Source organism: Leuciscus leuciscus, assembly GCF_965113295.1.
Source record: "Leuciscus leuciscus genome assembly, chromosome: 3".
Lineage (NCBI taxonomy): Eukaryota > Metazoa > Chordata > Actinopteri > Cypriniformes > Leuciscidae > Leuciscus > Leuciscus leuciscus.
This window is the reverse complement of record NC_138727.1, coordinates 22,780,687-22,924,865: the sequence shown is the minus strand read 5'-3', so window position 1 is coordinate 22,924,865 and position 144,179 is coordinate 22,780,687. Positions and strand designations below refer to the sequence as shown.

The following is a 144,179-nucleotide window of genomic DNA, read 5'->3' as shown; positions in this document are numbered from 1 at the left end:
TCTCTTTTTTCTACCACGACATTTTCGAATCATCGATCGAATTACAATTATTCACTGACGCTGCCCCTTCTATTGGGTTCGGGGGCTTCTTCCAAGGGGAATGGTTTGCTGAAAAATGGCCAAACGATTTTCCTAAAACTTTATCTGGTTCAGTTTCATCCGCGCTCTACGAGATCTACCCCATAGAAGTCGCTAGCATGATCTGGGGACACACATGGTCTCGTAAACGTATCATGATGTTCTGTGACAACGAAGCCACAGTTGCCATCATTAACAAAGGCAGATCATCATGCCTTACAATCATGCCTTTCGTGAGACGGTTAATCTGGCAATCCGTTGTTTCTAATTTTATCATTAAAGCTGAACATATCCCTGGCCACTGCAATGTTATTGCTGACGCACTCTCTCGATTTCGATTTCAGACTTTCAGACGGCTCTGCCCGTTAGCCAACCAGGACCCAGCACCCTGTCCTCCCCTAGAAGCAATAATATTAAACTAAACGATCTGCTTACATCGGCTAGAAATTATATTTCTAAAGGTGTCGCTCCCTCAACTTTCAAAGCTTACACGTCCGCATGGTCAGCTTTTTCTATGTTCTGCTTTGCCTTCCAAATTCCAGTATTTCCCATTTTGATTTCGGCCGTTTGTTCCTTTCTCGTCTTTAATTTCGAAAATAGAAACCAAAAAATCTCTTCCATCCGTCGACTCCTCGTGGCATTCAATTCTATGCAAAAATCTATAATCCTAATTTTCCAAGTCTTTTCTCCGAAACTTCCATTCGTTTACTTCTTAAAGGTTTAGCTAAATCCTCTAGTAAACAAATCGATAAACGTCTGCCCATTACTCTGCCGTTGTTGCATAAATTCATCAGTTCCGTCCGCAACGGTCTCTTTGCCTTTTATATCAATATTCTGTTAGAAGCAATGTTTCTAGCTGCTTTTTACGGTTTCATGCGTCCAGGCGAATTCTCTTCAGATACTAATAAATTCGATCCTACCCGCGGTATTTCCTTTTCTGATATTTGTTTCTCATCTAATAGCTTCACTCTAATTCTTAAAGGACAAGTTCGGTATTTTACACTTAAAGCCCTGTTTACAGATCGTATCTGATGAAATAGAACGGTTAAGATTAAAATTTGGACACATGCTGCTGTCCCGAGAATTTTAGGTTTATTTCGCTTCCCCCCCCCCCCCCCCCACCCCCACAATGGTTGTCTATATGCACTGGAAGATTCCGTCCTAAAAACACATTAAACTTTCGTTTACAAAGACGTGAAACTCACCGAGTGGTCAGGGGTGTTCACTGATATGTTCCCTCAAAAATCGCTGAAAAAGATGCATTCCAACAGGTTTTATCGTAGTTTTTTTCCAACTCCATTGACTTAATAGGACGTGCTGTGAGACCGCAGCACCTTTACGGTATTACTCCGCCGCTTCTTCTTCTGCTTCTTCTGTGTATTCAATGAAATGCCCGTGGTTTGCTTGCAATTGGCAAAGGTGCATTATCGCCACCAACTGGGCTGGAGTGTCTATTATTCAAGCTCTCAACGGAAGAATCACGGGTGTGACGCGTTTGGCAAAATAGGTCCACAAAAGCGAAATAAACCTAAAATTCTCGGGACAGGAGCATGTGTCCAAATTTTTATCTTAACCGTTCTATTTCATCAGATACGATCTGTAAACAGGGCTTTAAGTGTAAAATACAGAACTTGTCCTTTAAACATTCAAAAAATTACGCTCAAGACTCCGGCGTCACCTTATCTTTCCCCAAAATCAACAACAATTTTTGTCCATTCACATCTATGGTTAAATTTCTTAAAATCCGCCCTAAAACTTCTAATTATGCCCCTCTATTTATCTTACCTAACGGTGCACCTCTTTCAAAAGGCTGGTTCCGAACCAAGTTAAACTCTGTCATCAAAAGCTGCAGTCTATCCCCCTCTCTCTATACCGGCCACTCATTCAGAATTGGGGCAGCTACTACAGCAGCTGATCGAGGAATCTCCACATCGGCTATCAAGATCTTGGGCAGATGGTCTTCCTCGGCCTTCGAATCATACATAAGACCAGATTCTAAAACCATTCTTCAAGCTCAACAAGCTCTACAATAACCATAAGGTAAATAACTATGCAACTACTGGTGGTGGTGTCATAATCTTATTTCCTTCATCCCGTTATTATTCTAGCCAGCACTCCTCAATGACTACCTAGTCATCTATTATGTGTGGCCTAGCGGCTCTGTTCAATGTGGCCTCGTCTCTATGTGGCTGTAGCAGCCGTTGTGCCTTTGTTACATGTTCGTCATTTAAAAAATAAAAAAAACAAAAAAAAACATTTCAAGCTATTTCATGCCATATTCATGTTCTACGTGGTCTACTGTGACCGTGTAGCCTAATGTGGCTGTCCCGTGGTCTTGTGGCCATTATGTATGGCAGGTTCAGTGTGGCCTAGTGGCTCTGTCTCGTTGGCCTCGTTCAGTGTGGCTTAGCAGCCTTGTGGCCCGGCGGGCCTTGTCTCTGTGTCGGTCTCATGGCTTCGTGGTACCATGTTGCCTTGTCCTATGTTCGGCCTTCAAGGCTGTGGCCCTTATGGCCTTGTTCTGCGTGGCTTAGTGGCCGTTGTCTGTACGTCTCGTCTAAGTGTGGGATTATGGTTTAGGAACACTTTATGTTCTGTGTGGTCTACTGTGACCGTGTAGCCTAATGTGGCCTTGTCTCGTGGTCTTGTGGCCTTCATGGCATGGTTAAATGTGGCCTAGTGGCCTTGTACTCAAGTATGTCTGTCTATGTGTGGCATTAGTGGCCTTGTGGCCACGTGGGCCTTGTGTACATGTGGGGCTTGGCGCCTTGTGGCATATGTTTGCCTTGTCCTTTTAAAGATGCCTGATCGGCCAGTGGCCCCTTTGGGGCATAGGTTCAATGTGGCTTAGATGCCGTAGTCTTGTGTGGTTTGTCTTCGTGTGGCTCTAGTGGCTTGGTCTTGTCCTTAAAGATGCAATGGTGGCCAGTCGCCCCCCGGGGCATAGGTTTGTGTGGTCTTTAAGGCCCGTTGCATCTTGTCATTTCAAAAATAAAAAAAGTTTGTGTTGTCCAGTCTTACCTCGTCTCTTTGTGGCATTAGCGGCCGTCGTGGCTCATAGAGGCCTTGTCTCTGTGGTATATCTTGGCCGTGTGGCTCATTAAGGCCTTGTCTCTGTGGTCTATAAAGGCCGTGTGGTCCAATGAGGCCAGAGTCTGTGTTGTTTATGCTCGGCCCTAGGCGGCCTGCTATATGTGGCCAATGCGGCCGTTCTATTAGCCCAATGTGGCTCTGTCTGTGTGGTCTAATGTGGCCTGTTTTATTATTTTTGCCAAGGCGGCTGTCTGTGTGGTCCAATGTGGCCTTGTCTATGCAGGCCAAAAGCGGCATTGCTGGTCCATGAGGCCTTGTTTCTGTGTTTTCCTAGGAGTGAACTGGAAATAAAAAAAAATTATAAAAAAAAAAAAAAAAAAAAAAAAAATTATAATAAATAAATAAAACCAACGTTATACTAGAATTTAATTCCTATTAAGCTATAGGCACGCCGTATTTTTCACATCTAATCTATCATTTGTATCTTCCTTCTCTATTTTTCAGGAACCCCAGGAATCTAGACCGGTGGGTAAACTCGTTACCATCTTTTGGGGATTGGCGGGCCCCGTCCCGGTGTTTCATACTCCACTTTCTTGGGGGTCGGCTGCGCCCCTGCCTTCATCTTTAGGCAGGAATTGCAGATCCGATACCCTCGGATTATGCACTACGGACGGGGCCTACGCCAAATGACTTTGTAGATTATCAGCTTGTTGAGTTTTCAATAAATGTACGATTTGTTGAAATAATTCTCCCGAGTCTTTCTGGTAGAACAATAATTCCCTTTTGAGAAATCCACTGTCTCCAACTCTTTATTATTAACATTACCCATTTTTGCACTAATTACCTTTTTCAGATAACTTTCTGAAAATCCCTGTGCGGTCACCGCACCCTATATTCACTGTATCAATTCTTTCCCCAGCGTGGCCACTACGCACCTGCCTATATTCGTCAATATAGGACTTTCAAAATGCCTGCATCCGTCGATGTAGGTCTTTCCCAAACAAGTGCCTCTGTAATGTTTGAAAATTAGCCTACTACCAGGCTTATTTCAAACAAGCACCCTGTCTGGTGTTTGAGAAATTACTATCAGGCTTATTCTCAAACTCTGGCCCTTTTGGGATATATTTTATTAGTGCAAAAATGTTTCTCACCGTGCTTTTGCAGCTTGGTTTCTTTTACTCAGGATCGCGTCCACCTAGGCCTGCCGTGGTGTCCACAATTCTCACGTCCCTTGCATTTTTAGCGTTGGGGTATCGGAGCCAGAGACTTCTTGTCTTTGGGATGATTAGTCAATTGCTTCGTCCACGAAGGTCATCAGCTTTGCGATCCCATCCTCGTCGCCATTTGTCGTGGAAATTCTTTCTAGACTTTAAACAATAATTGGAAGACAGCTGGAAATTTCAAAAGTTAAAAGATCTTTATTTCTTGCAAGAAAGGCCGTTCACACATCAGTCAGAGTCTGATATGAGAAGCGCGCTGACTTCTCCTTTTTGCCCAGCTTATATACAGAAAACCTATCACACTTATTCTAACACCCCTTTATGCGCACACACTTACACACATATGTCATTAAAAACAATTGAGTATATATTTTCCAATGCAACACCTTTGCTCTTAGTGCAAGCGAGCTTATCTGTATTTAGAAAGAACAAACTGTCCTTTCTGCAAATGTAATTTTGACCTCGTTCTTCAGCAGTAAGGAAGAAGATGATATGCAACTTGCAGTTTCTTTAACACCATGTATGGTTTTAAGCTGGCTAGAGTAAATATTTCCACACCATGTATGGTATTATGCTGGCTGGAATAAAAATTTCTATTACATGTCACATGGACTACTTTGATGATGTCGTTATTACCTTTCTGGACATGGACAGTATACCGTACATACATTTTCAATGGAGGGACAGAAAGCTCTCGGACTAAATCTAAAATATCTTAAACTGTGTTCCAAAGATGAACAGAGGTCTTACGGGCTTGGAACGACATGAGGGTGAGTCATTAATGACATAATTTTCATTTTTGGGTGAACTAACCCTTTGGGTGCCTTCCCAGATGGAAGGCACTCTCACATGGTGAGTGAGCAGATGAGGAGCGCGAGCTGTAAATATGGCATATACAGCCGATTTAATATCTTAGTTGGTCTTAAGCTTGTTTTAATTCTATTCAGCAACCCAGTTGTTAGTATTTTGCAACTGCAATGAGTGCGTGGGATCGACAACGCTGAAAATAGATTAGCACTGCACTGTGGATATCAGTTACGTGAATCTTTGCTTACACTTACTACAAACATTCAGCGAGCTATCCGGCCCAACTTTTTAAAGCGTTATAGTATGTTGCGTTGCAGACTGCAGTATGTACCGGCAGTTTTTTTAAGTAAACTACCACATCACCATTTGAACTTTACTTCTGATGAAGGGAGCAGTAGAGTAGCAAGTTAATGACATAATTTTCATTTTTGGGTGAACTAACCCTTTAAAGGAGCAGTACCTATTCAACTTAAAAAAATATATATATATATATATTTATTTTTTTTATCACAAAAAGGGTTTGTAAAAATTTGAAAATGATACATGTAAATATATGACCATATTATAAGAAAGAAGCTGACCTTAAAGAAAGCAAGTTGGTCATTGGATGTTATGCGTATGCCATAGTAGACATGGTTATGAAGGGTATATATATAGGGCTTATATGGGTATTTATATATATATGAGGAGCTCTTTTCCAAAACGGGATAAATCCATTTCAGTAGTTCTCAGGAAAATTACATTTTTTACCTAGACCCACACATTTTGTGAATATTCAATTTATCCTGTTAAAATGTTTATTTTTGGCTCAGTCTGAACATGTTGAACAATGATTATTAAATCAAACAACAATATTGTTGATGATAATTTTTTTTTTTGTCAAAACGCTATAAATCCATCAATGTTTGGAAAAAAATTATGGTTTGTCTTTTAAAAAAACAAACAACTAGAGAACATGCAACAACATATAATCAGGTACTCATAGTATAAATGAATATAAATTAAATAAGTGCAAATGCATGAAATAAATAAAAGCCAAATAAAATAAATAGTAAAATAAACTCCCTCCCCCTTTCAGTATTCTCCTTAGCAGGGGTTAGGAACTGCTTTTGCTTAACATATCACCTTTCACACACACATCTCTCTCTCTCTCTCTAAATTCAATATGCTTTATTGGCATAAAAAAATAAAATAAAATAAAAACATTTTGTATTGCCAAAGCATCAAAACCTCATAGAAAATGTGTGTGTGAGCCCTGCTCTATAGCAATGTCATACCATGTAACAACAACATAATGTCCAATCATATGTAACAACAATCACATCTTTGCACATATCCCTGCACTGTTTACTGGCCGCATTTTGTACTTTTGCACTATCATCACTACACACAATCTACCATAGCACCTTATCATGGTCAGTGTATCAAAGGTCAGTCTATCTATCAGTAGGCTAGTAGAACTATTCAGTACTTTTAATGTCACGTTAGCAGGCTTCTTTACAGGAAAATATCTTTATCGCGAGGGGGAAACCTTTCTGAAACGAACGTTGTACTCACAAAACACTTTTATGAAGGTCGCCTTGCAAACGGGCACTTTCTCCAGATGTCTGTTGCACAAAAGACTGTACTTAAAGACCCACTCCGATGAAAATCATGTTCCCTTTCAAGGGAACTCGCGTTGCGTCGAAATTGACGCTATGGGGAACGCTTTGCGTGATGACGTCTTGAAGCACATGTAAAATCAGTCCAATGGTGTGGCGGAACGTCAGAGGCGGGTGACGTCACGTACCAGGAAGCTATAAAAGCCAGCCCGAAACAGAAAACGAAAGCTTTCTGAGTCTTCAGTTGCGCTCTGTGTGAAATCTGTCCCTGTTATTTGGTGTTGTCTGTCTATATTATATTATTATATTTATATATTCAGTATGGCGAGTAAGCAGCAGCAGTTTAGAGTGTGTGTTCAACCCTGCCCGCGTTATTTAACGAGTGGGGACACTCACACTCTTTGTGTTGTCTGTTTGGGTGAAGAGCATGCCCAGTCAGCACTCGAGGGTGCTGGCTGTGAGCATTGCGATGCGCTTCCTATGCGTACGCTCAGATCCCGCCTGGCTTTATTTAAACAGGATCGCGTTCCCCAGGGCTCTGGTCCCGCCGCTGCCGAGGCACGGCGTCGATCACAGACCTAGGGTTCGCAAATGGATCTATCAGTGGATGTTGAGACGGATATATAGAGTGTATACTGCACAAACATCACACTATTCTTCCATTCACAATTATAAAGAGCATGGTTATGGGGATATGCCGAAGGTGGAAGAGATGCTCGCGAGCTATCTCTCTCCAGCAACAGCATCTTCTCTGAAGGCTCCTGCACTACCATCCAAGCCAGTAAAATTCACATCTTCCCTGGTTCATAAGGCTTATGCCGCCGCCGGCCAAGCTGCAGCGTGTTTACACACAATGTCACTAATGCAAGCGTACCAGGCTGAATTATTGGGTGATTCTGAAGAGGGCGGGGGTATTTGTTCCGAAACTGTGTCTGAATTTACGTAGAGCCACAGATTTGTCTCTCAGGGCCACCAAGGAGACGGCTAAATCCATCGGCCGTTCTATGGCAGCCCTGGTGGCCACTGAGAGGCATCTGTGGCTCAATTTAAGTGATATAAAGGACAAAGAGAAACATGTTCTTTTAGATGCAACGGTTTCCACTGAAGGTTTATTTGGAGATGCAGTTAATAGTGCTGTAGCTAAATCTCAAGAAGCTTCAAAACAGGCAGCTGCACTTCAGAAACTTCTCCCCCGCTGTTCTTTCATTGAGGCTGCTGAGCGGGAGCAGCCTCACTCATCTAAAAAGAGCGCTGAGCACCGTGCCACTCAGAAACAGAGCGTTTCCTCCCGTGCTCCCCCACAAAAATCTCGGGGACACGGAGGGCGCTCTCAAACCCAGCAGTCTTCGAGGGGTAAAACGGATCTGCGGACCGTTATTACCGCCAAGAAGGCTGCTGGGAAAAAGTCCTGATGTCTGAGGGCTCAGGACAAATGAGGGTAGTCCCCCCCGAAGTAGAGCGGCCTCTTTTTACGGTGCCCGTCTCTCTTCGGTGCCCTCAGGGGACCGGTCTGCCAACCCTGCCGCCTCCGGTGTTTCAGGGCGCAGCGGTCTCCGGCGAGCACATATCTCAAGGACCACCCGGAAACGTAGTGGCCTCGGGATGCCCGCCCCCTCTGAGGAGGGTGTTAGAGCAGTCTGTTCAGTCGTTCCCTGCCGGTGCGCCGTTACAGGGCGACGAACCGACTACTCAACAGCAGGAGAAAAATACGGTGCCCGTCTCTCTTCGGTGCCCTCAGGGGACCGGTCTGCCAACCCTGCCGCCTCCGGTGTTTCAGGGCGCAGCGGTCTCCGGCGAGCACATATCTCAAGGACCACCCGGAAACGTAGTGGCCTCGGGATGCCCGCCCCCTCTGAGGAGGGTGTTAGAGCAGTCTGTTCAGTCGTTCCCTGCCGGTGCGCCGTTACAGGGCGACGAACCGACTACTCAACAGCAACACAATCCAGAAACCAGTCTCGAGAGGCTGGTACCTCTAGTAGAATCTTTGACAGCGTGGAAGCTACTGTCAAATGTTTCTCGTTGGGTCCTGCAGACCGTGGAAAAAGGGTATCAGATACAATTCTAGAAACGCCCACCTCGGTTTATGGGGGTCCTGCCCACAGTGGTGGGCCCCGAGCAGGTTCTGGTTATGGAACAGGAAGTAAACACTCTGTTAGAGAAAGGGGCCATAGAATATGTACCTCCCTCCAACAGGGAAACCGGGTTTTACAGCCGGTACTTCTTAGTTCCAAAGAAGGACGGGGGATTGCGTCCCATTTTAGATCTTCGAGTTCTGAATGAGTCAGTCATGCAGCTCAAGTTCAAAATGTTAACATTGAGACAATCGTGCCACAGATCAGGTCCGAGGACTGGTTTGTCACGATAGACCTCAAGGACGCATATTTCTATCCGTCCGCCTGTCACCGCCACGCATAGATTCCATCCTGGCAGCTGTGAAAAGTGTAAAGCTAGGCCAGCTACTCACTGTCAAACAGTTCCAGAGACTGTTGGGTCTCATGGCAGCAGCTTCCAACGTGATACCTTTTGGACTGCTGCACATGAGGCCCCTGCAGTGGTGGCTCAGGACCAGGGGGTTTCCCCGAGGGGCAACCCATTTCGCACAATCAAGGTCACGCGGCGATGCCTACGTGCCTTGGTTATGTGGAAGAAACCTTGGTTCCTGTCCCAGGGCCCAGTGCTGGGAGCTCCTTGTCGTCGCAAACTGCTAACGACGGATGCTTCCCTCACGGGTTGGGGAGCTATCCTGAGGGTCACTCATCTCAAGGTCTGTGGGAAGACCATCATCGTTCCTGGCATATCTATCGCCTAGAGATGTTAGCTGTCTTCCGGGCTCTGAGGAGCTTTATCACAGGTCTCAGGGGACACCATGTGTTAGTGCATACGGACAACACGTCGGTAGTCGCCTATATCAACCACCAAGGGGGTTTGCGCTCGCGCCCATTATCCAATCTGGCACGCCATATCCTCTTGTGGTCCCAGGGGAAGTTGCTGTCACTCAGGGCAGCCTACATCCCCGGGGTCCAGAATATAGGAGCAGACACTCTGTCGAGACAGGGGCCGAGGCCCGGGGAATGGAGGCTCCACCCCCGAGGTGGTGGAGCTGATATGGAGGGAGTTTGGCCAAGCATAAGTGGATCTGTTTGCGTCTCGAGAGACGTCTCACTGTCCACTTTGGTTCTCCCTCACGCATCCAGCTCTTCTGGGACTGGATGCTATGGTACAGACGTGGCCGAGGCTTCTGTCCCAAGCAGGGGGCTCGATTTTTCACCCCCGACCGGAACTGTGGAACCTGTGGGCTTGGCTTCTGAGGGGGCCCAGCTCATAGAGTCAGGTCTCTCAACTGAGGTTGTTGAGACCATTCTACAGTCCAGAGCTCCCTCCACGAGGAAACTTTATGCCCTGAACTGGAGAGTATTCACTTCTTTTTGTAGTGACCGTCGGTTGGATCCAGTCAACTGCCCAATTGGTACAGTTCTGGAGTTCCTGTAGGACCGGTTCACTGCAGGTCTGACCCCGTCCACTTTAAAGGTTTATGTGGCGGCCATAGGTGCTTACCACATTCCTTTGGGTGGAATGTCTGTGGGGAAAGACCCTTTGGTATCTCGTTTCCCTCGTGGCACTTGGAGGCCTTCTGTCCTCCCCCCTTTCGAAAAGCGGACCAGGAGGCGAATAATTTGCTTTGCCCTGTTCGGGCGTTAGACGCGTATGTCCACAGAGCTGCCCTGTGGCGTAAAAGTGATCAATTGTTTGTATGCTTTGGGTCCCCTAACAAGGGAGGTCCAGTGTCTAAGCAAAGGATGAGCAACTGGGTGGTTGAGGCTATCTCACTTGCTTATGAGGCGGCTGGGCAGCCTTCTCCTTGGGCTGTCCGGTCGCAGTCTACTAGGAGTATGGCGGCCTCTAAGGCCCTTATATCAGGAGTGTCTTTGCAGGACGTTTGTGATGCGGCAGGCTGGTCCTCACCGCACACCTTCGTCAGGTGCTATTCTTTAGACCTAGACTCTACTCCAGGGTCTCAGGTTTTGTCTTCCTAGTGCTGCTCACTTGATTTCACACAGGACAGACATTTGTAGCTATGGTGGCGTTGGTATAGACGTTTCGACGCAACGCGAGTTCCCTTGAAAGGGGATTCAAATGGCTGTGAATCAGTAGCAGACGCTAAAATGCCGGCTAAAATAGACTGGAGTTGTGACGTAGTAACTCCACTGGGCGGGGCCACAAGCTCATACTCCCCTCCGCCCCGCACGCTCAGGTTCTGAGGAGTAGAGAAGACGATGGCGGATCAATACCTATGTGCGGTAGCGGGTTGCAATGCTAAGAGGAGAGATATTGGTATTAGCTTTCATGCTTTACCAAAACATGTTGCTGTGAGAGATGAATGGATTACGTTCCAGGGTTCCAGACTGCGACCATTTTTTGAGAATGTGCGAGTTAAAATTTTATGTGGTCGCATTTGTGCGAGTGCATGGTCATGTACTACTCAGTTAAATTCCCGCATGAATTTTCCTGCATTGAACTTGTTTTAGCGCCCGCCAAAGTGAATTTTTGTCCCGCCAAAGTCTTATTTGATCGGTGAGTAATGTAGATGAACTGCTGCGCTTGTTTAAATGAAAGAACGAGCAGAGAGAGAGACCCGGACGCGTGCGCGCGCACTCTCTGTCTTCGGAGCCAGGCGAAAATGTAAACAAGACCTCACCGTCTCCAAACTAAGCGCTGTCTTGCTCTCTCTCCCTCGCACATATTAATCAAAATAAATCGACACGGTTACTTACACACAATTATTATAGGCCTACATTTTATCTATGTATTCATTAGTTTGAATATAGTCAACATTGGAACAGCTAACATCTTAGTTGATGACTTTATTTTTGACAAAAATAGATATAGAAATTGCTAAACAAAAGCTTATTTGACGTGGCAGTTTATTCTACAGTAAAAACTGTACCCAAATCTAGTCAACAAGATGTTGTCTTTCATATTTCGCCTGACTGTAACGTTGTTTTCATGAAATATTAGGGCATATTGTTAATTTGCAGTTTAATACGTTGCTTATACAAATAGCCTACATTTTATTTCAACATATTTCAGTCGAATTTTCCTTTCCTCAGTATAGCAATACAGTTTGCTAAAACATCATCATTCATTCACACACGCAATTTAAATTTAACTTCTGGCAAAGATGAAGTTGACGATAGGCTATTGACTCGCGATCTTCGCAGTAGGCTAGTGAACGCACCGGAGAAATGCACATTTATTAGGCTACATAGTTTTTTGTTTTGGATGGTTTTGTTTAGAACCAGCTTTCTGTAAATATATTTCACATTTTTTAGACATGTGAGGCGAGTAGGCTACGGTCTGGTTAATGATGATCTCCAGTTCAAGCACCTTATGTTGTGATTGCTAGCCTATATTTACTTTAAATCCAGGAAATTTGTTAATGAAAAAATTATTAAAATTAAGATACAATTGATACAAAACGAAATTCGTTTTAAAGAAAGGATTTGTAGTTTCTGTTTTGAGGTCTCTGTGAAAGTTTGAAAGTCTTTTAGTGGCTTTCAGAGCGCTCGCATCCATAATGGAGAACTGTCACGTAATATTGTTTTTTCCTCATAAATGTGAACACGAAAAATAAAAGACAAAAGACTTTTAAGTAAAACTTACTCCGAAATTGTGTCCTCGGCGGAATTCGCTCTTCAAAATGCTGCCGTTCGTAGTCTGAGTTACAATCTTCCTCTGAGGAAACAACTTCCTCGCTGTCCAGAATCATCTGAAGGGCGTCTTTCACTGCATGAAAAGTGGGATTTTCGACAGTTACCGGCGCTGTAGATTGTCGTGGAAGTTCAGGTTTACGACTGCAAACGGCAATTTACAGGCAACACTGCAAACTGTCGGAAATTGTCGGAAATTGACGTGGGACTTGCTTGCCCCGTGACCCCCCTCCCTCTAATGCTTTAACATGTAAATGAGACTGCTGTGAGCTTTACAAATGCAAATGAGGGTAGCAGGGGGAGTTTTATCCCAGGTGACTAAAAGGTATTAACTTAATTCTAAAAAAAATACAATACAATACAATATTTATTTATAACGCACAATTAAAAACAGCCAAGGCTGACCAAAGTGCTGTACAGGGCAATAGATAAAATGCAGGGCAGAAACAGGACAAAAAAATAAAATAAAAAAATACTAAAATAAAAAAAAGGCAATAGTTGTATCATAGTCAAGGGGTATTAAAAGCAAGAGAAAATAAATAAGTTTTCAAGGATGTTTTGAAGATGGAAATTGAGGGAGCTAGTCTGATATAGAGGGGTAGACTGTTCCAAAGTTTTGGGCCTGCAGTCGCAAAAGTGCAGTCGCCTCGTTTTTTAAGTCTGGATCTGGGCACGATAAGAAGACAGTGATCACTGGATCTCAAAGTACGAGATGGAGTGTACGGGCAGAGGAGATTGGTCAGATTTTGGGGGGCCGGTTTGTTAAGAGCTTTATACACAAATAGTAACATTTTAAAATCAATCCTGAATGTGACAGGTAGCCAGTGGAGTTTGAATAGCGCTACCACTTTTGGAGCAATGCACAACATGTTGCAGAAATTTTTACTGCCCTTTTTGTGATAGCAGTATTATTAAACAGACAAAATGGGACAAATTGAATAACCACATTAAAATCCACTTTAAAAGGCTGTTGTTCATAAAGGAACATCTGGACTTACAGTGTACAGTGGCAATATATATATTATTTTACATTTATCCATTTGTCAGACGCTTTTATCCAAAGATAGATGGTTTTCTGCATGATTTAGACAAAATATTAAATTATCTTCATTAATGTCTAAAGGTTACACAAACAATCCACACTGAAACTTAAGCTAACAAAACACAAACAATTATATATTCCTGTATTCTCACAGTAAACTGCCATGCAGGCTAGAATTGAGAAACATTATTGGATAAATCTTATAATTTACATTTCTCTGGGCCAATCGGAATCTTAGCACTTTTTCTCTTGGCCAATCAGAATCTTAGCACTTGCGTCATAATCTTGAAGCACACACAGCGTCAACAACAGCTGAGCTCGCCATTTGCCTGGCTACCGTGCGAGTCTAATGGAAACTCACGCATGAATTTTTCTGCATTGAACTTGTTTTAGCGCCTGCCAAAGTGAATTTTTGTCCCGCCAAAGTCTTATTTGATCGGTGAGTAATGTAGATGAACGGCTGCGTTTGTGACGGGGCGCATGTTTTAACTAAAAGAACGACCAGAGAGAGAGAGAGAGCCGGTCGCGCGCGCGCACTCTCTGTGTAAACAACTTCTCGTTAGCTTTTGGCGCTTTTTTTTTTTTTTTTTTAAAGTTAGCTTGCTGCTCATGGTTCATGTTCAGTGTCCATGTTATTTTAGCTGTACACGAGAGATTATGTCAATTTGGGATACTAAACTGCACGTAAACCATTAGCAGCATGGCATAGAGTTCTGAGTCTGACTGGCTAACTTAGCTCTTTGCTAACTAAGTTAGCTTGTCCATATAGCAGCTTGCTACGGGGTTCACAGATGATGCAAGGTGGGTTTAAAGGTGAATTGTCTAATTTATAAATGTGCGTCGTGAATGTGACACCTAACGTAACAACGTTACCAGGCAGAGGAGAAGGACGATGAGGTGATTAGATGAAATATAAAATCGGTTGATACAAATTGGGCCTGAAATTTTATACAAACATTTTGCAGTATTATTGGATTCGGATGAGAATATCAGGGGTAATCGTTTTCTCTTCATTTATAATTGCAGTTTAAAAATTAAATTCTTTAACTTTATATATTTTATTTTACATTACCTCTGTATAAGCGTCAAGATATAACGTTACCCCCTTCAATAATGTACGAAGGAAGCTGCAGCCCATTGAGGACACCAGCATGTTGCACAAAACTGGTGAGTACTGATGACAACTTAAACATAATATTGTGTTGTGTACAACATAAGTCACAGGCTTATTCATGTGTTTTATCTAATAAAGATTGTGCCATGTCTAGCCAAGTGGAGCGTCCTGGCAGTGAAATGTCCACTCCTGGTAAGTACTTTTCCCCCTGCACAAAACATTGCTCTGCACAAAGTCACACTCCATTCAAGACAAGTAGTTTTTTACTGCTTGTGAATAATCTATTTTAAATATATACAGTGCTGGTCAGAGTTATTTAAGCCGCTTAATTAAGAGTGAGAACCTACTCATCTTGAATGGACAAAAAAAACTAATGTTTTTGTCTCATCTTTCCATAGAACATTTGAAAAGTAACTGACACTCCTGGAACTTCAAACGGGCAGCGTTCTATGGTCAGAGTCTGGTCGTCCCTCTGCCCGTCTGAAGTTCCAGTAGTTTCAGTTACTTTTCAAATGTTCTATGGAAAGATGAGACAAAAACATTAGTTTTTTTGGTCCATTCAAGATGAGTAGGTTCTTCTCACTCTTAATTAAGCGTAGTAATGACTCCAGTATTTCATTATTAATTTAGTATAGGCAACATGACCGTACTTACTGGCTGACTCATGTGTTTCAGACTCAAACTTTGAATGTCTTGTGGAAGCCTTCTCTGACCCGGAGAAATGTTCAGCCAGATTTCAGCGCAAGGAAATTTCCAGTGAGTATTCACTTTATCTGTTGCCCCAACCTTTATTTCTTTTTTCAGTGGAAAATAAATTTAGTTGAGGAATAACATTTCAGTATTTTTCTACAGAGATTGGACTTTAATGGCAACCAACAATCCCAATGTTCAAAGAAGGTTCAAATGTCTGTAATGCCAGCAGACTAGCACAAGACAAACAATTGTTTAAAAAATACATAAATGTGTATATATAATTTTAGAAAATGACAGATGGTTTTACTAGATAAGAACCTGATTTCTCGACTGGGATTGTGTAGAGACTCTAAAGCTGCATTGAGACGGACATTTGAACCGTCTTGGAACATTGAGATCTTTGGTTGCCATTAAAGTATATGCCATTAAAAATATGGAAATGTTTTCCTTAAACTTAATTTCTTTTCCACTGAGGAAAGACAGACATGGATATCTTGTCACTCAGTGTGAGTAAATTATCAGGAAATGTTCATTTTGAGGTGAACTAATCCTTTAAGGCTGATTTATACTTTTGCGTCAGACCGAAGCCCGAGCCTCTACGCTATAGGCTACACTGTTTCATTTATACTTCTGCATTGTTGTCCCTGTTGACGCACAATTACACATGCAGAAAGAAGCCTGTGAAACCCGAGGGAGGCGTTCTAGACCAATCACAGCGCTTCTGTCCACGTAAAATTGACGCATTGTTACATTTTGGGAGAGGTGCACGTCAGGGTGTGCTAAAGGGTACGCTATGTACACAGCCTACTCTGTAGCTACAGCGGGAGGTCGACGCATAACTATAAATTGGTCTTTACTTACTGCTTGAGAATCAAGTTTGGTAACAGTTTATTTTATTGGCTTAATGACATGTTTCAGACAGTCTTGCTTAGAAGAGCAGAGTGTGGCAATTCTTACCTTTTTGTTTGATTTCAATAATTGTAAATTTTTTAATATTCTTTGTTTTTTTCGCCCTTAAGATGCTAGCGCACCTCTGAGCAAAGACCTGTTGACACCCAGTAAGTATTCATCTCATCGGTCACTTTTGTATTTTGTCAGGCCTTGTGAAATGTAAGAATATTCAGTTTTTCATGATTTCATCATAAAGCAAGAGGTCATGGGAGTGATGGCTATTATTTGTTTAATAATTGTAAATAATCATGTAATTTACAGGAAGCAGTATGCCATCTTAACTCTGAGACAAATTGTGGGCGCTACGAACTGGAGCAAGGTAAAAAAAATTAAAGTATCTTACATTCTTTTATTTTTTTACTTACATAAAAACTTACAAACATTTTAAAGGTAAGATTCAAAGAATATGCTTTCATTCTCTTGTATAAGAAAATAGATCCGTTATAGTTTACGATCTTAATCATACATTTTGTTTCCATAGAGTAACCTCGCCTCATAACGAGGGCGTAACCTCACATTTACTCAGAGCTATGTCTGCAAGTCCAGATTTTCATGACGCTGATCATGACGACATTATAAGTAACTTTGACTATTTTCTCCTTGTTTCATTTTACTGTGACTTGCGTTGTTTTTATTCATATCACTCTCATTTAATTGTTTTCCAGCTGCCTGTAAGACGTACTACGAGACAGTACGCAGGAGCTTCAGGTACAAACAACCAGATCTGGCATTGCAGGCCGAAGCTGTGAAGAGTTCAGCTCGGAGTCGAGCGAGAAGAAAGAGGGTAAGACTATTTTTCAAGTGCATTAATAGATGTTTTGTGTCCATACACAGTGCATCACAGTACTGATTGTCTGTATTGGTTGTTTTTACAGCTGCTAGAAGCGAGACGGTGTGCTAGGTGAGGATGACGTGGGCATTTGGAAGTGCGCCACCATAGATCTGATGTCCGATGAAGTTCAACCTCCAGCCAGGAGCTCACAGAGCTCTGTGCTACGCTGCAGTCGAGATTAGAGGCGACTCCTAAATACAGGACAACGCACCACAGACGTTTTCAAAGTGGATCGAATTCAGAGAGAACGCCGCTAGTCACCTACAGCTCCGAAGATGAAAACAGACACTGAGCTTCAAATTTGTTGTGTGTGCAGATGATCTATGCTTTGTACATAGGTGTATATTGTTTTGTGTTTGTGCTAATAAAGCTCTTTCTTTGAATAAACAGCATGTCCCTGGCAAATTTTCCTTTCCTTTATAAATTCATGTCCTTGATGGTAATAATAGTGTAGTCCATAGGTTAACAATGACATGAATATACCACAGAATAGCATATTATGAATATAAAAAAATAATTTATGTATCATCATTTATATTATAATATTATAATTTTTTGAATTTATAATGAGCGAGGGTGACCAATAGTAACAGATCTGCCAACCAATCACGAGTGATTTTTCTTGTTTAAACCACGTGGGTTAAACCAATAGTGAGTGAGGAAATTCAAGCCTTTCTCTGGCGGGAGCTGCTATTCATATGGTAATTAGAGCCATTCACACCTCCGGCGCGAGCGCTCTGCTTACGTCATGGTTCGTTTCCGACAATATTCGGCACAGACGAACGCGACGTTCACAGGCTGTAAATTGTCGTTAACTGCCGAAAATTAGGGAGATTTACGGCCGTTTACGGGGTCGGAAATCCCAATTTTCATGCAGTGTTTACTGGAGAAGCGTGCCATACTCAAAACGCGATGAACTATCAGTAAGTCTGATGAAGAAACTGTGTTTTTATGGCATTGATCGGGGGGCGTATGCGATGCATACTAGATCACCTAAACTATTTACCATTTGAATAGCGCCGGGGGCGGGGCGGCCTCAACTCATTATAGAGATAATGAGGCAGAAGGAAAAACGGTACCTCTCCTTGCTTTCAAACGGATTACATGAGTTGAAAACATTTGTTTTTTATATAAATTACTTCATTTAAAAGAAGAGATTTCAAGCTTCATAAAGACATATCTCACGTGTCTGTGTGAGAAGTATTCGGTGAGTTATTGTTCATTTTCGGACGCGTTTCAGAATGGACTACACTGACAGAGAGAAGGCAGAACTCGCTTCGTGTTTATTTTTCTTTATTTGGCGAAAAGCTCAACACTTTGTTTTTATAATGAGTATACACAAAAATAATACACATTTAACAGAATCGATTGATGTACGAAACTCCTATGAAAAATCAAAGTCAACAGAGTATTTATGAGTTTATTTTACACTGATAAAAAAAAAGCGAGCTGGTATCGCCGGCGATACCGTAGACCTCAGGGGGTTAAGAGACCAAACAACAGGCCTGAAAAGCAGTGAGACTCAGGGCCGTTGCCCTTCAAATTATTAGATAAGAACATGAGATTGTGGCTTTAAGTAATATTTTTGTTTCAGAGGCTGAGAAAGATGTCTGAAGGGAATTTGGCTGAAGGACGGCATTTGGGTTAGTGTTGCAAACTGTGTTTACCCAAACACCATTATGTTAAATTGATGCACGAGTTGGATCATGCATAAAAAGGGAGATGGTATCAATTGCCATACCAAGGGGTTCACATTTGCTGAAAGCCATCGCACAGGTGGGACAATAAATGTTGGGAGGACACTGGGTTTAATTGGGTAAAAGCCCTGCAAGAAGCTATTCTTCTCCCTTACAAAGTTGCTGTCTGTAACTGCGCTAATAACAAGGACAGGTTTCAACAGGAAACGCCAGGGCAGATTCGGCAGCACAGCAGACAAAAGAAACTACGTGTACTTTACTATCTGACAATAACCTCGACATTTGTTTTTCTTTACAGAGGATGCAGAATTTTTTGATATAGGGCAGACTGTGCCCAGTAAAATAATGGCTATGGATGAATTTGGCAAACTATCCTGGCCTGGGTTATTATTGTGACAAAACTGAAAGGTGCCACACCTGTGCAGCGCATAACTTAAAATTTTCCTTTTGCAGAAAGTCAGGATGGATTGCATCAAACAGAACTGATTCTGTTCCAAATGTATAAATATTGTTTTGTTAACATGAGCAAAGTGGGTTGAGTGTTTTTCAGGGGAAAAAAGTGAGCAAGAAATTATCTGGTGATAATATGTTTCAGGTTGTTGATTCCACAGGTCAGACCAAAAGGGACGGCCGGCTAGACAAGCGGTCACTAACTAATATATATATATATATATATATATACTTAGGGGTCTCCATTCACAGGTGACAGCAGGCAGGAAATGGTTTATTCCAGTGGGGTTGCACTTGTGATCTGAAGGGAAAATCTTGTAATTATCAGAAAATGGTTGGAGAGTGTGACACCTGGGTCCAAGCCTCTCACCTAAGACTACACCGACAAGCCTGAACCATCCCATAGAGCAAGTCAAGTCAAGTCAAGTTTATTTGTATAGCGCTTTTCACAATACAGATTGTATCAAAGCAGCTTCACAGTATTAAATTAAAATAATACAACAAAGTTTGTTTCAAGAGGAATTTATTGATTGATAAAATTAGATTAATATCCCCAAAATATCCCCAACTGAGCAAGCCAAAGGCAACAGTGGCAAGGAACCGAAAAACTCCATCAAGTGACCTAATGGTGATCAAGGGCTCGTGCTAGTAACGGCCTCCCTTGCCAACGAGGGAAAGACCATTGCAACGACTCGCAAAGAGTCACCCTGGTGAAGACGGAATGTCCATGGGGCGAACGAGATGATCAACACACCTGGAGGAAGATGTGGACCAACTAATGGTTTAAGTTTAGCAGAAGAATCTGTTAATATGACTATTTTGATTATTTTATTTTATTAAATCAAACTAGGGCTTAGTATTGATATAGATCTAATGATTTGATTGGTGCAAATGTTTTCAGGAAAAGTAGAAAATCTATTCAATGATGTGAAGTATGGTTATAAGCAAAAAGACGGTCGGTCTGTAATGGAAAAGTCAGTTAATTTTTAACAACCACATTGGATAGAATGGATAAAATCATAAACTCTTCTGGTTAGATTTAATTAAATAGGGTATTAAATAGAGCTTACTAAGTAAAACCATTGCCCTATTGAATTAAACGTTAACAAAATATGGTTAGGAAAATGGTTAGGAAATATGTAGATGGGCGTGGATTAATGGAAAAGGCTGAATGTATAGGAGTTATGATTGTATTTGTTATTCTGATCATTTTGTTATTCATGGGTGAATACGAGAAAACTGGAATGTCTGTTCAATTGGCGAAAATGACAGTCTATCTGAATGATGATAATGATGAACACAAATATGCAGATGATGGAAGTTGCGGAGGCTACAGTGAAATGTGGTAGATTGAGGTATGTTTTTCTTTTCTTTTTCTTTTTCTTTCTGAGGACGATGATATGTAAAGAGGGTTGCAAGCAGCAGTCATCCGTGTACGACATGGCGTACAAGGACAGGGTTTGAAATGAGGGATTTTTATTTTACTTTTTATTCTTTGTATTTGTATAGCTTGCTGAATCGACGAGGTGTTGAATTGATATGTTTTTCCTACTGTGATCTGTACTATTTCTTGTTTATACTGAGGTGACTGAGGGTCTGACCTAGTGTCAGGAGTGCAATAACAGTGTTTATTCATTCAGCCCGGCTTCAGATAAAGCTTTACTTGCTTGCTAAATAATTAAGGGCCTATCCTTACAAAAACAGCCTAAGCTTTTTCCTTTTAAATTCTTTTTCGACAAGTTTAAGAAGAGTGATCAGAGATGAAGAGATGTAAGGACTTAAATTTGTTGCAGTATTAGTATTATTGTTTTGTTTATCAGTGATAAACATGAATGTGCTACTACATTTCTCTCCGAAATGGTAGGAAATTAAATTAGATTTAATAGAGGATTTTAACTGTGACAAGATGATTGACAGGGCAGTTTACATGACAGGATGCACGCGACAGATCTGTCCGATAAAGATGACGAAGTAGTATGTCCCAAAGCTTACCTACTTTTTTGCTACACATTCAAAAGTAAATACTGTCGTGCCGTTGATATGTATTAATGCACATGGAAACGCGGGTGGAATGAGCCACGACAAGGAGAGTCTTTTCACAAGTTTTACTGAAGTTCTTCGGACACAGATGCAAGTTACAGTTCACAGCACACTCACCAACAGTGTTACGTTCATGAACACAGACTTATAATCAGGTTGCTGCAGCTGATAAGCGCTCTTGCTCCGGCACTGGACGGCAGTTTTTCCGACGTGCGATGAGCATGCGAGCGAGAACAACAACTAACGTTACCAACGTAACTTCATGCTCTATACTTAGGAGTGCGTATCTGAACATCCAATGAGCTACAAGAACACAGTAGGCAGTTAAGGGACTTAAAGGGCCAGGTTACAACAATACCTTTTCTTCACAAAAAGAGTATACTTTTATGGCGTAGTGTAACTTAGGCGAATTGGGACGCAGCATATGGCTTTACACGATGACGATCGCTCTGATTGGTTTTAGGTCTATCCAATTGCGCCCAGAGGCATTTGAGCAACGTCTGTTGGTGACGCCCCTTTGGAAATGAGTTATTAATTAAGCTTTGCCAGACCATAACTCAGTTACTACTGAGAATGGTCTGGTTTTAACCAGGCTACTACCCAGCAAACACAGAACGTTGGCGCAACGTACCCAACCTTCTAACAACGTTTTAACAACATGGCCAAAAGGTTGCTATAACTACGTTGTGTGGTGAAGGTTGTTACAGCGTTGTCACAATGTTGACATTGAACCACCGTTCAGGGCCATTGCTTAAGGTTGTGCCTTGACAACCACTGGACTACATAATGTACTCGTCACTGCCCTGAAGCGGGAAAATCAGCATTTTAAATTCCAACCACCTGTTGGGCTCATTGTGTTGTCTCGTTCTTCATCGAGCAAGGAAACGTGAGTGTTGCGTTTAATTTAGCCTACCTCAGCTATCAAACACAACCTACAACTTTAATTTCTAATGTGATTAATGTAGCCTCGCTTGCACTGTTTAGTTTTTCATTCGATTTTTCCGCTATTTAGTCTCATTTGTTTCTTTGCTCCTCTTGTCCGGCTTTCGGCTACTGTCTGCCATACAGACCCGGTTTTGTTCATTAAATGTTCTGATCTGCCTTTGCTTTTTATGTTTTATTTATTATACTTAAAATAAATTTGTATATTCGTTTATTTTTTTTTATTTTTTTTTCACAAATGTATTACTTTTGGAAGTGCAATTTGATTACCATATGCAGTTTTAATAAAGTTGAATTAACGAAACCTTCTGTCATTTTTACTCTTCAAAGTGTACACTTGCAGATGTTGATAGCCCCATTAAATAATAATATAGATAAGCAATAAACGATAAAAAGTATATAATTATCTAACAAAATATTGCCAGAACGTCGTCTCTCAGTTGCTGAATGTTGCGCAACAACGTTGCTACAGCCAGTGCCGCTGCTACCCATTTTGGTGCCCTAAGCATAATTACTTTATGATGCCCCCCACATCATATTAATTAGAGAAAGTAAAATCTTCACAGCTTTGCTGACTTTGTAAACATATGTAGAATAGCCAACACACACTACACATTTGAAAGTGCAAACTTTTCTTCAGTAAACAGAATAGCAAAATAAAAAAATTATCAAAATAATCCAGACATGTTTTTCCCAAATTCAATGTCACTTTGAATAAATTACATTTATTAGACAAAATATTCAAACAAAGAATCTCATACCGGAAAAAATTATAAACATTTAAAACTGAAAGCATGGCAGCCAAGGAGTTCTCCCCCTTTATTATAATAATAATAATAATAATAATTCATTACATTTATATAGCGCTTTTCTCAGCACTCAAAGCGCTTTACATAGAAGGGGGGAATCTCCTCAACCACCACCAATGTGCAGCATCCACTTGGATGATGCGACGGCAGGCATATTGCGCCAGAACGCCCACCACACACCAGCTTACTGGTGGAGAGGAGACAGTGATGAAGCCAATCAGTGTATGGGGATGATTAGGAGGCCATGATGGACAGAGGCCACTGGGCAAATTTGGCCAGGATGCCGGGGTTACACCCCTACTCTTTCGAAAGACATCCTGGGATTTTTAATGACCACAGAGAGTCAGGGCCTCGGTTTAACGTCTCATCCGAAGGACGGGTGATCAGTCCCCGTGATACTGTTATTATTTATTTATTAACTATTTGATAAATATAATATAATATAATATAATATAATATAATATAATATAATATAAAAGCATAATAGAATGAGGTGCAATAATGCACACAATTAAACAGTATTGTTTGCTTTATACCATTCATAATGACATTTTATATTTTTTATATATTTAACAGGAATTGTTAGCCTACCATGTGCACTGCACTGACTGCTAATGTTAACTGTTACTGAGAAAGTATTAACCACCGTCACGTCAAAATAAACCATAAACTACTGCTCAATATCTAAAGAAAGATAGTAAAGAAAGTAACAGCTAGCTGGCGTCAGTTATTTGTAAAATAGGTCATGTTTAACAGTAAAATCTCAATTTAGCTTGCAACGAAGTTATAAGTTAAAATAACATCGTTTGCTAACATTACACGGTATTTTCTAAAATAGAGCAATTCAATTATCTTGTCCCCCCTTTTTTGTTACATATACATTGCTAAAATGTGCCTAATAATATTTCTATAGGCTAATGAAATAATATCGGCATTATAATTTTTTTTCATTAGGCTATTTTTGGTGCCCCCTCAGCACTTGGTGCCCTACGCACAGCGCGTGATGCGCGTGGTGGGAGCGGCGGCGCTGGCTACAGCCCTGTCGCGTCTTACAATTCTACGTTGTTACAATGTTGCGAGCACGTAGACAGCGACGTTGCCATAGAAGAAATGCAACTTGCCACAACGTAAATGTGTTTTCTGGGTAGAGGTCTCTTCCCCATACTGTCATCATTCACTCTGGAACTGCATTTCCCATAATCCTTTGTCTGTTCTCATCACTCGTGATTGCACCCAGCTGTTCCCTATCACATTGTTAGTTTCTGTGTATATATACCCTGTCTGGTTAGTGTTTGTCACGTTTTGTTGTTTGACGTCACTTACACTTCTGAAGTTTGTTTCTCGCCTGTTCTTGTCTTGTTTCTTTGTTTATTGGACTGTTAATATGGATTTTGAACCCTGCATGGATGACTACGAATTGGATTGCCCTAACAATAAATATACTGCTTTTGGATCTACCTGTTTTCCCGTGTGTTCCCGTGACAATGATAAAAAGGGGGAATTGTAATGGAAAAATTTGATTTCCATTGATCTTCAACATATATTGCAAAGTAATGTGTCACCTGTCTATATTGTAAATGTGTGAAACAAGATATATGTAGGCTACGTACGTGCCTGGGGAGGGGCTTGGTGTGACGCTTCAGGAACATATGGGACAGGATATTTGACCCTAGTATCTTACAGTTTGTGTCTTTAGGTATAGAAACTTGAACAGCAATGGGTCCCTTATCTATATGGTTCAAATAAACAGCCGCTGTGAAGGGACCTTGAAACAGGGTATAAAGGCTGCCCATCTCTTCCTGTCTGTGTCTCACTTGCTCCACAGCGTAACCATGTGTCACTTCTGTGTGGGCAACTGGGCCTATTCTTGCAAGAATAAATAATTTTTAATTATCATCTGATTCAGAGTGTCTCTTACGCAGTGGTGATTGTTTAATGAGAAATTTTGCCACAACACTCACATCCAACCAAAACAATAAAATGTGGCTGTGGTGGTATATTAAAATTGGTAGAAAGCATTCAACTGGGCACTATAGGCTATTGTATGACACAAACACACCCATATGAATGTGCATGTACAGACATGTACACACAAACACACACGTGTGCATGCACAAACACACACATTATGCACATACACTCCCTATATTCACAAATATGTTATTGTTGCTGCCATTCATTTAAAATAAACCTGTTGTTGTGGCATATCACTTGGAGTACCCTTAGTTTTTGTGCTTGGTTTCTGAATCTCAGGTGTTTGATTTTGGAGATGAGGTCATGACTGCAGCTGCTGATGAGGCCGAAACCAGCACATTCTAGACATTCCAGTAGACTTTGACTAGTTAATTTTAATTAACATTATTTTATATATCCTCTATATTGACAAGGCCTTTTTGAAGGATGTTGGTTTACTCATAGCCTTTTTGTGCACTTGAGCTTAACTGAGAGTTTGTAGACGTTTAAGGCTGTTGTGTCGACCTTGATTTATTGCAATATTGAGGTGTTCAGCTTTATTTTGATTTTAGAAAATAAACATGATTTCTCATCTTACAAATCAATTGTTTCTTTCACCTGCATGCCTTAAGTCACCTGCATGTCTATCAGCTGTCGAGGATGACGTGTATCTTTTTTAGCCACATTCAGTACGAGTAAAATACTTAAATACTGTTGAAATCAGAAACTCTAAGACTTTTACTCAAGTTGTATTGGAAATGGTGACTTGTAATTTCTAATGGATTCTTTTTTACTGTAAGGTATCTGTATTTTTACTTAAGTATGGTTTTCAGGTAACGTTACTCTTTACACCTCTGCTTAGGCCTATATAATGATGATTCAAATAATCATAATCTTTCATTATATTGATGGAGACAGTGGACTTACCTGGAAAGCTTAACTAGGAAGAAGAGAAATAAGGGCTTTGACTATTGCCAGGTGTTATCATAAAGTGCAAGCAAGCTGACCTCAAACGGTCAATGACGCATCAGAGTAAACTCACATTGAACATTAATGTGTGTGTGTGTGTGTGTGTGTGTGTGTGTGTGTGTGTGTGTGTGTGTGTGTGTGTGTGTGTGTGTGTGTGTTTTGGAAATCAAATCGTATAGTTTAGTAAAGTAATAACATAGTATAATGTATATTAATATTACAATAATATTAATATAACATCTTACACTATACAATTACAATATGACATCTTACATTAAAACATTATAGGCCTGACAAAAGAAGTGGCTAAAATCGACATTAAAATATAGCCTACTTTTGGATTGTAATCGTTTGAGTAGCCTGTTCTTAGTAATTTTAGTTAGTTTAGTTTATTTTGAACATGTTTAATATATATATATATATTGCAGTTTGAAAAGCAGCCACACAGGGAAAAGATCAACTTTGTTAGATAGAATGGAATCTGTTTTGGGTGTTTAACCAAAGGAGGACATCTGAGTAAAGACTGCACACAGCATATTTACTGCTCCATATGCAACAAACAGCATCCAAGTGTGTTACAGGGACTCGTGTCGCGTGTGGAGCTGATAGCTGTCTCTTAGGAATCCCGAACTGCTTCATATCACAGTCATGATAAAAGCATCGATGTATTCAGTCATCCATAAACATTATTAGATCGGTCGGCTTGACGTTGACGACAAGATCCATAATTCTTAGCAAATGTTGCGTCATCAAACTACGCCTTTGTTATTGTAAAGAGGTTAGCGACCCCTAGCGGCGAAAAATTCCATACTGTACGTTTAACATTATGTTGTGAAAACAATGTATTTGTATTTTGTACAACAAAAGTGGCGGCATCAAGGGGGTGGGGGATGGGCATTGCTGCGTGAGAAGTTGAAGGCACAATTAAAGTGTTGGGCATCACGTGTGGTGAATGGGGGATGGACATTTCAGTGTGAGATCCCTCAAAAGTGTTGCAATATCTTTCAATAGTTTTTTGTTGTTTGGTTGGTGGTTTAATTATTATTATTTTTTTATTTTTTTTGTGAAATGTCCATAGAAAATTGGGTCCAATTGCATGAGTGTTTGCATTTTTAGATTTTGATTCATTTGAAGTCCAATTGTCAAAACAACAATAACAACAACAAAAAATATTTTAAAGGTGCATATTTGTGCACTATATGTAATCATATGGGATTGATTGTGTTTGCACTTGTCTATTTGGTAAAACAAAATGAGTCCCTTATGTAGCCCATTTTGAACACATGCACACATTTCCCATTAGTGACACAACTAGGTACAACCCCTGTACCACATGGGGAGCCCAGTTGGGTCACCCAAGTGGGCCCCAGATAAGATGCCTATTTTGAGCTCATGCCCAGTCTGTACCCCTGTAGCCCATGTGTAACCCATTTGGGCCCCACATAAACGCGTTGGCTGGGTACTCACCGTTCGTCTCCCGACTCTTTTTCCCGCTGCAGACCTCGCTGAACCACGTCCCCCTCGTCACAATCAGTAAGGGAAGTTGAAACATTACCAGTAAATTACCGTTATGATGCTGTGTGTGAACGCAGAACGAAGATTACCGGTATGAGCATGTACAAAGTCAGAACGCACTAATGTAAGAAGTCTCCTTTGGGCCAATCATAAAATTTAAATACAATCAAATAATTTATTACAAAAAAAAAAAAAGACAAAAAAAAAAGACATATACTTGACAGCCTTTGCCATGACACTCAAAATTGAGCTCAGGTGCATCCTGTTTCCACTGATCATCCTTGAGATGTTTCTACAACTTGATTGGAATCCACCTGTGGTAAATTCAGTTCCCTATCAATCGGTCACTCTCAACGTACATCGTGACCGACGAATAGGAATCTCGCTAGAGAGGCCAATCTACTTTGAGTGAAACTAAATGAGCCAATGCACTTTGGCGTGCAATCATTTGCATCAGTTGTTTAGTCACGTGGCGCGGGTATATAATGAGCAGCAGGTTGGATTGCACTTCAGTTTTTTGCTTCGGAGCCGAGCACTTCGATGCTGGGTTTTCTACAACAAGAGTGTTACGACGAGCGAACTCTCAACGGGACCTCTCCAGTCTGGTGCGGGCGACACGACGCGGCAGCGTGGTCAGATTCTCTCTCTCTCTCTCTCTCTCTCTCTCTCTCTGCGTGCTTCAGCACCAAGGAAAGCAGTCCCTAAAAGAGCTTACACGGGTAGAGCACATCTTTTTAAAGATGTCACTCTACCTGTGTGTTTCTGGATGCAGTCATTACCTGGGATCACGGGATGGTCACGAGTGCTGTATCGTGTCTGGGCATTGAACACGCTGAGGCAGCGTTCGTGGATGAGTCATGTACCAATTGTGAGAAGATGACCAGCTCGGGGCTACGGTCGAGACTCTCGTTCCTGCAAAGGGGCGGAGTCCCTGCGCCTCCGGCTCGATCTAACCCTCCTCCGAGGGTTACTTCAGGCGGTAGTGCAGGTGACCTGAGGATCACGGTGAGCGCGCTTCCTTCGAGGAGCCAACCCCCTAGGAACCCTAGTCCCTCCCATGCTCCGCAGACAGTAGAGCCGCCAACGGAACATGCTGGACCATCCACGAGGTGTGTACCAGTCGTTTCCTTCAGTGCTCCCCATGATGAACAGATGTCAATCGCTGCATCGGAGGGAGGGTGGCGATTTGACGATTCCTGCCCGAGGCGGACCCAGAGATGATGGTCATGCTTTCCCGGGCCGCCAACAGGATCGGGCTCGTGTGGAACCTTCCGCCGTGTCCCAAGCCCTCGAGGCCAAGGCACTGAAGGACCTGCACGAGGGTGGTCATGATCCTCAAGTTCTCCAAGAACTTTGTGCCGCGACGGACCTCGCGCTTCGTGCGGTCGTGCAATGTCCACTATGGTGGTCCAGGAACGCCATCTCTGGCTGTGTCTGGCTGACATGAGGGAGACCGACAAAGTCAGGCTCCTTAACTCCCCCGTGTCCCAGACTGGTCTCTTCAGAAAACTCTAATGAAACGTAATGAAACCATCTCATTCACTTTTTCAACTTTATCCAGGAATAACACAAAAGCACCATTCATATTAGACATGGAATGAATACTACTGTGGCCGAACACCTCTCCTACCGCTAAAGGGGGACACTATGCACATTTCATTCCATTGACTTCCATTCATATGCATGCTTACCAGTAGAAGATTAATACGTCACGGCGTGACCTCTTGGCTGAGTTAAAAGAAACACATATGTTTGCAGTAAAGTCGAGTAGATTGTTTATTTTTACATTTGAATGTATTACTATTTGTTATATCTTGAATTGATGTTTATAAAAAAACACATAGCAGTGTGTGACGTCATATCCCGACTGATACAGTGTCCAAAATTTGGTGTGCCCAAAATGTAGTGTGACCGTGGCTTAACACACATTCTTCAACTGCGCACTCAACTCTGACCGCCACTTTTATTCCATGCCGCGGGGTGAGTTGCTCATAACTTGCCTTCTCCGCATTCGCCATGACAGCCAATAATAAAAAAAAAGGTCAACTCAGTCCACTCTCCTCCAGATGTTCATCCAGCTCAGGAAACATCTCCACATTACCTTGTTCAACTCGCTCAGCCCATCTTTCCAGCTTTTTCACAAATGCATACATTTTCTCATTCATTGTCAGGATGTTTGTGTTTGGACCTTGTAATGAAAGATTAAGCATGTTAAGCCTTTCGAATATACAGGCCAAATAAGCAAGTTTTGACAACCAATCTGGATCTACCAGGTGGCGCGCAAATTCAGATTTAGATTCTTTCAACAACGAGTGCACTTCCTCACGCACTTCGTAAAGCCGGCTGAGTGCCTTCCCGCGAGATAACCACCGGACTTTGGTATGAAACAGCAGCGCTTCATGCTGCGAGCCCATCTCATTGCAAAGGGTGGCTAGCAGTCTACTGTTTACTGGATGTGATTTTATGTGATTTTTGATTGCACCTTTGAGAACACTGTTAAGCTCACTGTCAAGTGCTCTGCTAGCAAGAGACTCGCGGTGAATGATGCAGTGCGTAAACTTAACATGAGGAGCCACTTCTAAAACCTTTGCCTTGAGTCCCTTGTTTTTACCTACCATTGCACCTGCACCATCAGTACATACACCAACACAGTTATCCCATGAAAGTCTAATCTCTTTTAGTCTGGTGTCCAGCTTGTTGAAAATGTCACTGCCGGTACAAGTGCCCTCCAGCACTGAGCAGAAGAGCATTTCCTCATGCAATTTTCCATCAAATGTGTATCTGATGAATGCCAGCAACTGAGAAGAATTAGAAACATCAGTAGATTTGTCGACCTGTAACGCATATTTCTTTCTATTTAACCTATCAATCAATTGACTCTTAATGTCTTTTGAAATATCATGAATACGGTGAGCTATCGTGTCATTCAACAATGGGACAGTCATAAGCTCACTTGCAATTTTCTCGCCATGCATGGCCTGACACATAGCCATTTTTTAAATTGTGGTAAAAAAAAAAAAAAAAAAAAAAAAAATATATATATATATATATATATAATTTTTTTTTTTTTTAGAAAATGACCGATCGTTTCGCTAGATAAGACCCTTAATTCTCGACTGGGATCGTGTAGATACTTTGAAGCTGTATTGAGATGGACATTTGAACCTTCTTTGAACATTGGTATAGTTGGGTGCCATTGAAGTCCATTCTGTGTAGAAAAATCCTGGAATGTTTTCCTCAAAAACCTTAATTTCTTTTCGACTGAAGAAAGAAAGACATGGATATCTTGGATGACATAGGGGTGAGTAAATTATCAGCATTTTTTTTTTTTTTTTTTGAAAGTGAACTAATCCTTTAACCCCCTGAGGTCTACGGTATCGCCGGCGATACCAGCTCGCTTTTTTTTTTTATCAATGTAAAAGAAACTCATAAATACTCTGTTGACTTTGATTTTCCATAGGAGTTTCATACATCAATCGATTCTGTTAAATGTGTATTATTTTTGTGTATACTCACAATAAAAACAAAGTGTTGTGCTTTTTGCCAAATAAAGAAAAATAAACACGAAGCGAGTTCTGCCTTCTCTCTGCCAGTGAAGTCCATTCTGAAACGTGTCCGAAAACGAACAATAACTCACCGAATACTCAGTCAAACAGGCATACAGACACACAGGCATGAAGCTTGAATTCTCTTCTTTTAAATGAAGTAATTTATATAAAAAACAAATATTCTCATCTTGTGAAATCTGTATTAAAAGAGAGCGATTCCAGTCGAGCTCATCTCATTACGTTTTAATCGGCCCCGCCCACGGAGAGCGCGCGCTATTCAAACGCAAATGACTGAGACGATCCCATACAAACTGTGAACGCCCACATATCAGCTCGAGAAAACACATCAAGTTTATTCAGATAAGTGTACTTGTCTACACTGTCTCGCAGCGCTGTGAGGAATAATAATAATGGAAAACTTACCTCAGAAGTACTGGTATTTCGAGGAGCAACGGATGGAATAATGTAGTAAGTTTTTTTTTTCATTCTCAAGTAAATCGCGTTTCTGTGTGAATGAATGAACGGCAGAGATGCGCTGTTTACCACAACTCGCAAAAAGACGGTTTAAATTTGAATTGCGTTTCTGTGTGTGAATGAATGATCTGCTTTTAGCAAACTATTTTACTATACTGAGTAAAATCGATTAAAATATGTTGAAATAAAATGTATTTGTATAAGCAATGTATTAAACTGCAAATTAACATTTATATTCCTTATAATAAAAACGAAAGACCTATTTTACAGACAAATGAAAGACAACATTTTGTTGATTAGTTTTGGATAGATTACACATTTTTACTGTAAAATATCTGCCACCTCAAATAAGCTTTTGTTTGCCAATTTTTGCTAATATGTTAAATATAGTATGTTTTGTCAATGTAGGCTATATTCGAAGTAATGAATCCTTAACTTTGAAATATGTATGATAAAATGTATACTTTAGTTTTTACAAAGAAAGATTACACTTCAATTGTTGTTGTAATTGTAACCTTTTTAATAAAAAAATATATATTTACAAGGTAGATGTAAACAAATTTTAAAAGGTAAATATAAGCATTTTCTTTAAATTATTTTTATTGTGTTTTATTATTGACAAATTTGGGGAGAGGATACATATTCCAAAACTGAAAATACAGTATGAGAATTAACTGCACAATTAATAGACATGTTTTCCTTGGATATTATACAATTTGCAAGCAAAATTTGTGAAAAAAATAAAATAATAATTGACATGCTTCCAACTGTGAACCAATTTGGTAGAATATATATATATATATATATATATATATATATATACTGTATATATATTGCTCTTGCATTCTTTCTTGTGGCTATAGGTGACACACCTGAATGAATGGCTCATTAAGTATGCGGGCCCCATTGTCTCCTCAGGTGTGAATCACTAAATATGCATGATGCTGTTGAATGGTTGACGCCCCTTGCGCATATTGCCTTTACAAACAAAAAGTGTTTTACAAGATTTAAATCAATGTATTGTGTTATGTGAATGATAAGGGCAGGATGATTTTCACATCATTTTGAAGAAAAAACTCTAGGCAAAGACATCAATTAGTCAAAAGTCTTATTGACACGTATTTAGTATGTGTTTTGTGGCCTTATTTCAGAAACTTTAGTTTTTAGTTTTTTCAATAACCATGCATAAACATTATTCTCTCAAAAATACAAACATGTACATGCATGTTGCTCACATATTATGGTAGCCCTGTTTGTGCTAAATAGAGTCTAATTATACCTTTGCCATTAATATGTTTATAAGCAACTGAAAAAAGCACAAATGTCAGGGCATGTCAGAACATCTCAAGGACCCCAAAAACCCCTCAGACCTCAGAGGGTTAAGCAAATCAGACCTTAGGAATTCACACTCCACTCACTCAGTAAACATCCAAGCATGGAGAGAGAGAGAGAGAGAGAGAGAAAGAGAGAGAGAGAGAGAGAGAGAGAGAGAGAGAGAGAGAGAGAGAGAGAGAGAGAGAGAGAGAGAGAGAGAGAGAGAGAGAGAGAGAGAGAGAGAGAGAGAGAGAGAGAGCGCTAAGTGCAATGAGACCTTATGATTGAGTCTCATATTCCCCACTGATGTTCTGAAAGCTGAGCACTGATCTCTATTTACATCCCTTATGTAAGTAAGAGGGCGCTAATGACTCTACTTTTCAAGCTCTCTGTGTGTGTCCGCTGTATATGTGTGTGTTGTATAATAAGTGTGTGTCTCTGGTAGCAGGGGATTTGGAGTGGGTGTTCACTCACATTCAACAGTCACTCCACATGGCCTGCTGCCTCTTTTGTCTTTTTATAGCCTCCTTCTGGGAGACACTGTACTCCCCCAGAATGCAACACAAGCCAAACACCTCTCAGTTCCTCCGCCAGAGCCAGCCCTTAGGGGTTACTGTGATTCTTCCCCTCTTTTTCAGCACACCTTCTCTGATCCCTCTCCTCTCTGTGGTAACTGGCAGCACTCATGGTTTTGAACATATGTGGAAACATGGGAGATATTATAGCATTTTTTTTGTAAGAAGTGAAGGAATACACTTGTGACAGAGTGCCTTATTTACTTCTCTGTGGATATGTACTTACACATCTCTAATTGTGGAATACTTAGACATGCTTAATTCCGAATATTCTTTGCTTTTTTTTTTTTTTTCAAGACATTGTACTACAACTTTGGTTTTATGTGTATGCATATATTTAATTGCTACATCTTAACCAGGGCAAGTGCTTGTGAAAACAAATATTTTCTTTGAACTGACCTGACCTGACCTGACCTGAGAAGCTAACAAATAGCTTTAAAAGTCATTTTAATCTTTTTCTTACTCATCTTTAGGTTCTGCATTTCCTTGAGCATTATATTGTTGTGATATAATTACCACACTCCCATTCTACCATGACTACCATACTAATATTAATCTGTTAATCTGACAATGACCAATTACTGCTTGATTTGCCCAATGCTGCCTGAAAATTTGACAATGCTCAGCATTGGATCAGAGTGCCCAGCTAGCAGGGAACGTTCTCAGAACTTTCGCTAACATTCCCTACAAGTTTGGTTAATGTTCTAAAGAAAACATTTGAATGTAATGTTTACCGAACATTTTAAGGATGTTTTCTCATTTAAAAAAATGTTCCTATAACGTTATATGAAAACTAAGATATAACATTTTAACTGCAACATTCAAAAGATGTTTTGGGAATGTTTCTGAAATAACAAGTTGTACTATGATCTCAAAATATCATTGTCCCTATGTTTCATTATAACGAAAGAAGAACGTTCTCTCTGTCACGTTAGGAAAACGTTTTGAGGATATCATTGAGAGATGAGATGTTGAATGTTCTTTATAAAACGTTATTTTAATGTGACGAGTTAACAAAATTATAACATTTTATTTGCAACATTTTGAGCATATTTTGGGAATGTTGTTAAAGTTAAAGTTTGTACAATGATCTCAAAATAACATTGTCCCAATGTTTCATAAAAACAAAAGAGGAACATTCTCTCTGTCACATTAGGAAAATGTTTTGAGGATATCATTGAGAGATGAGATGTTGAATGTTCTTTATAAAACGTTCTTCTAATGTGACGAGTTAACACAATTAGAACATTTTACTTGCAACATTTTGAGCATATTTTGGGAATGTTGTTAAAGTTAAAGTTTGTACAATGATCTCAAAATAACGTTGTCTTAATGTTTTGTCATAACAAAAGAAGAACGTTCTCTCTGTCACGTTAGGAAAATGTTTTGAGGATATCATTGAGAGATGAGATGTTGAATGTTCTTTATAAAACGTTCTTCTAATGTGACGAGTTAACACAATTAGAACATTTTACTTGCAACATTTTGAGCATATTTTGGGAATGTTGTTAAAGTTAAAGTTTGTACAATGATCTCAAAATAACGTTGTCTTAATGTTTTGTCATAACAAAAGAAGAACGTTCTCTCTGTCACGTTAGGAAAATGTTTTGAGGATATCATTGAGAGATGAGATGTTGAATGTTCTTCATAAAACGTTCTTCTAATGTGACGAGTTAACACAATTAGAACATTTTACTTGCAACATTTTGAGCATATTTTGGGAATGTTGTTAAAGTTAAAGTTTGTACAATGATCTCAATATAACATTGTCCCAATGTTTCATGATAACAAAAGAATAACATTCTACTTGCAACATTTTGAGCATATTTTGGGAATGTTGTTAAAGTTAAAGTTTGTACAATGATCTCAAAATAACATTGTCCCAATGTTTCATAAAAACAAAAGAGGAACATTCTCTCTGTCACATTAGGAAAATGTTTTGAGGATATCATTGAGAGATGAGAGGTTGAATGTTCTTTATAAAACGTTATTTTAATGTGACGAGTTAACACTATTAGAACATTTTACTTGCAACATTTTGAGCATATTTTGGGAATGTTGTTAATGTTAAAGTTTGTACAATGATCTCAAAATAACGTTGTCTTAATGTTTTGTCATAACAAAAGAAGAACGTTCTCTCTGTCACGTTAGGAAAATGTTTTGAGGATATCATTGAGAGATGAGATGTTGAATGTTCTTCATAAAACGTTATTTTAATGTGACGAGTTAACACAATTAGAACATTTTACTTGCAACATTTTGAGCATATTTTGGGAATGTTGTTAAAGTTAAAGTTTGGACAATGATCTTAAAATAACATTGTCCCAATGTTTCATGATAACAAAAGAAGAGCATTCTGCTTGCAACATTTTGAGCATATTTTGGGAATGTTATTAAAGTTAAAGTTTGTACAATGATCTCAATATAACATTGTCCCAATGTTTCATAAAACCAAAAGAAGAACAATTCTCTCTGTCACGTTAGGAAAATGTTTTGAGGATATCATTGAGAGATGAGATGTTTATTGTTCTTTATAAAACGTTCTTTTAATGTGACGAGTTAACACAATTAGAACATTTTATTTGCAACATTTTGAGCATATTTTGGGAATGTTGTTTAAGTTAAAGTTTGTACAATGATCTCAAAATAACGTTGTCTTAATGTTTCATGATAACAAAAGAAGAACGTTCTCTCTGTCACATTTGTAGAATGTTTTGAGGATATCATTGAGAGATGAGTCGTTTATTGTTCTTTATAAAATGTTCTTCTAATGTGACGAGTTAACACAATTAGAACATTTTACTTGCAACATTTTGAGCATATTTTGGGAATGTTGCTAAAGTTAAAGTTTGTACAATGATCTCAATATAACATTGTCCCAATGTTTCATGATAACAAAAGAAGAACATTCTACTAGCAACATTTTGAGGATATTTTGGGAATGTTGTTAAAGTTAAAGTTTGTACAATGATCTCAATATAACATTGTCCCAATGTTTTGTCATAACAAAAGAAGAACATTCTCTCTGTCACATTAGGAAAATGTTTTGAGGATATCATTGAGAGATGAGATGTTGAATGTTCTTTATAAAACGTTCTTGTAATGTTATGTGTTAACACAATTAGAACATTTTAATTGCAACATTTTAAGGATATTTTGAGGATGTTGTTGAGATAACAGATTATATAATGTTCTCAGTAAAACATTGGCACAATGTTCCATAATAACAGAGGAGGAACATTATCAAATCAACGTTCGTAAAATGTTTTGAGTATATCACTGAGACCTGAGATGATGAGTGTTTTTAAAAAAAATTCTTGTAATGTGACGTGTTAACAAAACTAGAACATTTTAAATGTAACATTTAGCAATCAAACTACACAATTATTGTTAAATTGAGCTTGCTGGTCAGACAGCAGACCAACAGGGTTCACGATGGAACATATGGTGCATTTAAGTCCTCCTGGGAAGTTTGTATTCATGAGGTTTTACAATTTTGTTTAATGTTTTAAATTAATGAAGCCACTGTAAACTTTATCATCACATATTATACTGTTACATATTAATGCTATCATATTTTGTGCAGGCATTAGCTTACTTCATTGTCACTGCTAAATACCTAAGTATAGTGGTATCCCACAATGTTTCCCACTGACACACCCCTAACTCTTCAAGATCAGGGTTAAAGAAAATCCTGAGCTTCCTACTCATATTCTCATCATTGTGGTGGCGTTCAACTTGTAAATACGATCTTTATGACATGGCTTGAATGCACCAATAGCTCTAGTAAGTTGCTTTCAGGTAAAACAGCTCAAACGTGCATTTTAGTCTGGGACTACAGGCTTAAACCTTGCCTGTGAAACCCGGGGTATATGTTGCAACTTGTATAGAATTATGCCAATGTTACCAAAGTGTTGTGTTGGACAGAGGATTTACCCTAAACCAACAGGTTGTGTAACTGTGCCACACAGGGTGAAAAGCAAGTTGACATTATTAGGCATAAGAGTGTTTCTAAAGGAAAGGTCAATATTTTGTTAAAGTGCAAAAGGATCATTATGGGTCACATGAATGTAACTCTAATGTTACCATGATACCAATCCATTAGTTTTTCATGTAGGTAGGTATACAGAATTGTATATGAATAGCCTACATATGCAATGTTTGCTCTGTTTAATATAATATGTTTGCTCTTTTAAACTGCTGTTTGGCAGAGCAGTGGTAAATATATGTTGTTATACATGGTATATATTATTTGTGTAATTTATTATTATTATTTATATGTTATTGTAAGTTTTTTTTTTTTTTATCATGCACTGCAATGAAGACACCATTTAACCAATTGATTAAATATAACAGCCAGCTTACAAATACAACTAAATAAATAGCCGTGCACATTTTTTTCATATTCTTTCTTTTAAAACATGTAATCTTTTCCTGTAATTGCAATGTTACCACATTATTGGCTGTCTCTTCGAGTTGTTTTGAGCATGATTGGCTATTCAGACTGTCATCCAGGAATCTGGCCAATGGCAGCTATGCGCGCCTTTTACTGGTCAAGTTTGAAGTTTGAATATTCGTCTGTTAGAGTGAGAGTGTGTGTGTGTGTGCGCTGCTGCTGCTCGGGAGGATCTTCAGTACTAGCCTCCTTCGGTTCTGTGGCTTTTACATTGTTTAAAACATGGATTATTTTGCATCGTACTGTTACATTTTTATTTTGAGCGAGTTGCGGGATGTAAATGGACAACGAATTTTAACAACGTAGCCTACGTGTAACGGACATATTGCAATCTGCGGAAGGTAAATAACTTTATTTTATATAAAAATACATTCTGCTACATCAAAATATAGTGTGTTAAATTGAGAAGCTAATTTTAAATGCGACTAGAGCAATATCGATATTATGTCAATGTTTCAGGCTGCATGTGTAACGTTAGGCTAAATATTGTCAGCTAAGTTAGTTTTTGATAAAAATAAATAAAAATAAACCTCAGCATAGTCTGAGCTTTACAATGAGTGAACTGAGAACATTGTGTCTTTATACAGAGAGGAACTCGAACCACACTATGAAAACTAGGCTTTTGAATGATCGCGGGATATCGGCCTAACGTTACCGTCAAAATGATGAGTCATCATCATAATATGTTTTTGAGCTGGTGAGTAAAAATTTGCAAGCTTTTTATGTCTCTTTTAGTAAGTAAATACAAATAGCTAATAATATTGCTGTATGTGTGTGTTTCCCATTATCCAGGAATTTTGGGAATAAATTATCCAGCCACATGATCTTCAGTTGCGGTGAGTATTGTCATAGTAAAATACACGTGAAATAGAGGCAGAACATGTAAACTCTGCTCAAAGGCACACTGGTCCAAACCCTCCAGTCAAAATTGTACCTGTCTTCTTGATATGAGTTTTTATGGGCCTAGCTGACCCAAACATAAATGTCCTTTCAAAATGAAATTATTTTCAAACCTGTATGACTTCTGTGAAACACAAGAATGTTGGGAATAAAACAACATTGGAACCCATTTTATGGAAACAAATGTTCCCAATGTTTCATGATAACAAAAGAACATTCTACTTGCAACATTTTGAGCATATTTTGGGAATGTTGCTAAAGTTAAAGTTGTACAATGATCTCAATATAACATTGTCCCAATGTTTCATGATAACAAAAGAAGAACATTCTCTCTGTCACGTTAGGGAAATGTTTTGAGGATATCATTGAGAGATAAGATGTTGAATGTTCTTCATAAAACGTTCTTCTAATGTGACAAGTTAACACAATTAGAACATTTTACTTGCAACATTTTGAAAAAATAAAATAAAATAAACCTCAGCATAGGAGCTTTACAATGAGTGAACTGAGAACATTGTGTCTTTATACATAACATAAATGTCCTTTCAAAATGAAATTATTTTCAAACCTGTATGACTTACTTCTCTGAAACACAAGAATGTTGGGAATTAAACAACATTGGAACCCATTTTATGAAAAAAAAACAAAAAAAAAACAGTGAAGTCATTTCTCAAGATATCTTAATTAAGGTTATACAAAATAAATTCATACAGTTTTGGAACAACATGGAGTACCGGTAAATAACGATAGAGAGTCTATTTTTTGGATGAGCTGTTCTTTTTAGGACATGTTCCCAGGGTCCTTTGCTAAATTAACCATGGTTTTTATTATAGTAAAGTGTAGAAACAATATTTTTATGGTGGATTGATTACAATAATTTATTACCATTTAGTTAGTGTTGCAAAACCATGGTTAATGTTAGTAAGGGTTCTCCAGATTTACTGTATATAGCCTAACACTTAAGGAAAACATAAAAAATGGTCCTATGTCACCCAGATCAATAGTCTGTTAACACACATTAACACACTTTTTACATTTTCTTAAGATCAAGCATTGGACCAATGTTTACGGAGCAGAACAGGCACCAACAGAGAAACAAGTCCATCACTAGTAAGTATCCACTGCATTTTATAAAACCGTAGTCAATTTTAAACGCACAATGCACTCCAAAATAAAAATGATCTATTTTTTTCTCCCTCGTGCCAGATTTATATCTGTCCCAGATTTATATCTGACTTTCTTTCCACAGAGATTTTTAGAAAAATTATCATTAAAGAGAATCATATAAAGAGAAATGTGGGAGGAGCTTGAATTTATTGCCTAGCCCTGTTTGTTTGAACCGCGAGAGCCGTCAAAGCTTATGCTACTCCTATGTCATGCACCGACAAGAGCCTTTTATAGTCAACACGTCGGACGCAAGCAACTTGCAGTTTTGCCCCCACCAACAACGCATAGTATTGCATACAACGGTGCGTCGCGTATCAAAAACTGGGACGACACATTTTTCTACTCATAGACGCATATGGCGGCCGAAGTGTAGTGATGCGTAGCCTTGCAGGCGCATATGCGTATCGATGCGTTGACTAACTCTTTGGGCGTAATTTGACTTGCATATGGCTGTCTGCTGGAAGCTAGTTATTTAAGTCGATAAAATTATAAATATGGTAGGGCTGGGGGAATTAACACGTTAATCTTCGCGATTAATTTGAGATGCTTAACGAGTTTATAAAAAAATGCAATTAACGCAGCACTTTTTTTGCCTCATTTTAATGACTTCCTGTTGCGGAAAAGGCTGCAAAATATGCCGTCCCGCCCCTCCGTGTTTGGCGATCAGGTTTTATTCTCGCGCAGCTTTCATGAGCGGGTCTTTTTCGCGCCGCGCTCTCCATTCCGTGTGTGTGTGTCGGCGCATTGACACACACACACAACACTGAGCAAACATTGAGCTCTTTGCTCAATGTTCTGCTCCGTGTTTGCGCTGCGCGTTCTGCTCTGTCGTTAACGGCCCAAACGCTCCAATCATGTACCGATTATGCACTGGAAAAGCAAAGTCAAATAACGTGAATTTTCTCAGTAGTAGACTTCTGTGAAATAGCCCTACTGAGCTGGTATAGTCATGCTGACAACAATGGTAAAATTACCTGCTCTGATCACATGCTCTTGTAATAATAGCTTTGTAGGACTATGTTTTATTTTGATAATTAGAAAAAAAAAATTATAATAATAAATTGTTACATTTATTATGTTGATTGATTATTGAAAATAATAATATATTGATATATTGATGTTTAATATTATTTTAATACAGGGCTATTTTCTGTTCCTTTTTTTCCTTTTTGTTGTTTAATTAGGTTATTCTAAGTTTAAATATTGATGATTACAAGCTTGGGGGAAATGCAATTAATTGCATTTAATTACAGCAAATTGTGTAAATAATCAGTTACTTTTTTTAATCGATTCCCAGCCCTAAAATATAAAATATGGATATGTTTCTTACACAAACGCATCACTTCGCGTCACCTTTCGCCTTTATCAACCTGCCAGAGCCGTGTGGAGTACTTTTATCATGGATGGATGCATTTTTATGGACTTGTCAAAAAAATCCCACAGGGAGCTACAGAATAAGAAATCTTTGAAGTCCACTTTTTTACTGTCTGTTTCCATCAGTAAAATTACAGTTGTTTTTTTTCTCTCAGAATTGTGAGGCAAGAACACACAATTGCAAGAAAATATCAGAATTGTGAGCTGTCTTTTTTACTCCCCTCAGAATTCACCCTTCGAGGGAGTTTGATTGACAGGTATTTTTTACATTTTTATTTTACCAAAAATATTTTTTTCTAAAAAAATTACACAAATTAAACGTTGAGACTTTGTTTCAACTTTCATATCAAAAGTAACCTGCTCTGTCTTGTCTCTGCGTTTAAACGTTTCAGCGTTTTTTCTGTGATCCGCAATGTATTTTTCATTGCGTGACAACATGATGTGTGGCGTGAGAGCGCCATGGCTTGTTGGACATAGCAACAGTAACTAAAGGGGGCGGGTCTTTGCAAATTGCATTAACCATGGCTGCCTGTTAATTATCACTGGACTACTTCGCTCTCGCATCTCCCAAAAGTAATTTTTTTTTGTTTTCTTGATTCCATTTGAATGGTTTAATTAAATTGCTATAACCAATTATTTAAAATGTAATGATTTAAGCAAAACGTTCTTCAAAGGTTAAACCAAACTTTTATTTGACGGATTGCCGTGTAGACCTTTGAGTTTCTCTGTGTTTTATGATATGATGATAGTTTTTCTCAAATGAAGCTAAAATGCTGCTGAAGTGACTCTCAGAGCAGCTGTATTGATGAAGTGCATTAATGTTCTCATATAGAAACGACAGCAAAAAAAAAGAAGCCAGAATTGCTTTTTTTTCTCAGGTTTTACAAATTTATCCTGTGATTCTGACTTTCAAACGGCCAATTGCGAGTTTATATCTCGCACTTCTGAGAAAAAAAAGTTTGAATTGTGATTCGCAATTACCTTTTTTAAAAATTGTATTCCATGGCGGAAACAAGCTTTCATATGCACAGACAGTAGCTCACATTTAACATGCAGATTGTGCGCACACAGAAACCTACTGGAGCACAAAAAGTTAGTGTCAACACTGTCCTGTGATTTCTCAATAAGAAACAGAAGTTATAGCATATTTTTCTTTCTGCTTTTGAAGTAACTAAAACTTACAGCTTAGCTAATAGCAAAGAGACGATTCACAGGTATGATTAAATCACACTAGAAATTGTTCTATCTCAAATGCAGTACTACTTTATCTGTATCTGATTTAAAACAAGCAGAAATCTGTAAGAAATGTAACAATCCATAGACAATATAACTGATGAAAATGAGCTGTTACATCAGAGCAAAAGCATCGTGGGCAGTGCTGTGACATGCTGCAGCTGTGCTCAAGGCTACCTGAGTTCGAGGTTCACACTTCTCAAGCCAAGTTTGTAGTTTGTTAAAATAATTTAGCCTCTAGTTGTGTTATTAAAGGGATACTCCACTTTTTTTGGAAATAGGCTCATTTTATAACTCCCCCAGAGTTAAACAGTTGAGTTTTACCGTTTTCGAATCCATTCAGCCGAGTTTCTGATATTTGGAAGAATATCAGTAACCAGACAGTTTCTGGTCTCATTGACTTCCATAGTAGGAAAAAATATATACTATGGAAGTCAATGAGACCAGAAACTGTCTGGTTACTGACATTCTTCTAAATATCAGAAACTCGGCTGAATGGATTCGAAAACGGTAAAACTCAACTGTTTAACTCTGGGGGAGTTATAAAATGAGCCTATTTCCAAAAAAAGTGGAGTATCCCTTTAACATGTATAATGGATTAAGTATATGTTTTAAATTACAGAAACAAAATAGATACTCATAAGGTATCATATTTATACTTTTAAATAAACTAATCTAATTAATTTCTGATTAATAATTAGGCTGGCTAATTTTGAAAGTTTTCAAAGTCAATATTGCTTGTGATCTTAATATGTAATATGTATTTGTATTATTTTTGTTTACACTGTTGCATGATCTTCTTTTATAGGCTATGAGGAAAAACTCTACCATGCACACAGAGAATGGAGCTCAATTCTGCTAACTGGGATAGCAGCTGAAAAAGAAGAAGAGAAGAACAGTAGAACACCTATTAATGCAGATGACTTTATTCTTTTTCTGCAAGAACAAAGACAACCAAATACTGATGATGAGCGCTCTGAGCAAACAGCAGTCAAGACGTGTGATTGCACATTGGACTTTACTGAGTTCTTCATTTAATGTTGGGCATCTACTGTACGCAGAACTTCTAATAATTTATGTGAATGCCATTCATAAACCTGTTCGATTTTTGTTTTATTTTAGAGATTAATAAAATTGTATGTTTTAACAATGTTATAGCTAAGCATTTTTTATGTTTAAGAGAACATTTTGGGAACAAAAATAAAACTTCCCACTAAAAAATTTATAAGAATGTTAAGTAGTATTTTTAAGAGTATTTTTAGAGAATGTTATCCTAACTTTTAGAAGAATGTTCTAAGAATAAAAATAAAACTTCCTGCTAAAAACTTTATAAGAATAAAGGGATAATGTTCTAAAAATGTTATGATTAAACATTTATAGAAGGTCATCATCACAAAACATTTTTAGAGTGTTCTTAGAGAATGTTATCCTACCTTTTAGGAGAAATAATGTTCTAACAATATTATTATTAAACATTTTTATAATGTTGTAAAAAAAATGTTATCTGAACTTTTAAAAGAACATTCTGGGAACAAAAATAAAAACACCCCCTGAAAACTTTCTAAGAACGTTAGAGAATAATGTTGTAAGAATGGTACACCTAAACATTTTAATAATGTTTTTAAATAATGTTATCCGAACATTTAAAAGAACATTCTGGGAACAAAAATAAAACTATCCGCTTACAACATTATAAGAACGTTAGAGAATAATGTTATAAGAATGTTATTACTAAACATTTTAATAATGTTTTTAGAAAATGTTCTCTAAACATTTAAAAAAACATTCTGGGAACAAAAATAAAACTACCCGCTGAAAACGTTCTATGAACATTAGAGAATAATGTTATAAGAACGTTATTACTAAACATTTTAATAATGTTTTAAAAAAAATGTTATCCGAACATTTAAAAAAACATTCTGGGAACACAAATAAAACTAGCCGCTGAAAACGTTCTGAGAAAATTAGAGAATAATGTTAAAAGAATGTTACTACTAAACATTTTAATAATGTTTTTAAAGAATGTTCTCCAAACTTTTAAAAGAACATTCTGGGAACAAAACTAAAACTAGCCGCTGAAAACTTTCTAAGAACGTTAGAGAATAATGTTAAAAGAATGTTACTACTAAACATTTTAATAATGTTTTTAAAGAATGTTCTCCAAACTTTTAAAAGAACATTCTGGGAACAAAACTAAAACTAGCCGCTGAAAACTTTCTAAGAACGTTAGAGAATAATGTTAAAAGAATGTTACTACTAAACATTTTAATAATGTTTTTAAAGAATGTTCTCCAAACTTTTAAAAGAACATTCTGAGAACAAAACTAAAACTAGCCGCTGAAAACATTTATAGAACAATACATGCTAATGTTCTTAGAACATTTTTAGAACAAAAAATTTCTAGCTGGGTGGTCAATGCTTTGGCAATATAAAGACTTTTCATCATGCAAATAAAGTTACTTGAATCTTAGTTTGTCAATCACTGATTGATTAGTGACCACAGACCACATCTCTGTTCATGGTATATAAACAGTCAAATGTATATATTATAAAATATTTTCCTTGTCACACTGAGTCAATATTTATTCTGATTACTTTGATGTGACTGATCAAGCTATTATATGTAGCTAGTATGAGTCACAAAATGTTTTCTCTGTGTCCAGATTTTAATTGAATAATAATGAAAAAACTGTGAGGTGACTGACACATACAAAGTTTGGTGTCAATATGCCTAAAGGCCCGAGTATACTTCATTTTCCGCGTTCTTCTCCATTTCGTGCACAGTTGAGCGTGCAAGCCTTTCAAAGTATACTCCTTTGGCCGTGAGCACGGAAAAAGTGGACACGGTCTAGTGGACTTTGTTTTCAAGCACTCAAGTCACTCACACATGCGCAATTGTAGACGCACTGCCCGTGCTGACACAAACTTTGGGCTGCACGCAACAGTGTGCGAACGGACATCCACAGACCCTCCTAATGATGAAAATTACGTCACACGCCGTGGACCATCACGGAACACGGACTGCCGAAGTATACTTTGGGCTTAAGTGTTGCAGAGTTACAGCCTCAGAATCAGCTTTGCATAAATGCGAATCGCCACTCGGCGCGGTGTGCCAAAACACTTAATTGGGCATTTCTCAGATTAAGGGCCAAATTGGGTTGCTGCAATTTTGAAAAATAAAATTCTAAATTTTACTAATTGGAATACATCAAATTATCAGTCCTTAACCCTCTGAGGTCGGCAAACGCGCCCCCGCGTTTTGCTGGATTTTCTTCACATTGTAGCACAATAAACTTAAATTACTCCGTCATTTATGGTCATACAGAAAAAAGAAATATAAAAAAAGAATCTGTGATATTTCTACTTTTGTATGTGTCCACTTACAATCAAATCAAAACATTGTACTTTTGTAAAATAAAGAAAATAAACAGGGTGTGCGTTCTGCCTCTCCATCGCGGTAAACTTTTTTTTCTTGAGCACGTCTATAAACTGAAACAAAACTCAGCGAATACTTGTCACACATTTATGAGCCATATACCTTTATACACATTTAAGTGTGTACTTTTAAATGATCGGATTCAAACTGAAAACAAATGTTCTCTGTTTAAGTAATTTGTATAAAACCAACAGGATGTCCAGTATCTCAAACGCTTGCTAATTACTTTTAATTCGACCACGCCCACTCGCGCAAAAGTGATTCACATGCAAATCGTCCACATGGAACGCGAACGCCCTGTTACCTCAAACACAAAACACCAAAAAACTTCACAAGTCTCTGCTTTTCATCGAGTTTGGAAGACACGTCTGAGCTTACATTGGATTTACCTCAGAAGAAGAATGCGATTTGAAGACAAGAAAGATGTAAGGTAAGAAATTCTTACTTATTAGTTTATGGTATTGTTGCATAAACTTCACATTGCAGTTGAACTGTTGCTAGATATATGGTGAATATTATACTATTTAGTCTATAATTATTTTCTATAACATATTTTGGAGCGCGATCGCGTTTGAAAGGAAAAATGCACCAAACATTAGGCTTTATGTTTTTACTATTATCTCATTTCATATCATCATAACAATGGAAACATTTGAAGTAACATAAGATAATCAATATATTTTTCTCTAGCATTGTTACTGAAATCTATTGGAAGATTTATAGGCTGCTATAGGTTATTAGGGGTTCAAGCACGAAGTGCTGAAACCCTATTGTAATTGTACTGATTTTTATTAGGGGTTCAAGCACGAAGTGCTGAACACCTATTGTTATTGTAAGGATTTTTAGGGGTTCAAGCACGAAGTGCTGAAACCCTATTGTAATTGTACTGATTTTTATTAGGGGTTCAAGCACGAAGTGCTGAAACCCTATTGTAATTGTACTGATTTTTATTATTATTAGGGGCCAAGCACCGAAGGTGCTAGGCACCTATTGTTTTCGTTCGCGTTCTTCTTCTTCTTATTATTTGGGGCCAAGCACCGAAGGTGCTGTGGCACCTATTGTTTTCGTTCGCGTTCTTATTAGGGGCCAAGCACCGAAGGTGCTAGGCACCTATTGTTTTCGTTCGCGTTCTTATTATTAGGGGCCAAGCACCGAAGGTGCGTAGGCACCTATTGTATCTGTTCCCGTTCCTATTATTAGGGGCCAAGCACCGAAGGTGCGTAGGCACCTATTGTATCTGTTCCCGTTCCTATTATTAGGGGCCAAGCACAGAATGTGCGTAGGCACCTATTGTATCTGTTAGCGTACCAAAAATAATTAGGGGCCAAGCACCGAAGGTGCTAGGCACCTATTGTTTTCGTTCGCGTTCTTATTAGGGGCCAAGCACCGAAGGTGCGGAGGCACCTATTGTATCTGTTCCCGTTCTTATTATTATTATTATTAGGGGCCAAGCACCGAAGGTGCGGGCACCTATTGTATCTGTTCCCGTTCTTATTATTATTATTATTATTAGGGGCCAAGCACCGAAGGTGCGTAGGCACCTATTGTATCTGTTCCCGTTCCTATTATTAGGGGCCAAGCACCGAAGGTGCGTAGGCACCTATTGTATCTGTTCCCGTTCCTATTATTATTATTAGGGGCCAAGCACCGAAGGTGCGTAGGCACCTATTGTATCTGTTCCCGTTCCTATTATTAGGGGCCAAGCACCGAAGGTGCGTAGGCACCTATTGTATCTGTTCCCGTTCCTATTATTAGGGGCCAAGCACCGAAGGTGCGTAGGCACCTATTGTATCTGTTCCCGTTCCTATTATTAGGGGCCAAGCACCGAAGGTGCGTAGGCACCTATTGTATCTGTTCCCGTTCCTATTATTAGGGGCCAAGCACCGAAGGTGCTAGGCACCTATTGTTTTCGTTCGCGTTCTTATTATTATTATTAGGGGCCAAGCACCGAAGGTGCGGGCACCTATTGTAATTGTTCCCGTTCTTATTATTATTCTTCTTCTTCTTCCGCTCTTGGAGTCTATGGCAGCCCATAGAACCGATTGCGGGAAAGTTGTTTTGGTTTGACATTCTGATAGAGGACATTCCCAACATTAAATACACCAATTTTGGTGTTTCTAAGTCATTCCCTCTAGCGCCACCACCTGTCCAAAATTTCACTTTTGTTTTGCTAATAACTTTTGAACCGTAAGGCCAATCAACAAAATTCTTTTTTCCTCTGATTCCTGAGCTCATGACGATTCGATTGCATCCTATGACGTCATTTTCCGTCATAAAAACATGGCCGCCATTTTGAATTATTCTCAAAACCTACTTTTTCGAACTCGTCCTAGACAGTTTGTCCGATTTGCACGAAAATTGAACCAGATCATCTTCAGGCAGTGCTGACCAAAAGTTATTAAAATCTAGTTGATTTGTCAAACCGTTTTCAATAAACGCTCGAACAAATTTTACGTAGCGCTTGCGAAAACAGTCGTAAGGCTGTATCTTCGCAACGCTTTATCGTATTCAGACCAAACTTGGTACATGTCATCACAAGCATGACCTGAGGCTACATGCTGCGTTTCGGCGCAGCGCCACCTACTGGTCCAGAGATATGAAAAATGGCTATTTTTGCTTATAACTTCTGAACAGTTTGTCCAAAAATCATAAAATTGGTCTTGATAGATTCAGGGCGACATGCCGAGTCGACTGATATCCAATTTTGCCATATCGGCCATTTTGACTGTCGGCCATTTTGAATTTTGTGCTAAAATGCTGTATTTTAACAACGCATGAACGGATTGTTACGAAACTTGGTATGGGTCATCAACACTATGTCCTGAAGGAGTGTGAGAAGTTTCGAAACAGCGCCACCTAGTGGTGAATTTTTTTTTTCAAATGCTTATAACTTTGGGAGTGATCGACTTATTTTCACGAAACTCATCTCATTAGACTCCTGAATCGTTGCCGAGTCCAACGATACCAAACATTCTAGGTTTCGCCTTACGGTTTGTGTAGCGTTGTGATTTAGCGCTTAAAAAACATTAGGCTATATCTTCGAAACCATTTGTCCGATCGAGACGAAACCACCGTCAGAAGTTTGGAAACATAGGTCGATAGCTATACACCAATGCCCAAATGCGAAAATATTGATAGTAAGGGGTAGTAAAATTCAATCAAAGTCATGTGTCAGTCATTTTTTACGTGTTTTTTCATATAAATGTCTATAACTCCGAAGCGAATTGAGATATTTTCACCAAAATTGACACAGATATGTATGGGCTCACTCTGAGGACACGTAAAAAAAATGGTGTGACTGAGCCTCTTGGTGGCGCTATAATAGAACAAAACATGAAATTCCCATTGACTTCAATACAGTTTTGTGAAATAAAATGCTATACAAAACAAATGCATTGGTGTTATTTAATGAAACTCAGAAAGTGCCTTCAGCACCATTTCCTGAAAGTACCCAACATATTTCAAGACAGCGCCACCTTTTGGTCAAAAGTTATAACAAAACTTCTAAAAATGCTAATAACTTTTGAATAAATCTGCCCATTGAAATGCCACTGGTATTAATAAATTCCTTGGGTCAAGCCGAGAACATAGAAACCAAGTTTTCCTTATTTGGCCTAACTTTCTGTCCGCCATCTTGATTTTCATTCAAAACATACATTTTCGAACTCCTCCTACACCGTTTGTCCGATTTTCACCAAAATCGAATCGTATCATCTCCAGACCGTGCCGACTAAAAGTTATCGATTTCGTCTCGATTGACGAAACCGTTTTCGTATAGCGCAGCAGCAAAGTTGAGGCATGATGCTAAAAGCACTATTCAGGCTTTATCTCTGCAATGCCTTGACATATTGACACCAAACTTTGTATGTGTCATTGTCACATCACTCTGACCACATCACATCAGTTTTGTAACTGCGCCACCTATTGGTAGAAAGTGATAATGCATTACATCAAATTTTTATTTACTGTTTCTATGAATTTTCAGGCATTTTGCCTAAAATCCTCTTTAATGTCTTTAATTGTTCATTGTTGCAGTTGGTCTGACACTTTCAGCAATGTTGGCATGTCTTGTCATCTGATTGTGCTTGGCCCCGCTAAATGCTGCTTGCAGCTTTATTAGGGGCCAAGCACCGAAGGTGCTAGGCACCTATTGTTTTCGTTCGCGTTCTTATTATTATTATTATTAGGGGCCAAGCACCGAAGGTGCGGAGGCACCTATTGTATCTGTTCCCGTTCTTATTATTATTATTCTTCCGTTTCTTCCGACTGGGCGTCTATGGCAGCCCATAGAACCGATTGCGGGAAAGTTGTTTTGATTTGACATTCTGATAGAGGACAGTCCCAACATTAAATACACCAATTTTGGTGTTTCTAAGTCATTCCCTCTAGCGCCACCACCTGTCCAAAATTTCACTTTTATTTTGCTAATAACTTTTGAACAGTAAGGCCAATCAACAAAATTCTTTTTTTCTCTGATTCCTGAGCTCTTGTCGATTCGAGTGCACCCTATGATGTCATTTTCCGGCATATAAATATGGCCGCCATTTTGAATGACCTGAAAAAGCTACTTTTTCGAACTCGTCCTAGACGGTTTGTCCGATTTGCACGAAAATTGAACCAGATCATCTTCAGGTAGTGCTGACAAAAAGTTATGGAATTCAAATTGATTCGTCAAACCGTTTTCGAATAACGCTCGAACAAATTTTACGTAGCGCTTGCGAAAACAGTCGTAGGGCTGTATCTCCGCAACGCTTTATCGGATTCAGACCAAAATTGGTACATGTCATCACAAGCATGAACTGAGGCTACATGCTGTGTTTCGGCGCAGCGCCACCTACTGGTCCGGAGATATGGAAAATGGCTGTTTTTGCTTATAGCTTTTGAACAGTTTGTCCAAAAATCATAAAATTGGTCTCGTTAGATTCAGGGCAACATGCCGATTCGACTGATATCCAATTTGACCATATCGGCCATTTTGACTGTCAGCCATTTTGAATTTTGTGTTAAAATGCTGTATTTTATGAACGCATGAACGAATTGTTACGAAACTTGGTATTGGTCATCATCACGATGTCCTGAAGAAGCGTGAGAAGTTTCGAAACAGCGCCACCTAGTGGTGACATTTTTTTTCCAAATGCTTATAACTTTGGTTGTGGTCGACATATTTTCACGAAACTCATCTAATTAGACTCCTGAATCCTTTCCGAGTCCTACGATACCAAACATGCTAGGTTTCGCCTTACGGTTTGTGTAGCGTTGTGATTTAGCGCTTAAAAAACATTTGGCTATATCTTCGAAACCGCTAGTCCGATCGAGACGAAACCACCGTCAGAAGTTTGGAAACATAGGTCGATAGCTATACGCCAATGCCCAAATGCGAAAATATTGATAGTAAGGGGTAGTAAAATCCAATCAAAGTCATGTGTCAGTCATTTTTTACGTGTTTTTTCATATAAATGTCTATAACTCCGGAGCGAATTGAGATATTTTCACCAAAATTGACACACATATGTATGGGCTCACTCTGAGGACACATAAAAAAAATGGTGTGACTGAGCCTCTTGGTGGCGCTATAATAGAACAAAACATGAAATTCCCATTGACTTCAATACAGTTTTGTGAAATAAAATGCTATACTAAACAAATGCATTGGTGTTATTTAATGAAACTCAGAAAGTGCCTTCAGCACCATTTCCTGAAAGTACCCAACATATTTCAAGACAGCGCCACCTAGTGGTCAAAAGTTATAACAAAACTTCTAAAAATGCTAATAACTTTTGAATAAATCTGCCTATTGAAATGCCACTGGTATTAATAGATTCCTTGGGTCAAGCCGAGAACATAGAAACCAAGTTTTCCTTATTTGGCCTAATTTCCTGTCCGCCATCTTGATTTTCATTCAAAACATACATTTTCGAACTCCTCCTACACCGTTTGTCCGATTTTCACCAAAATCGAATCGTATCATCTCCAGACTGTGCCGACTAAAAGTTATGGATTTCGTGTCGATAGACGAAACCGTTTTCGTATAGCGCAGCAGCAAAGTTGAGGCATGATGCCAAAAGCAATATTCAGGCTTTATCTCTGCAATGCCTTGACATATTGACACCAAACTTTGTATGTGTCATTGTCACTTCACTCTGACCACATCGCATCAGTTTTGTAACTGCTCCACCTATTGGTCGAAAGTGATAATCCATTAAATCATATTCTGAATTACTTTTTATATGATTTATCAGCCATTTCGCCTAAAATCCTCTCTAAATGTCTTTAATTGCTCATTGTTGCAGTTGGTCTGACACCTTCAGCCATGTTGGCATATCCTGTCATCTGCTTGCGCTTGGCCCCGATAATTGCTGCTTGCAGCTATATTTATTATTATTATTCTTTTTCTTCCGACTTGGTGTCTATGGCAGCCCATAGAACCGCTTGCGGGAAAGTTATGAAATTTGGCACACTGATAGAGGACAGGCCAATCTGTCACCATAGCAAATTTGGTGTCTTAAAACCAATCCCTCTAGCGCCACCAACTGTCCAAAGTTGCACTCATGTTTATGCTAATAACTTTTGAACCACAAGGGCTAGAAACAAAATTATTTTTTCCTCTGATTCCTGAGCGCATGACAATTCGATAGCACCCTATGACGTCATTTTCCGTCATAATATTTTTCCGCCATTTTGAATTTTCCTAAAAACCTACTTTTTCGAACTCCTCCTAGGCCGTTGCTCCAATTTCCACGAAAATTGAATCAGATCATCTTCAGACCATGCCGACAAAAAGTTATGGAATTGGTATTGATTTGTCAAACCGTTCTCGAATACCACGCAAACAAATTTTACGTAGCGCTTGCGAAAACAGACACAAGCCTGTATCTCCTCAACACTTTATCAAATTCAGACCAAACTTGGTACATATCATCACAAGCATGACCTGAGGCTACATGCTGCGTTTCGGCGTAGTGCCACCTACTGGTCCGGAGATATGAAAAATGGCTGTTTTTGCTTATAACTTCTGAATGGTTTGTTCAAAAATCATAAAAGTGGTCTCGTTAGATTCAGGGTGACATGCTGAGTCGACTGATATCCAATTTTCCCTGATCAGCCATTTTGGCTGTCGGCCATTTTGAATTATGTGCTAAAATGCTATATTTTATGAACGCATGAACGGATTGTTACGAAACTCAGTATGGGTCATCAGCACGATGTCCTGAAGGAGACTGAGAAGTTTCGAAACAGCGCCACCTAGTGGTGAATGTTTTTTCCCAAATGCTTATAACTTTGGGTGTGGTCGACTTATTTTCACAAGAGTCATCTCTTTAGACTCCTGAATCGTTGCCGAGTCCAACGATACCAAACATGCTAGGTTTCGCCTTACAGTTTGTGTAGCGTTGTGATTTAGTGCTTAAAAAACATTTGGCTATATCTTCGAAACCGCTTGTCCGATCGAGACGAAACCACCGTCAGAAGTTTGGAAACATAGGTCGATAGCTATACGCCAATGCCCAAATGCGAAAATATTGATAGTAAGGGGTAGTTAAATCCAATCAAAGTCATGTGTCAGTCATTTTTTACATGTTTTTTCAAATAAATGTCTATAACTCCGAAGTGAATTGAGATATTTTCACCAAAATTGACACACATATGCATGGGCTCACTCTGAGGACACATAAAGAAAATGGTGGGACTGAGCCTCTTGGTGGCGCTATAATAGAACAAAACATGAAATTCCCATTGACTTCAATACAGTTTTGTGAATTAAAATGATATACTAAACAAATGCATTGGTGTAATATTATGAAACTCAATTTGTGCCATCAGCACCATCCCCTGAAGGTACCCAAAATATTTCGAGACAGCGCCACCTAGTGATCAAATGTTATGACAAAATTTCCAAAAAGGCTAATAACTTTTGAATAATATGGCTTTTGAAATGCCACTGATCTTAATAGATTCCTTGGGTCAAGCCGAGAACATAGATAGCAAGTTGTCCTTATTTGGCCGAACTTCCTGTCCGCATCTTGATTTTCAGTCAAAACCTACTTTTTCGAACTCCTCCAAGACCGTTTGTCCGATTTTCACCAAAATCGAATCGTATCATCTCCAGACTTTGCCAACTAAAAGTTATGGATTTCGTGTCGACAGACAAAACCGTTTTCGTATAGCGCAGCAGCAAAGTTGAGGCATGATGCCAAAAGGACTATTCAGGCTTTATCTCTGCAATGCCTTGACATATTGACACCAAACTTTGTATGTTTCATTGTCACTTCACTCTGAACACATTACATCAGTTTCGTAACTGCGCCACCTATTGGTCGAAAGTGATAATCAATCAAATCATATTTTTTATCACTGTTTATATGATTTTACAGGCATTTTGCCTAAAATCCTCTTTAAATGTCTTTAATTGCTCATTGTTGCAGTTGGTCTGACACCTTCAGCCATGTTGGCACATCCTGTCATATGCTTGCGCTTGGCCCCGATAATTGCTGCTTGCAGCTATATTTAGGGGCCAAGCACCGAAGGTGCGGAGGCACCTATTGTTTTTGTTCCGGTTCTTATTATTAGGGGCCAAGCACCGAAGGTGCGGAGGCACCTATTGTTTTTGTTCCGGTTCTTATTATTAGGGGCCAAGCACCGAAGGTGCGGAGGCACCTATTGTATCTGTTCCCGTTCTTATTATTATTATTATTCTTCTTCCGCCATGGGAGTCTATGGCAGCCCATAGAACCGATTGCGGGAAAGTTGTTTTGGTTTGACATTCTGATAGAGGACAGTCCCAACATTAAATACACCAATTTTGGTGTTTCTAAGTCACTCCCTCTAGCGCCACCACCTGTCCAAAGTTTCACTTTTATTATGCTAATAACTTTTGAAGCGTAAGGCCAATCAACAAAATTCTTTTTTCCTCTGATTCCTGAGCTCATGCCGATTCGATTGCACCCTATGACGTCATTTTCCGGCTTATAAATATGGTCGCCATTTTGAATGTGCTGAAAAAGCTACTTTTTCGAACTCGTCCTAGACGGTTTGTCCGATTTGCACGAAAATTGAACCAGATCATCTTCAGGCAGTGCTGACCAAAAGTTATGGAATTCAAATTGATTCGTCAAACCGTTTTCGAATAACGCTCGAACACATTTTACGTAGCGCTTGCGAAAACAGTCGTAGGGCTGTATCTCCGCAACGCTTTATCGGATTCAGACCAAAATTGGTACAGGTCATCACAAGCATGACCTGAGGCTACATGCTGCGTTTCGGCGCAGCGCCACCTACTGGTCCGGAGATATGAAAAAGGGCTATTTTTGCTTATAACTTCTGAAAAATTTGTCCAAAAATCATAAAATTGGTCTCGTTAGATTCAGGGCAACATGCCGAGTCGACTGATATAAAATTTTACCATATCGGCCATTTTGACTGTCGGCCATTTTGAATTTTGTGCTAAAATGCTGTATTTTAAGAACGCATGAACGGATTGTTACGAAACTTGGTATGGGTCATCAGCACGATGTTCTGAAGGAGCGTGAGAAGTTTCGAAACAGCGCCACCTAGTGGTGAATTTTTTTTTTCAAATGCTTATAACTTTGGGTGTGGTTGACTTATTTTCACCAAACTCATCTCATTAGACTCCTGAATCCTTGCCGAGTCCAACGATACCAAACATGCTAGGTTTCGCCTCACGGTTTGTGTAGCGTTGTGATTTAGCGCTTAAAAAACATTTGGCTATATCTTCGAAACCGTTTGTCCGATCGAGACGAAACCACCGTCAGAAGTTTGGAAACATAGGTCGATAGCTATGCGCCAATGCCCAAATGCGAAAATATTGATGTTTAGGGGTAGTAAATTCCAATCAAAGTCATGTGTCAGTCATTTTTTACGTGTTTTTTCATATAAATGTCTATAACTCTGAAGCGAATTGAGATATTTTCACCAAAATCGACACACATATGTATGGGCTCACTCTGAGGACACATAAAAAAAATTGTGGGACTGAGCCTCTTGGTGGCGCTATAATAGAACAAAACATGAAATTCCCATTGACTTCAATACAGTTTTGTGAAATAAAGTGCTATACTGAACAAATGCATTGGTGTAATATTACGAAACTCAGAATGTGCCATCAGCACCATCCCCTGAAGGTACCCAAAATATTTTGAGACAGCGCCACCTAATGGTCAAAAGTGACAATCAATTAAATCATATTTTTAATTACTCTTTCTATGATTTTTCAGCCATTTCGCCTAAAATCCTCTTTAAATGTCTTTAATTGCTCATTGTTGCAGTTGATCTGACACTTTCAGCCATGTCTTGTCGTCTTATTCTGCTTGGCCCCGGTAATGGCTGCTTGCAGCTATATTTATTATTATTATTATTCTTCTTCTTCTTCTTCCGCTCTGGGAGTCTATGGCAGCCCATAGAACCGCTTGCGGGAAAGTTATGAAATTTGGCACAATGATAGAGGACAGTCCAAAAAGTCACCATGCCAAATTTGGTGTCTTAAAACCAATCCCTCTAGCGCCACCACCTGTCCAAAATTTCACTTTTATTTTGCTAATAACTTTTGAACCGTTTGGCCAATCAACAAAATTCTTTTTTCCTCTGATTCCTGAGCTCATGACGATTCGATTGCACCCTATGACGTCATTTTCCGGCTTATAAATATGGCCGCCATTTTGAATGTGCTGAAAAAGCTACTTTTTCGAACTCGTCCTAGACGGTTTGTCTGATTTGCACGAAAATTGAACCAGATCATCTTCAGGCAGTGCTGACAAAAAGTTATGGAATTCAAATTGATTCGTCAAACCGTTTTCGAATAACGCTCGAACACATTTTACGTAGCGCTTGCAAAAACAGTCGTAGGGCTGTATCTCCGCAACGCTTTATCGGATTCAGACCAAAATTGGTACATGTCATCACAAGCATGACCTGAGGCTACATGCTGCGTTTCGGCGCAGCGCCACCTACTGGTCCGGAGATATGAAAAATGGCTATTTTTGCTTATAACTTCTGAACAATTTGTCCAAAAATCATAAAATTGGTCTCGTTAGATTCAGGGCAACATGCCGAGTCGACTGATATCAAATTTTACCATATCGGCCATTTTGACTGTCGGCCATTTTGAATTTTGTGCTAAAATGCTGTATTTTAAGAACGCATGAACGGATTGTTACGAAACTTGGTATGGGTCATCAGCACGATGTTCTGAAGGAGCGTGAGAAGTTTCGAAACAGCGCCACCTAGTGGTCAAAAGTTAAAACAACATTTCCAAAAAGGCTAATAACTTTTGAATAAATCTGGCTACTGAAATGCCACTGGTCTTAATAGATTCCTTGGGTCAAGCCGAGAACATAGATACCAAGTTTACCTTATTTGGCCAAACTTCCTGTCCGCCATCTTGATTTTCATTCAAAACCTACTTTTTCAAACTCCTCCTAGACCGTTTGTCCGATTTTCACCAAAATCGAATCGTATCATCTCCAGACCGTGCCGACTAAAAGTTATGGATTTCGTGTGGATAGACCAAACCGTTTTCGTATAGCGCAGCAGCAAAGTTGAGGCATGATGCTAATAGCACTATTCAGGCTTTATCTCTGCAATCCCTTGAAATATTGACACCAAACTTTGTATGTGTCATTGTCACTTCACTCTGACCACATCACATCAGTTTTGTAACTGCGCCACCTATTGGTCGAAAGTGATAATGCATTAAATCATATTTTTATTGACTGTTTCTATGATTTTTCAGCCATTTCGTCTAAAATCCTCTTTAAATGTCTTTAATTGCTCATTGTTGCAGTTGGTCTGACACCTTCAGCCATGTTGGCATATCCTGTCATCTACTTGCGCTTGGCCCCGGTAATTGCTGCTTGCAGCTATATTTATTATTATTATTCTTCTTTTTCTTCCGACTTGGTGTCTATGGCAGCCCATAGAACCGCTTGCGGGAAAGTTATGAAATTTGGCACCGTGATAGAGGACAGGCCAATCTGTCACCATAGCAAATTTGGTGTCTTAAAACCAATCCCTCTAGCGCCACCAACTGTCCAAAGTTGCACTCGTGTTTATGCTAATAACTTTTGAACCACAAGGGCTAGAAACAAAATTCTTTTTTCCTCTGATTCCTGAGCTCATGACAATTCGATAGCACCCTATGACGTCATTTTTCGTCATAACATTTTTCCGCCATTTTGAATTTTCCGAAAAACCTACTTTTTCAAACTCCTCCTAGGCCGTTGCTCCAATTTCCACGAAAATTGAATCAGATCATCTTCATACCATGCCGACAAAAAGTTATGGAATTGGTGTTGATTTGTCAAACCGTTCTCGAATACCACGCAAACAAATTTTACGTAGCGCTTGCGAAAACAGACACAAGCCTGTATCTCCGCAACGCTTTATCGTATTCAGACCAAACTTGGTACATATCATCACAAGCATGACCTGAGGTTACATGCTGCGTTTCAGCGTAGTGCCACCTACTGGTCCGGAGATATGAAAAATGGCTGTTTTTGCTTATAACTTCTGAATGGTTTGTTCAAAAATCATAAAAGTCGTCTCGTTAGATTCAGGGTGACATGCTGAGTCGACTGATATCCAATTTTCCCTGATCAGCCATTTTGGCTGTCGGCCATTTTGAATTATGTGCTAAAATGCTATATTTTATGAACGCATGAACGGATTGTTACGAAACTCAGTATGGGTCATCAGCACGATGTCCTGAAGGAGACTGAGAAGTTTCGAAACAGCGCCACCTAGTGGTGAATGTTTTTTCCCAAATGCTTATAACTTTGGGTGTGGTCGACTTATTTTCACAAGAGTCATCTCTTTAGACTCCTGAATCGTTGCCGAGTCCAACGATACCAAACATGCTAGGTTTTGCCTTACAGTTTGTGTAGCGTTGTGATTTAGTGCTTAAAAAACATTTGGCTATATCTTCGAAACCGCTTGTCCGATCGAGACGAAACCACCGTCAGAAGTTTGGAAACATAGGTCGATAGCTATACACCAATGCCCAAATGCGAAAATATTGATAGTAAGGGGTAGTAAAATCCAATCAAAGTCATGTGTCAGTCATTTTTTACATGTTTTTTCATATAAATGTCTATAACTCCGAAGTGAATTGAGATATTTTCACCAAAATTGACACACATATGCATTGGCTCACTCTGAGGACACATAAAAAAAATGGTGGGACTGAGCCTCTTGGTGGCGCTATAATAGAACAAAACATGAAATTCCCATTGACTTCAATACAGTTTTGTGAATTAAAATGATATACTAAACAAATGCATTGGTGTAATATTATGAAACTCAATTTGTGCCATCAGCACCATCCCCTGAAGGTACCCAAAATATTTCGAGACAGCGCCACCTAGTGATCAAATATTATGACAAAATTTCCAAAAAGGCTAATAACTTTTGAATAAATATGGCTTTTGAAATGCCACTGATCTTAATAGATTCCTTGGGTCAAGCCGAGAACATAGATAGCAAGTTGTCCTTATTTGGCCGAACTTCCTGTCCGCATCTTGATTTTCAGTCAAAACCTACTTTTTCGAACTCCTCCAAGACCGTTTGTCGGATTTTCACCAAAATCGAATCGTATCATCTCCAGACTTTGCCAACTAAAAGTTATGGATTTCGTGTCGACAGACGGAACCGTTTTCGTATAGCGCAGCAGCAAAGTTGAGGCATGATGCCAAAAGGACTATTCAGGCTTTATCTCTGCAATGCCTTGACACATTGACACCAAACTTTGTATGTTTCATTGTCACTTCACTCTGAACACATTACATCAGTTTCGTAACTGCGCCACCTATTGGTCGAAAGTGATAATCAATCAAATCATATTTTTTATCACTGTTTATATGATTTTACAGGCATTTTGCCTAAAATCCTCTTTAAATGTCTTTAATTGCTCATTGTTGCAGTTGGTCTGACACCTTCAGCCATGTTGGCACATCCTGTCATATGCTTGCGCTTGGCCCCGATAATTGCTGCTTGCAGCTATATTTATTATTATTATTCTTCTTCTTCTTCTTCCGCTCTGGGAGTCTATGGCAGCCCATAGAACCGCTTGCGGGAAAGTTATGAAATTTGGCACAATGATAGAGGACAGTCCAAAAAGTCACCATGCCAAATTTGGTGTCTTAAAACCAATCCCTCTAGCGCCACCACCTGTCCAAAATTTCACTTTTATTTTGCTAATAACTTTTGAACCGTTTGGCCAATCAACAAAATTCTTTTTTCCTCTGATTCCCGAGCTCATGCCGATTCGATTGCACCCTATGACGTCATTTTCCGGCTTATAAATATGGCCGCCATTTTGAATGTGCTGAAAAAGCTACTTTTTCGAACTCGTCCTAGACGGTTTGTCCGATTTGCACGAAAATTGAACCAGATCATCTTCAGGCAGTGCTGACAAAAAGTTATGGAATTCAAATTGATTCGTCAAACCGTTTTCGAATAACGCTCGAACACATTTTACGTAGCGCTTGCGAAAACAGTCGTAGGGCTGTATCTCCGCAACGCTTTATCGGATTCAGACCAAAATTGGTACATGTCATCACAAGCATGACCTGAGGCTACATGCTGCGTTTCGGCGCAGCGCCACCTACTGGTCCGGAGATATGAAAAATGGCTATTTTTGCTTATAACTTCTGAACAATTTGTCCAAAAATCATAAAATTGGTATCGTTAGATTCAGGGCAACATGCCGAGTCGACTGATATCAAATTTTACCATATCGGCCATTTTGACTGTCGGCCATTTTGAATTTTGTGCTAAAATCCTGTATTTTAAGAACGCATGAACGGATTGTTACGAAACTTGGTATGGGTCATCAGCACGATGTTCTGAAGGAGCGTGAGAAGTTTCGAAACAGCGCCACCTAGTGGTCAAAAGTTAAAACAACATTTCCAAAAAGGCTAATAACTTTTGAATAAATCTGGCTACTGAAATGCCACTGGTCTTAATAGATTCCTTGGGTCAAGCCGAGAACATAGATACCAAGTTTACCTTATTTGGCCAAACTTCCTGTCCGCCATCTTGATTTTCATTCAAAACCTACTTTTTCAAACTCCTCCTAGACCGTTTGTCCGATTTTCACCAAAATCGAATCGTATCATCTCCAGACCGTGCCGACTAAAAGTTATGGATTTCGTGTGGATAGACCAAACCGTTTTCGTATAGCGCAGCAGCAAAGTTGAGGCATGATGCTAATAGCACTATTCAGGCTTTATCTCTGCAATCCCTTGAAATATTGACACCAAACTTTGTATGTGTCATTGTCACTTCACTCTGACCACATCACATCAGTTTTGTAACTGCGCCACCTATTGGTCGAAAGTGATAATGCATTAAATCATATTTTTATTGACTGTTTCTATGATTTTTCAGCCATTTCGTCTAAAATCCTCTTTAAATGTCTTTAATTGCTCATTGTTGCAGTTGGTCTGACACCTTCAGCCATGTTGGCATATCCTGTCATCTACTTGCGCTTGGCCCCGGTAATTGCTGCTTGCAGCTATATTTATTATTATTCTTCATTTTTCCGACTGGGAGTCTATGGCAGCCCATTGAACCGCTTGCGGGAAAGTTATCAAATTTGGCACACTGATAGAGGAGAGTCTGACCTATCAGCATAGCAAATTTGGAGTCTCCAATTCATTCCCTCTAGCGCCACCAGCTGTCCAAAGTTGCACTCATGTTTATGCTAATAACTTTTGAACCACAAGGGCTAGAAACAAAATTTCTTTTTTCCTCTTATTCCTTGGCTCAGGACGATTCGACTGCACCCTATGACGTCATTTTCCGTCATGGAAATATTTCCACCATTTTGTATTTTCCGAAAAACATACTTTTTCAAACTCCTCCTAGACCGTTACTCCGATTTTCACGAAAATTGAACCAGATCATCTCCAGACCATGCCGACAAAAAGTTATGGAATTCGTGTTGATTCGTCAAACTGTTCTCGAATACCGCGCAAACAAATTTTACGTAGCGCTAACGAAAACAGACACAAGCTTGTATCTCCTCAACACTTTATCATATTCAGACCAAACTTGGTCCATATCATCACAAGCATGACCTGAGGCTACATGCTGCGTTTCGTCATAGTGCCACCTACTGGTCCGGAGATATGAAAAATGGCTGTTTTTGCTTATAACTTCTGAATGGATTGCCCAAAAATCATAAACGTGGTCTCGTTAGATTCAGGACGTCATGCTGAGTCGACTGATATCCAATTTTCCCAGATCAGTCATTTTGGCTGTCGGCCATTTTGAATTATGTGCTAAAATGCTGTATTTTATGAACGCATGAACGGATTGTTACGAAACTCAGTATGGGTCATCAGCACGATGTCCTGAAGGAGCCTGAGAAGTTTCGAAACAGCGCCACCTAGTGGGGAATTTTTTTCCCCAAATGCTTATAACTTTGGGTGTGGTCGACTTATTTTCACAAGAGTCATCTCTTTAGACTCCTGAATCGTTGCCGAGTCCAACGATACCAAACATGCTAGGTTTCGCCTTACGGTTTGTGTAGCGTTGTGATTTAGCGCTTAAAAAACATTTGGCTATATCTTCGAAACCGCTAGTCCGATCGAGACGAAACCACCGTCAGAAGTTTGGAAACATAAATCGATAGCTATACACCAATGCCCAAATGCGAAAATATTGATAGTAAGGGGTAGTAAAATCCAATCAAAGTCATGTGTCAGTCGTTTTTTACGTGTTTTTTCATATAAATGTCTATAACTCCAAAGCAAATTGAGATATTTTCACCAAAATTGACACACATATGTATGGGCTCACTCTGAGGACACATAAAAAAAATGGTGGGACTGAGCCTCTTGGTGGCGCTATAATAGAACAAAACATGAAATTCCCATTGACTTCAATACAGTTTTGTGAAATAAAATGCTTTACTAAACAAATGCATTGGTGTAATATTGCGAAACTCAGAATGTGCCATCAACATCATCCCCTGAAGGTACCCAAAATATTTCGAGACAGCGCCACCTAGTGGTCAAAAGTTATAAAAACATTTCCAAAAAGGATAATAACATTTGATTAAATCTGCCTATTGAAATGCCACTGGTCTTAATAGATTCCTTGGGTCAAGCCGAGAACATAGATACCAAGTTTTACTTATTTGGCCTAACTTCCTGTCCGCCATCTTGATTTTCATTCAAAACCTACTTTTTCGAACTCCTCCTAGACCGTTTGTCCGATTTTCACCAAAATCGAATCGTATCATCTCCAGACCGTGCCGACTAAAAGTTATGGATTTCGTGTCGATAGACGAAACTGTTTTCGTATAGCGCAGCAGCAAAGTTCAGGCATGATGCTAATAGCACTATTCAGGCTTTATCTCTGCAATGCCTTGACATATTGACACCAAACTTTGTATGTGTCATTGTCACTTCACTCTGACCACATCACATCAGTTTTGTAACTGCGCCACCTATTGGTCGAAGTGATAATCCATTAAATTATATTTTTAATTATTGTTTCTATGATTTTTCAGGCATTTTGCCTAAAATCCTCTTTAAATGTCTTTAATTGCTCATTGTTGCAGTTGGTCTGACACCTTCAGCCATGTTGGCATATCCTGTCATCTGCTTGCGCTTGGCCCCGATAATTGCTGCTTGCAGCTATATTTATTATTATTCTTCATTTTTCCGACTGGGAGTCTATGGCAGCCCATAGAACCACTTGCGGGAAAGTTTTCAAATTTGGCACACTGATAGAGGAGAGTCTGAACTATCAGCATAGCAAATTTGGAGTCTCCAATTCATTCCCTCTAGCGCCACCAGCTGTCCAAAGTTGCACTCATGTTTATGCTAATAACATTTGAACCACAAGGGCTAGAAACAAAATTCTTTTTTCCTCTGATTCCTTAGTTCACGACGATTCGAATGCACCATATGACGTCATTTTCCGTCATAATAATTTTTCCGCCATTTTGAATTTTCCGAAAAACCTACTTTTTCGAACTCCTCCTAGGCCGTTGCTCCAATTTCCACAAAAATTGAATCAGATCATCTTCAGACCATGACGACAAAAAGTTATGGAATTCGTATTGAATCGTCAAACCGTTCTCGAATACAGCGCAAACAAATTATACGTAGCGCTTGCAAAAACAGACACAAGCCTCTATCTGCTCAACACTTTATCATATTCAGACCAAACTTGGTACATATCATCACAAGCATGACCTGAGGCTACATGCTGCGTTTCGGCGCAGTGCCACCTACTGGTCCGGAGATATGAAAAATGGCTGTTTTTGCTTATAACTTCTGAATGGTTTGTCCAAAAATCATAAAAGTGGTCTCGTTAGATTCAGGGCATCATGCCGAGTCGACTGATATCCAATCTTCCCAGATCAGTCATTTTGGCTGTCGGCCATTTTTAATTATGTGCTAAAATGCTGTATTTTATGAACGCATGTACGGATTGTTACGAAACTCGGTATGGGTCATCAGCACGATGTCCTGAAAGAGCCTGAGAAGTTTTGAAACAGCGCCACCTAGTGGTACATTTTTTTCCCCAAATGCTTATAACTTTGGGTGTGGTCAACTTATTTTCACAAAAGTCATCTCTTTAGACTCCTGAGTCGTTGCCGAGTCCAACGATACCAAACATGCTAGGTTTCGCCTTACGGTTTGTGTAGCGTTGAGATTTAGCGCTTAAAAAGCATTTGGCTATATCTTCGAAACCGCTAGTCCGATCGAGACGAAACCACCGTCAGAAGTTTGGAAACATAGGTCGATAGCTAAATGCCAATGCCCAAATGCGAAAATATTGATAGTAAGGGGTAGTAAAATCCAATCAAAGTCATGTGTCAGTCATTTTTAACGTGTTGTTTCATATAAATGTCTATAACTCCGAAGCAAATTGAGATATTTTCACCAAAATTGACACACATATGTATGGGCTCACTCTGAGGACACACAAAAAAAATGGTGGGACTGAGCCTCTTGGTGGCGCTATAATAGAACAAAACATGAAATTCCCATTGACTTCAATACAGTTTTGTGAAATAAAATGCTTTACTAAACAAATGCATTGGTGTGATATTACGAAACTCAGAATGTGCCATCAACACCATCCCCTGAAGGTACCCAAAAAATTTCGAGACAGCGCCACCTAGTGGTCAAAAGTTATAAAAACATTTCCAAAAAGGATAATAACATTTGATTAAATCTGGCTATTGAAATGCCACTGGTCTTAATAGATTCCTTGGGTCAAGCCGAGAACAAAGATACCAAGTTTTTCTTATTTGGCCGAACTTCCTGTCCGCCATCTTGATTTTCATTCAAAACCTACTTTTTCGAACTCCTCCTAGGCTGTTGCTCCAATCTTCACCAAAATTGAATCGTATCATCTCCAGACTGTGCTGACTAAAAGTTATGGTTTTCGTGTTGATAGACGAAACCGTTTTCGTATAGCGCAGCAGCAAAGTTGAGGCATGATGGTAAAAGCACTATTCAGGCTTTATCTCTGCAATGCCTTGACATATTGACACCAAACTTTGTATGTGTCATTGTCACTTCACTCTGACCACATCACATCAGTTTTGTAACAGCGCCACCTATTGGTCGAAAGTGATAATCCATTAAATCATATTTTGAATGACTTTTTATATGATTTTTCAGCCATTTCGCCTAAAATCCTCTTTAAATGTATTTAATTGCTCATTGTTGCAGTTGGTCTGACACCTTCAGCCATGTTGGCATATCCTGTCATCTGCTTGCGCTTGGCCCCGATAATTGCTGCTTGCAGCTATATTTATTATTATTCTTCATTTTTCCGACTGGGAGTCTATGGCAGCCCATAGAACCGCTTGCGGGAAAGTTATCAAATTTGGCACACTGATAGAGGAGAGTCTGACCTATCAGCATAGCAAATTTGGAGTCTCCAATTCATTCCCTCTAGCGCCACCAGCTGTCCAAAGTTGCACTCATGTTTATGCTAATAACTTTTGAACCACAAGGGCTAGAAGCAAAATTCTTTTTTCCTCTTATTCCTTGGCCCAGGACGATTCGACTGCACCCTATGACGTCATTTTCCGTCATGGAAATTTTTCCACCATTTTGAATTTTCCGAAAAACATACTTTTTCAAACTCCTCCTAGACCGTTACTCCGATTTTCACGAAAATTGAACCAGATCATCTCCAGACCATGCCGACAAAAAGTTATGGAATTCGTGTTGATTCGTCAAACTGTTCTCGAATACCGCGCAAACAAATTTTACGTAGCGCTAACGAAAACAGACACAAGCTTGTATCTCCTCAACACTTTATCATATTCAGACCAAACTTGGTCCATATCATCACAAGCATGACCTGAGGCTACATGCTGCGTTTCGTCATAGTGCCACCTACTGGTCCGGAGATATGAAAAATGGCTGTTTTTGCTTATAACTTCTGAATGGATTGCCCAAAAAACATAAACGTGGTCTCGTTAGATTCAGGACGTCATGCTGAGTCGACTGATATCCAATTTTCCCAGATCAGCCATTTTGGCTGTCGGCCATTTTGAATTATGTGCTAAAATGCTGTATTTTAGGAATGCATGAACGTATCGTTACGAAACTCGGTATAGGTCATCAGCACGATGTCCTGAAGGAGTCTGAGAAGTTTCGAAACAGTGCCATCTAGTGGTGAATTTTTTTCCCCAAATGCTTCCAAATGCTTATAACTTTGGGTGTGGTCAACTTATTTTCACGAGACTCATCTCTTTAGACTCCTGAATCGTTGCCGAGTCCAACGATACCAAACATGTTAGGTTTCGCCTTATGGTTTGTGTAGCGTTGTGATTTAGCGCTTAAAAAACATTTGGCTATATCTTTGAAACCGCTTGTCCGATCGAGACGAAACCACCGTCAAAAGTTTGGAAACATAGGTCGATAGCTATACGCCAATACCCAAATGTGAAAATATTGATGTTTAGGGGTAGTAAATTCCAATCAAAGTCATGTGTCAGTCATTTTTTTCGTGTTTTTTCATATAAATGTCTATAACTCCGAAGCGAATTGAGATATTTTCACCAAAATTGACACAAATATGCATGGGCTCACTCTGAGGACACATAAAAAAAATGGTGGGACTGAGTCTCTTGGTGGCGATATAACAGAACAAAACATGAATTTCCCATTGACTTCAATACAGTTTTGTGAATTAAAATGCTATAGTAAACAAATGCATTGGTGTAATATTACGAAACTCAGAATGTGCCATCAGCACCATCCCCTGAAGGTACCCAAAATATTTCGAGACAGCGCCACCTAGTGATCAAATGTTATGACAAAATTTCCAAAAAGGCTAATAACTTTTGAATAAATCTGGCTTTTGAAATGCCACTGGTCTTAATAGATTCCTTGGGTCAAGCCGAGAACATAGATACCAAGTTTTCCTTATTTGGCCGAAGTTCCTGTCCGCCATCTTGATTTTCAGTCAAAACCTACTTTTTCGAACTCCTCCTAGACCGTTTGTCCGATTTTCACCAAAATCGAATCGTATCATCTCCAAACCGTGCCGACTAAAAGTTATGGATTTCGTGTCGATACACGAAACTGTTTTCGTATAGCGTAGCAGCAAAGTTGAGGCATGATGCTAAAAGCACTATTCAGGCTTTATCTCTGCAATGCCTTGACATATTGACACCAAACTTTGTATGTGTCATTGTCACTTCACTCTGACCACATCACATCAGTTTTGTAACTGCGCCACCTATTGGTCGAAAGTGATAATCATTTAAATCATATTTTGAATGACAATTTATGTGATTTTTCAGCCATTTGACCTAAAATCCTCTTTAAATGTATTTAATTGCTCATTGTTGCAGTTGGTCTGACACCTTCAGCCATGTTGGCATATCCTGTCATCTGCTTGCGCTTGGCCCCGATAATTGCTGCTTGCAGCTATATTTATTATTATTCTTCATTTTTCCGACTGGGAGTCTATGGCAGCCCATAGAACCACTTGTGGGAAAGTTTTCAAATTTGGCACACTGATAGAGGAGAGTCTGAACTATCAGCATAGCAAATTTGGAGTCTCCAATTCATTCCCTCTAGCGCCACCAGCTGTCCAAAGTTGCACTCATGTTTATGCTAATAACATTTGAACCACAAGGGCTAGAAACAAAATTCTTTTTTCCTCTGATTCCTTAGTTCAAGGCGATTCGAATGCACCATATGACGTCATTTTCCGTCATAATAATTTTTCCGCCATTTTGAATTTTCCGAAAAACCTACTTTTTCGAACTCCTCCTAGGCCGTTGCTCCAATTTCCACAAAAATTGAATCAGATCATCTTCAGACCATGACGACAAAAAGTTATGGAATTCGTATTGATTCGTCAAACCGTTCTCGAATACAGCGCAAACAAATTATACGTAGCGCTTGCGAAAACAGACACAAGCCTCTATCTGCTCAACACTTTATCATATTCAGACCAAACTTGGTACATATCATCACAAGCATGACCTGAGGCTACATGCTGCGTTTCGGCGCAGTGCCACCTACTGGTCCGGAGATATGAAAAATGGCTGTTTTTGCTTATAACTTCTGAATGGTTTGTCCAAAAATCATAAAAGTGGTCTCGTTAGATTCAGGGCATCATGCCGAATCGACTGATATCCAATCTTCCCAGATCAGTCATTTTGGCTGTCGGCCATTTTTAATTATGTGCTAAAATGCTGTATTTTATGAACGCATGTACGGATTGTTACGAAACTCGGTATGGGTCATCAGCACGATGTCCTGAAAGAGCCTGGGAAGTTTCGAAACAGCGCCACCTAGTGGTACATTTTTTTCCCCAAATGCTTATAACTTTGGGTGTGGTCAACTTATTTTCACAAAAGTCATCTCTTTAGACTCCTGAGTCGTTGCCGAGTCCAACGATACCAAACATGCTAGGTTTCGCCTTACGGTTTGTGTAGCGTTGAGATTTAGCGCTTAAAAAGCATTTGGCTATATCTTCGAAACCGCTAGTCCGATCGAGACGAAACCACCGTCAGAAGTTTGGAAACATAGGTCGATAGCTATACGCCAATGCCCAAATGCGAAAATATTGATAGTAAGGGGTAGTAAAATCCAATCAAAGTCATGTGTCAGTCATTTTTAACGTGTTGTTTCATATAAATGTCTATAACTCCGAAGCAAATTGAGATATTTTCACCAAAATTGACACACATTTGTATGGGCTCACTCTGAGGACACACAAAAAAAATGGTGGGACTGAGCCTCTTGTTGGCGCTATAATAGAACAAAACATGAAATTCCCATTGACTTCAATACAGTTTTGTGAAATAAAATGCTTTACTAAACAAATGCATTGGTGTGATATTACGAAACTCAGAATGTGCCATCAACACCATCCCCTGAAGGTACCCAAAAAATTTCGAGACAGCGCCACCTAGTGGTCAAAAGTTATAAAAACATTTCCAAAAAGGATAATAACATTTGATTAAATCTGGCTATTGAAATGCCACTGGTCTTAATAGATTCCTTGGGTCAAGCCGAGAACAAAGATACCAAGTTTTTCTTATTTGGCCGAACTTCCTGTCCGCCATCTTGATTTTCATTCAAAACCTACTTTTTCGAACTCCTCCTAGGCTGTTGCTCCAATCTTCACCAAAATTGAATCGTATCATCTCCAGACTGTGCTGACTAAAAGTTATGGTTTTCGTGTCGATAGACGAAACCGTTTTCGTATAGCGCAGCAGCAAAGTTGAGGCATGATGGTAAAAGCACTATTCAGGCTTTATCTCTGCAATGCCTTGACATATTGACACCAAACTTTGTATGTGTCATTGTCACTTCACTCTGACCACATCACATCAGTTTTGTAACAGCGCCACCTATTGGTCGAAATTGATAATCCATTAAATCATATTTTGAATGACTTTTTATATGATTTTTCAGCCATTTCGCCTAAAATCCTCTTTAAATGTATTTAATTGCTCATTGTTGCAGTTGGTCTGACACCTTCAGCCATGTTGGCATATCCTGTCATCTGCTTGCGCTTGGCCCCGATAATTGCTGCTTGCAGCTATATTTAGGGGCCAAGCACCGAAGGTGCGTAGGCACCTATTGTATCTGTTCCCGTTCCTATTATTATTATTATTCTTCATTTTTCCGACTGGGAGTCTATGGCAGCCCATAGAACCACTTGCGGGAAAGTTTTCAAATTTGGCACACTGATAGAGGAGAGTCTGAACTATCAGCATAGCAAATTTGGAGTCTCCAATTCATTCCCTCTAGCGCCACCAGCTGTCCAAAGTTGCACTCATGTTTATGCTAATAACATTTGAACCACAAGGGCTAGAAACAAAATTCTTTTTTCCTCTGATTCCTTAGTTCAAGACGATTCGAATGCACCATATGACGTCATTTTCCGTCATAATAATTTTTCCGCCATTTTGAATTTTCCGAAAAACCTACTTTTTCGAACTCCTCCTAGGCCGTTGCTCCAATTTCCACAAAAATTGAATCAGATCATCTTCAGACCATGACGACAAAAAGTTATGGAATTCGTATTGATTCGTCAAACCGTTCTCGAATACAGCGCAAACAAATTATACGTAGCGCTTGCGAAAACAGACACAAGCCTCTATCTGCTCAACACTTTATCATATTCAGACCAAACTTGGTACATATCATCACAAGCATGACCTGAGGCTACATGCTGCGTTTCGGCGCAGTGCCACCTACTGGTCCGGAGATATGAAAAATGGCTGTTTTTGCTTATAACTTCTGAATGGTTTGTCCAAAAATCATAAAAGTGGTCTCGTTAGATTCAGGGCATCATGCCGAATCGACTGATATCCAATCTTCCCAGATCAGTCATTTTGGCTGTCGGCCATTTTTAATTATGTGCTAAAATGCTGTATTTTATGAACGCATGTACGGATTGTTACGAAACTCGGTATGGGTCATCAGCACGATGTCCTGAAAGAGCCTGGGAAGTTTCGAAACAGCGCCACCTAGTGGTAAATTTTTTTCCCCAAATGCTTATAACTTTGGGTGTGGTCAACTTATTTTCACAAAAGTCATCTCTTTAGACTCCTGAGTCGTTGCCGAGTCCAACGATACCAAACATGCTAGGTTTCGCCTTACGGTTTGTGTAGCGTTGAGATTTAGCGCTTAAAAAGCATTTGGCTATATCTTCGAAACCGCTAGTCCGATCGAGACGAAACCACCGTCAGAAGTTTGGAAACATAGGTCGATAGCTATATGCCAATGCCCAAATGCGAAAATATTGATAGTAAGGGGTAGTAAAATCCAATCAAAGTCATGTGTCAGTCATTTTTAACGTGTTGTTTCATATAAATGTCTATAACTCCGAAGCAAATTGAGATATTTTCACCAAAATTGACACACATTTGTATGGGCTCACTCTGAGGACACACAAAAAAAATGGTGGGACTGAGCCTCTTGGTGGCGCTATAATAGAACAAAACATGAAATTCCCATTGACTTCAATACAGTTTTGTGAAATAAAATGCTTTACTAAACAAATGCATTGGTGTGATATTACGAAACTCAGAATGTGCCATCAACACCATCCCCTGAAGGTACCCAAAAAATTTCGAGACAGCGCCACCTAGTGGTCAAAAATTATAAAAACATTTCCAAAAAGGATAATAACATTTGATTAAATCTGGCTATTGAAATGCCACTGGTCTTAATAGATTCCTTGGGTCAAGCCGAGAACAAAGATACCAAGTTTTTCTTATTTGGCCGAACTTCCTGTCCGCCATCTTGATTTTCATTCAAAACCTACTTTTTCGAACTCCTCCTAGGCTGTTGCTCCAATCTTCACCAAAATTGAATCGTATCATCTCCAGACTGTGCTGACTAAAAGTTATGGATTTCGTGTCGATAGACGAAACCGTTTTCGTATAGCGCAGCAGCAAAGTTGAGGCATGATGGTAAAAGCACTATTCAGGCTTTATCTCTGCAATGCCTTGACATATTGACACCAAACTTTGTATGTGTCATTGTCACTTCACTCTGACCACATCACATCAGTTTTGTAACAGCGCCACCTATTGGTCGAAAGTGATAATCCATTAAATCATATTTTGAATGACTTTTTATATGATTTTTCAGCCATTTCGCTTAAAATCCTCTTTAAATGTATTTAATTGCTCATTGTTGCAGTTGGTCTGACACCTTCAGCCATGTTGGCATATCCTGTCATCTGCTTGCGCTTGGCCCCGATAATTGCTGCTTGCAGCTATATTTATTCTTCCGTTTCTTCCGACTGGGAGTCTATGGCAGCCCATAGAACCGATTGCGGGAAAGTTGTAATGGTTTGACATTCTGATAGAGGACAGTCCCAACATTAAATACACCAATTTTGGTGTGTCTAAGTCATTCCCTCTAGCGCCACCACCTGTCCAAAGTTTCACTTTTATTTTGCTAATAACTTTTGAATCGTAAGTCCAATCAACAAAATTCTTTTTTTCTCTTATTCCTGAGCTCATGCCAATTCGATTGCACCCTATGACGTCATTTTCGTCATAACAATATGGCCGCCATTTTGAATTGTCCTTAAAAGCTACTTTTTCGAACTCGTCCTAGATGGTTTGTCCGATTTGCACGAAAATTGAACCAGATCATCTTCAGGCAGTGCTGACCAAAAGTTATGGAATTCAAATTGATTCGTTAAACCGTTTTCGAAAAACGCTCAAACTAATTTTACGTAGCGCCTGCAAAAACAGTCGTAGGGCTCTATCTCCGCAACGGTTTATCGTATACAGACCAAACTTGGTACATGTCATCACAGGCATGACCTGAGGCTACATGCTGTGTTTCGGCGCAGCGCCACCTACTGGTCCGGAGATATGGAAAATGGCTATTTTTGCTTATAGCTTTTGAACAGTTTGTCCAAAAATCATAAAATTGGTCTCGTTAGGTTCAGGGCAACATGCCGATTCGACTGATATCCAATTTGACCATATCGGCCATTTTGACTGTCAGGCATTTTGAATTTTGTGCTAAAATGCTGTATTTTATGAACGCATGAACGAATTGTTACGAAACTTGGTATTGGTCATCATCACGATGTCCTGAAGGAACCTGAGAAGTTTCGAAACAGCGCCACCTAGTGGTGAATTTTTTTTCCCAAATGCTTATAACTTTGGGTGTGGTCGACTTATTTTCACGAGACTCATCTCATTAGAGTCCTGAATCGTTGCCGAGTCCCACGATAGCAAACATGCTAGGTTTCGCCTTACGGTTTGTGTAGCGTTGTGATTTAGCGCTTAAAAAACATTTGGCTATATCTTCGAAACCGCTAGTCCGATCGAGACGAAACCACCGTCAGAAGTTTGGAAACATAGGTCGATAGCTATACACCAATGCCCAAATGCAAAAATATGGATGTTTAGGGGTAGTAAATTCCAATCAAAGTCATGTGTCAGTCATTTTTTACGTGTTTTTTCATATAAATGTCTATAACTCCGAAGCGAATTGAGATATCTTCACCAAAATTGACACACATATGTATGGGCTCACTCTGAGGACACATAAAAAAAATGGTGTGACTGAGCCTCTTGGTGGCGCTATAACAGAACAAAACATGAAATTCCCATTGACTTCAATACAGTTTTGTGAAATAAAATGCTATACTAAACAAATGCATTAGTGTAATATTACGAAACTCAGAATGTGCCATCAGCTCCATCCCCTGAAGGTACCCACAATATTTCGAGACAGCGCCACCTAGTGGTCAAAAGTTATAAAAAAAATTCCAAAAAGGCTAATAACTTTTGAATAAATCTGGCTATTGAAATGCCACTGGTCTTAATAGATTCCCTGGGTCAAGCCGAGAACATAGATACCAAGTTTTCCTTATTTGGCCAAACTTCCTGTCCGCCATCTTGATTTTCATTCAAAACCTACTTTTTCAAACTCCTCCTAGACCGTTTGTCCGATTTTCACCAAAATCGAATCGGATCATCTCCAGACTGTGCCGACTAAAAGTTATGGATTTCGTGTCAATAGACGAAACCGTTTTCGTGTAGAGCAGCAGCAAATTTGAGTCATGATGCCAAAAGCACTCTTCAGGCTTTATCTCTGAAATCCTTTGAAATATTGACACCAAACTTTGTATGTGTCATTGTCACTTCACTCTGACCACATCACATCAGTTTTGTAACTGCTCCACCTATTGGTCGAAAGTGATAATCCATTAAATCATATTCTGAATTACTTTTTATATGATTTTTCAGCCATTTCGCCTAAAATCCTCTCTAAATGTCTTTAATTGCTCATTGTTGCAGTTGGTCTGACACCTTCAGCCATGTTGGCATATCCTGTCATCTGCTTGCGCTTGGCCCCGATAATTGCTGCTTGCAGCTATATTTATTATTATTCTTCATTTTTCCGACTGGGAGTCTATGGCAGCCCATAGAACCGCTTGCGGGAAAGTTATCAAATTTGGCACACTGATAGAGGAGAGTCTGACCTATCAGCATAGCAAATTTGGAGTCTCCAATTCATTCCCTCTAGCGCCACCAGCTGTCCAAAGTTGCACTCATGTTTATGCTAATAACTTTTGAACCACAAGGGCTAGAAACAAAATTCTTTTTTCCTCTTATTCCTTGGCTCAGGACGATTCGACTGCACCCTATGACGTCATTTTCCGTCATGGAAATTTTTCCACCATTTTGAATTTTCCGAAAAACATACTTTTTCAAACTCCTCCTAGACCGTTACTCCGATTTTCACGAAAATTGAACCAGATCATCTCCAGACCATGCCGACAAAAAGTTATGGAATTCGTGTTGATTCGTCAAACTGTTCTCGAATACCGCGCAAACAAATTTTACGTAGCGCTAACGAAAACAGACACAAGCTTGTATCTCCTCAACACTTTATCATATTCAGACCAAACTTGGTCCATATCATCACAAGCATGACCTGAGGCTACATGCTGCGTTTCGTCATAGTGCCACCTACTGGTCCGGAGATATGAAAAATGGCTGTTTTTGCTTATAACTTCTGAATGGATTGCCCAAAAAACATAAACGTGGTCTCGTTAGATTCAGGACGTCATGCTGAGTCGACTGATATCCAATTTTCCCAGATCAGCCATTTTGGCTGTCGGCCATTTTGAATTATGTGCTAAAATGCTGTATTTTAGGAATGCATGAACGTATCGTTACGAAACTCGGTATAGGTCATCAGCACGATGTCCTGAAGGAGTCTGAGAAGTTTCGAAACAGTGCCATCTAGTGGTGAATTTTTTTCCCCAAATGCTTCCAAATGCTTATAACTTTGGGTGTGGTCAACTTATTTTCACGAGACTCATCTCTTTAGACTCCTGAATCGTTGCCGAGTCCAACGATACCAAACATGTTAGGTTTCGCCTTATGGTTTGTGTAGCGTTGTGATTTAGCGCTTAAAAAACATTTGGCTATATCTTTGAAACCGCTTGTCCGATCGAGACGAAACCACCGTCAAAAGTTTGGAAACATAGGTCGATAGCTATACGCCAATACCCAAATGTGAAAATATTGATGTTTAGGGGTAGTAAATTCCAATCAAAGTCATGTGTCAGTCATTTTTTTCGTGTTTTTTCATATAAATGTCTATAACTCCGAAGCGAATTGAGATATTTTCACCAAAATTGACACAAATATGCATGGGCTCACTCTGAGGACACATAAAAAAAATGGTGGGACTGAGTCTCTTGGTGGCGATATAACAGAACAAAACATGAATTTCCCATTGACTTCAATACAGTTTTGTGAATTAAAATGCTATAGTAAACAAATGCATTGGTGTAATATTACGAAACTCAGAATGTGCCATCAGCACCATCCCCTGAAGGTACCCAAAATATTTCGAGACAGCGCCACCTAGTGATCAAATGTTATGACAAAATTTCCAAAAAGGCTAATAACTTTTGAATAAATCTGGCTTTTGAAATGCCACTGGTCTTAATAGATTCCTTGGGTCAAGCCGAGAACATAGATACCAAGTTTTCCTTATTTGGCCGAAGTTCCTGTCCGCCATCTTGATTTTCAGTCAAAACCTACTTTTTCGAACTCCTCCTAGACCGTTTGTCCGATTTTCACCAAAATCGAATCGTATCATCTCCAAACCGTGCCGACTAAAAGTTATGGATTTCGTGTCGATACACGAAACTGTTTTCGTATAGCGTAGCAGCAAAGTTGAGGCATGATGCTAAAAGCACTATTCAGGCTTTATCTCTGCAATGCCTTGACATATTGACACCAAACTTTGTATGTGTCATTGTCACTTCACTCTGACCACATCACATCAGTTTTGTAACTGCGCCACCTATTGGTCGAAAGTGATAATCATTTAAATCATATTTTGAATGACAATTTATGTGATTTTTCAGCCATTTGACCTAAAATCCTCTTTAAATGTATTTAATTGCTCATTGTTGCAGTTGGTCTGACACCTTCAGCCATGTTGGCATATCCTGTCATCTGCTTGCGCTTGGCCCCGATAATTGCTGCTTGCAGCTATATTTATTATTATTATTATTCTTCTTCCACTCTGGGAGTCTATGGCAGCCCATAGAACCGATTGCGGGAAAGTTGTAATGGTTTGACATTCTGATAGAGGACAGTCCCAACATTAAATACACCAATTTTGGTGTGTCTAAGTCATTCCCTCTAGCGCCACCACCTGTCCAAAATGTCACTTTTGTTTTGCTAATAACTTTTGAACCGTAAGGCCAATCAACAAAATTCTTATTTCCTCTGATTCCTGAGCTCATGCCGATTCGATTGCACCCTATGTCGTCATTTTCCGTCATAAAAACATGGCCGCCATGTTGAATTATTCTCAAAACCTACTTTTTCGAACTCGTCCTAGACAGTTTGTCCGATTTGCACGAAAATTGAACCAGATCATCTTCAGGCAGTGCTGACAAAAAGTTATTAAAATCTAGTTGATTTGTCAAACCGTTTTCAATAAACGCTCGAACAAATTTTACGTAGCGCTTGCGAAAACAGTCGTAAGGCTGTATCTTCGCAACGCTTTATCGTATTCAGACCAAACTTGGTACATGTCATCACAAGCATGACCTGAGGCTACATGCTGCGTTTCGGCGCAGTGCCACCTACTGGTCCAGAGATATGAAAAATGGCTATTTTTGCTTATAACTTCTGAACAGTTTGTCCAAAAATCATAAAATTGGTCTTGTTAGATTCAGGGCAAAATGCCGAGTCGACTGATATCCAATTTTACCATATCGGCCATTTTGACTGTCGGCCATTTTGAATTTTGTGCTAAAATGCTGTATTTTAAGAACGCATGAACGGATTCTTACGAAACTTGGTATGGGTCATCAGCACGATGTCCTGAAGGAGCCTGAGAAGTTTCGAAACAGCGCCACCTAGTGGTTAATCTTTTTATTCAAATGCTTATAACTTTGGGTGTGGTCGACTTATTTTCACGAGACTCATCTAATTAGACTCCTGAAACCTTGCCGAGTCCTACGATACCAAGCATGCTAGGTTTCGCCTTACGGTTTGTGTAGCGTTGTGATTTAGCGCTTAAAAAACATTTGGCTATATCTGCGAAACCGCTAGTCTGATCGAGACGAAACCACCGTCAGAAGTTTGAAAACATAGGTCGATAGCTATACGCCAATGCCCAAATGCGAAAATATTGATAGTAAGGGGTAGTAAAATTCAATCAAAGTCATGTGTCAGTCATTTTTTACGTGTTTTTTCATATAAATGTCTATAACTCCGAAGCGAATTGAGATATTTTCACCAAAATTGACACACATATGTATGGGCTCACTCTGAGGACACATAAAAAAAATGGTGTGACTGAGCCTCTTGGTGGCGCTATAATAGAACAAAACATGAAATTCCCATTGACTTCAATACAGTTTTGTGAAATAAAATGCTATTTTCATTCAAAACCTACTTTTTCGAACTCCTCCTACACCGTTTGTCCGATTTTCACCAAAATCAAATCGTATCATCTCCAGACCGTGCCGACTAAAAGTTATCGATTTCGTCTCGATTGACGAAACCGTTTTCGTATAGCGCAGCAGCAAAGTTGAGGCATGATGCTATAAACACTATTCAGGCTTTATCTCTGCAATGCCTTGACATATTGACACCAAACTTTGTATGTGTCATTGTCACTTCACTCTGACCACATCACATCAGTTTTGTAACTGCGCCACCTATTGGTAGAAAGTGATAATGCATTACATCATATTTTTATTTACTGTTTCTATGAATTTTCAGGCATTTTGCCTAAAATCCTCTTTAATGTCTTTAATTGCTCATTGTTGCAGTTGGTCTGACACTTTCAGCAATGTTGGCATGTCTTGTCATCTGATTGTGCTTGGCCCCGCTAAATGCTGCTTGCAGCTTTAATTATTATTATTATTCTTCTTCCACTCTGGGAGTCTATGGCAGCCCATAGAACCGATTGCGGGAAAGTTGTAATGGTTTGACATTCTGATAGAGGACAGTCCCAACATTAAATACACCAATTTTGGTGTGTCTAAGTCATTCCCTCTAGCGCCACCACCTGTCCAAAATTTCACTTTTGTTTTGCTAATAACTTTTGAACCGTAAGGCCAATCAACAAAATTCTTTTTTCCTCTGATTCCTGAGCTCATGCCGATTCGATTGAACCCTATGTCGTCATTTTCCGTCATAAAAACATGGCCGCCATTTTGAATTATTCTCAAAACCTACTTTTTCGAACTCGTCCTAGACAGTTTGTCCGATTTGCACGAAAATTGAACCAGATCATCTTCAGGCAGTGCTGACAAAAAGTTATTAAAATCTAGTTGATTTGTCAAACCGTTTTCAATAAACGCTCGAACAAATTTTACGTAGCGCTTGCGAAAACAGTCGTAAGGCTGTATCTTCGCAACGCTTTATCGTATTCAGACCAAACTTGGTACATGTCATCACAAGCATGACCTGAGGCTACATGCTGCGTTTCGGCGCAGCGCCACCTACTGGTCCAGAGATATGAAAAATGGCTATTTTTGCTTATAACTTCTGAACAGTTTGTCCAAAAATCATAAAATTGGTCTTGTTAGATTCAGGGCAAAATGCCGAGTCGACTGATATCCAATTTTACCATATCGGCCATTTTGACTGTCGGCCATTTTGAATTTTGTGCTAAAATGCTGTATTTTAAGAACGCATGAACGGATTGTTACGAAACTTGGTATGGGTCATCAGCACGATGTCCTGAAGGAGCCTGAGAAGTTTCGAAACAGCGCCACCTAGTGGTTAATCTTTTTATTCAAATGCTTATAACTTTGGGTGTGGTCGACTTATTTTCACGAGACTCATCTAATTAGACTCCTGAATCCTTGCCGAGTCCTACGATACCAAACATGCTAGGTTTCGCCTTACGGTTTGTGTAGCGTTGTGATTTAGCGCTTAAAAAACATTTGGCTATATCTGCGAAACCGCTAGTCTGATCGAGACGAAACCACCGTCAGAAGTTTGGAAACATAGGTCGATAGCTATATGCCAATGCCCAAATGCGAAAATATTGATAGTAAGGGGTAGTAAAATCCAATCAAAGTCATGTGTCAGTCATTTTTTACGTGTTTTTTCATATAAATGTCTATAACTCCGAAGCGAATTGAGATATTTTCACCAAAATTGACACACATATGTATGGGCTCACTCTGAGGACACATAAAAAAAATGGTGTGACTGAGCCTCTTGGTGGCGCTATAATCGAACAAAACATGAAATTCCCATTGACTTCAATACAGTTTTGTGAAATAAAATGCTATACTAAACAAATGCATTGGTGTTATTTAATGAAACTCAGAAAGTGCCTTCAGCACCATTTCCTGAAAGTACCCAACATATTTCAAGACAGCGCCACCTAGTGGTCAAAAGTTATAACAAAACTTCTAAAAATGCTAATAACTTTTGAATAAATCTGCCTATTGAAATGCCACTGGTATTAATAGATTCCTTGGGTCAAGCCGAGAACATAGAAACCAAGTTTTCCTTATTTGGCCTAACTTCCTGTCCGCCATCTTGATTTTCATTCAAAACATACATTTTCGAACTCCTCCTACACCATTTGTCCGATTTTCACCAAAATCGAATCGTATCATCTCCAGACCGTGCCGACTTATAGTTATCGATTTCGTCTCGATTGACGAAACCGTTTTTGTATAGCGCAGCAGCAAAGTTGAGGCATGATGCTAAAAGCACTATTCAGGCTTTATCTCTGCAATGCTTTGACATATTGACACCAAACTTTGTATGTGTCATTGTCACTTCACTCTGACCACATCACATCAGTTTTGTAACTGCGCCACCTATTGGTCGAAAGTGATAATGCATTAAATCATTTTTATTTACTGTTTCTATGAATTTTCAGGCATTTTGCCTAAAATCCTCTTTAATGTCTTTAATTGCTCATTGTTGCAGTTGGTATGACACTTTCAGCAATGTTGGCATGTCTTGTCATCTGATTGTGCTTGGCCCCACTAAATGCTGCTTGCAGCTTTATTAGGGGCCAAGCACCGAAGGTGCGGGCACCTATTGTAATTGTTCCCGTTCTTATTATTAGGGGCCAAGCACCGAAGGTGCTAGGCACCTATTGTTTTCGTTCGCGTTCTTATTAGGGGCCAAGCACCGAAGGTGCTAGGCACCTATTGTTTTCGTTCGCGTTCTTATTATTAGGGGCCAAGCACCGAAGGTGCTAGGCACCTATTGTTTTCGTTCGCGTTCTTATTATTAGGGGCCAAGCACCGAAGGTGCTAGGCACCTATTGTTTTCGTTCGCGTTCTTATTATTATTAGGGGCCAAGCACCGAAGGTGCGGAGGCACCTATTGTATTTGTTCCGGTTCTTATTATTAGGGGCCAAGCACCGAAGGTGCGTAGGCACCTATTGTATCTGTTCCCGTTCCTATTATTAGGGGCCAAGCACCGAAGGTGCGTAGGCACCTATTGTATCTGTTCCCGTTCTTATTATTATTAGGGGCCAAGCACCGAAGGTGCGTAGGCACCTATTGTATCTGTTCCCGTTCCTATTATTATTATTATTATTCATTTTTCCGACTGGGAGTCTATGGCAGCCCATAGAACCACTTGCGGGAAAGTTATAAAATTTGGCACACTGATAGAGGAGAGTCTGAACTATCAGCATAGCAAATTTGGAGTCTCCAATTCATTCCCTCTAGCGCCACCAGCTGTCCAAAGTTGCACTCATGTTTATGCTACTAACATTTGAACCACAAGGGCTAGAAACAAAATTCTTGTTTCCTCTGATTCCCTAGTTCAAGACGATTCGATTGCACCATATGACGTCATTTTCCGTCATAATAATTTTTCCGCCATTTTGAATTTTCCGAAAAACCTACTTTTTCGAACTCCTCCTAGGCCGTTGCTCCAATTTCCACAAAAATTTAATCAGATCATCTTCAGACCATGACGACAAAAAGTTATGGAATTCGTGTTGATTCGTCAAACCGTTCTCGAATACAGCGCAAACAAATTATACGTAGTGCTTGCGAAAACAGACACAAGCCTCTATCTGCTCAACACTTCATCATATTCAGACCAAACTTGGTACATAACATCACAAGCATGACCTGAGGCTACATGCTGCGTTTCGGCGCAGTGCCACCTACTGGTCCGGAGATATGAAAAATGGCTGTTTTTGCTTATAACTTCTGAATGGTTTGTCCAAAAATCATAAAAGTGGTCTCGTTAGATTCAGGGCATCATGCCGAGTCGACTGATATCCAATCTTCCCAGATCAGTCATTTTGGCTGTCGGCCATTTTTAATTATGTGCTAAAATGCTGTATTTTATGAACGCATGTACGGATTGTTACGAAACTCAGTATGGGTCATCAGCACGATGTCCTGAAAGAGCCTGAGAAGTTTCGAAACAGCGCCACCTAGTGGTGAATTTTTTTCCCCAAATGCTTATAACTTTGGGTGTGGTCGACTTATTTTCACAAGAGTCATCTCTTTAGACTCCTGAATCGTTGCCGAGTCCAACGATACCAAACATGCTAGGTTTCGCCTTATGGTTTGTGTAGTGTTGAGATTTAGCGCTTAAAAAGCATTTGGCTATATCTTCGAAACCGCTAGTCCGATCGAGACGAAACCACCATCAGAAGTTTGGAAACATAGGTCGATAGCTATACGCCAATGCCCAAATGCAAAAATATTGATAGTAAGGGGTAGTAAAATTCAATCAAAGTCATGTGTCAGTCATTTTTTACATGTTTTTTCATATAAATGTCTATAACTCCGAAGCGAATTGAGCTATTTTCACCAAAATTGACACAGATATGTATGGGCTCACTCTGAGGACACACAAAAAAAATGGTGGGACTGAGCCTCTTGGTGGCGCTATAATAGAACAAAACATGAAATTCCCATTGACTTCAATACAGTTTTGTGAAATAAAATGCTTTACTAAACAAATGCATTGGTGTAATTTTACGAAACTCAGAATGTGCCATCAACACCATCCCCTGAAGGTACCCAAAATATTCCGAGACAGCGCCACCAAGTGGTCAAAAGTTATAAAAACATTTCCAAAAAGGATAATAACTTTTGAATAAATCTGCATATTGAAATGCCACTGGTCTTAATAGATTCCTTGGGTCAAGCCGAGAACATAGATACCAAGTTTTCCTTATTTGACCAAACTTCCTGTCCACCATCTTGATTCTCATTCAAAACCTACTTTTTCGATCTCCTCCTAGACCGTTTGTCCGATTTTCACCAAAATTGAATCGTATCATCTCCAGACTGTGCCGACTAGAAGTTATGGATTTCGTGTTGATAGACGAAACCGTTTTCGTATACCGCAGCAGCAAAGTTGAGGCATGATGCTAAAAGCACTATTCAGGCTTTATCTCTACAATGCCTTTGACATATTGACACCAAACTTTGTATGTGTCATTGTCACTTTACTCTGACCACATCACATCAGTTTTGTAACTGCGCCACCTATTGGTCGAAAGTGATAATCAATTAAATAATATTTTGAATTACTTTTTATGATTTTTCAGCCACTTCGCCTAAAATCCTCTTTAAATGTCTTTAATTGCTCATTGTTGCAGTTGGTCTGACACCTTCAGCCATGTTGGCATATCCTGTCATCTGCTTGCGCTTGGCCCCGATAATTGCTGCTTGCAGCTATATTTATTCTTCCGTTTCTTCCGACTGGGCGTCTATGGCAGCCCATAGAACCGATTGCGGGAAAGTTGTTTTGATTTGACATTCTGATAGAGGACAGTCCCAACATTAAATACACCAATTTTGGTGTTTCTAAGTCATTCCCTCTAGCGCCACCACCTGTCCAAAATTTCACTTTTATTTTGCTAATAACTTTTGAACAGTAAGGCCAATCAACAAAATTCTTTTTTCTCTGATTCCTGAGCTCTTGTCGATTCGAGTGCACCCTATGATGTCATTTTACGGCATATAAATATGGCCGCCATTTTGAATGACCTGAAAAAGCTACTTTTTCGAACTCGTCCTAGACGGTTTGTCCGATTTGCACGAAAATTGAACCAGATCATCTTCAGGTAGTGCTGACAAAAAGTTATGGAATTCAAATTGATTCGTCAAACCGTTTTCGAATAACGCTCGAACAAATTTTACGTAGCGCTTGCGAAAACAGTCGTAGGGCTGTATCTCCGCAACGCTTTATCGGATTCAGACCAAAATTGGTACATGTCATCACAAGCATGAACTGAGGCTACATGCTGTGTTTCGGCGCAGCGCCACCTACTGGTCCGGAGATATGGAAAATGGCTGTTTTTGCTTATAGCTTTTGAACAGTTTGTCCAAAAATCATAAAATTGGTCTCGTTAGATTCAGGGCAACATGCCGATTCGACTGATATCCAATTTGACCATATCGGCCATTTTGACTGTCAGCCATTTTGAATTTTGTGCTAAAATGCTGTATTTTATGAACGCATGAACGAATTGTTACGAAACTTGGTATTGGTCATCATCACGATGTCCTGAAGAAGCGTGAGAAGTTTCGAAACAGCGCCACCTAGTGGTGACATTTTTTTTCCAAATGCTTATAACTTTGGTTGTGATCGACTTATTTTCACGAAACTCATCTCATTAGACTCCTGAATCGTTGCCGAGTCCCAAGATACCAAACATGCTAGGTTTCGCCTTATGGTTTGTGTAGCGTTGTGATTTAGCGCTTAAAAAACATTTGGCTATATCTTCGAAACCGCTAGTCCGATCGAGACGAAACCACCGTCAGAAGTTTGGAAACATAGGTCGATAGCTATACACCAATGCCCAAATGCGAAAATATTGATGTTTAGGGGTAGTAAATTCCAATCAAAGTCATGTGTCAGTCATTTTTTACGTGTTTTTTCATATAAATGTCTATAACTCCGAAGCGAATTGAGATATTTTCACCAAAATCGACACACATATGTATGGGCTCACTCTGAGGACACATAAAAAAAATGGTGTGACTGAGCCTCTTGGTGGCGCTATAACAGAACAAAACATGAAATTCCCATTGACTTCAATACAGTTTTGTGAAATAAAATGCTATACTGAACAAATGCATTGGTGTAATATTACGAAACTCAGAATGTGCCATCAGCTCCATCCCCTGAAGGTACCCAAAATATTTCGAGACAGCGCCACCTAGTGGTCCAAAGTTATAACAAAATTTCCAAAACTGCTAATAACTTTTGAATAAATCTGGCTATTGAAATGCCACTGGTCTTAATAGATTCCCTGGGTCAAGCCGAGAACATAGATACCAAGTTTTCCTTATTTGGCCAAACTTCCTGTCCGCCATCTTGATTTTCATTTAAAACCTACTTTTTCGAACTCCTCCTAGACCGTTTGTCCGATTTTCACCAAAATCGAATCGTATCATCTCCAGACTGTGCCGACTAAAAGTTATGGATTTCGTGTCGATAGACGAAACCGTTTTCGTATAGCGCAGCAGCAAAGTTGAGGCATGATGCCAAAAGCACTATTCAGGCTTTATCTCTGAAATCCCTTGAAATATTGACACCAAACTTTGTATATGTCATTGTCACTTCACTCTGACCACATCACATCAGTTTTGTAACTGCTCCACCTATTGGTCGAAAGTGATAATCCATTAAATCATATTCTGAATTACTTTTTATATGATTTATCAGCCATTTCGCCTAAAATCCTCTCTAAATGTCTTTAATTGCTCATTGTTGCAGTTGGTCTGACACCTTCAGCCATGTTGGCATATCCTGTCATCTGCTTGCGCTTGGCCCCGATAATTGCTGCTTGCAGCTATATTTATTATTCTTCCTTCTTCCGACTGGGTGTCTATGGCAGCCCATAGAACCGATTGCGGGAAAGTTGTAATGGTTTGACATTCTGATAGAGGACAGTCCCAACATTAAATACACCAATTTTGGTGTGTCTAAGTCATTCCCTCTAGCGCCACCACCTGTCCAAAGTTTCACTCATATTTTGCTAATAACTTTTGAACCGTAAGGCCAATCCACAAAATTCTTTTTCCCTCTGATTCCTGAGCTCATGACGATTCAATTGCACCCTATGTCGTCATTTTCCGTCATAAAAATATGGCCGCCATTTAGAATTTTCCAAAAATGCTACTTTTTCGAACTCGTCCTAGGCCGTTTCTCAGATTTTCACGAAAATTGAACCAGATCATCTCCAGACCATGCCGACAAAAATTTATGGAATTCAAGTTGATTCGCTTAACCGTTTTCGATAAAGCCACAAACAAATTTTACGTAGCGCCTGCGAAAACAGACGTAAGGCTGTATCTCTGCAACGCTTTATCGGATTCACACCAAACTAGGTACATGTCATCCCAAGCATGACCTGAGGCTACGTGCTGCGTTTCGGTGCAGCGCCACCTACTGGTCCGGAGATATGAAAAATGGCTATTTTTGCTTAAACCTTCTGAACAGTTTGTCCAAAAATCATAAAATTGGTCTCGTTAGATTCAGGGCAACATGCCGAGTCGACAGATATCAAATTTTACCATATCGGCCATTTTGACTGTCGGCCATTTTGAATTTTGTGCTAAAATGCTGTATTTTAGGAACGCATGAACGGATTGTTACGAAACTTGGTATGGGTCATCAGCACGATGTCCTGAAGGAGCGTGAGAAGTTTCGAAACAGCGCCACCTAGTGGTACATTTTTTTTTCCAAATGCTTATAACTTTGGGTGTGGTCGACTTATTTTCACGAGACTCATCTAATTAGACTCCTGAAAACTTGTCGAGTCCTACGATACCAAACATGCTAGGTTTCGCCTTACGGTTTGTGTAGCGTTGTGATTTAGCGGTTAAAAAACATTTGGCTATATCTTCGAAACCGCTTGTCTGATCGAGACGAAACCACCGTCAGAAGTTTGGAAACATAGGTCGATAGCTATACGCCAATGCCCAAATGCGAAAATATTGATAGTAAGGGGTAGTAAAATCCAATCAAAGTCATGTGTCAGTCATTTTTTACGTGTTTTTTCATATAAATGTCTATAACTCCGAAGTGAATTGAGATATTTTCACCAAAATTGACACACATATGTATGGGCTCACTCTGAGGACACATCAAAAAAATTGTGGGACTGAGCCTCTTGTTGGCGCTATAATAGAACAAAACATGAAATTCCCATTGACTTCAATACAGTTTTGTGAAATAAAATGCTATACTAAACAAATGCATTGGTGTAATATTACGAAACTCAGAATGTGCCAACAACACCATCCCCTGAAGGTACTCAAAATATTTCGAAACAGCGCCACCTAGTGGTCAAAAGTTATAACAAAATTTCCAAAAAGGCTAATAACTTTTGAATAAATCTGGCTATTGAAATGCCACTGGTCTTAATAGATTCCTTGGGTCAAGCCGAGAACATAGATACCAAGTTTTCCTTATTTGGCCGAACTTCCTGTCCGCCATCTTGATTTTCAGTCAAAACCTACTTTTTCGAACTCCTCCTAGACCGTTTGTCCGAATTTCACCAAAATTGAATCGTATCATCTCCAGACTGTGCCGACTAAAAGTTATGGATTTCGTGTTGATTGACGAAACCGTTTTCGTATAGCACAGCAGCAAAGTTGAGGCATAATGCCAAAATGACTATTCAGTCTTTATATCTGCAATGCCTCGACATATTGACACCAAACTTTGTAGGTGTCATTGTCACTTCACTCTGACCACATCACATCAGTTTTGTAACTGCTCCACCTATTGGTCGAAAGTGATAATCCATTAAATCATATTTTGAATGACTTTTTATATGATTTTTCAGCCATTTCGCCTAAAATCCTCTTTAAATGTCTTTAATTGCTCATTGTTGCAGTTGGTCTGACACCTTCAGCCATGTTGGCATATCCTGTCATCTGCTTGCGCTTGGCCCCGATAATTAGGGGCCAAGCACCGAAGGTGCTAGGCACCTATTGTTTTCATTCGCGTTCCTATTATTATTATTATTAGGGGCCAAGCACCGAAGGTGCGGGCACCTATTGTTTCTGTTCCCGTTCTTATTATTATTATTAGGGGCCAAGCACCGAAGGTGCTAGGCACCTATTGTTTTCGTTCCCGTTCCTATTATTATTATTATTCTTCCTTCTTCCGACTGGGAGTCTATGGCAGCCCATAGAACCGATTGCGGGAAAGTTGTAATGGTTTGACATTCTGATAGAGGACAGTCCCAACATTAAATACACCAATTTTGGTGTTTCTAAGTCATTCCCTCTAGCGCCACCACCTGTCCAAAAATTCACTTTTATTTTGCTAATAACTTTTTAACCGTAAAGTCAAACAACAAAATTCCTTTTTCCTCTGATTCCTGAGCTCATGACGGTTCGATTGCACCCTATGACGTAATTTTCCGTCATAAAATATGGCCGCCATCTTGAATTTTCAGAAACAGCTACTTTTTCAAACTCCTCCTAGGCCGTTGCTCCAATTTCCACGAAAATTGAATCAGATCATCTTCATACCATGCCGACAAAAAGTTATGGAATTCGTGTTGATTCATCAAACCGTTCTCGAATACAGCGCAAACTAATTTTACGTAGTGCTTGCGAAAACAGACACAAGCCTGTATCTCCGTAGCTGTAGCTTTATCGTATTCAGAACAAACTTGGTACATATCATCACAAGCATGACCTGAGGCTACATGCTGCGTTTCGGCGCAGTGCCACCTACTGGTCCGGAGATATGAAAAATGGCTGTTTTTGCTTATAACTTCTGAATAGTTTGTCCAAAAATCATAAAAGTGACGTTAGATTCAGGGCGTCATGCTGAGTCGACTGATATCCAATCTTCCCAGATCAGTCATTTTGGCTGTCGGCCATTTTGAATTATGTGCTAAAATGCTGTATTTTATGAACGCATGAACGGATTGTTACGAAACTCAGTATGGGTCATCAGCACGATGTCCTGAAGGAGCCTGAGAAGTTTCGAAACAGCGCCACCTAGTGGGGAATTTTTTTCCCCAAATGCTTATAACTTTGGGTGTGGTCGACTTATTTTCACAAGAGTCATCTCTTTAGACTCCTGAATCGTTGCAGAGTCCAACGATATCAAACATGCTAGGTTTCGCCTTACGGTTTGTGTAGCGTTGTGATTTAGCGCTTAAAAAACATTTGGCTATATCTTCGAAACCGCTAGTCCGATCGAGACGAAACCACCGTCAGAAGTTTGGAAACATAGGTCGATAGCTTTACATTAATGCCCAAATGCGAAAATATTGATAGTAAGGGGTAGTAAAATCCAATCAAAGTCATGTGTCAGTCATTTTTTACGTGTTTTTTCATACAAATGTCTATAACTCCAAAGCAAATTGAGATATTTTCACCAAAATTGACACACATATGTATGGGCTCACTCTGAGGACACATTAAAAAAATGGTGGTACTGAGCCTCTTGGTGGCACTATATTAGAACAAAACATGAAATTCCCATTGACTTCAATACAGTTTTGTGAATTAAAATGCTATACTAAACAAATGCATTGGTGTAATTTTACGAAACTCAGAATGTGCCATCAGCACCATCCCCTGAAGGTACCCAAAAAATTTCGAAACAACGCCTCCTAGTGGTCAAAAGTTATAACAAAATTTACAAAAAGGCTAATAACTTTTGAATAAATCCGCCTATTGAAATGCCACTGGTCTTAATAGATTCCTTGGGTAAATCCGAGAACATAGATACCAAGTTTTCCTTATTTGGCCAAACTTCCTGTCCGCTATCTTGATATTCAGTCAAAACCTACTTTTTCGAACTCCTCCTAGACCGTTTGTCCGATTTTCACCAAAATCGAATCGCATCATCTCCAGACCGTGCCGACTAAAAGTTATGGATTTCGTGTCGATAGACGAAACCGTTTTCGTATACCGCAGCAGCAAAGTTGAGGCATGATGCCAAAAGCACTATTCAGGCTTTATCTCTGCAATGCCTTGACATATTGACACCAAACTTTGTATGTGTCATTGTCACTTCACTCTGACCACATCACATCAGTTTTGTAACTGCTCCACCTATTGGTCGAAAGTGATAATCCATTAAATCATATTCTAAATTACTTTTTATATGATTTTTCAGCCATTTTGCCTAAAATCCTCTTTAAATGTCTTTAATTGCTCATTGTTGCAGTTGGTCTGACACCTTCAGCCATGTTGGCATATCCTGTCATCTGCTTGCGCTTGGCCCCGATAATTGCTGCTTGCAGCTATATTTATTAGGGGCCAAGCACCGAAGGTGCGGAGGCACCTATTGTTTTTGTTCCGGTTCTTATTATTATTATTAGGGGCCAAGCACCGAAGGTGCGTAGGCACCTATTGTATCTGTTCCCGTTCCTATTATTATTAGGGGCCAAGCACCGAAGGTGCGTAGGCACCTATTGTATCTGTTCCCGTTCTTATTATTATTAGGGGCCAAGCACCGAAGGTGCGGAGGCACCTATTGTATTTGTTCCGGTTCTTATTATTATTATTATTCTGTTATTTCTTCCGACTAGGCGTCTATGGCAGCCCATAGAACCGCTTGCGGGAAAGTTATGAAATTTGGCACACTGGTAGATGACCATCTGAAAAGTCACCATAGCAAATTTGGTGTCTTAAAACCAATCCCTCTAGCGCCACCAACTGTCCAAAGTTTCACTTTTATTATGCTAATAACTTTTGAACCATTTGGCCAATCAACAAAATTCTTTTTTCCTCTGATTCCAGAGCTCATGCCGATTCGATTGCACCCTATGACGTCATTTTCCGGCTTATAAATATGGTCGCCATTTTGAATGTGCTGAAAAAGCTACTTTTTCGAACTCGTCCTAGACGGTTTGTCCGATTTGCACGAAAATTGAACCAGATCATCTTCAGGCAGTGCTGACAAAAAGTTATGGAATTCAAATTGATTCGTCAAACCGTTTTTGAATAACGCTCGAACACATTTTACATAGCGCTTGCGAAAACAGTCGTAGGGCTGTATCTCCGCAACGCTTTATCGGATTCAGACCAAAATTGGTACATGTCATCACAAGCATGACCTGAGGCTACATGCTGCGTTTCGGCGCAGCGCCACCTACTGGTCCGGAGATATGAAAAATGGCTATTTTTGCTTATAACTTCTGAATGGTTTGTCCAAAAATCATAAAATTGGTCTCGTTAGATTCAGGTCAACATGCCGAGTCGACTGATATAAAATTTTACCATATCGGCCATTTTGACTGTCGGCCATTTTGAATTTTGTGCTAAAATGCTGTATTTTAAGAACGCATGAACGGATTGTTACGAAACTTGGTATGGGTCATCAGCACGATGTTCTGAAGGAGCGTGAGAAGTTTCGAAACAGCGCCACCTAGTGGTGAATTTTTTTTTTCAAATGCTTATAACTTTGGGTGTGGTTGACTTATTTTCACCAAACTCATCTCATTAGACTCCTGAATCCTTGCCGAGTCCAACGATACCAAACATGCCAGGTTTCGCCTCACGGTTTGTGTAGCGTTGTGATTTAGCGCTTAAAAAACATTTGGCTATATCTTCGAAACCGTTTGTCCGATCGAGACGAAACCACCGTCAGAAGTTTGGAAACATAGGTCGATAGCTACACGCCAATGCCCAAATGCGAAAATATTGATGTTTAGGGGTAGTAAATTCCAATCAAAGTCATGTGTCAGTCATTTTTTACGTGTTTTTTCATATAAATGTCTATAACTCTGAAGCGAATTGAGATATTTTCACCAAAATCGACACACATATGTATGGGCTCACTCTGAGGACACATAAAAAAAATTGTGGGACTGAGCCTCTTGGTGGCGCTATAATAGAACAAAACATGAAATTCCCATTGACTTCAATACAGTTTTGTGAAATAAAGTGCTATACTAAACAAATGCATTAGTGTAATATTACAAAACTCAGAATGTGCCATCAGCATCATCCCCTAAAGGTATTCAAAATATTTCGAAACAGCGCCACCTAGTGGTCAAAACTTATAACAACATTTACAAAAAGGCTAATAACTTTTGAATAAATCTGGCTACTGAAATGCCACTGGTCTTAATAGATTCCTTGGGTCAAGCCGAGAACATAGATACCAAGTTTACCTTATTTGGCCAAACTTCCTGTCCGCCATCTTGATTTTCATTCAAAACCTACTTTTTCGAACTCCTCCTAGACCGTTTGTCCGATTTTCACCAAAATCGAATCGTATCATCTCCAGACTGTGCCGACTCAAAGTTATGGATTTCGTGTGGGTAGACCAAACCGTTTTCGTATAGCGCAGCAGCAAAGTTGAGGCATGATGCTAATAGCACTATTCAGGCTTTATCTCTGCAATGCCTTGACATATTGACACCAAACTTTGTATGTGTCATTGTCACTTCACTCTGACCACATCACATCAGTTTTGTAACTGCGCCACCTATTGGTCAAAAGTGATAATGCATAAAATCATATTTTTATTGACTGTTTCTATGATTTTTCAGCCATTTCGTCTAAAATCCTCTTTAAATGTCTTTAATTGCTCATTGTTGCAGTTGGTCTGACACTTTCAGACATTTTGGCATGTCTTGTCGTCTTATTCTGCTTGGCCCCGGTAATTGCTGCTTGCAGCTATATTTATTCTTCCGTTTCTTCCGACTGGGCGTCTATGGCAGCCCATAGAACCGATTGCGGGAAAGTTGTTTTGATTTGACATTCTGATAGAGGACAGTCCCAACATTAAATACACCAATTTTGGTGTTTCTAAGTCATTCCCTCTAGCGCCACCACCTGTCCAAAATTTCACTTTTATTTTGCTAATAACTTTTGAACAGTAAGGCCAATCAACAAAATTCTTTTTTTCTCTGATTCCTGAGCTCTTGTCGATTCGAGTGCACCCTATGATGTAATTTTCCGGCATATAAATATGGCCGCCATTTTGAATGACCTGAAAAAGCTACTTTTTCGAACTCGTCCTAGACGGTTTGTCCGATTTGCACGAAAATTGAACCAGATCATCTTCAGGTAGTGCTGACAAAAAGTTATGGAATTCAAATTGATTCGTCAAACCGTTTTCGAATAACGCTCGAACAAATTTTACGTAGCGCTTGCGAAAACAGTCGTAGGGCTGTATCTCCGCAACGCTTTATCGGATTCAGACCAAAATTGGTACATGTCATCACAAGCATGAACTGAGGCTACATGCTGTGTTTCGGCGCAGCGCCACCTACTGGTCCGGAGATATGGAAAATGGCTGTTTTTGCTTATAGCTTTTGAACAGTTTGTCCAAAAATCATAAAATTGGTCTCGTTAGATTCAGGGCAACATGCCGATTCGACTGATATCCAATTTGACCATATCGGCCATTTTGACTGTCAGCCATTTTGAATTTTGTGCTAAAATGCTGTATTTTATGAACGCATGAACGAATTGTTACGAAACTTGGTATTGGTCATCATCACGATGTCCTGAAGAAGCGTGAGAAGTTTCGAAACAGCGCCACCTAGTGGTGACATTTTTTTTCCAAAAGCTTATAACTTTGGTTGTGATCGACTGATTTTCACGAAACTCATCTCATTAGACTCCTGAATCGTTGCCGAGTCCCAAGATACCAAACATGCTAGGTTTCGCCTTATGGTTTGTGTAGCGTTGTGATTTAGCGCTTAAAAAACATTTGGCTATATCTTCGAAACCGCTAGTCCGATCGAGACGAAACCACCGTCAGAAGTTTGGAAACATAGGTCGATAGCTATACGCCAATGCCCAAATGCGAAAATATTGATGTTTAGGGGTAGTAAATTCCAATCAAAGTCATGTGTCAGTCATTTTTTACGTGTTTTTTCATATAAATGTCTATAACTCCGAAGCGAATTGATATATTTTCACCAAAATCGACACAAATATGTATGGGCTCACTCTGAGGACACATAAAAAAAATGGTGTGACTGAGCCTCTTGGTGGCGCTATAACAGAACAAAACATGAAATTCCCATTGACTTCAATACAGTTTTGTGAAATAAAATGCTATACTAAACAAATGCATTGGTGTAATATTACGAAACTCAGAATGTGCCATCAGCTCCATCCCCTGAAGGTACCCAAAATATTTCGAGACAGCGCCACCTAGTGGTCCAAAGTTATAACAAAATTTCCAAAACTGCTAATAACTTTTGAATAAATCTGGCTATTGAAATGCCACTGGTCTTAATAGATTCCCTGGGTCAAGCCGAGAACATAGATACCAAGTTTTCCTTATTTGGCCAAACTTCCTGTCCGCCATCTTGATTTTCATTCAAAACCTACTTTTTCGAACTCCTCCTAGACCGTTTGTCCGATTTTCACCAAAATCGAATCGTATCATCTCCAGACTGTGCCGACTAAAAGTTATGGATTTCGTGTCGATAGACGAAACCGTTTTCGTATAGCGCAGCAGCAAAGTTGAGGCATGATGCCAAAAGCACTATTCAGGCTTTATCTCTGAAATCCCTTGAAATATTGACACCAAACTTTGTATATGTCATTGTCACTTCACTCTGACCACATCACATCAGTTTTGTAACTGCTCCACCTATTGGTCGAAAGTGATAATCCATTAAATCATATTCTGAATTACTTTTTATATGATTTATCAGCCATTTCGCCTAAAATCCTCTCTAAATGTCTTTAATTGCTCATTGTTGCAGTTGGTCTGACACCTTCAGCCATGTTGGCATATCCTGTCATCTGCTTGCGCTTGGCCCCGATAATTGCTGCTTGCAGCTATATTTATTATTCTTCCTTTTTCCGACTGGGAGTCTATGGCAGCCCATAGAACCGATTGCGGGAAAGTTGTTTTGGTTTGACATTCTGATAGAGGACAGTCCCAACATTAAATACACCAATTTTGGTGTTTCTAAGTCATTCCCTCTAGCGCCACCACCTGTCCAAAATTTCACTTTTATTTTGCTAATAACTTTTTAACCGTGAAGTCAAACAACAAAATTCCTTTTTCCTCTGATTCCTGAGCTCATGACGGTTCGATTGCACCCTATGACGTCATTTTCCGTCATAAAATATGGCCGCCATCTTGAATTTTCCAAAACAGCTACTTTTTCGAACTCCTCCTAGGCCGTTGCTCCAATTTCCACGAAAATTGAATCAGATCATCTTCATACCATGCCGACAAAAAGTTATGGAATTCGTGTTGATTCATCAAACCGTTCTCGAATACAGCGCAAACAAATTTTACGTAGCGCTTGCAAAAACAGACACTAGCCTGTATCTCCGCAACGCTTTATCGTATTCAGACCAAACTTGGTACATATCATCACAAGCATGACCTGAGGCTACATGCTGCGTTTCGGCGCAGTGCCACCTACTGGTCCGGAGATATGAAAAATGGTTGTTTTTGCTTATAACTTCTGAATGGTTTGTCCAAAAATCATAAAAGTGGTCTCGATAGATTCAGGGCGTCATGCTGAGTCGACTGATATACAATCTTCCCAGATCAGTCATTTTGGCTGTCGGCCATTTTGAATTATGTGCTAAAATGCTGTATTTTATGAACGCATGAACGGATTGTTACGAAACTCAGTATGGGTCATCAGCACGATGTCCTGAAGGAGCCTGAGAAGTTTCGAAACAGCGCCACCTAGTGGGGATTTTTTTTCCCCAAATGCTTATAACTTTGGGTGTGGTCGACTTATTTTCACAAGAGTCATCTCTTTAGACTCCTGAATCGTTGCAGAGTCCAACGATACCAAACATGCTAGGTTTCGCCATACGGTTTGTGTAGCGTTGTGATTTAGCGCTTAAAAAACATTTGGCTATATCTTCGAAAGCGCTAGTCTGATCGAGACGAAACCACCGTCAGAAGTTTGGAAACATAGGTCGATAGCTATACGCCAATGCCCAAATGCGAAAATATTGATAGTAAGGGGTAGTAAAATCCAATCAAAGTCATGTGTCAGTCATTTTTTACGTGTTTTTTCATATAAATGTCTATAACTCCAAAGCAAATTGAGATATTTTCACCAAAATTGACACACATATGTATGGGCTCACTCTGAGGACACATAAAAAAAATGGTGGGACTGAGCCTCTTGGTGGCGCTATAATAGAACAAAACATGAAATTCCCATTGACTTCAATACAGTTTTGTGAAATAAAATGCTTTACTAAACAACTGCATTGGTTTAATATTACGAAACTCAGAATGTGCCATTAACATCATCCCCTGAAGGTACCCAAAATATTTCAAGACAGCGCCACCTAGTGGTCAAAAGGATTTCCAAAAAGGATAATAACATTTGATTAAATCTGGCTATTGAAATGCCACTGGTCTTAATAGATTCCTTGGGTCTAGCCGAGAACATAGATACCAAGTTTTCCTTATTTGGCCGAACTTCCTGTCCACAATCTAGATTTTCCGTCAAAACCTACTTTTTCGAACTCCACCTAAACCGTTTGTCCAATTTTCACCAAAATTGAATCGTATCATCTCCAGACTGTGCTGACTAAAAGTTATGGATTTCGTGTTGATAGACGAAACCGTTTTCGTATAGCGCAACAGCAAAGTTGAGGCATGATGCTAAAAGCACTATTCAGGCTTTATCTCTGCAATGCCTTGACATATTGACACCAAACTTTGTATGTGTCATTGTCACTTTATTCTGACCACATCACATCAGTTTTGTAACTGCGCCACCTATTGGTCGAAAGTGATAATCAATCAAATCATATTTTGAATTACTTTTTATGATTTTTCAGCCATTTCGCCTAAAATCCTCTTTAAATGTCTTTAATTGCTCATTGTTGCAGTTGGTCTGACACCTTCAGCCATGTTGGCATATCCTGTCATCTGCTTGCGCTTGGCCCCGATAATTGCTGCTTGCAGCTATATTTAGGGGCCAAGCACCGAAGGTGCGTAGGCACCTATTGTATCTGTTCCCGTTCCTATTATTATTATTAGGGGCCAAGCACCGAAGGTGCGTAGGCACCTATTGTATCTGTTCCCGTTCCTATTATTATTATTATTCTTCCGTTTCTTCCGACTGGGAGTCTATGGCAGCCCATAGAACCGATTGCGGGAAAGTTGTAATGGTTTGACATTCTGATAGAGGACAGTCCCAACATTAAATACACCAATTTTGGTGTGTCTAAGTCATTCCCTCTAGCGCCACCACCTGTCCAAAGTTTCACTTTTATTTTGCTAATAACTTTTGAACCGTTTGGCCAATCAACAAAATTCTTTTTTCCTCTGATTCCTGAGCTCATGCCGATTCGATTGCACCCTAAGACGTCATTTTCGTCATAACAATATGGCCGCCATTTTGAATTGTCCTTAAAAGCTACTTTTTCGAACTCGTCCTAGATGGTTTGTCCGATTTGCACGAAAATTGAACCAGATCATCTTCAGGCAGTGCTGACCAAAAGTTATGGAATTCAAATTGATTCGTTAAACCGTTTTCGAAAAACGCTCGAACTAATTTTACGTAGCGCCTGCAAAAACAGTCGTAGGGCTCTATCTCCGCAACGGTTTATCGTATTCAGACCAAACTTGGTACATGTCATCACAGGCATGACCTGAGGCTACATGCTGTGTTTCGGCGCAGCACCACCTACTGGTCCGGAGATATGGAAAATGGCTATTTTTGCTTATAGCTTTTGAACAGTTTGTCCAAAAATCATAAAATTGGTCTCGTTAGATTCAGGGCAACATGCCGATTCGACTGATATCCAATTTGACCATATCGGCCATTTTGACTGTCAGCCATTTTGAATTTTGTGCTAAAATGCTGTATTTTATGAACGCATGAACAAATTGTTATGAAACTTGGGATTGGTCATCATCACGATGTCCTGAAGGAACCTGAGAAGTTTCGAAACAGCGCCACCTAGTGGTGAATTTTTTTTCCCAAATGCTTATAACTTTGGGTGTGGTCGACTTATTTTCACGAGACTCATCTCATTAGAGTCCTGAATCGTTGCCGAGTCCCACGATACCAAACATGCTAGGTTTCGCCTTACGGTTTGTGTAGCGTTGTGATTTAGCGCTTAAAAAACATTTGGCTATATCTTCGAAACCGCTAGTCCGATCGAGACGAAACCACCGTCAGAAGTTTGGAAACATAGGTCGATAGCTATACGCCAATGCCCAAATGCAAAAATATTGATGTTTAGGGGTAGTAAATTCCAATCAAAGTCATGTGTCAGTCATTGTTTACGTGTTTTTTCATATAAATGTCTATAACTCCGAAGCGAATTGAGATATCTTCACCAAAATTGACACACATATGTATGGGCTCACTCTGAGGACACATAAAAAAAATGGTGTGACTGAGCCTCTTGGTGGCGCTATAACAGAACAAAACATGAAATTCCCATTGACTTCAATACAGTTTTGTGAAATAAAATGCTATACTAAACAAATGCATTGGTGTAATATTACGAAACTCAGAATGTGCCATCAGCTCCATCCCCTGAAGGTACCCAAAATATTTCGAGACAGCGCCACCTAGTGGTCAAAAGTTATAACAAAATTTCCAAAAAGGCTAATAACTTTTGAATAAATCTGGCTATTGAAATGCCACTGGTCTTAATAGATTCCCTGGGTCAAGCCGAGAACATAGATACCAAGTTTTCCTTATTTGGCCAAACTTCCTGTCCGCCATCTACATTTTCATTCAAAACCTACTTTTTCGAACTCCTCCTAGACCGTTTGTCCGATTTTCACCAAAATCGAATCGTATCATCTCCAGACTGTGCCAACTAAAAGTTATGGATTTCGTGTCGATAGACGAAACCGTTTTCGTATAGCGCAGCAGCAAAGTTGAGGCATGATGCCAAAAGCACTATTCAGGCTTTATCTCTGAAATCCCTTGACATATTGACACCAAACTTTGTATGTGTCATTGTCACTTCACTCTGACCACATCACATCACTTTTGTAACTGCGCCACCTATTGGTCGAAAGTGATAATCCATTAAATCATATTTTAAATGACTTTTCACCTAAAATCCTCTTTAAATGTATTTAATTGCTCATTTTTGCAGTTGGTCTGACACCTTCAGCCATGTTGGCATATCCTGTCATCTGCTTGCGCTTGGCCCCGATAATTGCTGCTTGCAGCTATATTTATTCTTCCGTTTCTTCCGACTGGGAGTCTATGGCAGCCCATAGAACCGATTGCGGGAAAGTTGTAATGGTTTGACATTCTGATAGAGGACAGTCCCAACATTAAATACACCAATTTTGGTGTGTCTAAGTCATTCCCTCTAGCGCCACCACCTGTCCAAAGTTTCACTTTTATTTTGCTAATAACTTTTGAACCGTTTGGCCAATCAACAAAATTCTTTTTTCCTCTGATTCCTGAGCTCATGCCGATTCGATTGCACCCTAAGACGTCATTTTCGTCATAACAATATGGCCGCCATTTTGAATTGTCCTTAAAAGCTACTTTTTCGAACTCGTCCTAGATGGTTTGTCCGATTTGCACGAAAATTGAACCAGATCATCTTCAGGCAGTGCTGACCAAAAGTTATGGAATTCAAATTGATTCGTTAAACCGTTTTCGAAAAACGCTCGAACTAATTTTACGTAGCGCCTGCAAAAACAGTCGTAGGGCTCTATCTCCGCAACGGTTTATCGTATTCAGACCAAACTTGGTACATGTCATCACAGGCATGACCTGAGGCTACATGCTGTGTTTCGGCGCAGCACCACCTACTGGTCCGGAGATATGGAAAATGGTTATTTTTGCTTATAGCTTTTGAACAGTTTGTCCAAAAATCATAAAATTGGTCTCGTTAGATTCAGGGCAACATGCCGATTCGACTGATATCCAATTTGACCATATCGGCCATTTTGACTGTCAGCCATTTTGAATTTTGTGCTAAAATGCTGTATTTTATGAACGCATGAACAAATTGTTATGAAACTTGGGATTGGTCATCATCACGATGTCCTGAAGGAACCTGAGAAGTTTCGAAACAGCGCCACCTAGTGGTGAATTTTTTTTCCCAAATGCTTATAACTTTGGGTGTGGTCGACTTATTTTCACGAGACTCATCTCATTAGAGTCCTGAATCGTTGCCGAGTCCCACGATACCAAACATGCTAGGTTTCGCCTTACGGTTTGTGTAGCGTTGTGATTTAGCGCTTAAAAAACATTTGGCTATATCTTCGAAACCGCTAGTCCGATCGAGACGAAACCACCGTCAGAAGTTTGGAAACATAGGTCGATAGCTATACGCCAATGCCCAAATGCAAAAATATTGATGTTTAGGGGTAGTAAATTCCAATCAAAGTCATGTGTCAGTCATTTTTTACGTGTTTTTTCATATAAATGTCTATAACTCTGAAGCGAATTGAGATATCTTCACCAAAATTGACACACATATGTATGGGCTCACTCTGAGGACACATAAAAAAAATGGTGTGACTGAGCCTCTTGGTGGCGCTATAACAGAACAAAACATGAAATTCCCATTGACTTCAATACAGTTTTGTGAAATAAAATGCTATACTAAACAAATGCATTGGTGTAATATTACGAAACTCAGAATGTGCCATCAGCTCCATCCCCTGAAGGTACCCAAAATATTTCGAGACAGCGCCACCTAGTGGTCAAAAGTTATAACAAAATTTCCAAAAAGGCTAATAACTTTTGAATAAATCTGGCTATTGAAATGCCACTGGTCTTAATAGATTCCCTGGGTCAAGCCGAGAACATAGATACCAAGTTTTCCTTATTTGGCCAAACTTCCTGTCCGCCATCTACATTTTCATTCAAAACCTACTTTTTCGAACTCCTCCTAGACCGTTTGTCCGATTTTCACCAAAATCGAATCGTATCATCTCCAGACTGTGCCAACTAAAAGTTATGGATTTCGTGTCGATAGACGAAACCGTTTTCGTATAGCGCAGCAGCAAAGTTGAGGCATGATGCCAAAAGCACTATTCAGGCTTTATCTCTGAAATCCCTTGACATATTGACACCAAACTTTGTATGTGTCATTGTCACTTCACTCTGACCACATCACATCACTTTTGTAACTGCGCCACCTATTGGTCGAAAGTGATAATCCATTAAATCATATTTTAAATGACTTTTCACCTAAAATCCTCTTTAAATGTATTTAATTGCTCATTTTTGCAGTTGGTCTGACACCTTCAGCCATGTTGGCATATCCTGTCATCTGCTTGCGCTTGGCCCCGATAATTGCTGCTTGCAGCTATATTTATTAGGGGCCAAGCACCGAAGGTGCGTAGGCACCTATTGTATCTGTTCCCGTTCCTATTATTAGGGGCCAAGCACCGAAGGTGCGTAGGCACCTATTGTATCTGTTCCCGTTCCTATTATTATTATTATTCTTCATTTTTCCGACTGGGAGTCTATGGCAGCCCATAGAACCACTTGCGGGAAAGTTATAAAATTTGGCACACTGATAGAGGAGAGTCTGAACTATCAGCATAGCAAATTTGGAGTCTCCAATTCATTCCCTCTAGCGCCACCAGCTGTCCAAAGTTGCACTCATGTTTATGCTACTAACATTTGAACCACAAGGGCTAGAAACAAAATTCTTGTTTCCTCTGATTCCCTAGTTCAAGACGATTCGATTGCACCATATGACGTCATTTTCCGTCATAATAATTTTTCCGCCATTTTGAATTTTCCGAAAAACCTACTTTTTCGAACTCCTCCTAGGCCGTTGCTCCAATTTCCACAAAAATTTAATCAGATCATCTTCAGACCATGACGACAAAAAGTTATGGAATTCGTGTTGATTCGTCAAACCGTTCTCGAATACAGCGCAAACAAATTATACGTAGTGCTTGCGAAAACAGACACAAGCCTCTATCTGCTCAACACTTCATCATATTCAGACCAAACTTGGTACATAACATCACAAGCATGACCTGAGGCTACATGCTGCGTTTCGGCGCAGTGCCACCTACTGGTCCGGAGATATGAAAAATGGCTGTTTTTGCTTATAACTTCTGAATGGTTTGTCCAAAAATCATAAAAGTGGTCTCGTTAGATTCAGGGCATCATGCCGAGTCGACTGATATCCAATCTTCCCAGATCAGTCATTTTGGCTGTCGGCCATTTTTAATTATGTGCTAAAATGCTGTATTTTATGAACGCATGTACGGATTGTTACGAAACTCAGTATGGGTCATCAGCACGATGTCCTGAAAGAGCCTGAGAAGTTTCGAAACAGCGCCACCTAGTGGTGAATTTTTTTCCCCAAATGCTTATAACTTTGGGTGTGGTCGACTTATTTTCACAAGAGTCATCTCTTTAGACTCCTGAATCGTTGCCGAGTCCAACGATACCAAACATGCTAGGTTTCGCCTTATGGTTTGTGTAGTGTTGAGATTTAGCGCTTAAAAAGCATTTGGCTATATCTTCGAAACCGCTAGTCCGATCGAGACGAAACCACCATCAGAAGTTTGGAAACATAGGTCGATAGCTATACGCCAATGCCCAAATGCAAAAATATTGATAGTAAGGGGTAGTAAAATTCAATCAAAGTCATGTGTCAGTCATTTTTTACATGTTTTTTCATATAAATGTCTATAACTCCGAAGCGAATTGAGCTATTTTCACCAAAATTGACACAGATATGTATGGGCTCACTCTGAGGACACACAAAAAAAATGGTGGGACTGAGCCTCTTGGTGGCGCTATAATAGAACAAAACATGAAATTCCCATTGACTTCAATACAGTTTTGTGAAATAAAATGCTTTACTAAACAAATGCATTGGTGTAATTTTACGAAACTCAGAATGTGCCATCAACACCATCCCCTGAAGGTACCCAAAATATTCCGAGACAGCGCCACCAAGTGGTCAAAAGTTATAAAAACATTTCCAAAAAGGATAATAACTTTTGAATAAATCTGCATATTGAAATGCCACTGGTCTTAATAGATTCCTTGGGTCAAGCCGAGAACATAGATACCAAGTTTTCCTTATTTGACCAAACTTCCTGTCCACCATCTTGATTCTCATTCAAAACCTACTTTTTCGATCTCCTCCTAGACCGTTTGTCCGATTTTCACCAAAATTGAATCGTATCATCTCCAGACTGTGCCGACTAGAAGTTATGGATTTCGTGTTGATAGACGAAACCGTTTTCGTATACCGCAGCAGCAAAGTTGAGGCATGATGCTAAAAGCACTATTCAGGCTTTATCTCTACAATGCCTTTGACATATTGACACCAAACTTTGTATGTGTCATTGTCACTTTACTCTGACCACATCACATCAGTTTTGTAACTGCGCCACCTATTGGTCGAAAGTGATAATCAATTAAATAATATTTTGAATTACTTTTTATGATTTTTCAGCCACTTCGCCTAAAATCCTCTTTAAATGTCTTTAATTGCTCATTGTTGCAGTTGGTCTGACACCTTCAGCCATGTTGGCATATCCTGTCATCTGCTTGCGCTTGGCCCCGATAATTGCTGCTTGCAGCTATATTTATTATTATTCTTCATTTTTCCGACTGGGAGTCTATGGCAGCCCATAGAACCACTTGCGGGAAAGTTATAAAATTTGGCACACTGATAGAGGAGAGTCTGAACTATCAGCATAGCAAATTTGGAGTCTCCAATTCATTCCCTCTAGCGCCACCAGCTGTCCAAAGTTGCACTCATGTTTATGCTAATAACATTTGAACCACAAGGGCTAGAAACAAAATTCTTGTTTCCTCTGATTCCCTAGTTCAAGACGATTCGATTGCACCATATGACGTCATTTTCCGTCATAATAATTTTTCCGCCATTTTGAATTTTCCGAAAAACCTACTTTTTCGAACTCCTCCTAGGCCGTTGCTCCAATTTCCACAAAAATTTAATCAGATCATCTTCAGACCATGACGACAAAAAGTTATGGAATTCGTGTTGATTCGTCAAACCGTTCTCGAATACAGCGCAAACAAATTATACGTAGTGCTTGCGAAAACAGACACAAGCCTCTATCTGCTCAACACTTCATCATATTCAGACCAAACTTGGTACATAACATTACAAGCATGACCTGAGGCTACATGCTGCGTTTCGGCGCAGTGCCACCTACTGGTCCGGAGATATGAAAAATGGCTGTTTTTGCTTATAACTTCTGAATGGTTTGTCCAAAAATCATAAAAGTGGTCTCGTTAGATTCAGGGCATCATGCCGAGTCGACTGATATCCAATCTTCCCAGATCAGTCATTTTGGCTGTCGGCCATTTTTAATTATGTGCTAAAATGCTGTATTTTATGAACGCATGTACGGATTGTTACGAAACTCAGTATGGGTCATCAGCACGATGTCCTGAAAGAGCCTGAGAAGTTTCGAAACAGCGCCACCTAGTGGTGAATTTTTTTCCCCAAATGCTTATAACTTTGGGTGTGGTCGACTTATTTTCACAAGAGTCATCTCTTTAGACTCCTGAATCGTTGCCGAGTCCAACGATACCAAACATGCTAGGTTTCGCCTTATGGTTTGTGTAGCGTTGAGATTTAGCGCTTAAAAAGCATTTGGCTATATCTTCGAAACCGCTAGTCCGATCGAGACGAAACCACCATCAGAAGTTTGGAAACATAGGTCGATAGCTATTCGCCCAATGCCCAAATGCAAAAATATTGATAGTAAGGGGTAGTAAAATTCAATCAAAGTCATGTGTCAGTCATTTTTTACATGTTTTTTCATATAAATGTCTATAACTCCGAAGCGAATTGAGCTATTTTCACCAAAATTGACACAGATATGTATGGGCTCACTCTGAGGACACACAAAAAAATGGTGGGACTGAGCCTCTTGGTGGCGCTATAATAGAACAAAACATGAAATTCCCATTGACTTCAATACAGTTTTGTGAAATAAAATGCTTTACTAAACAAATGCATTGGTGTAATATTACAAAACTCAGAATGTGCCATCAACACCATCCCCTGAAGGTACCCAAAATATTCCGAGACAGCGCCACCAAGTGGTCAAAAGTTATAAAAACATTTCCAAAAAGGATAATAACTTTTGAATAAATCTGCCTATTGAAATGCCACTGGTCTTAATAGATTCCTTGGGTCAAGCCGAGAACATAGATACCAAGTTTTCCTTATTTGACCAAACTTCCTGTCCACCATCTTGATTCTCATTCAAAACCTACTTTTTCGATCTCCTCCTAGACCGTTTGTCCGATTTTCACCAAAATTGAATCGTATCATCTCCAGACTGTGCCGACTAGAAGTTATGGATTTCGTGTTCATAGACGAAACCGTTTTCGTATACCGCAGCAGCAAAGTTGAGGCATGATGCTAAAAGCACTATTCAGGCTTTATCTCTACAATGCCTTTGACATATTGACACCAAACTTTGTATGTGTCATTGTCACTTTACTCTGACCACATCACATCAGTTTTGTAACTGCGCCACCTATTGGTCGAAAGTGATAATCAATTAAATAATATTTTGAATTACTTTTTATGATTTTTCAGCCACTTCGCCTAAAATCCTCTTTAAATGTCTTTAATTGCTCATTGTTGCAGTTGGTCTGACACCTTCAGCCATGTTGGCATATCCTGTCATCTGCTTGCGCTTGGCCCCGATAATTGCTGCTTGCAGCTATATTTATTATTCTTCTTCTTCTTCTTCCGCTCTGGGAGTCTATGGCAGCCCATAGAACCGCTTGCGGGAAAGTTATGAAATTTGGCACAATGATAGAGGACAGTCCAAAAAGTCACCATGCCAAATTTGGTGTCTTAAAACCAATCCCTCTAGCGCCACCACCTGTCCAAAATTTCACTTTTATTTTGCTAATAACTTTTGAACCGTTTGGCCAATCAACAAAATTCTTTTTTCCTCTGATTCCTGAGCTCATGACGATTCGATTGCACCCTATGACGTCATTTTCCGGCTTATAAATATATCCGCCATTTTGAATGTGCTGAAAAAGCTACTTTTTCGAACTCGTCCTAGACGGTTTGTCCGATTTGCACGAAAATTGAACCAGATCATCTTCAGGCAGTGCTGACAAAAAGTTATGGAATTCAAATTGATTCGTCAAACCGTTTTCGAATAACGCTCGAACACATTTTACATAGCGCTTGCGAAAACAGTCGTAGGGCTGTATCTCCGCAACGCTTTATCGGATTCAGACCAAAATTGGTACATGTCATCACAAGCATGACCTGAGGCTACATGCTGCGTTTCGGTGCAGCGCCACCTACTGGTCCGGAGATATGAAAAATGCCTATTTTTGCTTATAACTTCTGAACAATTTGTCCAAAAATCATAAAATTGGTCTCGTTAGATTCAGGTCAACATGCCGAGTCGACTGATATAAAATTTTACCATATCGGCCATTTTGACTGTCGGCCATTTTGAATTTTGTGCTAAAATGCTGTATTTTAAGAACGCATGAACGGATTGTTACGAAACTTGGTATGGGTCATCAGCACGATGTTCTGAAGGAGCGTGAGAAGTTTCGAAACAGCGCCACCTAGTGGTGAATTTTTTTTTCCAAATGCTTATAACTTTGGGTGTGGTTGACTTATTTTCACCAAACTCATCTCATTAGACTCCTGAATCCTTGCCGAGTCCAACGATACCAAACATGCTAGGTTTCGCCTCACGGTTTGTGTAGCGTTGTGATTTAGCGCTTAAAAAACATTTGGCTATATCTTCGAAACCGTTTGTCCGATCGAGACGAAATCACCGTCAGAAGTTTGGAAACATAGGTCGATAGCTATACGCCAATGCCCAAATGCGAAAATATTGATGTTTAGGGGTAGTAAATTCCAATCAAAGTCATGTGTCAGTCATTTTTTACGTGTTTTTTCATATAAATGTCTATAACTCTGAAGCGAATTGAGATATTTTCACCAAAATCGACACACATATGTATGGGCTCACTCTGAGGACACATAAAAAAAATTGTGGGACTGAGCCTCTTGGTGGCGCTATAACAGAACAAAACATGAAATTCCCATTGACTTCAATACAGTTTTGTGAAATAAAGTGCTATACTGAACAAATGCATTGGTGTAATATTACGAAACTCAGAATGTGCCATCAGCACCATCCCCTGAAGGTACCCAAAATATTTTGAGACAGCGCCACCTAATGGTCAAAAGTGACAATCAATTAAATCATATTTTTAATTACTCTTTCTATGATTTTTCAGCCATTTCGCCTAAAATCCTCTTTAAATGTCTTTAATTGCTCATTGTTGCAGTTGATCTGACACTTTCAGCCATGTCTTGTCGTCTTATTCTGCTTGGCCCCGGTAATGGCTGCTTGCAGCTATATTTAGGGGCCAAGCACCGAAGGTGCGTAGGCACCTATTGTATCTGTTCCCGTTCCTATTATTAGGGGCCAAGCACCGAAGGTGCGGAGGCACCTATTGTATCTGTTCCCGTTCTTATTATTAGGGGCCAAGCACCGAAGGTGCGTAGGCACCTATTGTTTTTGTTCGCGTTCTTATTATTAGGGGCCAAGCACAGAATGTGCGTAGGCACCTATTGTATCTGTTAGCGTACCAAAAATAATTCTTCTTTTTCTTCCGCTCTGGGAGTCTATGGCAGCCCATAGAACCGCTTGCGGGAAAGTTGTGCAATTTGGCACACTGATAGAGGACAGACTGAACAGTCACCATAGCAAATTTGGAGTCTCCAACTCATTCCCTCTAGCGCCACCAGCTGCCCAAATTTGCACTCATGTTTATGCTAATAACTTTTGAACCACAAGGGCTAGAAACAAAATTCGTTTTTCCTCTGATTCCTGACCTCATGACGATTCGATTGCACCCAATGACGTCATTTTCCGTCATGAAAAGTTTTCCGCCATTTTGAATTTTCCGAAAAAGCTACTTTTTCGAACTCCTCCTAGGCCGTTGCTCCAATTTCCATGAAAATTGAATCAGATCATCTACAGACCATGGCGACAAAAAGTTATGGAATTCAAGTTGATTCGCTTAGCAATTTTCGAAAAAACCCACAAACAAATTTTACGTAGCGCTTGCGAAAACAGACGTAAGGCTGTATCTCCGCAACGCTTTATTGGATTCAGACCAAAGTTGGCACATGTCATCACAAGCATGACCTGAGGCTACATGCTGCGTTTCGGCGCAGCGCCACCTACTGGTCCGGAGATATTAAAAATGGCTATTTTTGCTTATAACTTCTGAACAGTTTGCCCAAAAATCATCAAATTGGTCTCGTTAGATTCAGGCCAACATGCTGAGTCGACTGATATCCAATTTTACCATATCGGCCATTTTGGCTGTCGGCCATTTTGAATTTTGTGCTAAAATGCTGTATTTTAAGAACGCATGAATGGATTGTTACGAAACATGGTATGGGTCATCAGCACGATGCCCTGAAGGATCGTGAGAAGTTTCGAAACAGCGCCACCTTGTGGTCAAAAGTTATAAAAACATTTCCAAAAAGGATAAAAACATTTGATTAAATCTGGCTATTGAAATGCCACTGGTCTTAATAGATTCCTTGGGTCTAGCCGAGAACATAGATACCAAGTTTTCCTTATTTGGTCGAACTTCCTGTCCACAATCTTGATTTTCCGTCAAAACCTACTTTTTCGAACTCCTCCTAGACCGTTTGTCCAATTTTCACCAAAATTGAATTGTATCATCTCCAGACTGTGCTGACTAAAAGTTATGGATTTCGTGTTGATAGACGAAACCGTTTTCGTATAGCGCAGCAGCAAAGTTGAGGCATGATGCTAAAAGCACTATTCAGGCGTCATCTCTGCAATGCCGTGACATATTGACACCAAACTTTGTATGTGTCATTGTCACTTTATTCTGACCAGATCACATAAGTTTTGTAACTGCGCCACCTATTGGTCGAAAGTGATAATCAATTAAATCATATTTTGAATTACTTTTTATGATTTTTCAGCCATTTCGCCTAAAATCCTCTTTAAATGTCTTTAATTGCTCATTGTTGCAGTTGGTCTGACACCTTCAGCCATGTTGGCATATCCTGTCATCTGCTTGCGCTTGGCCCCGATAATTGCTGCTTGCAGCTATATTTATTATTATTATTATTATTATTCTTTTTCTTCCGACTGGGAGTCTATGGCAGCCCATAGAACCACTTGCGGGAAAGTTATAAAATTTGGCACACTGATAGAGGAGAGTCTGAACTATCAGCATAGCAAATTTGGAGTCTCCAATTCATTCCCTCTAGCGCCACCAGCTGTCCAAAGTTGCACTCATGTTTATGCTACTAACATTTGAACCACAAGGGCTAGAAACAAAATTCTTGTTTCCTCTGATTCCCTAGTTCAAGACGATTCGATTGCACCATATGACGTCATTTTCCGTCATAATAATTTTTCCGCCATTTTGAATTTTCCGAAAAACCTACTTTTTCGAACTCCTCCTAGGCCGTTGCTCCAATTTCCACAAAAATTTAATCAGATCATCTTCAGACCATGACGACAAAAAGTTATGGAATTCGTGTTGATTCGTCAAACCGTTCTCGAATACAGCGCAAACAAATTATACGTAGTGCTTGCGAAAACAGACACAAGCCTCTATCTGCTCAACACTTCATCATATTCAGACCAAACTTGGTACATAACATCACAAGCATGACCTGAGGCTACATGCTGCGTTTCGGCGCAGTGCCACCTACTGGTCCGGAGATATGAAAAATGGCTGTTTTTGCTTATAACTTCTGAATGGTTTGTCCAAAAATCATAAAAGTGGTCTCGTTAGATTCAGGGCATCATGCCGAGTCGACTGATATCCAATCTTCCCAGATCAGTCATTTTGGCTGTCGGCCATTTTTAATTATGTGCTAAAATGCTGTATTTTATGAACGCATGTACGGATTGTTACGAAACTCAGTATGGGTCATCAGCACGATGTCCTGAAAGAGCCTGAGAAGTTTCGAAACAGCGCCACCTAGTGGTGAATTTTTTTCCCCAAATGCTTATAACTTTGGGTGTGGTCGACTTATTTTCACAAGAGTCATCTCTTTAGACTCCTGAATCGTTGCCGAGTCCAACGATACCAAACATGCTAGGTTTCGCCTTATGGTTTGTGTAGTGTTGAGATTTAGCGCTTAAAAAGCATTTGGCTATATCTTCGAAACCGCTAGTCCGATCGAGACGAAACCACCATCAGAAGTTTGAAAACATAGGTCGATAGCTATACGCCAATGCCCAAATGCGAAAATATTGATAGTAAGGGGTAGTAAAATTCAATCAAAGTCATGTGTCAGTCATTTTTTACATGTTTTTTCATATAAATGTCTATAACTCCGAAGCGAATTGAGCTATTTTCACCAAAATTGACACAGATATGTATGGGCTCACTCTGAGGACACACAAAAAAAATGGTGGGACTGAGCCTCTTGGTGGCGCTATAATAGAACAAAACATGAAATTCCCATTGACTTCAATACAGTTTTGTGAAATAAAATGCTATACTAAACAAATGCATTGGTGTAATTTTACGAAACTCAGAATGTGCCATCAACACCATCCCCTGAAGGTACCCAAAATATTCCGAGACAGCGCCACCAAGTGGTCAAAAGTTATAAAAACATTTCCAAAAAGGATAATAACTTTTGAATAAATCTGCATATTGAAATGCCACTGGTCTTAATAGATTCCTTGGGTCAAGCCGAGAACATAGATACCAAGTTTTCCTTATTTGACCAAACTTCCTGTCCACCATCTTGATTCTCATTCAAAACCTACTTTTTCGATCTCCTCCTAGACCGTTTGTCCGATTTTCACCAAAATTGAATCGTATCATCTCCAGACTGTGCCGACTAGAAGTTATGGATTTCGTGTTGATAGACGAAACCGTTTTCGTATACCGCAGCAGCAAAGTTGAGGCATGATGCTAAAAGCACTATTCAGGCTTTATCTCTACAATGCCTTTGACATATTGACACCAAACTTTGTATGTGTCATTGTCACTTTACTCTGACCACATCACATCAGTTTTGTAACTGCGCCACCTATTGGTCGAAAGTGATAATCAATTAAATAATATTTTGAATTACTTTTTATGATTTTTCAGCCACTTCGCCTAAAATCCTCTTTAAATGTCTTTAATTGCTCATTGTTGCAGTTGGTCTGACACCTTCAGCCATGTTGGCATATCCTGTCATCTGCTTGCGCTTGGCCCCGATAATTGCTGCTTGCAGCTATATTTATTATTCTTCCGTTTCTTCCGACTGGGCGTCTATGGCAGCCCATAGAACCGATTGCGGGAAAGTTGTTTTGATTTGACATTCTGATAGAGGACAGTCCCAACATTAAATACACCAATTTTGGTGTTTCTAAGTCACTCCCTCTAGCGCCACCACCTGTCCAAAGTTTCACTTTTATTATGCTAATAACTTTTGAAGCGTAAGGCCAATCAACAAAATTCTTTTTTCCTCTGATTCCTGAGCTCATGCCGATTCGATTGCACCCTATGACGTCATTTTCCGGCTTATAAATATGGTCGCCATTTTGAATGTGCTGAAAAAGCTACTTTTTCGAACTCGTCCTAGACGGTTTGTCCGATTTGCACGAAAATTGAACCAGATCATCTTCAGGCAGTGCTGACAAAAAGTTATGGAATTCAAATTGATTCGTCAAACCGTTTTTGAATAACGCTCGAACACATTTTACATAGCGCTTGCGAAAACAGTCGTAGGGCTGTATCTCCGCAACGCTTTATCGGATTCAGACCAAAATTGGTACATGTCATCACAAGCATGACCTGAGGCTACATGCTGCGTTTCGGCGCAGCGCCACCTACTGGTCCGGAGATATGAAAAATGGCTATTTTTGCTTATAACTTCTGAATGGTTTGTCCAAAAATCATAAAATTGGTCTCGTTAGATTCAGGTCAACATGCCGAGTCGACTGATATACAATTTTACCATATCGGCCATTTTGACTGTCGGCCATTTTGAATTTTGTGCTAAAATGCTGTATTTTAAGAACGCATGAACGGATTGTTACGAAACTTGGTATGGGTCATCAGCACGATGTTCTGAAGGAGCGTGAGAAGTTTCGAAACAGCGCCACCTAGTGGTGAATTTTTTTTTCCAAATGCTTATAACTTTGGGTGTGGTTGACTTATTTTCACCAAACTCATCTCATTAGACTCCTGAATCCTTGCCGAGTCCAACGATACCAAACATGCTAGGTTTCGCCTCACGGTTTGTGTAGCGTTGTGATTTAGCGCTTAAAAAACATTTGGCTATATCTTCGAAACCGTTTGTCCGATCGAGACGAAACCACCGTCAGAAGTTTGGAAACATAGGTCGATAGCTATATGCCAATGCCCAAATGCGAAAATATTGATGTTTAGGGGTAGTAAATTCCAATCAAAGTCATGTGTCAGTCATTTTTTACGTGTTTTTTCATATAAATGTCTATAACTCTGAAGCGAATTGAGATATTTTCACCAAAATCGACACACATATGTATGGGCTCACTCTGAGGACACATAAAAAAAATTGTGGGACTGAGCCTCTTGGTGGCGCTATAATAGAACAAAACATGAAATTCCCATTGACTTCAATACAGTTTTGTGAAATAAAGTGCTATACTAAACAAATGCATTAGTGTAATATTACAAAACTCAGAATGTGCCATCAGCATCATCCCCTAAAGGTATTCAAAATATTTCGAAACAGCGCCACCTAGTGGTCAAAACTTATAACAACATTTACAAAAAGGCTAATAACTTTTGAATAAATCTGGCTACTGAAATGCCACTGGTCTTAATAGATTCCTTGGGTCAAGCCGAGAACATAGATACCAAGTTTACCTTATTTGGCCAAACTTCCTGTCCGCCATCTTGATTTTCATTCAAAACCTACTTTTTCGAACTCCTCCTAGACCGTTTGTCCGATTTTCACCAAAATCGAATCGTATCATCTCCAGACTGTGCCGACTCAAAGTTATGGATTTCGTGTGGGTAGACCAAACCGTTTTCGTATAGCGCAGCAGCAAAGTTGAGGCATGATGCTAATAGCACTATTCAGGCTTTATCTCTGCAATGCCTTGACATATTGACACCAAACTTTGTATGTGTCATTGTCACTTCACTCTGACCACATCACATCAGTTTTGTAACTGCGCCACCTATTGGTCAAAAGTGATAATGCATTAAATCATATTTTTATTGACTGTTTCTATGATTTTTCAGCCATTTCGTCTAAAATCCTCTTTAAATGTCTTTAATTGCTCATTGTTGCAGTTGGTCTGACACTTTCAGACATTTTGGCATGTCTTGTCGTCTTATTCTGCTTGGCCCCGGTAATTGCTGCTTGCAGCTATATTTATTATTATTATTCATTTTTCCGACTGGGAGTCTATGGCAGCCCATAGAACCACTTGCGGGAAAGTTTTCAAATTTGGCACACTGATAGAGGAGAGTCTGAACTATCAGCATAGCAAATTTGGAGTCTCCAATTCATTCCCTCTAGCGCCACCAGCTGTCCAAAGTTGCACTCATGTTTATGCTAATAACATTTGAACCACAAGGGCTAGAAACAAAATTCTTTTTTCCTCTGATTCCTTAGTTCAAGACGATTCGAATGCACCATATGACGTCATTTTCCGTCATAATAATTTTTCCGCCATTTTGAATTTTCCGAAAAACCTACTTTTTCGAACTCCTCCTAGGCCGTTGCTCCAATTTCCACAAAAATTGAATCAGATCATCTTCAGACCATGACGACAAAAAGTTATGGAATTCGTATTGATTCGTCAAACCGTTCTCGAATACAGCGCAAACAAATTATACGTAGCGCTTGCGAAAACAGACACAAGCCTCTATCTGCTCAACACTTTATCATATTCAGACCAAACTTGGTACATATCATCACAAGCATGACCTGAGGCTACATGCTGCGTTTCGGCGCAGTGCCACCTACTGGTCCGGAGATATGAAAAATGGCTGTTTTTGCTTATAACTTCTGAATGGTTTGTCCAAAAATCATAAAAGTGGTCTCGTTAGATTCAGGGCATCATGCCGAATCGACTGATATCCAATCTTCCCAGATCAGTCATTTTGGCTGTCGGCCATTTTTAATTATGTGCTAAAATGCTGTATTTTATGAACGCATGTACGGATTGTTACGAAACTCGGTATGGGTCATCAGCACGATGTCCTGAAAGAGCCTGGGAAGTTTCGAAACAGCGCCACCTAGTGGTAAATTTTTTTCCCCAAATGCTTATAACTTTGGGTGTGGTCAACTTATTTTCACAAAAGTCATCTCTTTAGACTCCTGAGTCGTTGCCGAGTCCAACGATACCAAACATGCTAGGTTTCGCCTTACGGTTTGTGTAGCGTTGAGATTTAGCGCTTAAAAAGCATTTGGCTATATCTTCGAAACCGCTAGTCCGATCGAGACGAAACCACCGTCAGAAGTTTGGAAACATAGGTCGATAGCTATACGCCAATGCCCAAATGCGAAAATATTGATAGTAAGGGGTAGTAAAATCCAATCAAAGTCATGTGTCAGTCATTTTTAACGTGTTGTTTCATATAAATGTCTATAACTCCGAAGCAAATTGAGATATTTTCACCAAAATTGACACACATTTGTATGGGCTCACTCTGAGGACACACAAAAAAAATGATGGGACTGAGCCTCTTGGTGGCGCTATAATAGAACAAAACATGAAATTCCCATTGACTTCAATACAGTTTTGTGAAATAAAATGCTTTACTAAACAAATGCATTGGTGTGATATTACGAAACTCAGAATGTGCCATCAACACCATCCCCTGAAGGTACCCAAAAAATTTCGAGACAGCGCCACCTAGTGGTCAAAAATTATAAAAACATTTCCAAAAAGGATAATAACATTTGATTAAATCTGGCTATTGAAATGCCACTGGTCTTAATAGATTCCTTGGGTCAAGCCGAGAACAAAGATACCAAGTTTTTCTTATTTGGCCGAACTTCCTGTCCGCCATCTTGATTTTCATTCAAAACCTACTTTTTCGAACTCCTCCTAGGCTGTTGCTCCAATCTTCACCAAAATTGAATCGTATCATCTCCAGACTGTGCTGACTAAAAGTTATGGTTTTCGTGTCGATAGACGAAACCGTTTTCGTATAGCGCAGCAGCAAAGTTGAGGCATGATGGTAAAAGCACTATTCAGGCTTTATCTCTGCAATGCCTTGACATATTGACACCAAACTTTGTATGTGTCATTGTCACTTCACTCTGACCACATCACATCAGTTTTGTAACAGCGCCACCTATTGGTCGAAAGTGATAATCCATTAAATCATATTTTGAATGACTTTTTATATGATTTTTCAGCCATTTCGCTTAAAATCCTCTTTAAATGTATTTAATTGCTCATTGTTGCAGTTGGTCTGACACCTTCAGCCATGTTGGCATATCCTGTCATCTGCTTGCGCTTGGCCCCGATAATTGCTGCTTGCAGCTATATTTATTATTATTCTTCTTCTTCCGACTGGGCGTCTATGGCAGCCCATAGAACCGATTGCGGGAAAGTTGTTTTGGTTTGACATTCTGATAGAGGACAGTCCCAACATTAAATACACCAATTTTGGTGTTTCTAAGTCACTCCCTCTAGCGCCACCACCTGTCCAAAGTTTCACTTTTATTATGCTAATAACTTTTGAAGCGTAAGGCCAATCAACAAAATTCTTTTTTCCTCTGATTCCTGAGCTCATGCCGATTCGATTGCACCCTTTGACGTCATTTTCTGGCTTATAAATATGGTCGCCATTTTGAATGTGCTGAAAAAGCTACTTTTTCGAACTCGTCCTAGACGGTTTGTCCGATTTGCACGAAAATTGAACCAGATCATCTTCAGGCAGTGCTGACAAAAAGTTATGGAATTCAAATTGATTCGTCAAACCGTTTTTGAATAACGCTCGAACACATTTTACATAGCGCTTGCGAAAACAGTCGTAGGGCTGTATCTCCGCAACGCTTTATCGGATTCAGACCAAAATTGGTACATGTCATCACAAGCATGACCTGAGGCTACATGCTGCGTTTCGGCGCAGCGCCACCTACTGGTCCGGAGATATGAAAAATGGCTATTTTTGCTTATAACTTCTGAATGGTTTGTCCAAAAATCATAAAATTGGTCTCGTTAGATTCAGGTCAACATGCCGAGTCGACTGATATAAAATTTTACCATATCGGCCATTTTGACTGTCGGCCATTTTGAATTTTGTGCTAAAATGCTGTATTTTAAGAACGCATGAACGGATTGTTACGAAACTTGGTATGGGTCATCAGCACGATGTTCTGAAGGAGCGTGAGAAGTTTCGAAACAGCGCCACCTAGTGGTGAATTTTTTTTCCCAAATGCTTATAACTTTGGGTGTGGTTGACTTATTTTCACCAAACTCATCTCATTAGACTCCTGAATCCTTGCCGAGTCCAACGATACCAAACATGCTAGGTTTCGCCTCACGGTTTGTGTAGCGTTGTGATTTAGCGCTTAAAAAACATTTGGCTATATCTTCGAAACCGTTTGTCCGATCGAGACGAAATCACCGTCAGAAGTTTGGAAACATAGGTCGATAGCTATACACCAATGCCCAAATGCGAAAATATTGATGTTTAGGGGTAGTAAATTCCAATCAAAGTCATGTGTCAGTCATTTTTTACGTGTTTTTTCATATAAATGTCTATAACTCTGAAGCGAATTGAGATATTTTCACCAAAATCGACACACATATGTATGGGCTCACTCTGAGGACACGTAAAAAAAATTGTGGGACTGAGCCTCTTGGTGGCGCTATAACAGAACAAAACATGAAATTCCCATTGACTTCAATACAGTTTTGTGAAATAAAATGCTATACTGAACAAATGCATTGGTGTAATATTACGAAACTCAGAATGTGCCATCAGCACCATCCCCTGAAGGTACCCAAAATATTTTGAGACAGCGCCACCTAATGGTCAAAAGTGACAATCAATTAAATCATATTTTTAATTACTCTTTCTATGATTTTTCAGCCATTTCGCCTAAAATCCTCTTTAAATGTCTTTAATTGCTCATTGTTGCAGTTGATCTGACACTTTCAGCCATGTCTTGTCGTCTTATTCTGCTTGGCCCCGGTAATGGCTGCTTGCAGCTATATTTAGGGGCCAAGCACCGAAGGTGCGGAGGCACCTATTGTTTTTGTTCCGGTTCTTATTATTATTAGGGGCCAAGCACCGAAGGTGCGTAGGCACCTATTGTATCTGTTCCCGTTCCTATTATTATTATTATTCTTCATTTTTCCGACTGGGAGTCTATGGCAGCCCATAGAACCACTTGCGGGAAAGTTATAAAATTTGGCACACTGATAGAGGAGAGTCTGAACTATCAGCATAGCAAATTTGGAGTCTCCAATTCATTCCCTCTAGCGCCACCAGCTGTCCAAAGTTGCACTCATGTTTATGCTAATAACATTTGAACCACAAGGGCTAGAAACAAAATTCTTGTTTCCTCTGATTCCCTAGTTCAAGACGATTCGATTGCACCATATGACGTCATTTTCCGTCATAATAATTTTTCCGCCATTTTGAATTTTCCGAAAAACCTACTTTTTCGAACTCCTCCTAGGCCGTTGCTCCAATTTCCACAAAAATTTAATCAGATCATCTTCAGACCATGACGACAAAAAGTTATGGAATTCGTGTTGATTCGTCAAACCGTTCTCGAATACAGCGCAAACAAATTATACGTAGTGCTTGCGAAAACAGACACAAGCCTCTATCTGCTCAACACTTCATCATATTCAGACCAAACTTGGTACATAACATCACAAGCATGACCTGAGGCTACATGCTGCGTTTCGGCGCAGTGCCACCTACTGGTCCGGAGATATGAAAAATGGCTGTTTTTGCTTATAACTTCTGAATGGTTTGTCCAAAAATCATAAAAGTGGTCTCGTTAGATTCAGGGCATCATGCCGAGTCGACTGATATCCAATCTTCCCAGATCAGTCATTTTGGCTGTCGGCCATTTTTAATTATGTGCTAAAATGCTGTATTTTATGAACGCATGTACGGATTGTTACGAAACTCAGTATGGGTCATCAGCACGATGTCCTGAAAGAGCCTGAGAAGTTTCGAAACAGCGCCACCTAGTGGTGAATTTTTTTCCCCAAATGCTTATAACTTTGGGTGTGGTCGACTTATTTTCACAAGAGTCATCTCTTTAGACTCCTGAATCGTTGCCGAGTCCAACGATACCAAACATGCTAGGTTTCGCCTTATGGTTTGTGTAGCGTTGAGATTTAGCGCTTAAAAAGCATTTGGCTATATCTTCGAAACCGTGTAGCGAATATGCATCTGGGTAAATATGAATTAGCTCAAGAATATGGGGAATCTTGGGATATTAATATCTATGACACATGGTCATAATTCATAAGTCGCATGTACATTTATTTATTTTTTTATTATAGGAAATGCCTCGTTCTGTAACTGGTCTGACCAACCTTTAACTCGGCCAGCGAGTAGATGTAAGGTCAGTACAGTTAAGAAGGGGTATTCACAAACTCCACTAAAGTTTAGGTTCTGGCCAAGAACATTAAACTTTATTGAGTTTATTAATTAAAACTACTGAATGTAGTCTAATATTATAGAGCCTGTAGCTTTATAGATCTTTTGTTTCATTGACTTTATAAAAAGTGGGTTTTCAAACACAGAGACAGTTAAAAGTATAAATGGGTTTATTAATAAAATGGCACACGCTAGAGATTATAAGCTACAAATATAAACGTACGTAAAATGCAAACGAGAAAACAGACACACATTTAACCGAACAAAAACATAAAACATAGCATGACGTGATCGGAATGAATGACATGAAAGAAAGAAAGAAAGAAAGAAAATAGAGGGTAACTTAAACCACAGACCTAAGACCTAGACACCTGGAACAGCTTTTATAGGAATCAATATACTTGCGAGATGTGGTACTCTTTCAGTGTGATGCTGAAAAGGGGACGCGCGTGCGCGTGTCCGGCTGGTTTGCGTCTAGCTTCTTCTTCTGGGTCGTTTCGAAAAACGATGTAAAGGCTCACTTGAATTTAACGTTACCGGAAAAGTTCAGATTCGTCTCCCGGGATGGGAGAGGCTGGAAATCTTAGTTGCAACGAACGGGAGCTACGACTCGAACATGTGTTGGTCCGAGGAGAAGGCCAGGGCCTCCTTCAGATGTTCCTTGGAGAAACGCTGCGCCGAGGAAGAGGGTCCAGAGAAGTTGGATGAGTTGAGTTGGAAGGATGAGAGAAGAGAAGAGAAGAGATGAGGGGGTTTCTGCCTTTTAACAAACATCTGTTTACGCCTTCTCTTGGAACGACAGCGAATCAGATTGTCTTTTCTGAAGCGGGAAAATTCTCTTTGTGTGAAGAAGAAAACGCCTACTTTCACCATATGTCTTATGAGAGAAAGAATTCATATTTCTTCTTAAGATTGTACACCTGGAACAATACATCTTACTGTAATACTATGTGCGGGACTGGTTGAATTAAAACAGGGCGGTCAGACAGATACCAAGAATTACAGGTAGATATTGGACACACATAACATTATGTTCATATGCATCATTACACACAAATAAAGCTTGCTTAAACACACAATAAAATGGTCAGTATTTCCGTTATGGCATGTGAAGACACTTGAGAAACACAGGAATACATATCAAACATTTGAAGAGTTTTCTCTGAAATGTTCCATGTGTGTTAAGGTGTTGGAATGTTGGCTTGTAAAGGAGCTGGATGAGTTGCAGCTTTGGAGCCATAAAAGTTTATGACCAGGTTCGAGTTACAAGACACTATGGAGTGATTTCCTTTCAATGAATCTTCGGAATTAAAGATTTTACTCTAGCAAACCACACCTCTATTATAAATTTGTAATGAATGGTAAAATGAAATTTTACTATGTGGAAGTCCATATATGGAAATGTGCTTCAGTTGCATCTCGTGGTGGGTTTCTGGTTGAAAGTCCACGAGTGTGTGTGTGTGTGTGTGTGTGTGTGTGTGTGTCTTCTGGAATGTCACGAGGCCAGCCGAACTGGCGCTGGCAAATTGCTCCTCGTGGGGCAATTATTAACCAGTACGGACACAAGACGATGTGTCTTCCCATATGATCACTTAACGCGAGAAGCAGATGTCGTTGTGGCTACATTCCCCCTTTTTGTTAAACGAAATTCGGGATGGAATTCGTTGAACAACAAATAGGCACAACGAGTGTCAGGGCGTTGTCGGTGACCGTGGAGATGCACATCACCGTGCTAGACTTCTCTGAGTGTGAGTCCTGCCTTGGCAGTCAGGAGTCGGGGGTGTTCTTTCTCCATGCGATGTCGGATGCCAGACCTGGTGAGTGTGGCTGCTTTCTCGCGAACCACTGCGGCCTGCATCCTGTTAGAGGCGATAGGGAGAGAGAGAGAGAGAGAGAAGGAGAAAAAAAAAAAATTTCCAGCGATGGAGGTCCTTAGTTGGTTTAGGACAGTCTTTTTGGTTCGCTGAGGTTGGTATGCCACATGCTTTGATGTCCCATGCATGGCTTTTTGGCACATGTGGCGTCATTGTTACGCCTGGCCCCCCCCCCTTGTGCTGTGTGGCTTTACGAGCTGTGGCGCTGTGATGGCAACAGGTGCACAATGCGTATTGAAGTCTTGTGAACGCAACATGTGCGTGGTGGCAGACAGCTGTCTGAGGCACTGGTTGTCAGTGAGCTCGGATGGCCTGCGAGGGTGGTGGAGGGGTAAGTGGTGGCGCAGACATTGGTTTGGTTACTCAACTGCAGGTCAGTCAGGACCTTGAAGCAGTAGGTGTCAGTGTTCGTTTTCTGTGTCTGTGTCAGACCTGGCTGCACTGTCTTCATCTGTGATGTAAGAAGACTCTGCCTCACCAGTGTTCTGGAGAGAGTGGTTACAGGTTCGACGGTCTGGGCTTGGAGTTCTGGACGGCGGGTGATGCTGGTTCCAGAATCTTTCTGAGCGGTCGGTCCGAGGCTTTGGACGGGCACCGTCACAGTCGTGCCGCCACCTGCTGTCTGGTTCTGAGCGGTGCTCAGAGACGGAGTGAATTGTGTGTGTCTTTACCGTCTTTTCATCCATGGCCCTTTGCTTGGTGTAAGCCTTGTGGGCTAAGTCTCTGAGTTCTCGAGTAGACATGGTTCGTGGGCAGACGAGCACGCCGAGATGTTTACTCACGGTGCTATGCAGGTTCCGCAGAAACAAAGTTCTAAAGGTTATATCTTCTTCCATATCTGGTGTGTTGGTTGCTCCGAAGAACGTTTGTCGGAGTCGGTCATAATAGGAGTGTGGGTGTTCAAGTCGGGCCTGTTTCACGTCGAGGGCCGTGATAAACCCTTGGTCTGATTCTGGGTCAGAGAATTCGCGGATCAACGCTTGTCGCAGTTGCTTGTAATCTGCTTTGACAGGCTGTGGTTGGCGATCCAGAAAACTACGCACCTCTCTGCTTGAGGTGATTCTTACCAGGTACAATTTGTCCCAAGCTGTCGCGTTGGCGACAGTTTGCAGGTGAAAGTCAATGTCTTGAAGGTACGCATGAACACTGCAGTCTCCGGCAAACGTAGGAATGTTTCTGGCCATCTTGTTGAGGTTTGTTGGACGAGAGCTGTTGCTGGGGGCCCAATCCGTCTGGAGAGGATTCTGACCCTTTACAGCTCTTGGTGTTTGGCTGACAGGCGTGGTGTTGTGCAGTGGGCTTTCGCCCCCCTTTCCAGCTCTGGGTGTGTGGCTGAAAGGCGCAGACTCGCTGGAAGGGGGAAATGGTGTGAGATGTTCTTCCCCTTCCCGGTCGCGGTTGAAACTGTAAGCATGTCTCAGTTCTCTGCGAACCATGTCTAGTTCGTCTTCGAGATCGTGTCTCTGCTGAATGAGCTGATGGATTTTAGTCTCTGCTCTCTCAAGGAGAGCTTCAGCCCGTTGGAGCCTTTCGTTGAGTTCCTTCCGGGTGTTTTCCTCCGACTGCTGTCTTTGATCTGTGTGCAGACGAAGATCGTCCAGGGCTTTTTGAAGTCTTTCAACTTCCTGTTGTAGCGTTGTGTCCGTCTCGTCCTCTTCCTCGGTCAGGAAGATTAGCTGGTCTAGCCGACTCTGTGTGTGGGCTCGGTCCTTCCGGGCTTCTGTGGCCTGGAGCTGTAGTGCGGCTGCCTTCTGTTCCATATCGAGGCTGAGCCTTTCGCTGGCCCAGGCCTTGGTGACGAGGTTGAGTGCGATTTTCCGAAGATTTTGGCCAGCTGCTCGTGGTCGTACTTCTGGGTTAGCTCGACATCTCTGCTTACTGTGGTGAGAGAAGCACAGCACACACAAAAAGAGACACAATGCAAGTTTGTTTTAGGGTTAATGAGCTATACTCATACGGGCTATGCCGTTTATGAGAATTTCGGGGCTAACTGATGTCAACAGTTAGCGGAGCCAATTTCGTGGGTATGGATGAAACCCACAATAGAAATTTGGACAGGCGGTAGCCTGGGGGGGTCGTCTAGCGACGCCTGCTTTGATCGTCACTCTATTATTCAGCTTTTCCTGGGGTCTCTCTTAGGTTCGGTGTCTAAGTGAAATGAAAGAAACAAATCACAACAGAGTGGAGAAAGAGACAAGGTTGAAGGTAGGGAAGATCAGAGGGAAACACAACACAAGGAAGTGCATTGGTCTGCAATGAAATGTCACAAACAATAACACGGGGAGCGTTATTTAAGGAAAATAAATCAAATAAGATAAAATAAAATAAAATAAAGAGGCCTAAGCCTTATTAGCACTGCGAGAGTTCCTGATCGGGCCAGGAGATGCGTGGGTTATCGGGACAGGACCTCGAAAGAAGGTGTGTCTTAGAGAGAGAAAGGTGAGTCCAAGCACTTAAAATACACCCGAAGGAATAGCTAGTATTCTGTGGTTCCTAATAAGTGGATGGGTTCTATCAAATTTTAGTTTACCTGGGGTGAATAGAGGTCATCCAGGCGGAAACCAGCGGGCGCGGTCAGACCCTCCGACGGTTCCAACACCAGACAGAGCGCAGTGTCAGTAACGCCGGACAGATGATCCCCGCCCACTGGAAACCACCAGGGATGACTTTCGGATCACCACAGTGCACTGACTGAGTCCTGCCAATAGATACACAATGAGGGATTAAAATGTTAGACTTAAAGTAAATTAAGGCTTTCTGGTTTCATCAAATTGAGTAAATATGTATGCAGGAGTCAGAGGCAAAGGCTTTACCAAAATAATGATACAACAAAAAGGAAATTACGATAATTGGTTGTAATTATCAGAATAACCCACCCCCCCCCCCCCTTGGAGAGACTGGAGAAAGAGGGAAGAGAAAAATAATTATCAATGAAATAAAATTTGAATAAACAACACAGGTTTGAGACGCAGGCAGAGGGAAAGGCCCCGGCAGTGGGTTTGTGCCACAAGGGTGAGGGCCGTGTTTCCTCTCAGTGGTCCACCTGGTTGAATAGACACAATTTGAAAAATGCAAACTTGTTTAAATTAAAATTCAAATAAGCATGCAATGAGAGGTCCAAAATAATAATAATAAGGAAGGAAAGAAAATTAGAATGATAACAGTGATGTATCAATACTAAAAATAATCAAAACTGAAATTCAGAATGACTTCCCATAATCCTTACAATAACACTGAGGTTATTAGTATGGATCATAAAAATAATCAAACGAAAAGGGGAGCAAGGAGACACTTCAATTGCAGACTGGGGGTTAAACAGATATTGATAAGTCGACCCAAGATCGCCACACGGTGGCGTGCTTCTTCCTAGGTGGACCTATCAATGAACTGAGTGAATCGAATCTAAGTTTTTAATTCGAAAAGTTTTCCCTTTTTTTTTTTTCGAACTTAACTTAAAGTGTGACCGTCGAAAACAGAAAAAGGAATTGTCTAACTCCAAATAATATCAGCATAAGCTAAGCTTGAATGCAGTTAAGTATTTGAGAGAGAAAAATGAATGCAGAGAGAAAAAGAAATTGAAAGCAGGTATTATCTTAGAACGCCACGAGATGGCGTAGTTGCGCTCGCGCAGGCTGACGTCAGTGGGAGGCGACGCTCACGCAGGATGACGTCGGTTGGGGGCGCGTAATTTGAGAACTGCCCCAGACTTAGAGGCTGCCCTCTAGTGTCGGTCAGTGGCGTAATTCAGCAGATTTTTTTTTTGGAATCACGTGGTGTTTTGCGCTTCTGTTGCATGCGGAAGACTGACGCGAGTTTCACAACATGTGACTAACAGGAATTACACATTATGCATTACACATTGAGACGGTTTTAGAATAAGAACAGGGATTATCATCTTTTCTTAATTCATAAAACTGGTCTCCAATTTACACATTATATATTATACACATGAGACGGTTTAAAGAAGGAGAACAGGGATTATCATCCGTTTTCTTAATTCATAAAACTGGCCTCCAATTACATATTATACATGGTTTACAATAACAACAGGTATTAAAACTTCGTGTTTTAATCACTAGAAACTGTGAGCAAACAGGCGTTGAACATCTATTTACTTAAGCTGTGAGCACACCAGGCATCAGAACAGCTGTGAGCAGGACTTATCATCTGCTCATCTCCCATAAGCATTAATCAAAATAGCACTTTTATGATTTTTGCGTAGGTTTACGAAATTGGATCGCGAGGCCAATTTCTGACCAGGAGTTTACCGTTAACGTATTAATAAGGCCTATTACGACTGAAAAACTATCAGATTTACGTCTTCGTCCTAAAAGAGATCCTTCGTCTTCATTTAGTCGGTTTAAATCATGTTACATGTATCAACTGCAAAGAGTTTTGTTTCGTCTTTACAGAGACAGATGTAATGTCATGAACTGCAGTTTTAGCAGAGCTGGGCTGGCTTTGTGCCCGCCATCAGCTGGGTGAGTTCGCCTTGGCGACTTTTCTCACAATTCAAAACGCGCGTATAGCCTACAATTATTAATACCAATAATACACATTCAACTGAAACTGAATTTGCCCACAAAAATGAAGTTTGAAACTGCTCGAAATATCTCCACCAAAATGTAGCGAATATGCATCTGGGTAAATATGAATTAGCTCAAGAATATGGGGAATCTTGGGATATTAATATCTATGACACATGGTCATAATTCATAAGTCGCATGTACATTTATTTATTTTTTTATTATAGGAAATGCCTCGTTCTGTAACTGGTCTGACCAACCTTTAACTCGGCCAGCGAGTAGATGTAAGGTCAGTACAGTTAAGAAGGGGTATTCACAAACTCCACTAAAGTTTAGGTTCTGGCCAAGAACATTAAACTTTATTGAGTTTATTAATTAAAACTACTGAATGTAGTCTAATATTATAGAGCCTGTAGCTTTATAGATCTTTTGTTTCATTGACTTTATAAAAAGTGGGTTTTCAAACACAGAGACAGTTAAAAGTATAAATGGGTTTATTAATAAAATGGCACACGCTAGAGATTATAAGCTACAAATATAAACGTACGTAAAATGCAAACGAGAAAACAGACACACATTTAACCGAACAAAAACATAAAACATAGCATGACGTGATCGGAATGAATGACATGAAAGAAAGAAAGAAAGAAAGAAAATAGAGGGTAACTTAAACCACAGACCTAAGACCTAGACACCTGGAACAGCTTTTATAGGAATCAATATACTTGCGAGATGTGGTACTCTTTCAGTGTGATGCTGAAAAGGGGACGCGCGTGCGCGTGTCCGGCTGGTTTGCGTCTAGCTTCTTCTTCTGGGTCGTTTCGAAAAACGATGTAAAGGCTCACTTGAATTTAACGTTACCGGAAAAGTTCAGATTCGTCTCCCGGGATGGGAGAGGCTGGAAATCTTAGTTGCAACGAACGGGAGCTACGACTCGAACATGTGTTGGTCCGAGGAGAAGGCCAGGGCCTCCTTCAGATGTTCCTTGGAGAAACGCTGCGCCGAGGAAGAGGGTCCAGAGAAGTTGGATGAGTTGAGTTGGAAGGATGAGAGAAGAGAAGAGAAGAGATGAGGGGGTTTCTGCCTTTTAACAAACATCTGTTTACGCCTTCTCTTGGAACGACAGCGAATCAGATTGTCTTTTCTGAAGCGGGAAAATTCTCTTTGTGTGAAGAAGAAAACGCCTACTTTCACCATATGTCTTATGAGAGAAAGAATTCATATTTCTTCTTAAGATTGTACACCTGGAACAATACATCTTACTGTAATACTATGTGCGGGACTGGTTGAATTAAAACAGGGCGGTCAGACAGATACCAAGAATTACAGGTAGATATTGGACACACATAACATTATGTTCATATGCATCATTACACACAAATAAAGCTTGCTTAAACACACAATAAAATGGTCAGTATTTCCGTTATGGCATGTGAAGACACTTGAGAAACACAGGAATACATATCAAACATTTGAAGAGTTTTCTCTGAAATGTTCCATGTGTGTTAAGGTGTTGGAATGTTGGCTTGTAAAGGAGCTGGATGAGTTGCAGCTTTGGAGCCATAAAAGTTTATGACCAGGTTCGAGTTACAAGACACTATGGAGTGATTTCCTTTCAATGAATCTTCGGAATTAAAGATTTTACTCTAGCAAACCACACCTCTATTATAAATTTGTAATGAATGGTAAAATGAAATTTTACTATGTGGAAGTCCATATATGGAAATGTGCTTCAGTTGCATCTCGTGGTGGGTTTCTGGTTGAAAGTCCACGAGTGTGTGTGTGTGTGTGTGTGTGTGTGTGTGTGTGTCTTCTGGAATGTCACGAGGCCAGCCGAACTGGCGCTGGCAAATTGCTCCTCGTGGGGCAATTATTAACCAGTACGGACACAAGACGATGTGTCTTCCCATATGATCACTTAACGCGAGAAGCAGATGTCGTTGTGGCTACAACCGCTAGTCCGATCGAGACGAAACCACCATCAGAAGTTTGGAAACATAGGTCGATAGCTAAATGCCAATGCCCAAATGCAAAAATATTGATAGTAAGGGGTAGTAAAATTCAATCAAAGTCATGTGTCAGTCATTTTTTACATGTTTTTTCATATAAATGTCTATAACTCCGAAGCGAATTGAGCTATTTTCACCAAAATTGACACAGATATGTATGGGCTCACTCTGAGGACACACAAAAAAAATGGTGGGACTGAGCCTCTTGGTGGCGCTATAATAGAACAAAACATGAAATTCCCATTGACTTCAATACAGTTTTGTGAAATAAAATGCTTTACTAAACAAATGCATTGGTGTAATATTACAAAACTCAGAATGTGCCATCAACACCATCCCCTGAAGGTACCCAAAATATTCCGAGACAGCGCCACCAAGTGGTCAAAAGTTATAAAAACATTTCCAAAAAGGATAATAACTTTTGAATAAATCTGCCTATTGAAATGCCACTGGTCTTAATAGATTCCTTGGGTCAAGCCGAGAACATAGATACCAAGTTTTCCTTATTTGACCAAACTTCCTGTCCACCATCTTGATTCTCATTCAAAACCTACTTTTTCGATCTCCTCCTAGACCGTTTGTCCGATTTTCACCAAAATTGAATCGTATCATCTCCAGACTGTGCCGACTAGAAGTTATGGATTTCGTGTTGATAGACGAAACCGTTTTCGTATACCGCAGCAGCAAAGTTGAGGCATGATGCTAAAAGCACTATTCAGGCTTTATCTCTACAATGCCTTTGACATATTGACACCAAACTTTGTATGTGTCATTGTCACTTTACTCTGACCACATCACATCAGTTTTGTAACTGCGCCACCTATTGGTCGAAAGTGATAATCAATTAAATAATATTTTGAATTACTTTTTATGATTTTTCAGCCACTTCGCCTAAAATCCTCTTTAAATTCCTTTAATTGCTCATTGTTGCAGTTGGTCTGACACCTTCAGCCATGTTGGCATATCCTGTCATCTGCTTGCGCTTGGCCCCGATAATTGCTGCTTGCAGCTATATTTATTAGGGGCCAAGCACCGAAGGTGCGGAGGCACCTATTGTATCTGTTCCCGTTCTTATTAGGGGCCAAGCACCGAAGGTGCGGAGGCACCTATTGTATCTGTTCCCGTTCTTATTAGGGGCCAAGCACCGAAGGTGCGGGCACCTATTGTATCTGTTCCCGTTCTTATTATTATTATTAGGGGCCAAGCACCGAAGGTGCGGGCACCTATTGTATCTGTTCCCGTTCTTATTATTAGGGGCCAAGCACCGAAGGTGCGGAGGCACCTATTGTATCTGTTCCCGTTCTTATTATTATTATTATTATTATTATTATTATTATTATTCTTCTTCCGCTCTTGGAGTCTATGGCAGCCCATAGAACCGATTGCGGGAAAGTTGTTTTGGTTTGACATTCTGATAGAGGACAGTCCCAACATTAAATACACCAATTTTGGTGTTTCTAAGTCATTCCCTCTAGCGCCACCACCTGTCCAAAATTTCACTTTTATTTTGCTAATAACTTTTGAACCGTAAGGCCAATCAACAAACTTCTTTTTTCCTCTGATTCCTGAGCTCATGACGATTCGATTGCACCCTATGACGTCATTTTCCGTCATAAAAACATGGCCGCCATTTTGAATTATTCTCAAAACTTACTTTTTCGAACTCGTCCTAGACGGTTTGTCCGATTTGCACGAAAATTGAACCAGATCATCTTCAGGCAGTGCTGACAAAAAGTTATTAAAATCTAGTTGATTTGTCAAACCGTTTTCGATAAACGCTCGAACAAATTTTACGTAGCGCTTGAGAAAACAGTCGTAAGGCTGTATCTTCGCAACGCTTTATCGTATTCAGACCAAACTTGGTACATGTCATCACAAGCATGACCTGAGGCTACATGCTGCGTTTCGGCGCAGCGCCACCTACTGGTCCAGAGATATGAAAAATGGCTATTTTTGCTTATAACTTCTGAACTGTTTGTCCAAAAATCATAAAATTGGTCTCGTTAGATTCAGGGCAAAATGCAGAGTCGACTGATATCCAATTTTACCATATCGGCCATTTTGACTGTCGGCCATTTTGAATTTTGTGCTAAAACGCTGTATTTTAAGAACGCATGAACGGATTGTTACGAAACTTGGTATGGGTCATCAGCACGATGTCCTGAAGGAGCCTGAGAAGTTTCGAAACAGCGCCACCTAGTGGTTAATCTTTTTATTCAAATGCTTATAACTTTGGGTGTGGTCGACATATTTTCACGAAACTCATCTACTTAGACTGCTGAATCCTTGCCGAGTCCTACGATACCAAACATGCTAGGTTTCACCTTACGGTTTGTGTAGCGTTGTGATTTAGCGCTTAAAAAACATTTGGCTATATCTTCGAAACCGCTAGTCTGATCGAGACGAAACCACCGTCAGAAGTTTGGAAACATAGGTCGATAGCTATACGCCAATGCCCAAATGCGAAAATATTGATAGTAAGGGGTAGTAAAATCCAATCAAAGTCATGTGTCAGTCATTTTTTACGTGTTTTTTCATACAAATGTCTATAACTCCGAAGCGAATTGAGATATTTTCACCAAAATTGACACACATATGTATGGGCTCACTCTGAGGACACATAAAAAAAATGGTGTGACTGAGCCTCTTGGTGGCGCTATAATAGAACAAAACATGAAATTCCCATTGACTTCAATACAGTTTTGTGAAATAAAATGCTATACTAAACAAATGCATTGGTGTTATTTAATGAAACTCAGAAAGTGCCTTCAGCACCATTTCCTGAAAGTACCCAACATATTTCAAGACAGCGCCACCTAGTGGTCAAAAGTTATAACAAAACTTCTAAAAATGCTATTAACTTTTGAATAAATCTGCCTATTGAAATGCCACTGGTATTAATAGATTCCTTGGCTCAAGCCGAGAACATAGAAACCAAGTTTTCCTTATTTGGCCTAACTTCCTGTCCGCCATCTTGATTTTCATTCAAAACATACATTTTCGAACTCTTCCTACACCGTTTGTCCGATTTTCACCAAAATCGAATCGTATCATCTCCAGACCGTGCCGACTAAAACTTATCGATTTCGTCTCGATTGACGAAACCGTTTTCGTATAGCGCAGCAGCAAAGTTGAGGCATGATGCTATAAACACTATTCAGGCTTTATCTCTGCAATGCCTTGACATATTGACACCAAACTTTGTATGTGTCATTGTCACTTCACTCTGACCACATCACATCAGTTTTGTAACTGCGCCACCTATTGGTAGAAAGTGATAATGCATTACATCATATTTTTATTTACTCTTTCTATGAATTTTCAGGCATTTTGCCTAAAATCCTCTTTAATGTCTTTAATTGCTCATTGTTGCAGTTGGTCTGACACTTTCAGCAATGTTGGCATGTCTTGTCATCTGATTGTGCTTGGCCCCACTAAATGCTGCTTGCAGCTTTAATTATTATTATTATTATTATTATTATTCTTCTTCCGCTCTTGGAGTCTATGGCAGCCCATAGAACCGATTGCGGGAAAGTTGTTTTGGTTTGACATTCTGATAGAGGACATTCCCAACATTAAATACACCAATTTTGGTGTTTCTAAGTCATTCCCTCTAGCGCCACCACCTGTCCAAAATTTCACTTTTGTTTTGCTAATAACTTTTGAACCGTAAGGCCCATCAACAAAATTCTTTTTTCCTCTGATTCCTGAGCTCATGACGATTCGATTGCACCCTATGACGTCATTTTCCGTCATAAAAACATGTCCGCCATTTTGAATTATTCTCAAAACCTACTTTTTCGAACTCGTCCTAGACAGTTTGTCCGATTTGCACGAAAATTGAACCAGATCATCTTCAGGCAGTGCTGACAAAAAGTTATTAAAATCTAGTTGATTTGTCAAACCGTTTTCAATAAACGCTCGAAAAAATTTTACGTAGCGCTTGCGAAAACAGTCGTAAGGCTGTATCTTCGCAACGCTTTATCGTATTCAGACCAAACTTGGTACATGTCATCACAAGCATGACCTGAGGCTACATGCTGCGTTTCGGCCCAGCGCCACCTACTGGTCCAGAGATATGAAAAATGGCTATTTTTGCTTATAACTTCTGAACAGTTTGTCCAAAAATCATAAAATTGGTCTCGTTAGATTCAGGGCAAAATGCCGAGTCGACTGATATCCAATTTTACCATATCGGCCATTTTGACTGTCGGCCATTTTGAATTTTGTGCTAAAACGCTGTATTTTAAGAACGCATGAACGGATTGTTACGAAACTTGGTATGGGTCATCATCACGATGTCCTGAAGGAGCCTGAGAAGTTTCAAAACAGCGCCACCTAGTGGTTAATCTTTTTATTCAAATGCTTATAACTTTGGGTGTGGTCGACATATTTTCACGAAACTCATCTAATTAGACTGCTGAATCCTTGCCGAGTCCTACGATACCAAACATGCTAGGTTTCACCTTACGGTTTGTGTAGCGTTGTGATTTAGCGCTTAAAAAACATTTGGCTATATCTTCGAAACCGCTAGTCTGATCGAGACGAAACCACCGTCAGAAGTTTGGAAACATAGGTCGATAGTTATACGCCAATGCCCAAATGTGAAAATATTGATAGTAAGGGGTAGTAAAATCCAATCAAAGTCATGTGTCAGTCATTTTTTACGTGTTTTTTCATACAAATGTCTATAACTCCGAAGCGAATTGAGATATTTTCACCAAAATTGACACACATATGTATGGGCTCACTCTGAGGACACATAAAAAAAATGGTGTGACTGAGCCTCTTGGTGGCGCTATAATAGAACAAAACATGAAATTCCCATTGACTTCAATACAGTTTTGTGAAATAAAATGCTATACTAAACAAATGCATTGGTGTTATTTAATGAAACTCAGAAAGTGCCTTCAGCTCCATTTCCTGAAAGTACCCAACATATTTCAAGACAGCGCCACCTAGTGGTCAAAAGTTATAACAAAACTTCTAAAAATGCTAATAACTTTTGAATAAATCTGCCTATTGAAATGCCACTGGTATTAATAGATTGCTTGGGTCAAGCCGAGAACATAGAAACCAAGTTTTCCTTATTTGGCCTAATTTCCTGTCCGCCATCTTGATTTTCATTCAAAACATACATTTTCGAACTCCTCCTACACCGTTTGTCCGATTTTCACCAAAATCGAATCGCATCATCTCCAGATTTTGTCTCGATTGACGAAACCGTTTTCGTATAGCGCAGCAGCAAAGTTGAGGCATGATGCTAATTGCACTATTCAGGCTTTATCTCTGCAATGCCTTGACATATTGACACCAAACTTTGTATGTGTCATTGTCACTTCACTCTGACCACATCACATCAGTTTTGTAACTGCGCCACCTATTGGTAGAAAGTGATAATGCATTACATCATATTTTTATTTACTGTTTCTATGTATTTTCAGGCATTTTGCCTAAAATCCTCTTTAATGTCTTTAATTGCTCATTGTTGCAGTTGGTCTGACACTTTCAGCAATGTTGGCATGTCTTGTCATCTGATTGTGCTTGGCCCCGCTAAATGCTGCTTGCAGCTTTAATTATTATTATTATTCTTCTTCCACTCTGGGAGTCTATGGCAGCCCATAGAACCGATTGCGGGAAAGTTGTAATGGTTTGACATTCTGATAGAGGACAGTCCCAACATTAAATACACCAATTTTGGTGTGTCTAAGTCATTCCCTCTAGCGCCACCACCTGTCCAAAATTTCACTTTTGTTTTGCTAATAACTTTTGAACCGTAAGGCCAATAAACAAAATTCTTTTTTCCTCTGATTCCTGAGCTCATGCCGATTCGATTGCACCCTATGTCGTCATTTTCCGTCATAGAAACATGGCCGCCATTTTGAATTATTCTCAAAACCTACTTTTTCGAACTCGTCCTAGACGGTTTGTCCGATTTGCACGAAAATTGAACCAGATCATCTTCAGGCAGTGCTGACAAAAAGTTATTAAAATCTAGTTGATTTGTCAAACCGTTTTCAATAAACGCTCGAACAAATTTTACGTAGCGCTTGCGAAAACAGTCGTAAGGCTGTATCTTCGCAACGCTTTATCGTATTCAGACCAAACTTGGTACATGTCATCACAAGCATGACCTGAGGCTACATGCTGCGTTTCGGCGCAGCGCCACCTACTGGTCCAGAGATATGAAAAATGGCTATTTTTGCTTATAACTTCTGAACTTTTTGTCCAAAAATCATAAAATTGGTCTTGTTAGATTCAGGGCAAAATGCCAAGTCGACTGATATCCAATTTTACCATATCGGCCATTTTGACTGTCGGCCATTTTGAATTTTGTGCTAAAATGCTGTATTTTAAGAACGCATGAACGGATTGTTACGAAACTTGGTATGGGTCATCAGCACGATGTCCTGAAGGAGCCTGAGAAGTTTCGAAACAGCGCCACCTAGTGGTTAATCTTTTTATTCAAATGCTTATAACTTTGGGTGTGGTCGACTTATTTTCACGAGACTCATCTAATTAGACTCCTGAATCCTTGCCGAGTCCTACGATACCAAACATGCTAGGTTTCGCCTTACGGTTTGTGTAGCGTTGTGATTTAGCGCTTAAAAAACATTTGGCTATATCTGCGAAACCGCTAGTCTGATCGAGACGAAACCACCGTCAGAAGTTTGGAAACATAGGTCGATAGCTATACGCCAATGCCCAAATGCGAAAATATTGATAGTTAGGGGTAGTAAAATTCAATCAAAGTCATGTGTCAGTCATTTTTTACGTGTTTTTTCATATAAATGTCTATAACTCCGAAGCGAATTGAGATATTTTCACCAAAATTGACACAGATATGTATGGGCTCACTCTGAGGACACGTAAAAAAAATGGTGTGACTGAGCCTCTTGGTGGCGCTATAATAGAACAAAACATGAAATTCCCATTGACTTCAATACAGTTTTGTGAACTAAAATGCTATACTAAACAAATGCATTGGTGTTATTTAATGAAACTCAGAAAGTGCCTTCAGCACCATTTCCTGAAAGTACCCAACATATTTCAAGACAGCGCCACCTTTTGGTCAAAAGTTATAACAAAACTTCTAAAAATGCTAATAACTTTTGAAAAAATCTGCCCATTGAAATGCCACTGGTATTAATAGATTCCTTGGGTCAAGCCGAGAACATAGAAACCAAGTTTTCCTTATTTGGCCTAACTTCCTGTCCGCCATCTTGATTTTCATTCAAAACATACATTTTCGAACTCCTCCTACACCGTTTGTCCGATTTTCACCAAAATCGAATCGTATCATCTCCAGACCGTGCCGACTAAAAGTTATCGATTTCGTCTCGATTGACGAAACCGTTTTCGTATAGCGCAGCAGCAAATTTGAGGCATGATGCTAAAAGCACTATTCAGGCTTTATCTCTGCAATGCCTTGACATATTGACACCAAACTTTGTATGTCATTGTCACATCACTCTGACCACATCACATCAGTTTTGTAACTGCGCCACCTATTGGTCAAAAGTGATAATGCATTAAATCATATTTTTATTGACTGTTTCTATGATTTTTCAGCCATTTCGCCTAAAATCCTCTTTAAATGTCTTTAATTGCTCATTGTTGCAGTTGATCTGACACTTTCAGCCATGTCTTGTCGTCTTATTCTGCTTGGCCCCGGTAATGGCTGCTTGCAGCTATATTTATTATTATTATTATTATTATTCTTCTTCCGCTCTTGGAGTCTATGGCAGCCCATAGAACCGATTGCGGGAAAGTTGTTTTGGTTTGACATTCTGATAGAGGACATTCCCAACATTAAATACACCAATTTTGGTGTTTCTAAGTCATTCCCTCTAGCGCCACCACCTGTCCAAAATTTCACTTTTGTTTTGCTAATAACTTTTGAACCGTAAGGCCAATCAACAAACTTCTTTTTTCCTCTGATTCCTGAGCTCATGCCGATTCGATTGCACCCTATGACGTCATTTTCCGTCATAAAAACATGGCCGCCATTTTGAATTATTCTCAAAACCTACTTTTTCGAACTCGTCCTAGACGGTTTGTCCGATTTGCACGAAAATTGAACCAGATCATCTTCAGGCAGTGCTGACCAAAAGTTATTAAAATCTAGTTGATTTGTCAAACCGTTTTCAATAAACGCTCGAACAAATTTTACGTAGCGCTTGCGAAAACAGTCGTAAGGCTGTATCTTCGCAACGCTTTATCGTATTCAGACCAAACTTGGTACATGTCATCACAAGCATGACCTGAGGCTACATGCTGCGTTTCGGCCCAGCGCCACCTACTGGTCCAGAGATATGAAAAATGGCTATTTTTGCTTATAACTTCTGAACAGTTTGTCCAAAAATCATAAAATTGGTCTTGTTAGATTCAGGGCAAAATGCCGAGTCGACTGATATCCAATTTTACCATATCGGCCATTTTGACTGTCGGCCATTTAGAATTTTGTGCTAAAACGCTGTATTTTAAGAACGCATGAACGGATTGTTACGAAACTTGGTATGGGTCATCAGCACGATGTCCTGAAGGAGCCTGAGAAGTTTCGAAACAGCGCCACCTAGTGGTTAATCTTTTTATTCAAATGCTTATAACTTTGGGTGTGGTCGACTTATTTTCACGAGACTCATCTAATTAGACTCCTGAATCCTTGCCGAGTCCTACGATACCAAACATGCTAGGTTTCGCCTTACGGTTTGTGTAGCGTTGTGATTTAGCGCTTAAAAAACATTTGGCTATATCTGCGAAACCGCTAGTCTGATCGAGACGAAACCACCGTCAGAAGTTTGGAAACATAGGTCGATAGCTATACGCCAATGCCCAAATGCGAAAATATTGATAGTAAGGGGTAGTAAAATTCAATCAAAGTCATGTGTCAGTCATTTTTTACGTGTTTTTTCATATAAATGTCTATAACTCCGAAGCGAATTGAGATATTTTCACCAAAATTGACACAGATATGTATGGGCTCACTCTGAGGACACGTAAAAAAAATGGTGTGACTGAGCCTCTTGGTGGCGCTATAATAGAACAAAACATGAAATTCCCATTGACTTCAATACAGTTTTGTGAAATAAAATGCTATACTAAACAAATGCATTGGTGTTATTTAATGAAACTCAGAAAGTGCCTTCAGCACCATTTCCTGAAAGTACCCAACATATTTCAAGACAGCGCCACCTTTTGGTCAAAAGTTATAACAAAACTTCTAAAAATGCTAATAACTTTTGAATAAATCTGCCCATTGAAATGCCACTGGTATTAATAGATTCCTTGGGTCAAGCCGAGAACATAGAAACTAAGTTTTCCTTATTTGGCCTAACTTCCTGTCCGCCATCTTGATTTTCATTCAAAACATACATTTTCGAACTCCTCCTACACCGTTTGTCCGATTTTCACCAAAATCGAATCGTATCATCTCCAGACCGTGCCGACTAAAACTTATCGATTTCGTCTCGATTGACGAAACCGTTTTCGTATAGCGCAGCAGCAAAGTTGAGGCATGATGCTAATTGCACTATTCAGGCTTTATCTCTGCAATGCCTTGACATATTGACACCAAACTTTGTATGTGTCATTGTCACTTCACTCTGACCACATCACATCAGTTTTGTAACTGCGCCACCTATTGGTAGAAAGTGATAATGCATTACATAATATTTTTATTGACTGTTTCTATGAATTTTCAGGCATTTTGCCTAAAATCCTCTTTAATGTCTTTAATTGCTCATTGTTGCAGTTGGTCTGACACTTTCAGCAATGTTGGTATGTGTTGTCATCTGATTGTGCTTGGCCCCGCTAAATGCTGCTTGCAGCTTTAATTATTATTATTATTCTTCTTCCGCCATGGGAGTCTATGGCAGCCCATAGAACCGATTGCGGGAAAGTTGTTTTGGTTTGACATTCTGATAGAGGACAGTCCCAACATTAAATACACCAATTTTGGTGTTTCTAAGTCACTCCCTCTAGCGCCACCACCTGTCCAAAGTTTCACTTTTATTATGCTAATAACTTTTGAAGCGTAAGGCCAATCAACAAAATTCTTTTTTCCTCTGATTCCTGAGCTCATGCCGATTCGATTGCACCCTATGACGTCATTTTCCGGCTTATAAATATGGTCGCCATTTTGAATGTGCTGAAAAAGCTACTTTTTCGAACTCGTCCTAGACGGTTTGTCCGATTTGCACGAAAATTGAACCAGATCATCTTCAGGCAGTGCTGACCAAAAGTTATGGAATTCAAATTGATTCGTCAAACCGTTTTCGAATAACGCTCGAACACATTTTACGTAGCGCTTGCGAAAACAGTCGTAGGGCTGTATCTCCGCAACGCTTTATCGGATTCAGACCAAAATTGGTACAGGTCATCACAAGCATGACCTGAGGCTACATGCTGCGTTTCGGCGCAGCGCCACCTACTGGTCCGGAGATATGAAAAAGGGCTATTTTTGCTTATAACTTCTGAACAATTTGTCCAAAAATCATAAAATTGGTCTCGTTAGATTCAGGGCAACATGCCGAGTCGACTGATATCAAATTTTACCATATCGGCCATTTTGACTGTCGGCCATTTTGAATTTTGTGCTAAAATGCTGTATTTTAAGAACGCATGAACGGATTGTTACGAAACTTGGTATGGGTCATCAGCACGATGTTCTGAAGGAGCGTGAGAAGTTTCGAAACAGCGCCACCTAGTGGTGAAATTTTTTTTTCAAATGCTTATAACTTTGGGTGTGGTTGACTTATTTTCACCAAACTCATCTCATTAGACTCCTGAATCCTTGCCGAGTCCAACGATACCAAACATGCTAGGTTTCGCCTCACGGTTTGTGTAGCGTTGTGATTTAGCGCTTAAAAAACATTTGGCTATATCTTCGAAACCGTTTGTCCGATCGAGACGAAACCACCGTCAGAAGTTTGAAAACATAGGTCGATAGCTATACGCCAATGCCCAAATGCGAAAATATTGATGTTTAGGGGTAGTAAATTCCAATCAAAGTCATGTGTCAGTCATTTTTTACGTGTTTTTTCATATAAATGTCTATAACTCCGAAGCGAATTGAGATATCTTCACCAAAATTGACACACATATGTATGGGCTCACTCTGAGGACACGTAAAAAAAATTGTGGGACTGAGCCTCTTGGTGGCGCTATAACAGAACAAAACATGAAATTCCTTTGACTTCAATACAGTTTTGTGAAATAAAATGCTATACTGAACAAATGCATTGGTGTAATATTACGAAACTCAGAATGTGCCATCAGCACCATCCCCTGAAGGTACCCAAAATATTTTGAGACAGCGCCACCTAATGGTCAAAAGTGACAATCAATTAAATCATATTTTTAATTACTCTTTCTATGATTTTTCAGCCATTTCGCCTAAAATCCTCTTTAAATGTCTTTAATTGCTCATTGTTGCAGTTGATCTGACACTTTCAGCCATGTCTTGTCGTCTTATTCTGCTTGGCCCCGGTAATGGCTGCTTGCAGCTATATTTAGGGGCCAAGCACCGAAGGTGCGGAGGCACCTATTGTTTTTGTTCCGGTTCTTATTATTATTATTATTATTATTCTTCTTCTTCTTCTTCCGCTCTGGGAGTCTATGGCAGCCCATAGAACCGCTTGCGGGAAAGTTATGAAATTTGGCACAACGATAGAGGACAGTCCAAAAAGTCACCATGCCAAATTTGGTGTCTTAAAACCAATCCCTCTAGCGCCACCACCTGTCCAAAATTTCACTTTTATTTTGCTAATAACTTTTGAACCGTTTGGCCAATCAACAAAATTCTTTTTTCCTCTGATTCCTGAGCTCATGACGATTCGATTGCACCCTATGACGTCATTTTCCGGCTTATAAATATGGCCGCCATTTTGAATGTGCTGAAAAAGCTACTTTTTCGAACTCGTCCTAGACGGTTTGTCCGATTTGCACGAAAATTGAACCAGATCATCTTCAGGCAGTGCTGACAAAAAGTTATGGAATTCAAATTGATTCGTCAAACCGTTTTCGAATAACGCTCGAACACATTTTACGTAGCGCTTGCGAAAACAGTCGTAGGGCTGTATCTCCGCAACGCTTTATCGGATTCAGACCAAAATTGGTACATGTCATCACAAGCATGACCTGAGGCTACATGCTGCGTTTCGGCGCAGCGCCACCTACTGGTCCGGAGATATGAAAAATGGCTATTTTTGCTTATAACTTCTGAACAATTTGTCCAAAAATCATAAAATTGGTCTCGTTAGATTCAGGGCAACATGCCGAGTCGACTGATATCAAATTTTACCATATCGGCCATTTTGACTGTCGGCCATTTTGAATTTTGTGCTAAAATGCTGTATTTTAAGAACGCATGAACGGATTGTTACGAAACTTGGTATGGGTCATCAGCACGATGTTCTGAAGGAGCGTGAGAAGTTTCGAAACAGCGCCACCTAGTGGTCAAAAGTTAAAACAACATTAACAAAAAGGCTAATAACTTTTGAATAAATCTGGCTACTGAAATGCCACTGGTCTTAATAGATTCCTTGGGTCAAGCCGAGAACATAGATACCAAGTTTACCTTATTTGGCCAAACTTCCTGTCCGCCATCTTGATTTTCATTCAAAACCTACTTTTTCAAACTCCTCCTAGACCGTTTGTCCGATTTTCACCAAAATCGAATCGTATCATCTCCAGACCGTGCCGACTAAAAGATATGGATTTCGTGTGGATAGACCAAACCGTTTTCGTATAGCGCAGCAGCAAAGTTGAGGCATGATGCTAATAGCACTATTCAGGCTTTATCTCTGCAATCCCTTGAAATATTGACACCAAACTTTGTATGTGTCATTGTCACTTCACTCTGACCACATCACATCAGTTTTGTAACTGCGCCACCTATTGGTCGAAAGTGATAATGCATTAAATCATATTTTTATTGACTGTTTCTATGATTTTTCAGCCATTTCGTCTAAAATCCTCTTTAAATGTCTTTAATTGCTCATTGTTGCAGTTGGTCTGACACCTTCAGCCATGTTGGCATATCCTGTCATCTACTTGCGCTTGGCCCCGGTAATTGCTGCTTGCAGCTATATTTAGGGGCCAAGCACCGAAGGTGCGGAGGCACCTATTGTTTTTGTTCCGGTTCTTATTAGGGGCCAAGCACCGAAGGTGCGGAGGCACCTATTGTATCTGTTCCCGTTCTTATTATTATTATTATTATTATTCTTCTTCCGCCATGGGAGTCTATGGCAGCCCATAGAACCGAGCGCGGGAAAGTTGTTTTGGTTTGACATTCTGATAGAGGACAGTCCCAACATTAAATACACCAATTTTGGTGTTTCTAAGTCATTCCCTCTAGCGCCACCACCTGTCCAAAATTTCACTTTTATTTTGCTAATAACTTTTGAACCGTAAGGCCAATCAGCTAAATTCTTGTTTCCTCTGATTTCTGAGCTCATGGCAATTCGATTGCACCCTATGACGTAATTTTACGTCATTAAAATATGGCCGCCATTTTGAATTTTTCTAAAAACCTACTTTTTCGAACTCGTCCTAGACGGTTTGTCCGATTTGCACGAAAATTGAACCAGATCATCTTCAGGTAGTGCTGACAAAAAGTTATGGAATTCAAATTGATTCGTCAAACCGTTTTCGATAAACGCACGAATACATTTTACGTAGCGCTAGCAAAAACGGTCGTAAGGCCGTATCTCCGCAACGGTTTATCGTATTCAGACCAAACTTGGTACTTGTACTCACAAGCATGACCTGAGGCTACATGCTGTGTTTCGGCGCAGCGCCACCTACTGGTCCGGAGATATGAAAAATGGCTATTTTTGCTTATAACTTCTGAACAGTTTGTCCAAAAATCATAAAATTGGTCTCGTTAGATTCAGGGCAACATGCCGAGTCGACTGATGTCCAATTTGACCATATCGGTCATTTTGGCTGTCGGCCATTTTGAATTTTGTGCTAAAATTCTGTATTTTATGACTGCATGAACGGATTGTTACGAAACGTGGTATGGGTCATCAGCACAATGCCCTGAATGAGCCTGAGAAGTTTCGAAACAGCGCCACCTAGTGGTGAATTTTTTTTTTCAAATGCTTATAACTTTGGGTGTGGTCAACTTATTTTCACGAAACTCATCTTTTTAGACTCCTGAATCGTTGCCGAGTCCTACGATACCAAACATTCTAGGTTTCGCCTTACGGTTTGTGTAGCGTTGTGATTTAGCGCTTAAAAAACATTTGGCTATATCTTTGAAACCGCTAGTCCGATCGAGACGAAACCACCGTCAGAAGTTTGGAAACATAGGTCGATAGCTATACGCCAATGCCCAAATGCGAAAATATTGATGTTTAGGGGTACTAATTTCCAATCAAAGTCATGTGTCAGTCATTTTTTTCGTGTTTTTTCATATAAATGTCTATAACTCCGAAGCGAATTGAGATATTTTCACCAAAATTGACACACATATGTATGGGCTCACTCTGAGGACACGTAAAAAAAATTGTGGGACTGAGCCTCTTGGTGGCGCTATAATTGAACAAAATATGAAATTCCCATTGACTTCAATACAGTTTTGTGAAATAAAATGCTATACTGAACAAATGCATTGGTGTAATATTACGAAACTCAGAATGTGCCATCAGCACCATCCCCTGAAGGTACCCAAAATATTTTGAGACAGCGCCACCTAATGGTCAAAAGTGACAATCAATTAAATCATATTTTTAATTACTCTTTCTATGATTTTTCAGCCATTTCGCCTAAAATCCTCTTTAAATGTCTTTAATTGCTCATTGTTGCAGTTGATCTGACACTTTCAGCCATGTCTTGTCGTCTTATTCTGCTTGGCCCCGGTAATGGCTGCTTGCAGCTATATTTATTATTATTATTATTATTCTTCTTCTTCTTCTTCCGCTCTGGGAGTCTATGGCAGCCCATAGAACCGCTTGCGGGAAAGTTATGAAATTTGGCACAATGATAGAGGACAGTCCAAAAAGTCACCATGCCAAATTTGGTGTCTTAAAACCAATCCCTCTAGCGCCACCACCTGTCCAAAATTTCACTTTTATTTTGCTAATAACTTTTGAACCGTTTGGCCAATCAACAAAATTCTTTTTTCCTCTGATTCCTGAGCTCATGACGATTCGATTGCACCCTATGACGTCATTTTCCGGCTTATAAATATGGCCGCCATTTTGAATGTGCTGAAAAAGCTACTTTTTCGAACTCGTCCTAGACGGTTTGTCCGATTTGCACGAAAATTGAACCAGATCATCTTCAGGCAGTGCTGACAAAAAGTTATGGAATTCAAATTGATTCGTCAAACCGTTTTCGAATAACGCTCGAACACATTTTACGTAGCGCTTGCGAAAACAGTCGTAGGGCTGTATCTCCGCAACGCTTTATCGGATTCAGACCAAAATTGGTACATGTCATCACAAGCATGACCTGAGGCTACATGCTGCGTTTCGGCGCAGCGCCACCTACTGGTCCGGAGATATGAAAAATGGCTATTTTTGCTTATAACTTCTGAAAAATTTGTCCAAAAATCATAAAATTGGTCTCGTTAGATTCAGGGCAACATGCCGAGTCGACTGATATCAAATTTTACCATATCGGCCATTTTGACTGTCGGCCATTTTGAATTTTGTGCTAAAATGCTGTATTTTAAGAACGCATGAACGGATTGTTACGAAACTTGGTATGGGTCATCAGCACGATGTTCTGAAGGAGCGTGAGAAGTTTCGAAACAGCGCCACCTAGTGGTCAAAAGTTAAAACAACATTTCCAAAAAGGCTAATAACTTTTGAATAAATCTGGCTACTGAAATGCCACTGGTCTTAATAGATTCCTTGGGTCAAGCCGAGAACATAGATACCAAGTTTTCCTTATTTGGCCAAACTTCCTGTCCGCCATCTTGATTTTCATTCAAAACCTACTTTTTCAAACTCCTCCTAGACCGTTTGTCCGATTTTCACCAAAATCGAATCGTATCATCTCCAGACCGTGCCGACTAAAAGTTATGGATTTCGTGTGGATAGACCAAACCGTTTTCGTATAGCGCAGCAGCAAAGTTGAGGCATGATGCTAATAGCACTATTCAGGCTTTATCTCTGCAATCCCTTGAAATATTGACACCAAACTTTGTATGTGTCATTGTCACTTCACTCTGACCACATCACATCAGTTTTGTAACTGCGCCACCTATTGGTCGAAAGTGATAATGCATTAAATCATATTTTTATTGACTGTTTCTATGATTTTTCAGCCATTTCGTCTAAAATCCTCTTTAAATGTCTTTAATTGCTCATTGTTGCAGTTGGTCTGACACCTTCAGCCATGTTGGCATATCCTGTCATCTACTTGCGCTTGGCCCCGGTAATTGCTGCTTGCAGCTATATTTAGGGGCCAAGCACCGAAGGTGCGGAGGCACCTATTGTATCTGTTCCCGTTCTTATTATTAGGGGCCAAGCACCGAAGGTGCGGGCACCTATTGTAATTGTTCCCGTTCTTATTATTATTATTATTATTCTTCCGCTCTTGGAGTCTATGGCAGCCCATAGAACCGATTGCGGGAAAGTTGTTTTGGTTTGACATTCTGATAGAGGACAGTCCCAACATTAAATACACCAATTTTGGTGTGTCTAAGTCATTCCCTCTAGCGCCACCACCTGTCCAAAATTTAACTTTTGTTTTGCTAATAACTTTTGAACCGTAAGGCCAATCAACAAAATAATTTTTTCCTCTGATTCCTGAGCTCATGCCGATTCGATTGCACCCTATGTCGTCATTTTCCGTCATAAAAACATGGCCGCCATTTTGAATTTTCCAAAAAAGCTACTTTTTCGAACTCGTCCTAGACGGTTTGTCCGATTTGCACGAAAATTGAACCAGATCATCTTCAGGCAGTGCTGACCAAAAGTTATTAAATTCAAGTTGATTTGTCAAACCGTTTTCGATAAACGCTCGAACAAATTTTACGTAGCGCTTGTAAAAACAGTCGTAAGGCTGTATCTCCGCAACGCTTATTCGTATTCAGACCAAACTTGGTACATGTCATCACAAGCATGACCTGAGGCAACATGCAGCGTTTCGGCGCAGCGCCACCTACTGGTCCGGAGATATGAAAAATGGCTATTTTTGCTTATAACTTCTGAACAGTTTGTCCAAAAATCATAAAATTGGTCTTGTTAGATTCAGGGCGATATGGTGAGTCGACTGATATCGAATTTTACCATATCGGCCATTTTGACTGTCGGCCATTTTGAATTTTGTGCTAAAATGCTGTATTTTAAGAACGCATGAACGGATTGTTACGAAACTTGGTATGGGTCATCAGCACGATGTCCTGAAGGAGCCTGAGAAGTTTCAAAACAGCGCCACCTAGTGGTTAATCTTTTTATTCAAATGCTTATAACTTTGGGTGTGGTCGACATATTTTCACGAAACTCATCTAATTAGACTGCTGAATCCTTGCCGAGTCCTACGATACCAAACATGCTAGGTTTCACCTTACGGTTTGTGTAGCGTTGTGATTTAGCGCTTAAAAAACATTTGGCTATATCTTCGAAACCGCTAGTCTGATCGAGACGAAACCACCGTCAGAAGTTTGGAAACATAGGTCGATAGCTATACGCCAATGCCCAAATGTGAAAATATTGATAGTAAGGGGTAGTAAAATTCAATCAAAGTCATGTGTCAGTCATTTTTTACGTGTTTTTTCATACAAATGTCTATAACTCCGAAGCAAATTGAGATATTTTCACCAAAATTGACACACATATGTATGGGCTCACTCTGAGGACACGTAAAAAAAATGGTGTGACTGAGCCTC

At 39.9% G+C, this 144,179-nt stretch overlaps 4 long non-coding RNA genes across 9 annotated transcripts; 3 read left to right on the top strand and 1 right to left on the bottom strand.

Annotated features, from left to right (window-relative positions):
• The first annotated feature begins 16,522 nt into the window (after positions 1-16,522).
• LOC309495073 lies at positions 16,523-17,389 on the top strand. Of its 3 annotated transcripts, none has more exons than XR_014204539.1 (4): positions 16,523-16,566; positions 16,729-16,826; positions 16,913-17,031; positions 17,123-17,389. It is a non-coding gene; the product is annotated as an uncharacterized lncRNA (long non-coding RNA). The 3 variants fall into 3 exon arrangements; XR_014204540.1 differs by lacking the exon at positions 16,523-16,566 and adding an exon at positions 16,614-16,637; XR_014204541.1 differs by lacking the exon at positions 16,523-16,566 and having other exon boundaries at positions 16,657-16,826; positions 17,123-17,387.
• A 20,279-nt stretch (positions 17,390-37,668) lies between these two features.
• Positions 37,669-44,411, top strand: LOC309494885. Of its 4 annotated transcripts, none has more exons than XR_014204470.1 (6): positions 37,669-38,162; positions 38,409-38,518; positions 38,614-38,657; positions 39,767-39,831; positions 41,418-41,519; positions 41,655-42,051. It is a non-coding gene; the product is annotated as an uncharacterized lncRNA (long non-coding RNA). The 4 variants fall into 4 exon arrangements; XR_014204469.1 differs by lacking the exon at positions 41,655-42,051 and adding an exon at positions 43,304-44,410 and having other exon boundaries at positions 37,670-38,162; XR_014204471.1 differs by having other exon boundaries at positions 37,674-38,162; positions 41,489-42,051.
• Positions 44,412-47,381: 2,970 nt separating this feature from the next.
• Positions 47,382-88,024, top strand: LOC309495074. Its single transcript, XR_014204542.1, has 4 exons — positions 47,382-47,884; positions 50,068-50,134; positions 80,531-80,942; positions 87,497-88,024. It is a non-coding gene; the product is annotated as an uncharacterized lncRNA (long non-coding RNA).
• An 8,004-nt stretch (positions 88,025-96,028) lies between these two features.
• Positions 96,029-107,807, bottom strand: LOC309495075. The gene is made up of 2 exons (XR_014204543.1): positions 106,725-107,807; positions 96,029-96,388 (listed from the first exon to the last, which is right to left on the bottom strand). It is a non-coding gene; the product is annotated as an uncharacterized lncRNA (long non-coding RNA).
• Between the last annotated feature and the right edge of the window lie 36,372 nt (positions 107,808-144,179).